Source organism: Rhineura floridana, chromosome 15, assembly GCF_030035675.1.
Source record: "Rhineura floridana isolate rRhiFlo1 chromosome 15, rRhiFlo1.hap2, whole genome shotgun sequence".
In the NCBI taxonomy this organism is placed as follows: Eukaryota; Metazoa; Chordata; class Lepidosauria; order Squamata; family Rhineuridae; genus Rhineura; species Rhineura floridana.
The window spans coordinates 38,739,394-38,876,277 of NC_084494.1; the positions used below are offsets into that span (position 1 = coordinate 38,739,394).

At 52.4% G+C, this 136,884-nt stretch overlaps 8 protein-coding genes across 26 annotated transcripts in view; 1 reads left to right on the forward strand and 7 right to left on the reverse strand.

The window, feature by feature from the left end:
* The first annotated feature begins 3,119 nt into the window (after window positions 1-3,119).
* On the forward strand, window positions 3,120-18,114 carry MAP3K10 (mitogen-activated protein kinase kinase kinase 10). 4 transcript variants are annotated; one of them, XM_061597278.1, is made up of 11 exons: window positions 3,120-3,485; window positions 3,917-5,029; window positions 7,874-8,054; window positions 8,423-8,571; window positions 9,809-9,984; window positions 11,235-11,475; window positions 12,664-12,786; window positions 13,656-13,794; window positions 13,980-14,092; window positions 15,060-15,629; window positions 16,071-18,112. In XM_061597278.1, the coding sequence occupies exons 2-11, from the start codon at window positions 4,273-4,275 to the stop codon at window positions 16,442-16,444; spliced, it is 2,823 nt and encodes a 940-aa protein (XP_061453262.1). In that variant the 5' UTR covers window positions 3,120-3,485; window positions 3,917-4,272; the 3' UTR covers window positions 16,445-18,112. The 4 variants fall into 4 exon arrangements, with proteins under 4 accessions (XP_061453262.1, XP_061453264.1, XP_061453265.1 ...); XM_061597280.1 differs by having other exon boundaries at window positions 4,066-5,029; XM_061597281.1 differs by lacking the exon at window positions 12,664-12,786 and having other exon boundaries at window positions 16,071-18,114.
* A 3,599-nt stretch (window positions 18,115-21,713) lies between these two features.
* TTC9B (tetratricopeptide repeat domain 9B) lies at window positions 21,714-27,822 on the reverse strand. Its single transcript, XM_061597771.1, has 3 exons — window positions 27,357-27,822; window positions 23,024-23,206; window positions 21,714-22,262 (listed from the first exon to the last, which is right to left on the reverse strand). The coding sequence occupies exons 1-3, from the start codon at window positions 27,820-27,822 to the stop codon at window positions 22,180-22,182; spliced, it is 732 nt and encodes a 243-aa protein (XP_061453755.1). The 3' UTR covers window positions 21,714-22,179.
* Window positions 27,823-28,796: 974 nt separating this feature from the next.
* Window positions 28,797-37,043, reverse strand: CCNP (cyclin P). Of its 4 annotated transcripts, none has more exons than XM_061597474.1 (9): window positions 36,841-37,043; window positions 35,945-36,016; window positions 34,622-34,712; window positions 34,008-34,183; window positions 32,986-33,081; window positions 32,109-32,264; window positions 31,571-31,729; window positions 31,162-31,340; window positions 28,797-29,554 (listed from the first exon to the last, which is right to left on the reverse strand). In XM_061597474.1, exons 1-9 carry the CDS (start codon window positions 36,907-36,909, stop codon window positions 29,374-29,376), a joined length of 1,179 nt encoding a protein of 392 aa, XP_061453458.1. In that variant the 5' UTR covers window positions 36,910-37,043; the 3' UTR covers window positions 28,797-29,373. The 4 variants fall into 4 exon arrangements, with proteins under 4 accessions (XP_061453458.1, XP_061453459.1, XP_061453457.1 ...); XM_061597475.1 differs by having other exon boundaries at window positions 31,592-31,729; window positions 32,986-33,084; window positions 36,841-37,021; XM_061597473.1 differs by having other exon boundaries at window positions 32,986-33,084; window positions 36,841-37,021.
* Window positions 37,044-40,051: 3,008 nt separating this feature from the next.
* Window positions 40,052-69,850, reverse strand: AKT2 (AKT serine/threonine kinase 2). 4 transcript variants are annotated; one of them, XM_061597856.1, is made up of 14 exons: window positions 69,601-69,850; window positions 58,226-58,339; window positions 52,976-53,104; window positions 52,298-52,409; window positions 51,845-51,998; window positions 50,090-50,221; window positions 48,637-48,702; window positions 47,999-48,067; window positions 47,482-47,604; window positions 46,727-46,855; window positions 46,174-46,388; window positions 45,424-45,511; window positions 45,151-45,253; window positions 40,052-44,950 (listed from the first exon to the last, which is right to left on the reverse strand). In XM_061597856.1, the coding sequence occupies exons 2-14, from the start codon at window positions 58,269-58,271 to the stop codon at window positions 44,871-44,873; spliced, it is 1,446 nt and encodes a 481-aa protein (XP_061453840.1). In that variant the 5' UTR covers window positions 58,272-58,339; window positions 69,601-69,850; the 3' UTR covers window positions 40,052-44,870. The 4 variants fall into 4 exon arrangements, with proteins under 4 accessions (XP_061453840.1, XP_061453843.1, XP_061453841.1 ...); XM_061597859.1 differs by lacking the exon at window positions 69,601-69,850 and adding an exon at window positions 69,196-69,369; XM_061597857.1 differs by lacking the exon at window positions 69,601-69,850 and adding an exon at window positions 69,061-69,183.
* A 2,459-nt stretch (window positions 69,851-72,309) lies between these two features.
* C15H19orf47 (chromosome 15 C19orf47 homolog) lies at window positions 72,310-85,585 on the reverse strand. 5 transcript variants are annotated; one of them, XR_009759214.1, is made up of 10 exons: window positions 85,438-85,585; window positions 84,867-84,940; window positions 82,754-82,841; window positions 81,546-81,660; window positions 79,503-79,584; window positions 78,604-78,738; window positions 76,962-77,111; window positions 75,981-76,051; window positions 74,678-75,239; window positions 72,310-74,341 (listed from the first exon to the last, which is right to left on the reverse strand). XR_009759214.1 is itself a non-coding variant. In XM_061597862.1 (10 exons), exons 2-10 carry the CDS (start codon window positions 84,883-84,885, stop codon window positions 74,324-74,326), a joined length of 1,092 nt encoding a protein of 363 aa, XP_061453846.1. In that variant the 5' UTR covers window positions 84,886-84,940; window positions 85,438-85,584; the 3' UTR covers window positions 72,310-74,323. The 5 variants fall into 5 exon arrangements, 4 of the variants coding, with proteins under 4 accessions (XP_061453846.1, XP_061453845.1, XP_061453847.1 ...); XM_061597862.1 differs by having other exon boundaries at window positions 74,826-75,239; window positions 85,438-85,584; XM_061597861.1 differs by having other exon boundaries at window positions 72,310-75,239.
* Window positions 85,586-88,477: 2,892 nt separating this feature from the next.
* On the reverse strand, window positions 88,478-109,430 carry PLD3 (phospholipase D family member 3). 5 transcript variants are annotated; one of them, XM_061597851.1, is made up of 12 exons: window positions 108,983-109,430; window positions 103,230-103,298; window positions 102,476-102,539; window positions 99,581-99,735; window positions 98,897-99,080; window positions 97,119-97,239; window positions 95,607-95,734; window positions 94,569-94,769; window positions 93,868-94,007; window positions 92,859-93,024; window positions 91,688-91,787; window positions 88,478-90,571 (listed from the first exon to the last, which is right to left on the reverse strand). In XM_061597851.1, exons 1-12 carry the CDS (start codon window positions 109,216-109,218, stop codon window positions 90,372-90,374), a joined length of 1,764 nt encoding a protein of 587 aa, XP_061453835.1. In that variant the 5' UTR covers window positions 109,219-109,430; the 3' UTR covers window positions 88,478-90,371. The 5 variants fall into 5 exon arrangements, with proteins under 5 accessions (XP_061453835.1, XP_061453836.1, XP_061453838.1 ...); XM_061597852.1 differs by lacking the exon at window positions 108,983-109,430 and adding an exon at window positions 108,788-108,930; XM_061597854.1 differs by lacking the exon at window positions 103,230-103,298 and having other exon boundaries at window positions 102,476-102,541; window positions 108,983-109,066.
* A 2,334-nt stretch (window positions 109,431-111,764) lies between these two features.
* On the reverse strand, window positions 111,765-117,142 carry HIPK4 (homeodomain interacting protein kinase 4). The gene is made up of 2 exons (XM_061597850.1): window positions 115,253-117,142; window positions 111,765-112,271 (listed from the first exon to the last, which is right to left on the reverse strand). Exons 1-2 carry the CDS (start codon window positions 116,897-116,899, stop codon window positions 112,089-112,091), a joined length of 1,830 nt encoding a protein of 609 aa, XP_061453834.1. The 5' UTR covers window positions 116,900-117,142; the 3' UTR covers window positions 111,765-112,088.
* Window positions 117,143-119,167: 2,025 nt separating this feature from the next.
* Window positions 119,168-136,884, reverse strand: part of PRX (periaxin) — a 26,232-nt gene continuing 8,515 nt past the window's right edge. Inside the window, exons 2-8 of one of the 2 annotated variants that reach the window (XM_061597849.1) lie at window positions 132,945-133,000; window positions 132,572-132,752; window positions 132,176-132,268; window positions 131,186-131,327; window positions 129,533-129,692; window positions 128,279-128,472; window positions 119,168-126,560 (exon numbers count right to left, since the gene is read on the reverse strand). In XM_061597849.1, coding sequence (XP_061453833.1) covers window positions 121,269-126,560; window positions 128,279-128,472; window positions 129,533-129,692; window positions 131,186-131,212 — 5,673 coding nt within the window. In that variant the 5' untranslated portion in view covers window positions 131,213-131,327; window positions 132,176-132,268; window positions 132,572-132,752; window positions 132,945-133,000 and the 3' untranslated portion in view covers window positions 119,168-121,268. The remainder of the gene's footprint in view (window positions 126,561-128,278; window positions 128,473-129,532; window positions 129,693-131,185; window positions 131,328-132,175; window positions 132,269-132,571; window positions 132,753-132,944; window positions 133,001-136,884) is intronic. The other variant, XM_061597847.1, reaches the window with a different exon arrangement.

Below are 136,884 nucleotides of genomic sequence, written 5' to 3' on the forward strand. Positions count from 1 at the left end.
CGCATGACAATGCACAGCGCTCACTCACTCTTTTGCTCTCTCTCACACACACACACCCCACATGAACTCTGTGGGTCAGGCAGTGATGATGATCTGGCTGGAGTGAGCCCCAGGTGTCCTCGCAAGAGGGAATTCAAGCCCCCTGATTCCACGTGAGGCACACAACGAGTGCCGCTTTTGCTCATGCCACAAAGGGAAGGCAGGAGAAGTTTTTCTCCCTCTCTCTTAACACTAGAGCTCGTGGACATCCAGTGAAGATGAATGTTGGAAGATTCAGGGCAGTCAAAAGGAAGGACTTCTTCACACAGTGCACGGTTAAATTGTGGGATTCGCTCTCAGAGGAGGCAGTGATGGCCACCAACTGGGATGGCTTTATAAGACGATTAAACAAATTCATGGAGGATAAGGCTTTCAAAGGCTACTATGGGAGGCAATATGCTTCTGAATACCAGTCGCCATAAACTGTGGGGCAGGGGGGAGTGCCCTTGCACCCAGGTCCTGCTTGTGGACTTCCCATGGGCATCTGGTTGGTCACTGTGAGAACAGGATGCTGATCTAGACATGCCACTGGTCTGATCCAGCAGGCTCTTTTTATGTTCTTAGAGTTGACTTGCATGCTTTCTTCTGTAGTTTAGTATCAGTTTTGTTGATCACGTGCAATAACTGAAAGTCATTTGATTGAAAGGGGAGATGTTTGGAATATGAGCTTTCCCATTATGGCTATAGCAGGTTACAAACTAGAACCAGATCCATGTTGGAAGTGGGGCAAGAGCAACTCCTGTTTTGTTCTTTTGTTTATCTCCAGAAGGGAGATACAGTCAGGGTCCTCCAAATGGATAGGCTTGACTACCTTTACCTGTGATGCTCTGACCGACTTCCTTCCATCCTAGACTGATACGTCTTAAGGAAGCTTACCTGCCTCTCCGCCTTCCGCCCTTTCCTCTCTTCTTTCTTCGACTGTCCGAGAGAGAGGAGACACCTTTGTCTCCACTTTCTCCCTCCTGAGCCATGAGGGCAACTCCCACGTCTAAGCATTGCGCCTCCAACTTAGTTAGAACTAGGTATGCCTTTCTATCTACTATATATTTGTATAAATAAAGTAGCTTTTCTTATTTTACTAAGTCTCAAGTCTCAGTGATCCTGATGCAGGGTAAAAGCCTGCTTTCTTAGGTAAACGCACGCACACGCTGGCACACACGCATTTCAGAGAGCTGTTACTCTCTGCTTAACAAATATACAGATTTACACAACAATCCAGCCCCTTTGCCAGCAAAGCTATCTTAGGGTAGAAACACACTCCCTGTTGTGCTGGTTCCAGTGCATCTCTACCTCTTTCTTTTGAAAACCAGGGCACACAATGCCAGTCAGACCTTGTCCCCTTTTCCTGTAATACCTGGCGGGAGCAGGTCGGGTATGTTTTTTAAAAAATCCAGCTTCAAAGAGATTTCACAACTGACTGGCATATCAACCCATTTCCCTTCCAGGTGTGGCTAACGGGAATTCTTTGTTCTGACAACTAGTGTGTTTACAGCCTTAGAAGCTGAACAAAAGCAGTTTAATCTACAGACTGCCTCTAGTTGAACCAATCTGAGTGAAGCAGAACAGAAATGTCCCTGGCCTGCCATGCCATTGAAATCTAGCACCAGGTCAGAGTACAGACAGATCCTTACACATTTAGTCAGAAATCCCAAAGGGGCTTCAATCCCAAACAGGACTGCATGCACAGTTGCACAAATACAGAAAGCTGCATGAGATTTATTATTTATTACTAGCAACCTCATACCCAATGTTGCTTGGGAATTCGAAGAAACTAAAAAAATCAGTGCAGTTTTGAAATCAGTGATTAAAATGAGTGCAGTTTTCAAACATTCAGTCTGTCATCTTCAAAATGGCACCCAATTATATCCAAATATGGATGAGAAGCTGCTCCTTGATTTAAGGAGCCATTATGCAAAATTTGGCTGAAATCAGTGCAGCTCTGAAAGGTGTAGTTTGCCACCTTGATTCAAAATGGCATCCACTTTTATCCAAACATATGTGAAAGCCTACTCGACTTCAGGAACCATCATGCAAAATTTGGTTATGATGTCTTAAAAGGCATCCAAATGCCTAGGGAACATTCAAAATATATACTAGATTTTACACACTTACGTTTCAGCCATCACTTCCAAGACCTTCTATCTGCAGCCTTCTGTTTGAGAGCAGTTGCAGCAATAGTGGAAGCGGCCTTCCTGTTGCAGACCTCCTGCGGGGCCTGTATTTCATCTGTTCCTGTAGTCCAAGGGGCTCAAGCCAAAAACTAGAACTCACTGGCAAATGGAACACACAATATTGTTTGCATTGCAAACTATCTGTTGTCAGTCTGAAAATCTTGAGGCTGAGGCCACCACATGAAGAGGCAGCCAGCTGAGAAGTCTGGAAGCAGCAGAAGATGCTGTTTCTGGCCAGCCACCTGCGCTGCATTTGTATCTGTTTTCAAACAGTGTCTTCTTGCTGTCCTTTACAGAGTTCTTTTAAAAAAACTGTCATGGTAAATTTTGTATTGTAAACTGATGTAGCTATTGAAAAGGGAAAAGTGATATATACATTTCTGAAATCAGTAACACACACACACCCGCAGCGTGATCAAAGCTGAAGGAGCGAGCCAGCAGCTCCCGCTGTGCGGATGCGAAGGCGCAAAATTCCGCCTCCAAGGCGAGCGCGGGGAGCGGCTTCTTGCCAAAGAGGCCGGAGGGGCAGCGGGCCAGGCAGCTAGTTGCCAGCCTGCGCGGCCCTTCATAGCCCATGAACCTGGCCCCGCGGAGCAGGGCCATTTGGAGAGTGGTCCGGCTCACTCTGCACGTGCTCAGCGGCCCTCTCCTCCCGCGGGCGGGCGGGCGGGCGCGAGTCCCCCTCCCGGCTGCCGGCTCTGCGGCGGCGTTTCCAGGGGGACGAGGCCCTGAGAACTACGAGGCCCATCATGCACCAGGCTCCGGCTCGTGCCGCCCCGGCCACCCTTGCACCAGCTGACAGATCCAGCGGCTGGAAGAGGGGATGCCTGAGCACCATTAGAATAATACGCCGCCCAGCCCAGTCCGGGGGGAGGGAGGAGGAGGAGGAGGGTTGACAGGGTCCGGGGGAGGGCTGAAGAGGCAGGCAAGGCGGTGTTATCCCTCGGTGCGCCCCCCCCCGATTGGCAGGGCGCTTCTGGAGGGTGGCAGGGGGATTGGAGATCGCCTGGCTGTGCCGGTGAGGAGGGAAGCCCAGCAGGGAGCCCCCGCCCGCCGGCCCCGCCGCGCCGCTCGGGAAATGGGGGAGGCGAGCCGGGGAGGGGGCGGCTGCCCCCTGTTCTGAGCCAGGACCGGAGGCATCCGCAGGGTTGCCAACCCTCCCGGGCGGGGGCGCCTTCTGGGCAGGTGCATGGAGGAGGGGCTTGAAGGACGCAGCCCCGCCGCCGCCGCCGCCGCCGGTGGGCATCGGGCGCCAGACGCAGGAGAACTGGCCAGGTGAGGCTCCCCTTGGCGACAGCGGGCAGGTAGCGCAGGCCCCATCCGGGCCCGCCTGCCAGCCAGCCAGGTGGCCTTCCAAAGGTGGCCCCTGCTCGCTCGCCCTCCCCGCCCCTCCGCAGGCAGCTTACATAAGGGCTTGCCAAGCTCATCCTGATGCCCGCTGGGGGGGCCACCGGGAAGCAGGTGGACTAAGCTGGCAGACCAGCAGCAGCAAACAGCGGTGCTGGTGATGGGGGCTGCCTCCCTTCCCCCTTTTATGTGGTGGGGATTCCCATACACGGTCCCCCCCCCCAGCTGCGGAGCAACCCTCTGGATGCCCTCTGAGCATGGCATGTGGGCTTTTTGAAAAATATTTGTCTCTCTGTTTCTTGGTCATCACAGGGTGGTGGTGGTGGTGGGCAGATAATAGCCTCTTTCTTCTCTGCCAGGGGACGGCGGCTGTCACTCCAGGAGGCGGCCAGCTAGAGCTCCCTTCAGCTGGGAGAGCAGAGGAGACTGTCAGACTGCAATGACTGTTTTTCTTTAAAGGAACAGGATTTCCTACAAATTATCATAAGAGCCATTTATTCCTTTGCAGTGGCTTTTTGCCCCCTGTCCAAAACTTGGAACCTGCCAAGGCGCCTTGACAGTTAAGAAGGGGTCCTGCCGTGGTCCAGCAAGGAGGGGTGTTCCAGTGGGGACGAGGGACTCCCAAGAGGCCGGAGCTCTGGATGGTGGAGGATCTGGGGATTGGGTCCCAGCAGGAGCTGTTGCTGGCCAGTTGGCCCAGCTGGGTCTGTGAGGCATGCAAGGCCCTGACCGGTGGAGAAGGGCCCCCACAGCAGACACGTACTCAATGGATCAGGCATGCAAGGAGACAGGTGACTCCGGGGGGCTTTGGACTGCATGCCCGTCCACCCCCAACCCATTCTGGACAGCTATCTTCGACTACGAGGCTACGGCAGAGGAGGAGCTCACCCTGCGGAGGGGGGACCTGGTGGAGGTTCTGTCTAAGGACTCCACTGTCTCTGGGGACGAGGGCTGGTGGACTGGCAAACTTCAAGAGAAAGTCGGCATCTTCCCAAGCAACTATGTCACCAGCGACCCCGAGCACACCCAGATCCAGAGCTCCCTGAACTGCCCTCCTCCCCTGGAGATCTCCTTCCAGGAGCTGGCGCTGGAGGAGATCATCGGCGTGGGGGGCTTTGGGAAGGTCTACAAGGGGGTGTGGCGAGGGGAAGAGGTGGCAGTGAAAGCCACCCGCCAGGACCCCGACGAGGACACGGCTGTGACAGCGGAGAATGTACGGCAGGAGGGTCGGCTCTTTGCCATGCTGTGTCACCCCAACATTATTGCCCTGAAGGCTGTTTGCCTCAGCCCCCCCAACCTGTGCCTGGTCATGGAGTATGCCCGTGGTGGGGCACTCAACCGGGCCCTGGCAGGCAAGAAGGTGCCCCCCCATGTGTTGGTTAACTGGGCTGTGCAGATTGCTCGGGGCATGAACTACCTCCACAATGAGGCCATCGTCCCTATCATCCACCGGGACCTCAAGTCCATCAACAGTAAGTGTTACCCCTGTTCCATTCAGGAAGCATCACACCGGCAGCTATGAAGGAGCTGTTGCACCACCTCTCTCCAGCTCTCAGACAGGCCCTGATCCAAACAGGTGCTTTCCTCTCGAGTGGCCTTTCTCGCAGCTAGCCAGGCACTTTATCAGTAACCCTGAAGCTTCTGCTTGGGTGGCTGGCTCCTGTGACACTGGAGGTGATGAGAAGGGTGCCAAGCCAGAGCCCAGGCGGCTGGTTTGGAGACAGGATTGCCTGGATCTGATGGCTCCTCCTCCAAGGAGACCCCAGTTCCAAGTCTAGGCAGAGCTGAGCCTGACACCAGCAGGCTGACATCTGGCAGGACAAACGAATGGAAGTAGTGAACCCTCGAGTGCTGACCCACACCATTGTCATGTCCCCAGCATGATCTGGGTCCTAGTCTTGATCTGGCTGGAAGAGGTTCTGCAGATTGTTACCACTTCCCCCGTAAGCCCCGAGCCCTAGCAGAACAGGAGACAAAGGCCTTCGGTCCTGCCCTGTTTCTACTCCAGGCCTGGCCATTCTTCCAACCTCTCTCTTTAAACACAAACACAAACCTTCCTCCTTTGTACACCAAAACCAGAAGCTTGAACTTGGCCTGGTATTATGATGATTCTGGTTTTCACATTTCACCTGTTAAAAGGCTAACAGGAACCTCTCTCAATCTTACACAAGAGTTCTTAAAGTTGTATTTTGCTGATGTCCCCGAAAGGAGCTTTGAGGTGTGAAATCAGGCCAAAGAGCAACTCAGTGCCAATTCCAACTAGTCTAGGACAATCTTAGCAGAGGCTGGCTGGGCCCAGACAGGGAGATGGATTCCTCCTGCATGGTTTAATGAAGAGTCCGCTTGGCCATCTCTTGCTGAAGAAAACATCCTTCAGCCAAAGCCACTAAGTGGAAGCAGCACAATGGATGGAGCTGAGCGTAGAGACCTCCTCTGCCATTGGCTGATCTCAGGCAGCCTTGGGCAAGACATACACTCTCAAGCCTCAGTGCCCGATCTGTAAAATGGCCACAGTGCTGACCTTCTTGACGAGAAGTTGTGGCGAGGGTTAAACACAACTGAAATTGTGATACATGCTTGCAAATTTTAAAAGTTGATCAAAAGTGTGCAGATATCACACCAGCTTTTGCTTAGCAATGGGACAGAGTTCAGAAATGCAGGAAGAAAGAAGCTAAAGCAATGAATTAGTTGTCCAGCCTGTATTGCCACAGGGCTCACTCTCCTCCCCCCCTCCCATGTGTATGTTCTCTTTTCACCCTTGCTCATCTGTGAAGGACAGTTGAATGGCTGGAGGGGGGGAGAGAGAGAGAGAGAGTCTTCCCCATTTCTTCAGTGCTGAGGATTTATTTGTTAGTTAATAAAAATGCTTATATCTCACCTTTCTGTGGGATGTTCAATGTGGCTAACAGGCCAAAGTAAAACCATAATAAAACAGCAAAATCACTGAAAGACTAAAGGAGCAGATTACAGAACATCAAACAGAGCCAACATGAGAAAGGGGAAGAGCAGTTTTTGGTTGCTGCCTTTGTCAAAGGTGTTAACAGTACTGTCTCCCACGCCCACAGAGGGGGATATCTGAGCCTCCCCAGCTCATTCTGGCTGCCGCAGCGGAGATATCCCTGCTCTCTGCACCCACCAATTGTACCTCCCCAGGAAGTAGCTTCAGCAGAACCCCTGGGTGGATGAGCACGAGTGTGTGTGTGTGTGTGTGTGTGTGTGTGTGTGTGTGTGTGTGTGTGTGTGTGTGTGTGTGTGTGTGTGTGTGTGTGTGTGTGTGTGTGTGTGTGTGTGTGTGTGTGTGTGTGTGTGTGTGTGTGTGTGTGGGGGGGGGGGGGGCTTTGGGGGGGGTCCTCCTCCCAAAGCATTTAGGGCTTTAAAGGTAAGGGCCAGCACTTTGGATTGAGCCTGGGAACAGCAGACTGGGAGCCAATGAAGGGTGTACACTGCGGGAGTCATAGAGGTGGTCAATCTGTGAGGACACTCCAGATGGCACTGGATTCTTCCAGCTCCTCTGGGTCCTGGCAGCCAGCACTGTCAGTGGTCAGCGACGATGGAAGTTGGAGTCCAGCAATCTCTGGAAGGCCACAAGTCTCCCACCCCTTCTCTAAAGAATGGCCCCAGTTAAAATTCTAGTGGCAGTACTTTGCATCCGCTGAGCCCATTTCAAAGGCAGCCCCACATTGTTTTAATAATCTGTCCTGGGTGCATAAGATCACAACTTCTGCTCCATGTCACTTTAACCAGAGGAATTCCCATCACAGTTCTGCCCTCTCCATCTGTAATGCCAAGGAGAGTCCCTGTCTCATCCCAAGCATCCTTTGCAAAGGTGGGAGGAAAGGACACCCTGGAGCCACCAACCTGGCCCATGTGGCAGGATGCTTGATCGGCTGTATGGGGTGACTGGCCTGCAAGGTGCTTTGCAGGACGCCTCCCGAGTCTGTCCCCACATCTCTCCCACACCCCAGGCCTGGCTTTTCAGGGCAGCAAAATGAGCTTGTTCAAAGGTGGTGGAGTGGGCATGGTTGCTGTGGAGACAGCACCATCATTGGTCACCAGCCGTGGCCAGTGAGGGGGATGGAGGAGGAAGGGAGGTTTGTTTAGGAAGGGATTGAGAATGTCCCACCTTTCCAAAAGCACGAATACGCCTAAGAATGAAACTGTGAAATCCACCACAAGCTAAAAGCAAACCCTGAGCATCCAAAACCCAGCCAGTAAATCTGGCAGGCGCTGAGGCAGCGGAGGTGGTGCCTGCCTCTTCTCTTCTGTGACTCCTTCTGCTGGTGCCACGTGGGCCTGTTTCTCCTGGTCCTTTCCAGTTCTAATCCTGGAGCGCATCGAAAATGACAACTTGAATGGCCGGACCCTCAAGATCACCGACTTTGGCCTGGCGCGTGAGTGGCACAAGACGACCAAGATGAGCGCAGCGGGCACTTATGCCTGGATGGCACCCGAAGTCATCAAACTCTCCCTCTTTTCCAAGAGCAGCGATGTCTGGAGGTAAAGGGGCAAGGGGGGGACAAAGCGGGGGCCTCCTCGCTCATCCAGAAAGTAGCCATCTTTTTTCCTCCCCAGCAGGGCCAACAAAAATGCAGACTGAGCCCACTGTTCCTGCTGTGGAGATGCAGCACTGCAGAAAGCTTTGCCAGCTGAGCGAAGGCCTTTTGTGCAGCTGGTAAAGGCAGAGGAGCTCTCCTCCTCAGGGGCTCTGAGGCTACTGACGGAGGCCCTTTTGACCCAGAAGTGCTGTGTGCCTTTGGTAACTGCCCTGGGCCAGGGAGAGGTGACAACTCACTGTGCTGGCTGCCTGAGGGTCTGGGTGCCCCCCACTCAGTCCCCGCCTGTCCTTTCTCTTCTGCCCTGCCCAGCTTTGGGGTGCTGCTGTGGGAACTGCTGACTGGCGAAGTGCCGTATCGAGAGATTGATGCCCTTGCCGTGGCCTATGGCGTGGCCATGAACAAGCTGACGCTGCCAATCCCCTCTACCTGCCCTGAACCCTTTGCCCACCTGCTGGAGGGTGAGTGAGAGGGGTGGGTGGAGCCCAGACAGCGCCTTGTTGATGCTTGCTCTGTGCTGTTGGCATGGGGGCAGCCAGGGTGGCGTGGGGGCTTGTGGCACATGCTGCGGCCTGTTGCGCTGTGTGTGGTTGTGTTGCTTAATTTCATTTAAAAGCAGCACCACAGCAGCAGAGAGTAACAGCAGATGTTGAAATGTGAGTGTGCCAGCGTGTGCATGCGTTTGCCTAAGAAAGCAGGCTTTTACCCTGCAACAGCATCACTGAGACTGGAGACTTAGTAAAATAAGAAAAGCTACTTTATTTATAGAAATACATAGTAGATAGAAAAGGCAAACCTAGTTCTAACTAACTAGCTAAGTTGGAGGCATAACTCCCAGGTGTAGGAGTCAGCCCCATGCTAGGAGAGAGAGCAGAGACAAAGGGAGTCTCCTCTCTCCTGGTCAGCTGGAGGACAAAGGAATGGAAAGGGCGGAAGTAGGAGGGGCAGGTAAGCTTCCCTAAAGGCATCACAGTCCATTCTAGCGACAGAAGGAAGTCAGTCAGAGCATCACAGGTAAAAGGTAAACAAAGCCTATCCATCTGGAGGACCCTAGCCCTATCTTCCCTCTGGAGCTTAAACAAAAGAACAAAACAGGAGTTGCTCTTGCCCCACTTCCAACAAGGCCATCTTCCCACCCCCCAATCACAGGGGAACAGTCTCCCCAGCCCTAGGAGTAGGAAGGAGGAGGGGTGCAGCTAGAGTGCCATCGAGTGGGCAAAAGGGTCCTCAGCAAATCTGACCCAAGTCTGCTCTGCTCAGTCAAGGAGACTGCCTCCCCCTCCCCCCTGGTATAGCACCTTTTCTCCCCACGTCCCCTTCTCCTGGCTCAGGACTAGCCCAAGACATTTTGCTGCCTGTGACAAAGGACAAGGTGGAACCTTCCCACCCCTGCTCTTTTTAACTTGCCTGGGCACCCGTGAGGGCAAAGTCCAGGCCAAGAACCTTGCCCAGCTGCCTGAAGCCAGTTTCCTTTGCCCATCCCTGTCCATGCTTTGGGGAGACTGCCTGGGAGGACTTGGCATTGAGGGAGGAGCCACCTGCACATGCTCAGAGGCCCTCTCTTTATTGTTTCAGGGCAGAGCCCTGGCACTGAAGGCAAGTCTGAGCCAGGCCCTGTCTCTGCCACCGTTAGAGGGGCTTAGTTAGCTTGCACCTTGTGTGGAGCAAAGTGTCTCCCTGTCTTCTCTCCCCATGCAGAGTGTTGGAGCCCAGACCCTCATGCCCGGCCAGACTTTGGCTCCATCCTGCAACAGCTGCTGGCCATAGAGCAATCGGCCATGTTCCAAATGCCTCTGGAGTCCTTCCACTCCTTGCAACAGGACTGGAAAGTGGAGATTGCTGGCATGTTCCATGATCTGCGCACCAAGGAGAAAGTGAGTCCCCGTCTCCTAACCCCACCGCCACCCCGGGCTTCCAAGCCAGGAGGCACCCGTCACTGGGGCCAGGCCAGGCTCTCGGCCTCTTGGCCACAGCTACTTTGGATGGGGGGGGACCTCTGGCCCATGGCCCTCCATTTGCCCCCCCCGGCATTTTGGCCAAGTCACCCCCTCCTGATCTACCAGATGCCACAGATGCCAGATGGTGTGGGGCAGGCAAAGGTAGGGCTTAGACGAAAGGGGCTTTGCAGGCAGCGCCCATCAGCTGAGCAGCCGTGCCTGCAAAGCCCCTTGTGCAGCGCTTCCCAACACGACTGTCAGCTGGTCGCGCTTGGGAAGCGCTGGGCACCCTCTGCCGTGTGGCTTCAGGTAGGTGGAGGAGCAAGAACAGGGAGGCAGGCGCTGCCTTATCCCAAGTCAGCCCATTGGCCCTCTGGCTCAGCACTGTTTGCACTGGCCGGCAGCAGTGGCTCCCGAGTTTGAGGGAGGAGTCTCTCCAGCGCTGCTGGGAGATGCCACTGGGGACTGAACCGGGGGCCTTATGTGCCCTGGCACTGAGCTACAGGGGCCTTTGGCAAGGGGGGGGGCTGTGGGCCCTGGGCGCCAGGGGCTGGGTCCCAGATCCATTTCTTTTGGAATCCCCTTCATTTGCATGCAACTGTGTGCATGCTGCAAAGCTCAGAACCAGTGAGATCCACCTCCCCCCGCCCAGCCAACCACCCTCTTAATTTGTCTAGAGGCATATGCAGTATCTGGATGTGTCTGTGCCTGCGGGTGAGGGAGAGAAGGTGTGTGAGATATTGGGCAAGACTGGTTTTCGTTTCAATTTGTACATAAGCACCAGTCCTTGCTGGGATTTGGCGTGGGGGGGCAGGTACTGTGGGACTGGGCCCAGAAAGTCCTCTTGGCCCGTACAGCTCAGAGTTAGCACAGGCAGCAAGAGACAGCCTAAGCAAATGAGTGCTGAGGGTCTTTGAAGTAACCAGCCTCCTTCCCACAGCCAAGAAGAGCACAGATGGGGGGGCAGCAAGGGCTGGCCAGGCATCTCTCCTTCCTTTTATCCCAGGCTTGGGCCATGGCAGCTGCAACATTGGCAGACATACGCTGACTTTGCGCACCCTCAGAGGAACTCTTTTTTCACTGCTTCTCCAGGCTCAGCCCACCTTGCTGTTGTGAACAGGCCGGGGGGGGGCTTAGGGAGCCCCTTCTCTGTCTTCTGAACCCCCTCTTTGCACCCCACTTGCCAGGAGTTGCGGAGCCGGGAGGAGGAGCTGCTGCACGCGGCTCAGGAGCAGAAGAGTCAGGAGGCAGAGCTGCGCCGGCGCGAGCAGGAGCTGGCCGAGCGCGAAATAGACATTGTGGAGCGGGAGCTGAGCCTCATCATGACGCAGATGGGCCGGGAGAAGCCGCGCGTCAAGAAGCGCAAGGGGCACTTCCGGTGCTCCCGCCTCAAGCTGCGTGACGGGAACTGCATCAGCCTGCCCTCAGGTACACCTCAGGAGCAGAGCACCCCGCAGGCGGTCCTGTGCCGGATGGCGCCAGGCAGGGCCGAGTGCTTGATCCTGGGTTGCCCCCCCCCCGTGTAGGAGCACAAGAGCTTCGGGGGCCGCCTGGAAACACGCCTGTCAGGTGCACAAGGGCAGGCTGGCATGTGGGGCTCCCCTTGAGGTTGGTCCAGAGGGGAGGCTGCCGCTCCTGCGCAACGCAGCCCCGAGGTGACTTATGGGGAGGACATATAGCACCTTGCTTGTGGGGCCGATGTTGCACTGCCCATCCACTACCGGGCCAAGTCCAAGGTCAGGATCAGGTCGCTTGAGAGACCCCTTTACCCCTTCTATTCCCAGTAGGTCACTTGTTCTGCAGGAGAGTTTCTCCTGCACGTTCCAGAGATATCCAAAGCCCTCTCCACAGTAACTCAGAGCAGGGCTGTCAGTGCGGCTGCCCTTGTTCTGTGGAACAGCATCCCTGTTGAGATGCGACAGGCGCTCGCTATCTCCACTTTCTGGAAACAACTGAAGACATTTTTATTTCAGTAAGCTTTTCCATTTGGGTGAAAAGGAGTCTATCTTAGGTGCTCATTTTGCGTTGTTTTTAAACCTACCTTTAGTCGCCTTTTTTTGGTACTGTTTTTAAAAACTATTGTTAGCTGTTTCGGTTGTACATTATATTTGTAAATTGCCTTGAGACTAATGAGAAAAGCAAATAATAAATTTAATAACAACCCTGGCTAGGGAAGGGCACTCCAGAGACTTTCAGAAGCTCTCCTAAGTCTCCCTTCCCACCGAAAACTCCTCCTCCTCCTCCTCCTCCTCCTCCTCCTCTCATATCTCCTTTTGCCCCCAAGCCACAAGCCACCCCCAGATCCCTGGTGCATCCCATCACACACACACCCAGTGTTCTCTAGCTTCCTCAAAATAATTGCCTCTCCATCCATTCCTGCACATGTGAACCCAAAGACCCTCAAGGCCTCCCCCTTTGCCTGCCATCACACTGCCACTGCCCAACACCCCCACATCTTGGTGCAAGGAGATCCGGCCACATTGTGGCCAGGCAGGCAGCAGAGCAAGGGGCTCCACCTCCACCTCTCCATGCAGGGAGACTGGAAGGTGGGTGGAAGGGCCAGTGGGGACTGATGCCTTCTCTGCCTCCATCCTCCTCCTCCTCCTCTTTCTCTAGGGTTTGAGCACAAGATCACGGTGCAGGCCTCACCCACCCTGGACCAGCGGAAGGGCCTAGGGGCGAATGGAGCCAGTCCTCCTGGGAGCCCCATTGTCATCCCACGCCTGCGAGCCATCCGCCGTGAGTGTTGGCACATTGGGTGACCCACCCATGCCCCCAAGAGCACCACAGGGGCTTCTGCCCAGGGAAAGGCAGGGCAGGGCTGGACCAACCACTGGGCACAGGAAGCTGGGGGGGGGGTGATGGGACAGTAGCAACCTCATATCCCCCCATGAGCTCTGATTGTGTTCTTTATGTGGAATGGAGGGGTGCCATTTTTTCCTTTGCCTCAGGCAGCAAAATGTCTTGGCCAGCCCCAGGGACGTAGACCGGTCTGTCCCTGTCGGTGCATCAGGGTGACTTTTGATGTGCCCCAAACAGTTGTTCGGTTGGAGGCTGGCATTTTCTGGAAGGCTAGTGAGGCAGGCGTGTATGCCCCCTCCCTCTCTGCTGCCCCGGGGCCTTGCAAGGGATACATCTCCTGGCTTGTGTGCTGAGCCCTGCTGAGGAGCCACATCTCTGGGGCCCTCTTGGGTATTCTGAGCACCCAGGATCCCACCGTGCAAGCTGAACGTTTGGGGGCTTGCTGTTTAAAAAAAGGTTCTCACCCTGATGGCTGCAGATATTTCTTTATTTCATTTATGTCTTCCGGATAGCCCCACCAAGTGAGCCCAAAGGCAGCATAAAACCAACAGAGCGTCATCACAACCAACAGCAGTAGCCGTAACCACAACTCCATCATAGCACCAGCAGAGTCCAAATTCAGCAGCTGAATCCCCACAGTGAAGGGCCATGGGGTAATGGGGCCTGCTGAAACCACTTTAGGGGAAACTTGGGGCTTGTGTGTGTGTGTGTGTGTGAGGTGCTGGTCAAACTGGGCAAAGAAGCTGATCTCACTCTCTTCTCTCCCCCCGCCTGGCCGTAATCCCCCCCCCGCATTGGTGTTGCAGTGACTCCCTTGGATGGGAGCCGGACATGGGGGCGCAACAGCTTGGTCAAGAAGGAAAACCTCATGGGGAACAAGAAGAGAGGCCGGACGTGGGGGCCGAGTACCACCCTCCATAAGGAGAGACTTGGCGGAGAGGAGAGGTATGGGGCCAAGAGCTCTTGGTGGGGAAGGGCTAAGGCAGGGTGGGGCTAAGGAGTGTGGGTTGGGCTCCAGCATTTAGGGGTGAGGAAAAGAGGGTCTTGGAAGGGAGGAGGTGGCTGAGGTGGTAGTTGGGGAAGGAGGAACATGGCAGAGGTCCTTCTTCCATCCCATCTTGCTTGTGTAGGTTGAAGTCCCTGGCCGAGGGGAGCAAGCAGTGGTCATGCAGCGCACCCAACCTGGGCAAATCCCCCAAGCATGTGCCCCTGGCGGTGGGCTTTGCCAGCCTCACGGAGATGGGTAAGTGGCCTCTGTGTCCCCATGGGGTGGGAGGAAGGGCGAGGCTGGGCCCTAGTGTGGGCCACATTTCTCCAGAGGCCGAGGGGCCTGGCCCTCAAGCAGGGGGGCACGGGAGGTGGGCATGGCAGGAGGGCCTTCTCCAAGACCACTTCAGAGCCCCCATGCAAGGCCACTCAGGTGCAATGACCTCCTGAGAACTCAGGTTCAGTATGTGCAGCGGGGGAAGGGGCACACCACAGTCATGACCCTGTAGCCCCCCCCCCCGTTGCTCTCTTAGGGTTGCTTCCTTTTTTTCTGTTGTAAAAAGTCAGACATTGGTGAGTTGGCCCACATTTCAGTGGCATGGAAGGGTTTGGCTAGGGCCCTCATTCACCCGCTCCTCGCCAGCAGGAGGCTCCTGATGGCTGTAATGGCTGGTAGACCAACTGGAGTTTTAGTAAATTAGCAGAGTTTAGCTTAGGGCAGCTTGCGCAGTGCTCTGGCCTGTGTGATTTTGCTGAGAGAAAGTGAGCTTTTACCTTGTTTTGAATCACTCAGACTTAGACTTGCTTTCAAATAAGGAAAGACGACTATTTATAGAAACACACACTGGACAGGAAAGGTGCTACTTTGGTCTAGGTAACTAAGTTGGAGGCTGCAGTGACCGTGCCTGGACATTGCCCTCGTGCTAGAGGAGAGGAGAGAGAGAATGTGGCTTCTTCTGCTCCGGTGGTCAGCAGAGAAGAAAGTGGGCCAGAGGTGTGGATCGCTCCCTGAGCCATGCCAGTTTACACGGAAGCTGGCAGACAGAAAAGATGAGCGCAGGTCAGTGGCAGCCTGGCCAGCTAGGAGGACTGTCTTCCTCTCTGTCTCTCCCCATGCAAAGAGGACCAAACCGGGAGTTGCTCTTGTCACGCTTCTGACAGGCCCCACAATGTCTACCAAAAGTCCTGACCAGCCCTCCCTCTCTCTCTCTCTGCCACTCCAGAGGAGTACATGGAGCCAGAGTGCAGCAGCAGCAGCCCCTGCTCCCCATACCTCCCCCTCTCGCCACCAGGGACCGAGGCCCATGCCAGCCGGCATCCATCACCGCTGCCACCTAGTGCAGAAGGGCGCAAGCGGGGCGTGGGCCCCTTACGCCGCCACCGCAGTGAGCTTGTCCTGCTGGGCTGTGCTTCTATTTTGGCCTCCATCGCGCTGGGCGCTGACCTGACTGAGCTGGCAGAAGGGCCGAGCCAGAGTGTCCCTTCAGGGGCCCCCAGCTCCATCACCCTCCTGTCCCTCTCCTCCCTCTCTGACTGCAACTCCACCAAGTCCCTCCTGCCCTCGGACAGCGATGAAGCCCCCGTGAATGAGCCCATTGGCCTCCCCGAGAGCCCCCCGCCACTTCGCCGCCACAACCCCCTGGTGGACGTCACCACCGAGAGCTTCAAGAAGGATCCCCACCAGTCGCTCACCCCCACGCACGTCAGCGCCACGCAGACTGTCAGCCGAGGGCATCGTCGAACGCCATCCGACGGAGCCATCCGCCAGGGCCCACAAGGCCCCGACTGCCGGGGTGAGCACTAAAGGGCTGGCCTTGATTTGAAGGGGGCGGCTCAGCCCTGGGGCTTGTTTCCTGCACCCAGGCTCCACCCTGGAACAGGAGAAACGCCAAAGGAGCTGTGGAGCGCCAATCAGTCTTACCAAGGGAGTGAATGGGCACAAGCCTCTGTGCTCGCCAGGCATGCTTGAACCACAAAACTTCTCATTTGAGAAAGGAAAGTCTTCTTGGATGAGGGACATGGGGCGAGGGGAAGAGAGAGACTATTTTACCCCCCTCTACGAAGACTGGGGGGGCCTGCATGATCAGTGCAGGTGTATTGCAGTCAAAGGATGTAGCCGCTTTGGGTGTTGATAGTTAAGTAACTAATGCAAATGTTAAAGAAGCTGGGAATAACCCTTTCTTCCCCCACCACCACCACTTTCCTGCCAGCCACACTTCTTCTTCTCCCCCCAGGCTCACAAGAAATGCTGCCCTTTCCTCGTCCGCCAGATGCCTCCTCGCTCCTCACTTCCCCAGCCCAGCACAAGGCCATGGAACAACTCACCATCAACGCCACACCGGTAGAGCGTCCTCAGACACAGGCCTTTGCACCCCGGCCTCGCCCAGCGCCAGGTCGGCACTGCATCAACCCTTGGAAGCTCCTCTCGTTTGGCCGGACGCAGGGGGGCACCTCGTCTGCACCAGGGGAGACCACCAAGGGGGCTCCCCCGGAGTTCTTCCAGACGCTTCTGGACATGGATATGGAAGGGCAGAACCGGGACAGCACCGTGCCCTTGTGTGGGGGGCAAACCTCCTGCTGTGGGCCAGAGACAGACGTATCCCACTGATGCAGCAACTCTCCTAGGACTGTGTCACACACACCCTGCCAGCTGGGTAGCTCAGGGATAAAGCTGTGGATCTCTGGGTCCCAGGATGCATTGCAAGAGGCATATGGACCATGCAGGGCATTGTATTTATTCATTCTGGAGATTCCCATATACTTACTGAGTCCAAGGGGAGCTCATTTCCAAACAATGTGACAGCCAGTAGGAGGTGCTAGGCCAACAGTGAGTGAGTGAGTGAGTGAGTGAGTGAGTGAGTGAGTGAGTGAGTGAGTGAGTGAGTGAGTGAGTGAGTGAGTGTGTGTGTGTGTGTGTGTGTGTGTGTGTGTGTGTGTGTGTGTGTGTGTGTGTGTGTGAGAGAGAGAGAGAGAGAGAGAGAGAGAGAGAGAGAGAGAGAGAGAGAGAGAGTGTTGTGCAGGCTCTTCCAGCCTGGTCTTCATGAGTAATGTCTGATCCACACATCTGTGAGACGTCTTGTTACTTTTTTTAAAAGTGTGCATCAGAGAAGTAAAATGTCTGCCTTCCTTTCTTCCCCCTCTGAAAAAAGCCATAATTCCACCCAACTCTGCCCCTGTGATGAGGGGCAGGTGGGTTCAGGGTCTGCCTGGGCAGGCGCCATCTCCAATGCTCAAAGATCTCAGGGTGGCAAATGTACCTGGTTTATCTCCCTTACATGCACGCACACACAAACGCCTTAACCTCATCACAACCCTGTGAAGTAGGCTAGGCCAACAAGAGAGTGGCTGCTCACCCAGCGACTGCCATGGTTGGGAGGAAACTTGAATTGGTGCCATCCTGGCCCAGTCCCCCAGCCACTCTGCCACACTAGCTTCACACTGCAGGGGCTGGTGAGGATTTCAGGCTTGCCCTCCCTCACCTGCTAAACTCCCCAGGGCCTTTGGTGAGGAACATTTCATTCTCGGCTCTTCCCATTAGACAGAGACCCACAACAGAAGGATTTGTTTGCTGTTGTAAACATTGTCATGACAAAGGACTCCTTCACAATATTAGTGCAGCCTCCGACACCTCTTCCTGCTCTCCCCACATTTAATTGCCTGCAGGCCTTGCTTCAGTAGTAGGAAGTGGCCTTGATCTGAGCCAGAATCTGTTTTCAAGACCCAGAACAAGGAGCGCTGTAAAAGGAAGAAAGTGTTTTTGCGCAGTTATAAATGGCTATACCTTCAACCAGATAAGCTTTGAGCCCTGATACTTCTCCTTTTAGAAATGAAGATGGGGGGGGGGATTAACACGCTCACAGCTGCACACAATGAGGCAAGCCAAGGCTCCTGGGATCTGTTCCCAGGGAGGTGAGAGGATTTCTCCCCACCTCACCTGCTCCCAGGACTCTAGACAACCTGCAGCCTGGGCAGTGTGGCCTGGGCGTGTGGGGAGCACCAGGCTGCTCTCGCAGCTCTCTTTCTGTATCCTGGCCACCCTAGGAGCAGCAAAATCCTTGCAAAGTATCTCTGGGGAAGCTGCGGGGGGGGGGGAAGACAGACACTTTGGCCGCAGCAATAGTCTCTCTCACTCTCTTAGACGCACAGTTAAACCCTTCTGTAATCCAAGTCCCAAATCTCTTCAATTTCCTCTCACGCATCACACACACCATCTCAGTGTAATGGGGGATCAACTACTACTGCCTGGCTCCGTGAGCACAAGACACCAGGGTGAAAATCCCCCCCCCCTGCAGAAATCATCACTTTTACTACCGGTTAGTACAAAAGGGTTGAAAACGAAACTGACTGCCTTCAAGTCAATCCTGACTTATGGCTACCCTATGAATTGGGATTTCATGGTAAGCGGTATTCAGAGTGGGTTTCCCATTGCCTCCCTCTGAGGCTAGTCCTCCCCAGCTGGATAGGGCCTGCTCAACTTGCCACAGCTGCACAAGCCAGCCCCTCCCTAGTCCACAACTGCCCACTGGGGGGCAACTGGGCTCCTTGGGACTATGCACCTTGCCCACGGCTGCACAGGTGGCAGGGCACATAATCCCTGAGCCACTCACTATGGGGGTGATCTTTAGCTGGCCCTTGACACCCAGGAGACAAGAACGGGGATTTGAACTCACAGACTCTGGACTCCCAGCCGGGCTCTCCTCCCCTGTGCTATACCAGCTGTACAACAGGGTTAGGGTTAAACAACCCTCAGGATTACTTATCTGGGTGAAGTGATCTTGAGAATCCACACTGGGGCAATCCAGTTTCATGAGCGGATGTTTCCATCTCTCTCTGCTTGTTGCCGGAGCCCTTGGAGGGCAGGCTGAGGCTTCCTGGGCTGGCAAGGAGTTGTTTGCTCTGCTCTGGCCCACTTAGGAGCCTGCCTGCTCACCCACCTACCCATTTCTTGAAAATCCCACAACCAGACAGGCAAGACCCAACAGCACCGGGCCCCAGAAGCAAAGCTGAGCCCCCATCTCTGCCAGGTCTCCTCCTTTACCTGCGGTGGTGGTTTCTGGGGGTGTGGGGGGAGAGGCAAGACCTCAAGATGTAGAGGATGTGGCCATGAATTTCACAAGCAGCCCAAGAAACTAGTGCAGTTGGCAAGGACACTTCTGCTTCCCTTCTCACTCACAGCCATATGAATGCACCGCTGAGATGGCTTGAGGGAGCCTCCCTTGCAGGGCTGTGTAAGAAGCTCTTTGCACATTTGGAGGAAAGCCTTGTACGCCTGCTTAATACCATGTGGCTGCTTGGGACAGCCCAGGAGTCAGGGGTGCCTCTGAAGCAGCAAGCAGTCCCTCCCTCCCAGGACCCACAGCACTCTTCCAGAGGATACTGCATGGTGGTGGGAGTTGCAGGAGGCAGGTGTGTCTCTCAGCCGGCCGAGGGCAGCTCTGGGGGTGACCCTGCCCAGCATTCCTTCCATTCTGCAATCAGTCCTTTGGACGTTTGGCTTGCAGATCTGCCCGCTCCCCTTGCCTTCAACCCTGGTGCCTGCTGCACACCTCAAGAGGCACCAGAGGACCTCTGTGGCTTCTCCAGCCAGATTATTGGGTGCAGTGAAGATGTCCCAGGGCTTCCTCTCTGCAGACTGAGGCATCCTGCACAAGGCTAGTGTGAGACCCACTTTGATACCAACATGCCAAAGAGGGGTCCCCTGCTCTTCTCTCCCTGTAAAATTCCCCACTCAGGAAAAGGACCAGACGTCAGAGCATGTCAAAGCTCTATCAAGGTGGCTTCATCCGAGTACGGCTCACGCACACACACAGAGTGCCATGGGCCAGCATGACAGGTTCAACAAAGCCACATGAGCCCCTTTTGCAGGGAGACCCTCCCGAAGCCAACTGGCCAAGGATGCAAGCCAAATGGAGGTGGGGGTGGGTCACTGTGAGGACCCCAGGGTGCTGCTCCTGCTGCCCAGGGCTCGGGATATCCTCCTCCCTGGGTGTCCGGACAAGATTCTGCCAAACTGGGAGCCCCGTGCTGCTCCAGAGGGGCTGGTTTCCTGCTGGACGGAAGAGGAGAGGCCCACTAGGGGCTTCCCAGAGGCGTCTGCCTGGCCCCGGGGGGAGAAGATGCTGGAGCTCCCATCGCTTGAGCCAGCAGGGCTCTTCTTTCATCCTGAATCCCACAACCACTCACTGGAGCAAAGTGCAAGGGCTGTTGACACACCTGGGGGAAAGGGGTACTGAACTCTTGGCAAAGCCATCTTTTGGGGAGGTGAATGAAGGGTGCCCTAAAGGTGCTCAAGAAGAGGAGAGGGGAAAATGCATTCCAGGGTGTTGGAATTGTGGCAAGAGCAACTCTTATTCAGTTCGCTTTGCATTCCTAAAGGGAGACAGAGAGAGGGTCCTCCAGCTGGCTAGACTGCCTGTGCCTGTCTTCCTCTACCAAGCTTCCTCCTATTGTAAACTAATACTCTCAGGGAGCTGGCCTCACTTTCAGCCTCTCTTTCCTCCTTTCTTCTCTGACCAGGCAAGAATGTGCAGACAACTTTGTCTTTGCTCCTCTCCCCTGAAGCATGAGCGCAATGTTGCTCTGTGTGTGGTTGTGTTGCTTAATTTCGTTTAAAAGCAGCACCACAGCAGCAGAGAGTAACAGCAGATGTTGAAATGCGAGTGTGCTGGCGTGTACGTGTGTTTGCCTAAGAAAGCAGGCTTTTACCCTGCATCAGCATCACTGAGACTGGAGACTTAGTAAAATAAGAAAAGCTACTTTATTTATAGAAATACATAGTAGATGGAAAAGGCAAACCTAGTTCTAACTAACTAGCTAAGTTGGAGGCATAACTCCCAGGTGTAGGAGTCAGCCCCATGCTAGGAGAGAGAGCAGAGACAAAGGGAGTCTCCTCTCTCCTGGTCAGCTGGAGGACAAAGGAATGGAAAGGGTGGAAGTAGGAGGGGCAGGTAAGCTTCCCTAAAGGCATCACAGTCCAGTCCAGCGACAGAAGGAAGTCAGTCAGAGCATCACAGGTAAAAGGTAAACAAAGCCTATCCATCTGGAGGACCCTAGCCCTATCTTCCCTCTGGAGCTTAAACAAAAGAACAAAACAGGAGTTGCTCTTGCCCCACTTCCAACACGCAATTGCGCCTCCAGCCTAGTTAGCCAGCTGGAACTAGAGCCTTTCCTATCAAGAACGTATTTCTGTTAATAAAGTCATCTTTGTTGGAATATGTGGTTCAACTGCAACTTGTGGGTTGAGGCTGCATGGGGTTAAAAAGGGTAGCTACAGAGGAGACCTCCTGATTGCTAGGCTATACCTATCCTTTGATCTCCTGCTGTCTCTCCCTTCCTGCTAGACTGATATGCAGAGGATGTTGACCACATCTCCTTCTTTCTCTTGAGAGGGAGAGCAGGCATATTCTCTTTGTATCTCCCTCTCCTCCAAGCATGAGGGCAAACACTAGGCTTAGTGTTTGCATCTCCAACTTAGCTAGTTAGCTAGATATAGGACTCTTTCCTATCAAGCATGTACTTCCAGAATAAAGTAGTTATTTCTTATTTTAAAGCTTAAAGTCTCTGTCTGACTTATTCCAGGGAAGGTGTAATCTTTAGCAAAGATTCAAACACACAAAGGCTCACTCAGTCTGTCCATTCCCAATTTTGCTACCCTGCAACAGTCTTTTCTTATTCTGAAACATGTCTGAAGTCTCAGGGATTCAAAGCAAGGAAAAAGCTTGCTTTCTCTCCAGTAAACCACACATGGTCCCTCTGCACAGAAATGCTGAGCAAGCGACACTCAGCTAAACTCTGCTAATTTTACCAATACTCTCACACAGACGAAGAAAGGACTCCTAGCCAAGCCCTGATCAGGGCATCCATTTGCAGCCACCCACATCTGCTCTGAAGTCTGTCTTTACCCCTGCCGCATGACACCCCAAGTTGCCTTCCTTCTGGCATTGTGTGGCCCCTTTCTCAAGCCCTGGCAGCTTCCTGGCATTGCTCTCTGCTCCCAGTGCCACTCAGTTAATCCTATAGAGGCATATCTTATAAAGTCTCTCATTTTTTTTTTAAAGCGAAGCACAAATAAGCAACCCCAGCAGTGTTTTGGCAAGATGCTACATTATCGCGTCCTGCAGCCAAGAAGATGGGGTCCCAAAACTATCCTTCAGGAGCAATGCTCTGAGAACTCTCTAGCTGTGGCATGTGCCAGGGACCTGGTGGGCACACCTGGGGGCATTTTCCTGGATCATGGAGGGCAGCTGGCACTGTTGGCACCACGTGCAAATCCTGTGTCCATCACCAATGTGTGTGTGTGTGTGTGAGAGAGAGAGAGAGAGCTCTGGTGAGGCAGTCCCTCTACTATGCAATCATTTCCTTGTCCCGCTGGCTGCAGCGGCTGATCTTAATCTCTGTCAGCTGAATGTAGCGCAAGACGTTGGTGTCTGCAAAGAGAAGAAAGGGAGCACATTGCGGGAGCCACCAGACTTTTACGCTTCTCCTCCATGGCTCCCCCTTTTAGGGCTGCCTCCTGGGAACCCAAAGCAAAGGAAGCGGCCTTGCACAGAGCCATGCCCCTGCCTCCCCTTCCTGCTTACTTTGACTGGTGCACAGAGGGATCTTCCCCAGTCACCTCTAGTATTCAGGGTCCTTCTAAACTGGAGAGACTGACAGGGACTGAACCCGAGATCTTACCACCCTAAGCACCCCTGACAGGGGTGTAGTTGTCCGGGGTCGCGGTGTGTGTGTCATAGATCTCATTACTTTTAAGGGAGCACGGTCCCAACCAGTTTCCTATCTGTGAGGCAATCGTCCAGAAAGGGGAGCATGATGGCCACTGAGAAAAGTCGTCGTCCTTTCCTCCTGACTGGAGCCAATCAGAGAGAAACCAGTCAGCCACTGAGAAGACTCTTTACAGTAGCTAACTCCCAGGCTTCCCTTTCATGACGATTGGCTCCTAGGGGCATCTGTTATAGTGGAGTGTGGCCTCACAGATGAGAGGGAGAGCAAGGGGCAGAGGGGAAGCAGGAAAGGGGCTGCAGCTGTATGGAGGTGTGACTATCATGAAGGGGACCTTGCACTTCCGAATTTGCCACTCTGCTACTGCCCGCTGAGCGGCGGTCCCTTTCAGACCTTGCACAAGGTCCCCTCTCCATGACCAAACACCCTCCTCTCCCTTGCAGCGTGGCACAAGCAATGCACCCACCTGTGGGCTCACGGCTTTTGGCCTCTTTCAAGTAGAGCATGGCATTGTCATAGTCCCCCAGGTGGTAGAAGGCGATGCCCGCCCGGTACATGGCTTTGAAGTTGCTCTTCTCCTTCGCCAGCACCTTGAGGCAATATTCCCTCACACGCTCGTAGTTCACCAGCTCCGACTGCAGCAGGCAGGCTAAAGAGATCCCAGAGAGAGGAAGTGAGCTGGGGGGGGGATGCAGGACCCTGAGTCCTCTTCAGTATACACCGGTCCTTCCCCAAGAACCGCCTTCTGAATTTCCGGCTCGCCCTGAACCTACAAACTTCCACATTGCCCAACTGCCTGTCATGCCTTGACTCCCCAAGATAGCTCTGCGTTGCCATTAGTACAACCACTATCAACAATATTGATTTTTAAATTTTGTTTTAAATATTTATAAACTGTAGTTTTATAGGAAAATAACACGGCTAGGCACTTCACAGAATACTGCCAGGATACAGCTCCTGTCCAGCTGGCCTTTCAATAAGCTACATTGTAAGGGGGAGGGATGGAGAGACAGACGCCTTGTACAAGAGTCAGGGTCCCTGGGCTCTTGAATTCAAGCCATACCGCAAAGCCGGTGCTGCTGCAGCAGAGCGGATGCACCCCACAAAGGGATCCTCCTCCCCTTCATTCCCCCTCCCACCCTACCCCCCAAACCTGTCTAGCTGCCTCAATTCTGCTAGCAAGCCATATTTTAGGAGGGGCGTGGCCTAGTTTAGGGTTATTATTCCAAAAGCGGAGTTCTGGTGCTTAAAATATTCATGACGTAGCCATCCAGTTGGGCTTTATCTGTCCTTCCCTCCTCCCTTCCTCATCTGCTATCTAAATCATTGAGTTTCTGACTGTTTTTCATGAGACAAAACACATGCAAGTTTGCTGATGTTCGTTTAAGGTTGCAAATCCATTACAGCCCAATTCTGCAGAGAGAGAGAGAGACTCCTAGCCACTCCACCCCATCCCAATTTTGCCTCTGTCTGAGGCTGTTGTGTTCTGCATGATCTGCCATCCTGAGCAAGCACAGAAAACCCACAAAATGCAATATGAGGGGCATCATCCAACCTCCTGAGAATCTCAACATGCTTTCTCAACAGTGATCACAGTTGCTAGTTCCTATTGTTGCAAAGAGAGGCTTCAAAGTCATGGAGGGGAGGAGGCAGGGAAGTATCGGAAGCCAGAAAAGAGGCTGAACAGGATTTCCAAATGCAGGGCGGGGGGTGGTGGTGCAGGAGGAGGAGGAAGCATATGAGGACCCTCCATAGATCTTCATACCTTCTCAGGAGCAGCAGAATCAATTTTACCAAATATTTTTTCTGATAATGTTTTATTAGTTTGGTATGCCATGGCATTTAGTGCTTGACATTTTGTGTGGTTCCAAAAAGTTGCCTGCCAAATCAAATTAAATAATTAGTGACATCAACAGAGCCAGTGACAATATGGTGCAGTGATTACAGCACTGGGGCTTGGCCTGGGAGAACTGGATTCAAAGCTCCACTCTTCCTTGAAGCTCTCTGGGTCAGGCACTATATCTCAGCCATACTTATCTCATAGGGTTGCTGTGAAGGATGGAAAATGTTGGCTTTTCCATGAAGAAAAAGGCTATTTTTTCATATGTGGTGATACAAGAAGAAGAATGCCAAATTATATTGGCAAATGGTCACGACAATCATTAAGGAAATGTTTCATGTACCCATAAGTATGGACCCAAAGTCATGCCTCTTGAACACAAGAGGCAATGTAAATGTTAGACACATCAAATGTAAGAACTATATACTGCAATGCTTGCAAGAATTCTCTGTGCTAAGGCATGGAAGCTGAGTCAGGTACCAAAAGAGGAAGAAGGACAGATGAGAAAAATCTGGGAACAAATAAGGTCATAAACGTAACACGTGTGTTACACCCACCAAAACAGTAAGAGGAGAACAGAGTAAATCCAACCCAACCAGCCACGTGTTGAGTGTATCTGACTTAGGGGCTGGCAATAAGCTGCTACAGAGAATTTTATTATCTTTAATATGTTTTAGAAGATCACACAAATATGTATATTTCAGGATTTGTATAATGAAATGTTACAGGAATTTTACAAAATATTGAGAAACATTAATATTTAAGTTAATAAATAAGGTTTCCTCTCTTCATGTTATGTTATTGTCTGGATTTGTATGAATATTTAATATTTTTAATGGGTGAGGGAGAACTATGTACACTGACGTGAGCTCCTTAAACAAGAGGTGGGATATAGATGTAATAACTTTGAGGGGAAATTTCATATTAAAAACAGATCTCAGACACTGAGTGTCCCCTTCGAGTCTAGTTTGTTCTGAGCCGTCATGCCACAAAACGAGTACAGAGTTATACAAGAAGCAGCCTGGTGATCGCTGAGATTACAAGGAGAAAGAAAACCCAAAACGGAAGAGGAGACCATGTTTCCTTCTGAAGAGACCACTGAACAGGGGGAAGGGGTGTGCAAAGATGGCCTCTCCTTAGGGCAGTGACCAATACATTCTTCCTCCTTCCCCCCCTTTTAAATTAACTACTTTTAAAAATGTATATATACATGGTGTCTGTCGTGTATATTGAGAAATGTGCCATCTTCCCATTGCAATATATTCTCTGTTGCTACTTTGGGCCCCTCTGAAGGCTGGCTTCCGCTGGCCTCCCTCCTCTTCCTGTTCTGGTGCTGCCAAGGGGCAGAGCAAATGATGCCCAGAAAGAAAAGGTTCTGGGGCTCAGAGGACTCAACTTCCCCCTCCCCACCCTCAAATCCCTCTCCTCTCTTCCTTCCTCTTCCCAAATGGAGCAACTCCTGCAACTGAGCTCCACCGGGTGTATTTGCTTAAATGTACTTAAACGTATTTATCTGTATTTAAACATTTGGTATTTGCCCAAATGTCTTTCTGCAACTTTACTTGATTTGTCGTCCTACAAATGAAATGGAGAAAAATCGATTAAAATAATTAAAAATGAACTAAAAATAAATGAAAACAGATTTCAGTTTTACAGACTAACATAAGAAATTTGGCAAAATTGGAAATGTTGGTGAATATGATTTGCATTTTTTTGTTTCACTCCAGCAGGAGGTACCAAAGAAATAGGAAGGAGAAAGTGAAGAGGGAGCCAGGAGGGTCAGAGGGGGGAGGGAGGGAGGTATCATTGCTGGGGCCCAGAAGAGGCAGCGTTCCTGGCACTTGAACTTGGCTTTCCCAGGCCTTCCACAGACCCACTTACAGCCTTCAGCTGGCTTATTTAAACACACCCACAGACACCCAAACAGGAAAGTCTTAAACACATCCCTCCAGTTCCCCTAGGAAACTCAGTGCTCACTTTTGCAACAAGGAAGCAAAGCAGGACCCTGGTTGCTTTGCCCTGAAACTTGATGCCTGCCAAGCACCCCCTGGCCTGGGAGGGGGGGTGTCCCTAAGCCTCCCTTCCTTGAATGAGGAGGAGGAGCTTTGGGGGGGGTCAGTCTGTCTAGGGCACATCCCCTGTGCTTTGTGGGATACTGGGACCTTTTGGGAAAGAGGGGTTGTCTGCCCACCAGACCCGCCTCATCAGCCTGGGCTTTGGGGTCTGACCATTGCCTCAGACTGCAGGCAGCCACCTTAACCATCCGGCAGACTTATCTGCTTCACCCTCGTTCCATTGTGTTTGGATCATGTTTTCCTTCCTCACTCGATTCAGGGTCCAATTGCAGCTCGTGTCTTATCTGGGGAAGGTGGCACAGCAAGATAGCCATTGAGATCTCGCCCATCAATTTAATGGCTGCTGGCCCTCCTGCCCCAGGGCTGACCCTGGGCCTCCCTGTGAGGCCTCCCTGTGCCCCCTGCCCCAGGCCTGTCCAGAAGCGAGGGACCTGGCTGGAGCCACGTGGCTGGGATGCTCAGTCCCTCCTCCTGGGAGAGCTCTGGATTCAGATCTCTCCACTGATCTCAAATGCACGGGGGTCCCCGGTCGCCCTGAATGAGGGAAGCCGGTGCCTGGATCAGAGATGGGGCAGCCCGGTCGGGGGTCTTGGGTCCAATCGGAAGCAGGGGGGGCAAGGGGCAGGACAGGGGCCAGCAGCACAGGCGCCGCTGGGGCCCAACAGGCCGGGAGATGGCCACAGGGGGGCGACCCGTCCCAACACTGGGGGAGGGGGCTTCTTGCTGCCTTTTGCCGCGTCTCCTCCTCCGGCCTCGGCTCGCTGGAGGGGAAGGCAGGTGACCTTCAGCCAGGCCACGCAGGGCCGGCGGCAGCAGGCGAGGGCACCCCTTCCTCTGGGCCTGGCACACAGGAGAGCCCCTCCGCCCGCCCGGCTGAACCCTACCCGTCAGGCTGTTGTAGCACTCGATTTCGGTGCTCTCCACCAGTGCCCGCTGCTCCTCAGAGAGTCGGTGCCAACCGGCCCTGCCCAGCAGGCTCTTCTTCTTCTCCGCCGCCGCGTCGCCGCCCCCCTCAGCCTCCCCCACCGCCGCCTCCAGCCCCTTGAGCTGGAGCAAGGCGCGGTGGTATTTGCCGATGGCTTCGCGGAGTTTCTTCTGCTTGTAGCAGCGGTGACCCTCCGCTTTGAACTCCACCGCCTTCTGGATCTTGGCGCCCAGGGCCACCTCCTCGACCCGCCCGCCCCCGCCCCCCGTCACCCCGAGGACGGCCCCGCTGCCCCCGCCGGCCTCCGGGCAGCTCTTCTTGTAGGGGCTCCGATCCTCCATCTCCGCCTTCACAGGCCGCGGCCCATGCCGGTGGAGCTCGAGCGCCTGTCTCCGGTGCACGAGCTGGAAGAGCGCGCTGTACATAAAGGGCCGGAGCGGACGCAGGGCCGGCAGGGGTCAGCGCGGCGCGCCTGGAGAGCCCGAGCGCTCCTTCAGCACCGAGGACAGCGCCCTAGTACATGGTGGGAAATTCCTCGCGCATTAGCGCCGCCGGCCTGACCTCGGACGTCTTGGCACGAAAGAGGGCGGCAAGGCCGGGAGGGGGAGGGCCCAGGAGTAAGCCCCGCCTCTTCGCGGGGAGGGCCAGAGGGGGAAAAGGTGCGTCGCTCCTGCCGCGTGAGAGCCAAGCGCTGCTCGTGGAGGCGCGTCGGGAGGTGCCCCGCGCCACCCAGTCCGGCACAAGGCCTGCGCTGAGCGGCAGCGGCCCTCCAGGCTCTCAGGCAGACGCCGTTCCGCAGCCCGACTGGGGCCTTTGGACATGCAAAGCCAGGCGCTGCACCCGTGAGTCGTCAGGACCTTCTCCAAAGGAATGGCTTCTGCAAGGAAGGCTCCTTCGTTCTGCCTGTTCCAACTTCGCTCCAAGCGGCTGCAACAGAGAACCCCCCCCCCCAGTTCCCTAGCTCTACCTGGGTCCAGAGGAAAGGCCTTTGGCTAGGCTGCCGCTCCCTCCGACGGGGCCTCCGACGCTGGAACAGGCCAGGAGCAGCAGCGCCTGGTAGGATCCAAGGCCATCCCGCACTCTCGCTTCTCAAGCCGCAACTTCTGCCGTTTCCCTCGGATTGGGACAGACAGGGCGGGGGAGGCAGCATTTCAGCAACAAACATGGGAGCGCACCCCAAGTCCTTCAGGTATATTAGCCTGTTGTAACCCTTGACCACTGCCTTGGATAGTACCTCAGTGTTATGGCCTCTGTATTGGAACTGGGGGTGGCAGCGCAGGGGGGGGGGCAGAGAAGGCTGATAAAATAGCATCTACTGAAATTGTAACGTTTTTGTTTTAAACATTTGTAAGTGACCTTAAACACAATGTTAAACAATAGAGGTAATATTTGAATTGGAACATGATGCAATGGGGTGAGGGCTTACATCGCCGTTGTCAAAGGGCCCCCCAGTTTCCCGCTCCATTGCCAAGGGAACCCGCAGACCTTACAGGAAAGAGGAACAACGTCCACCAAGCAGAAGGAGTAGGCCCACAGCAGGAGAGGAAAAAACACACTTTATTAGACACCTGCAGTCGCATTTTCTTACAGTCATCTATTCTTTTTTAAAAAAACAGCCTATGGTAATTCATGGGGCAGGATTGCAGAGGGGGGAGCACCCATGGGCTACCTAGCACAATTCTGTTAAGATGGGAGGACAGAAAGGCAAAAGGTCAGGAGAGGACAGATTCAAAGGGGAAGTTCTCAGGAAGCCAAAGCCGGCAGAAATGAGACACAAAACACACACAGGTAATTCTACACATTCTCCCCCAGCCTGGTTGGATCCCCAGGATTATGCTTGGCCACTTGGGCTCTCCCACCCGCAGACTCAGGCCCCAAGGATGACTTCCATAAAGCAGACCTGTGAAAGGTCCTCCCAACCCACCATGCAATGGGGTGTGATGGGCCCCAGAGACAGACCCACAGGAACCCCCCTTTCATGGGGTGGGGCTCCCCAGACAGCAGCTCAGGCATGTGGAGGCAGCAATGGCAGGGCTGGTGCTGGTGCACAGCTTCTGAGGCCTGGAGTATTTCAAGAAAGTGGCACGAAAGGTGGAAGTGGGTCCTTGTAGAGCAGCCTTGGCCATGTAGGGGTAGACAGCAGACAGTTCAGACTCACTGCAATGGGAGGGAGGGAGGTGAGGGCCAGGCAAGAGCTCTGGCCTAAGGACTACAGGACTACACTGAGCTCTTTAGGCATGCCTCCAACATCTCTAGCCAGCCAGCCAGCCTCACTGCAGGAAAAGGAGCTTGAACATCCTACGCTCCCACAAGACACTGACAAGATAAAGAACTACATACAAAAGCAAAATATTATTACGCTAGTAATTCTTGCAACAGCCCTGTAACAGAGGCCAGTACTACCCTGGGAGGGACTGTTTGAGGAGGGGCAAAACCTGGTCAAATTTCAGAGAAATATGATGAAAGCAATGACTGAGTTACAGCAGTTTAGGAATTCTGCCTCAAGGCACATGAGACATCCTCCTGTGGAGGCTACAACTGTCGGAGGCAGTAAAATGCCTCTGCATGGCAGCTTCTGGGAACCGCCCACTGGGAGAGAGGTGCTGTTGCGCTCAGGACCTGCTTGTGGGCTTCCCTGAAGGCATCTGGTTGGCCCCTGTGAGAACAGATGTGGGACTAGATGGGCCCCCTTCGGCCTGATGCAGCTACAGGGCTCATCTTATGTTCTAATGTCCACCCAAAACATCCCTTAAAGACAGAAGTGCCACCGCCTGCCTGTCCTCAATTGGTGTCCCTCTTTCCACCCTCCCTCTGCATTCCGGTTATTGCTATTAACTAGGGCTGTGCACCAGACTGGGCCTATTCAGAGCCATTTGGGCCTCAGCAGAGTTGAGATCTCTACAGATCAGGTTGGGTGGCCCAGAATAATCGGGGGCTATCGAGGGCCAGGGTGTCAGAAAGCAGAGGCAGGCATGCGCGAGAAGGAGGTCAAGCGGGGAAGGCACCTCTTGGCGGGGGAAGGAGGTCAAGCGGGGAAGGCACCTCTTGGCGGGGGAAGGAAGGTGCCTTTCCCCTGGTTGGGGCCCACGAGTTGGGGCCATGGGGCGGATCAGGAGGGCTGTGCACAGCCATACCCTTTACACATGCCAGTCCCAAATGAATGCACATAAAGAAAACTGGGGGGTAGCCACTAGCGCCATCATGTCCTGCAGGGGAAGAGGGGGAGAGATCCAGGCAAAGGGGGGCTTCTTGGCAGGGGCCAAAGTGGACGATGTGCGCAGCATGGGAGAGCGGTGAACTGCTTCACTCAGGGATGAAAGAGCCCAGGGGCGAAATGCAGCCCTCCAGGCCTCTCGATCTGACTCTCAAGCCTCTCCGTGGGCCACACCCTCTTCTACATCACACCCTTCAGCACCTCTGCTTTGCACCCGTCATGAGGCGCACTTCCACCTGGCTGGGATGCACCCTTGAACTCCGGCCGTGCCTTTTGCTGGCCTGGCTGGAGGAAAGTGTGCGTGTGTGTGCCACATGCATCCTCCAGCCCTCTTCTGCCTCTGCCCTGGCCCACCACTGGCATGTGGCCCCCAGGAGGTTGCTCCAAAGGAAATGCGGCCCTGGGGCTGAAAAGGCTCCCTGGTCCTGCTTTAACTTCTTGTTCCCACTCCTTTGAGGGCATGAGGTGGTTGCAGGGGACAGCTAAGGCCCCACTGCCCCGTTCGGCCCCACCTCTCCCAGTGCTCCCCGCCTCCTGGGTTTGCTCCCACCTGTACGACGGGAGGTTTGGGGAGCCATCCAGGAGGGCATCCAAGTGCCTGAGGCCCGTCTGCTGCAGCACCCGCTGGGCGAGGCCTAAGGCAGCAAGAGTCAGCTGGGCTGGTTCAAAGTGCAGGCAGTCCCCTTCCACCAGAGACAGCTCCAGGAAATACATGCCCAAGTGCACCACCTGAGGGAGAGAAGGAAGGCAGGAAAAGGGACCCAGGAGTCCTGCTGCCCCCCGCCCTCTCGCCACTTTCCTTAAGGCAGGCTCCGATTGGCCCAGGCGGCACGACGCGCAAGGAGCGGCAGCGAGCCTGCCTGGGAGGGTGTCGACAGCCCCCGCTGCGCTCTCAGCTCAGAGCATGCAGAGCCAGGCGGCAGCTCTGGCTCCAAAAGGGAAAGAGCCCTGACTCTCACCTCCAAGGTGCAATGACCTACTTCAGCCAGCAGGCGGAGCAGGTGGACGGGATTGGTGTAGTGCAGCTCAAACTGGAGGCGGCGCAAGATTTTGCGCTCCATGCGCAGAAGCTCCGTTGGGCTGAAAGAGTCCTCCGTCATGGAGCACAGCTGGGCGGGCTGCAGGCAGGAAGGCAGGCAGGAAGGACAGCTGCGTGCCCCCTGCCACAGCCTTCCGCTACTACACCGGGAGAGCCGCCCTCCCACTGCAAGAAGGCTCTCCCCGGCACAGCAGATAGGGCAGCCCCACAGCCTGACTCCAACAACCTCTAAGAAGCCCCCCAAGCTGTGCAGGAATCAGACCAGGAGACCGGCTAGATGCCTCTGGGAAGCCCCCGAGCTGGGCAGCAGCCCACAGCAAGTGGAAGTGCGGCCAAGGCCCCTTCCTCAGGCTCCAGCACCTCTCAGAGGCCACACCTCAGGCCAGGCCCCAGCGGCGCCCTCCGCATCCCGCTCACCTCAGGCCAGGCCCCAGCGGCGCCCTACGCATCCCGCTCACCTCAGGCAAAGCGCTCTCCTCCACCTTGCAGGCCAGGAAGAGGCAGGTGATGCCCAGGAGCTGCAGGCTGCGGACCGGCACTTTGCCAGCTTTCATGTAGGCGTTCATGAGGTAGACAGCCAGGTAGAGGGTCTCATCGGCCAGGTCCAGGTATTCCTGGGGGCAGAGGCAGGCTTCAAGGCCGTCTCCTGCTCCGGAGCAGCAACCCTACCCTCCCTCTCTCCCTCCCTCCCGGTGTGGAGTCTTTGCACACAGAGGAAGGTGCTTGGGCGTTGCGCTCGCCTTGCTTGCAGAGGTCCCAAGCTCAGGCCCCAGCGGCACCTCCTGGTGGGGCTGGGAGTCTGGAGAGCCATTGCTGCCGGTCAGACTGAACTGGATGGAGCACTGGGCTGACTCAGGGTAGGGCAGCTTGCCATGTTCCTCTGAGCTCAGAACTGGAGCCTCAGATCCAATCGGTCCAATTCAGGCTGCCCTGCACAGGATTCTGGCCCAATCACGGCTTTAGGTCTCCCAGGCCTGGCCACCTGCATGGTTCTGGATGCAGCCCAGCAGGCAGGCCGGGAGCTGGATGAGGAGGCCTGCTGAAGCAGCCTGCCAGTCATTCCACTTTGGGGCTTGCGTCCCACATCTTGATCCTTGAAATCTGCTGGTTGACATGTGGAGATTTCCATAAAGGCCCTGCCCCAAGTCCCCCCCACCTGGTCTAAGGGAAGTTGCCTCCCCACTTACAGCTCTCTGCGGTGGGATCCCCCATCACAAATGCTATGAAGACCCTAACACACGTGACATGCTGGCATGCACTAGCTGCAAGAGAACAGACGTTCAGTGCCCCCCAGCTTCACATCCATGGGAGGAGGGGCCTCTCCCAGATACCTACGTGCACCTGCACCAGCCAGTCAACGACCAAGGCGCGCATCTCTGCTGTCACAGACCGCAGCAGGTCAAACCCTCGGAATGCATAATGCGGCTGCTTCTGCTGAGGAGCGGGGAAAAGAGGAGCCATGAGGTCATTCCCCCCTTTTCCCCCAGAGCTTTTGGAGAGCGCATGACGTTTGGGCAGAATCCAAGAAGGCTGGGTGCGTGGCTGAGTGGAAAGAAGCTGGCTACAGAGACATTTACCCAGGGTGCAATTGTGGGGGGTGGGAAGGGCACTGTCTCTCTCACACCTTTCCTGTGTTTCAGGCAGCACCTTTGGTTACTCCTCAGGAGCACTGAGCACTCAGGAGCAGCTCCTGGGCACCTCGTTCACACACAGCAACTCCGGTGCTCAGCCACATAGGAGCTCTGCGTGCCAAACACACACCTCCACCCTCCCTCCCTGGTGGATACCACTTTTCCGCTTCATCTTGCCTGGCTGGCATTTTGCCACCAGCTGCTCCACCCAAAATGGGGCACGATGGACGAGAGGGCCTCGGGGGCAGGCAGGCAGCGGCTGCAGCTGGATCGGTCTGGCTGGGCAAGGCCCTCCTGGGTAGCATTCCAGTACCCCAGTGGCCATGCAGATGCCCCCAAGGAGGGTGAAAGGCCAACAGCCCTCCTCCAGCGGGGGGGGGGTCAGAGCTACACTGCTTCTGAGTATGGAGGCTTCCCTTGGAGGCCTGCCTTCTATATGCATTTGCCTATATGCTTCGGTTATGGGGCGGTATATAAATGCAATAAATAAATACCCATCTTTTAACAAAGAGAGGAGCCCAGTTTCTGGATCAGAGCAAAGTGGGTCCGCCAAGCCCCACATACTGTCTCTCCCACAGGGCCAACCAAGATGCATAAGAACATAGGAAAACACACAGAAAGAAGCCCCCCACATCCCACGGTTGCCCCCCAGTGAGTGAATTACCCTCTGTTGCCCATCTCCCGGCTGACAACTGACATAGCCATCTACCTCCCCTTTCAGCTCACCATCAGGCTGCTGAAGATGTCATAGGCATATTCCCTCTCCAGGCCCATCTCCAACCGCATCATGGCTTGGGACAGCTCCTCAACAAGGAACTCCGAGACAGGAACAATGGCAGTGGTGGTGCAGGCAGCTTGGCTCACTTGCCCAAGCTCTCTGCAAGGCCCCTGGTTTCTTCTGCCTGTTGTCGGCCAGGATAGAAGTGGGTGATCAGAGCTGGGAGAGGCGGCACCAACGTCTGAAAGACCCTGTCATGGGCTAAGGAGGATTCGGACAAAGTCCTTCTGGGCATCTCATTTCCAGAACAAGGATTTGGGTAACAGTCTACAGGCATGTGAGTATTCACAGTGGAGTGTCTGCAACTAAGACTTATTCAGAGCAAACCCACTGAAATTAATGAACCTAAGTTAGCCTTGCCTATTCATTCCGATGTGCCTGTTCTGAATAGACTAGCCCTGAATGCAGCCAGGAGGAAGTGAGAGCCGCCCAAGTCCCTAAGGCAGGACTAAACAGCCAACCTGTCTCAGCCCAGATGCCTTTTCGTGGCCCTCCCCAGCTCCCCTTTGGATCCATCCTGCAGCCATCTTGCCCCACCCCATGGTGCCTTTAGCCCCCTCACCTCTCTGCCAAGGGGGCTCTGCTGAGGTCCTGGGGCAGACAGCTCCCGGCTTCTCGGGAACAGGTCCCTTTTCCTGGCTCCCCTGGACCTTCTGGAAAAAAGATTTGGGGTGTGTTTGGGGGGGCAGGAAGATTGGCAGCAAGAGCACTAGCATATCCTAACATCCCACTCAGAGGAAAAAGATGGCTCTCTGAACCAGCTGCCCCTTGTCACAAAAGGCCCCTCAAAGACGCACGGGCGGGAGGGCAGAGCCAGGCACAGGGTGGCATTGTAAGCCGGGGCTCAAGCAGGCTGCAGAAACCATGGTTGCCACAAAGAAGTCCCGGGCCGTTTACAGCTGGCTCATGTGGCCCTTCAAGGCTGATTCAGCCCCTGCCCATTCCTGCCCCAATGTGCGTGACAAATGTTCTTTCAGCCCCTAGTCTCCTGTCCTCCAAGGGCAGAAACCAGCAGTTGCTCCAGCTCCCCTCATTTGGGAGGTCACTTGCCCCAGAGCTCATCACTGCAACACCAGCATTCGGCAGAAAGAACGTGGAAGGAGGGCTGGTTGCCTTTGTCTGCTTGCCCCCCTCCCCGGTCCATCAAGGATTAGAAGCAAGAATTTTCACGTTAGAGAAAAATCGTAAGATATACATGTGAACTTCAAAGTGGAACCTGCAACAAGATGTTGCAGTGCCGGCTACAGGAGTGCTCCTGTTCAGGGCTTCGGCCAGTCAGCTGTCTCCAAGGTATTCCATCGACTCCCACCTCTGGTTTTCTTTTCTGATGTTCTAGATTCAAGGGTTACTGAGGGTACTCAGTCCTCATTGGGTTGCTTTTTCCCCCAAAGGGAGGGCTGCCCCTTAGGGTGTTTATTTTAAAGATCTGCTGTGCTTCTACAAGGCTGGGTTTTCCCCAAGCATGCCAAAACCTTTCACTTATTTTTCCGTGGCCCTGCTTGGGCTCCAATCCTGTTGGCACTCAGCACCTGAGTTCAGTACTAGAGGGAGCAAGACAGGTGTTGCAGCCTAAGTAATTACTATATAATAGCTCCCAGATGTGAGAGCCAGTGTGGTGTAGTGGTTAAGGTATTGGACTACAACCTGGGAGACCAGGGTTCGAATCCCCACACAGCCACGAAGCTCATTGGGTGACCTGGGGCCAGTCACTGCCTCACAGCCTCATGAAAACCCCATTCATAGGGTTGCCATAAGTCGGAATCAACTTGAAGGCAGTACACACACACAGCTCCCAGATGAGAGAGTGTGGACTGGAAGGCCAAAGAGCCCCCCAGCAGTAGCTCTCTTTCTGCCAGTGAATCACAGCCACAGCCCATGAACCCACCTTCCTGGATCCTTTTCCATTGTTCAGGTCTTTATTGTTCTTGCTTTTCAGGGGCTCTCTTTTGTCCTCTGCCTGAAAGGGAACATATTTAGGGAGGAACTGAAGAGACAGACAAGAGCCGACTAACAGACCCTCCCCCCTGCCGCACTTCAAGCTCCTTGGCTTTCAGCGTCCCTACCCCCCCCCAAGCACCTCCACAGGGGCTTGCTAAAGTAACAGCCCGGACAGAGTGGAGGCCACAGCTGTTGCATGAGCCCACAAACCAAAATGTTAAGCTGAGGAAGGACAGGGCGGGGAGTTAAACTCAGCTCCTTCACAACTTGTGGGGTGGCTGGACATGGGATTCTGCCCCCAGGCTGGAGCGGGGGGCCCTTGATCCCCTCATCCCACAGCTTGAAGAAGCCAAGCAAGGCAGGCGTCTCCTCCCAAGGTGAGTCAAGAGAGAGTCCTCTTTTGCAATGCCAGGAAGATGCAGCTCTGCCCCCCACAAAATAAAAATGAAAAGAGCCCCTGTATATGTGCCGAATAGAACCTCCGTCTCACCACCAGCAAGTCACATTTAGGAACTGATGGACGGCCTCTCAGCTCGGAGAATGCCACTTCCAGAGGACAGCGGTAGCTCTGGGCTGTCTGTTACAAAACCCTAAAGGGTTACCTTGCCATTAATTACAAGTCCCACAGACAATGACCCAAAGAGAACACCCACCCATTCTGGGCCTTTCCAAAGTTTACATCTCTTGGGTGGGTGTGGGAGGAGAAAGGGGGGAAACGGTAAAGGCTCCTTTGTTAGAAACAAATGCAGGACTAGCAGTGACCCCCCCTTCCCCAGGAGTCTACAGGCAGCAGTCTATTTTAACCCCCCTGTAAGGCCAAATCAGCTTTGACGCCCCCCATACCTTGCTTTGCAGTCCCAGCCAAGGTCTCATCTCACAAACTGTGGTGGGCTTGGCTAGCACCCCCCACATGGTCCCCAGAGAGGGGCTAGAGGGAGCTCAGCCTGGCCCAGGAGAGTTATGTCAAACTGAGTCACCACCCAGCTTGGCTTAATTAGGGCTCATTAGCAAAAAGAGCAATTGACCCACCTCCTGAAAAAGGCAGGTCTTTCCCATTCCCGCGTATAAGCAGGGATGTTGTGAAATGTGCGGTTTGCAGGCAGGCCTGTGATTCTCACATGCACTCCATTCTAGGGATCCTTTGACTTTGAGACCTGGATGCACGCACTCTAGAGTTACGTACCCCAAGAGTTAGCACACACCCAAAGATAAACCAAAGTGAATTTCTTATATCAAAAGAGAATTAGCACATTTAAACAAAACCAGTGAACAGTACTCTTATTTTAGGCTGAGTTGAATACCAGTTAATCTTAAAAAGCCGTCCTGGGTACACATAGGAACACGACGGTATGGCCACGGAAAGAGGGGGGAGGGGAGGTTGGCCGAAGGCGCTTCCCAAAAGGAAGAGGAACAAGGGTGGTTTGGGTAGCGACTACGTGAGGCTTTGGGGCAGATTCGGGAAGGCAAGGATTAGAAGAAACTGCAAGTCTTTGGGGATATGGCAAGGGGAATAAAGGCAGCCGGTCTCCCCAAGACAGACAGACCTGATAAGGCTTGAAAGTGGAGAGAAGGGGAGGGGGAGTTTGGCCGGCTGATGGGCTTGAGAGAGAGCATGAAACCTCGCCTATTGGGAGTGGAGAGGGCACCTCTTCAGCAGCAAAAGAGACGAGAGGAGAGATGTGCTCCACAGGAAAGTTCCTGAACAGAGAGGAGAGGTCCCTTGGGTAGCCAAAACTCTCCAATTGCTGAGGTGAAAAGTATCATCTCTCATGCTTGAGCTGGGCTCAAAACTAACAAAAAACAAGGACTGTATATCCTGTCTTCTTGACAGTGAATGTGTTTTAAAATTGTGCTAGCCAGCCAGATGTTTGTCTAAATTGTTTGCAAAATGGCTTCTAGGAAAATCTTTTTCTGTCATTTAGGTGAGATGTGGGGAAAAGATTACTATATCAGCAACAGTCTAGCTCAGAACATCAAACATGGGAGGGTTGCTGTCTTCATACCAACCTGCTTTTTGGATTTCCCTCATGCATCTGATTGACCACAGTGGAGGGAAATTCTAAAGGCACAATGGCAAACAATTTGATCAAGGAAAAAAGGGGGAAGACAGCAGAAGCCAATGTGGCTTCACAAAAAGCCTAGAGATGACCTGAAAACAAAAAAGGACACATACAGGAAGTGAAAGGAATGCCAGACCGCAAAGGAAGAAAACAGACAGGTATCACGGAACTGCAGGGATGGCGTCAGGAAGGCTAAAGCTGAGAATGAGCTGAGGGTAGCAAGAAATGCCAAAAGCAACAAAAAAGCTTTCTTCAGGTATGTCCATAGTAAAAGACAGAGAAAGGAAATGGTGGCACAGCTACTCAATGAGGATGGCAAAATGATAACAGATGACAAAGAAAAGGCATCAGTGGTTAATTCCTACTTTGGCTTAGTCTTCTCCCAAAAGAAGTTCTATAACCCTCCTGGCAAACTTGAAGTTGAAGGGGCAGGATTGCATCTTGAGATTGATAGACAAAAGGTCAAGGAATACCTAATCACTTTGAACGAGTTCAAATCTGCAGGGCCCAACAAACTGCATCCTAGAGTATTGAAGGAAGTGGCTGAAGAACTCTTGGACCCACTGTCTATTATCTTTGCGAAATAGTGGAGGATGGATGAAGTGCCGAATGACTGGAGGGCTAATGTTGTCCCTATCTTCAAAGGGCAAAAAAGAGGAACCTCGAAACTAAAGACCAGTCAGCCTGACATCAATCTCAGGGGAAATTCTGATTATAAAGCAGTCAATCTGCAGGCACCTTGAAAACAATGCAGTGATTACTAGAAGCCAACATGGATTTGTCAAGAACAAATCCTGCCAGACTAATCTTATCTCACCTTTTGATCAGGGAACCTCCCTGGTGGACTGTTGAAATGCTGTGGACATAATATATCTTAACTTCAGCAAAACGTTTGACAAAGTGCCCCATTATATTCGGATAAGCAAGCTAGCTAAATGTGGGCTGGATGGAACTATCAGGTGGATCCACAGTTGGCTACAGAATTATGCTCAAACAGTGCTTATGAAGGAGTTATTTCTCAAACTGGGGGGGGGGAGGTAACAAGTGGGGTACTGCAGGGTTCGGTCCTGGGCCCAGTGCTCTTCAACATTTTTATTAATGTCTTGGATGAGGAGGTACAGGGAATGCTTATCAAATGTGCAGATGATACCAAATTGGGAGTGACAGCTAATACTCTGGAAGACAGAAACAAAATTAAAAGGGATCTTGACGAACATTGTGCTGAAACAACACAATGAAATTTAACAGGGGTAAGTGCAAAGTTCTACACCTAAGAAAAAGAAACCAAATGCGCAGTTATAAGATGGGGGATACTTGGCTCAGCAGTACTACATGCAAGAAGGATCTTTTCAGCCCAATCCTCTACCCTATCAAGATCCCTTTGAATTTTGTTTCTTCCAGAGGATTAGCTATCCCAGTAGTATCTCACTGGCAGGGCATCTGCCTTGCGTGCAGAAGGTCCCAGGTTCAATCCCCAATGGCATCTCCAGGTAGGGCTGGGAGACAATCCTGCCTGACACCTGGAGAGCCACTGCTGCCAGTCAGTGTAGACAATACCAGGCTAGAGGGATCAATGGTCTGACCCAGTATAAGGCACCTACCTATATTCCCAGCAGTTTTAGGATATACAAGTTCTAAAAGCAACCCAAGCTACCAATCTGGCTGCTGCATTTTCAACCAGTTAGTTTCCAAGTTGCCCTCAAGGGCAGTCCCACATACAGCACATTGCAACAATCCAATCTTAACGTTATCAGAGCATGGAGTACCTTGCTCCAGTCATCTCTGTCCAAAAGGGGCCATAGCTGGAAACAGGCACTCCTAGCCACTGAGGCCATCTGAACCTCCCGTGACAACAATGGATTCAAGAGTGTTCATAAAATAATATTCTACAATTAACAAGGACTTTAATGGGATTTTGGGGGGAAATTGTGAATTAGTATCTCCATTTTTAAGGAAACAAGCACATGACAACATGAAGAGCAGATCACATCCTAGAAAGAAAACAAAATCCTTTATTGCTTGTGTACCGTAGAAATCCAAGGGTGGCAGAGGAAGGCACCTCCGAGGCTTACAAAAGGTCAAAGCGTTCTTGGGCTTTGAGCTCCTCTGCCACTTTTCACAAAAGATGCTCTGGAGGACTCGCCTCTCGAGCAAAACTTATTTTACAAACTCAATTCATGATCTCGGGCAAGAGCCCCAGCAAGAAGTGCCATTGTGGCTGGTTTTTGGCACTGGAGAGAAAATACAGAAGGAAACACAGCACAGCAGTGAAAGCCGTTTCCATCTAAAGCTGCTAACAAGGGTCAGTATTAAGTTAATAAACCTCAACTAACACAACTACAAAAACTAAGTGAACAAATACTTTTATTAACCCCCCCCAGATTGTGTGTGTGCGTGCGTGTTTAACACTCCACCCCATCTCTATATCCAGGTTTCCCCTGAATTCAGACATGTATAGAATTGAGTCACAGAATTCCTATCTGTTATATACTTACAATCCAAAATTTGTTTCCTGAAGGATAAAAGCTTCTGAAGTCATCAAAACCATAAGCATCTAATTGAGGCTCTAAAGCTGCTGGCACTTCTGAGTTAGATGCACATCAAAGGCCCGTGTTGAAATGAAAGGCCAAGCAGAGTGTGGAGCAGACGCCAGAGCCAAACCTGCCCCCCTCCACGCTTGGGGGAGGAGGGAGGCACCCCATGCCCCAAATGAATGAACGCAGAGGTGCTGAGCCAGTTCCAGCCTGCGCTCACCTGGGGCCAGCAAGCTGGTTTCACAGGGCAGAGATGGCAGAAGAGCAAGTCAGTGCCACCCTCTGGAGCAACTACAAGTGCATGCTCCTCTCCCCCCCCCTCTGGTTATGGGTCCAGGCAGCCTGCTGCCTGTTAAGCCATCAGGCTAACGTAACATCTACAGCCACCGCAGCTTAGGAATAGAAGTGGAACAAGCTTCCACCCAATGCTCTGTGGAGGGGCTTCAACAATATACAGCATGTCCACTGGCTGCAGAGTCTGTTGCACACTGAGGCTCTGGTAAGAGATGAGGCTCCACCTCTATTTCGGACCCATAGGAACTATAGGCATTAAGTTGTGTTTTGGGGAAGGGCATTGTAGGCCGCAGCCCACATAATGGCACAAGAGTTGAGTAAATTCAGCTGGCCTGTTGGGGGGGGGGCTCCATCAGACTTGGTCGTCTTTTCTGTGAGCGAATGGCCAGTTGATAGTTTGCACTCAAACATACATCTCCCCTACTTCCAGTAATACTAGAGGAGGAGGAAACTTGGTTAGCATCAAGAGCCCACAGATGAAACAGGCAGCAGCAGCTGGGCACAGAAATGGGAACATCAGGTAGGCCCACCGGCATGAGGTTAGCACAGGGATCCCCAGCCAAGATCACCAGGATCTTGCTGAAAGCACCCCAGGAATGTTTCCTGTAAAGCTGGGGCCAGGAGGGGAGAGAGGCAGTCACGGTTCAGAGAGCTAGAGCCTGACCCCAGAAAGGCAACTCTGTTGTAACAACAGGGGGCTGGCCCCACACCCTGTGACCAAGAAAGCAGCGGCCTACCTGCTCCTTTCCTCCCGCTGCCTGCCCTGCAAGAGCAGCTCAGCCCACTTATTAGCTGCACCTCCTCTGCCTTTTGTCTTCACTGAACCAGCTGCCCTGGAGCACCATATTGGAAGTTTGAGTAGATGCATGGTAACTGTGGCAAGCCTGAGCCCAGAAACAAGAGAGCTCTACCTGCACGGGGTTCCTGGGTAACACAGCACTCCTGGGAAGCTTGCTGCTGACTGGCAGGGAAAAATGGCCATGGCCACTGTTCACCAGGGTGGGTTGGGCCAGAAGGGCTCCCCCTTAACACACAACCCCCAACAAGGAACAATGGCAAGGGGTTCCAGACTCAGCCTGGAGGGGAAGGCAAACTGCACTTTTCTCACTGTCCAGCAGGGTGTAGCATACTTACAGGCTCGGCTGCTGTAGCCCTTCTGGCAAGACTGGTGCTCTCTGGCCTGAAATCACGACAGGGGTTATTTCACTCCTCAAAGGATCTGTGGCCCTTTGGAGACCAATGACTGTGACAGCAGCCCAAGAGGCCATGGGCAAGAGAGCGTGGCCTGCTCCACAAGGAGCCCCTTTGGTGGGGGGAAAGATCCGACTCTTGCTTCCCAAAACTCTCCTAGGCAAGCTCCTAGAAAGCCCCCCCCCCCAAACAGGAGAACAGAAGTTGCTGGAGAGACATTCCTAGGCAGCAGCTTCTTGCTTTCAACGTCTGTGACTGAGGAGACCTCCGAGGAAAACCTGCTGCCAACCAGACTGCTTGGTGACCACTTGGCATCACAACGTCTCCCATTTTCTTGCTTAAATCTGCAGGCGGGTGCTTCAGGACATCAGGACCCACTCCTCCCCCCAAAGGCTCCTCCCCGCAGCCAAGTACAAGCTGCGCCTGCCTCTTTTACTCTCTCCCTTCCCCCCTGCCAACACACTGCACCCCCAACTCATTATGGAAAGGGATGAGGAAAGAACACCTCCCAAATTCCACTCTGAACAGCTTCCCCTCACCCTATATTCCATTCTGTTGTGTCTGGTGTAGATAAGCCTTTCCCCAAACGGCACATGGCCAGCAGCGGAGGTGGAGGGAGTGAGGGTGTGGCAGCCAGCCTGATGCCCATGGACTCAGAAGCAAGCAAGTCCCCAAGAACTGGGCCTGGGATGACCAAGCCCTACCCTGGCCCTGATTTCACCAGGAAGCCAAAGGAACATTCTCACCCTGGTCACTCCATCCATCCAGTTCTTGGCAAGGAGGCAGGCTGTGCTTTTCTTTTTCAGGCAGGCACTGCCAGAGCAACCAAATGTCTCTGCTGAGGGAGCCTCAACCTTTGCCAAGGGCCAGAGGAGGCGTGACTTCCTTCACGGTGGGCCGGACAGAACACGAGGCAGCAGAGTTAGGCCAGGAAGCCTGAGATCCTCCACCACAACCCAGGAATGAGCCTCCCTGACACTTGTGGAGTTACTTGCAAGTCGACCTGCACTGGAGTTTCTCTTGCAAGGTGTGCCCATGTGAAACAGGCAGAGCAAGTGTGCATGTGAGAAAGCAAGCAGGAGTAAGGTGTAGAAATGGGGGGGGGGGCAGAAGAAGAGATTCTTCCACACCAGCTGCAGGCCTCCAAGGTCTGAAACCTGCACTGCCAGCACTAACGCCTTCCTAATCCTGCCTCTTCAGGCCAACCGTGCAGATCTGCTCTGGCCTGTTTTAACCTCCAGCCTAATGGGAGAGACGGCACTGTCAGGGTGCACTTCTGCCCAGAAGGGGGCTCATCGGGACCAGAAATGCCTCAGGAGAAGGTGGCCCCTGCTGCTGCTGGACAGGAAGTGGCTTTGGAGGGCTGCGTCCATCCTCCTCAGCACTGCTAGCCTGCAAGTGAGGCTGGGGGCAGTGGAGCCAGTATTTTGGTTCTAAAAAGCATAAAAGGCCAGCTGTCCCTGGGCCAGCCCATGGGGGAAGGGGAGGATGACTTCTGCTGTGCCTGCAAACAGGGAAGAGACTTGCTGGAGGCATGAAGAGCTAGAATCCACAGGGGCTTGGGCCTGACCCCTCCTTACTCCAGGCAGGCCAACGTTTCACCTGCAGTCAAAAGCGCTAGCAGCTGCACAACCACAAACGCCCCATGTTGGAAGCAGCGAGCAAGGCTTCTCCCTTCTGGAGGTGCAGCCACGTCAACGACATCTGCTGGGAAAGGGAACTCTGGGCTTCCCTTTCTCCCCCCCCCCGTGCTCGGCTGATCATATGGCACCAGGAAGTGTCCTCTGCCCAAGACAGCTACATCAGCACCTACGTAACGCTAAGGCTGGAAGAGCAGAAGGAGGCGGGCAGCGGCAGCAGCAATGGAGGCACCTGCGGGGGGAGGCATTGCTGCCCCCGACATGGGACGCCCAGGCCAGCTGTGCTATAGAAAACAAACCACTTGGTGATGAGAGCCCCACTCCGCAATCGGCGCTGAGTGCGCACTGCCCTCACCTTAAGGCAGTCATGAAGGGAGCCATTATTGCTTTGGTGGCCACACAAGCAGCAGTGCTGGGAGAGGCCTCCATACACCCCCCAGCAGCCCCTGCAGCCAACGGCGGAGGACCCAGGAACGCTGCACAGCTTCTCTCCAAAGGTGCTGTGTGTTGAAGGAGAACAAAGTCAGGACGAGGCTCCCTCCCTCCCTGCCCCCAGTCCTACTGCTTGGGAGACCCAGTCTCTCAGCTGCTTCACAGAGCCTGGCTTAATGGGCCTGGCAGGGGAGGGGAGGGGGCTCCAAGGCCAACAGGCAGAGCTGTAGGCACCACTCCCACTTGGACAAGAAGATGTGCCTTTGCATGCCACGTGTCAGTTTGCTGGTGCAAGCGGATCTTTCCTCCAGGAGTTCCACAGGCTCCTGACCTCTTCCTGCAACGGCCCCCCACCCCCCGCACCCCCACCCTGGCTTCACAAATGTCCTGGCACCAGGGTGACCCCCTTCTCTCACCCAGAGGCTTTTCAAGCAAACATCCGAAAACAGCCCCCACAGAGCCTTTAAAGTCGATTAAAATATCCCCACGTCCATCCTCATGTAAAGCTCAGCTGGATGCTGTGAGGGGAGAAGCAACTCTTGGTTGGGAAGTGCAGTACACCCCCCTTGCTGCCCAGTGGGGGAGACTGAGGCTGGCAGGCCCAGGTAGGTTAGCTTGGCCCCCAGACGTTGGGGTGCCGCAGGACCAGCGAGATGAGGGGCACCCTCCCCTCACAGAGAGTCCCGCTGTCCCTCTGGCACTGCAGGGGGAGCGCTGCCACCCTATTCCCGGATGCTTGCCGAGTAGGAGAACTGGGGAAAGTGGGTCCTCTGATCAGCCTCTAGGGAGTCCATGCTGTCATCTGTGGGCAAGAAGGTCAGATTTAAGCTCAGTTTGAAGCTGGTAAAGAGAAGGGTGGAAAGCCACTCACCCTCTTACCACTGAGGGCCGAAGCCGAGGTTTTAAGATGACCCCCCCTTAGGCTCCAGAAGCTGCCCATACTCAAGCACGGTGGGGGTGACTGCACCAGTGTGGGGACGATGCATCCTCCCCCTTACTCACATCGGTCCGGTGGGGTGATGGTGATTGACTGAGCTGTGAACTCGTCATCAAAGTACCGAGTGTCGATTTCAGACGTCACCTGGGGCTTGAAGGGTGGGATGAGCTGGGAGGAAAAGAGGGCAGTCTCCTCTGTGATCCAGCCTGGTTACAAACATCCCCAACTGCTGCCCCCTGCCCTTCCCATGCCAGGATGCTCTGAAGGATGAAGGGAGCTGCCAGGGGAGGAGGAGCAGCCGTATATTTATCACAAGCCCCCCCCCGTTCTCTCCTTACCTTTTTCTGAACAGCGTCCTGCCAGTTAATGGCAGCAAAAAAGCGATGCTCCATCACCTCCTTGGCATCGTTGGGGCCGCCCCCCAACCTGTAGGCATACAAAGGGGCCCATTATCACTTTCCCAGAAGACCCGAGGAGAATTTGGGGTCCAAGATTCAAATGAGAATGCCTGTGTCCCACTGGCTGGCTGCAAACACCGTCCCTCCGTTATTCTAGAGGGACAGCCAAGTGCTGAAAGGGAACAGAGGGACAGGAGACGGGGAATTCTCCTGCTGTACCCCTGCCTCGGCAAGGTTCTACACAGGCCTCTGCCAACCTGGTGCCCTCCAGATTTTTTGGACTACACCTCCCACCAGCTGCAGCCAGCATAGCTCTATGATGCAGGAACTGATAGGAACTGTGGTCTGGAGGGCACCAAGTGGGCAAAGGCTAGTCTACACCCTCTCTGAAGCCTCCCCTTTCCCTGGAAATGGTCCTCCTCCTCAAAAAACCAACCAGAACCTCAAAATTTCACTCATCACAAAAGACTACACAATCAAGAAAAAGGGTTTATTTGACTGAATTGTCCCAGGGCAGGTTACAAAACTGTCACAATAAAAACTGTACAATTTACATTAAAAGAATAAACCAAAAATGCAAAACTAGCCCTGTGTATGTGCTAACGCCCTCCTCCGAACGGGTGCCACAGCAACAGCTGCCCCCGGCCAAGTGCCCTCCCTCCCCCAGTACACCAGCCCCGGGGAACTCGCCTCTGCTTCGGATCCTTCTTGAGGAGTCCGGCCAGCAGGGCCTTGGCCTCCGGGCTGAGCGTGCGTGGGAAGCGGATCTCCTCCATGAGGATCAGCTCAAAGAGGCGCTCGTGGTCTTGGTTGTAGAAGGGGAGGCGCCCACACATCATCTCGTACATGACCACACCCAGGCCCCACCAGTCCACGGCCCGCCCGTAATCATTGTCCTCCAGCACCTACGAGAGAAGGCAGCAGCAATTCAGCATTCTGTGTCCAGGCTCTTCCCCTTCCTCAGATATTTGCGAGGAGCTGTCAGTGCCCCACATGGAGGCACCACCCAAAAACCTGACAGTGGGTATTGGGACTGCAGTAGCACCCCTGAGCAGCAGAAGGCAGAAAGGAAGCCGAAGAGAGACCATCAACTCAGCAGTGTTGCTGATAAAACTGCCAAGGCCTTTGACATCTGTTCTTGCCAAGGAAGCCTGGCCCTCCATTTCCCTCCCCTCTTTCCTGCCTGTTTGGGGCTGGAAGCTTTTTGGCAACTAGCCTATACAAAGGAGGACATTTCCAATACCTCAGGGGCCAGATACTCTGGTGTCCCACAGAAGGTCTTCATTGTGGCGCCATCAGTGATGCCCTCCTTACACAACCCAAAGTCTGTGATTTTTATGTGTCCATCTTTATCCAGCATGAGGTTCTCCAGCTGGAAGGCACAAAGAAAGGCACTCATCAAGGACACGGCGGGAAGAAAAACATCAAGCTCACCTCCCACCCAGCCCCACCCGCAGAGAAAAAGTGACACACTGTGAACAGTCGGAAGCAGCAGACACACTCTTCCCAAAGGACAGAAAACAACCGGCAGGGAAAATGATTTTTCATTCATTACCACCTTAGGTTGACCCAGGAGTGAGCAATGTTCTCATGTCAATTTAAGCTGCTCCAATCCTGCACCAGAAGGCAGACGTGGCCAGGATGACACATGGCCTGGTCACATCCTGTTCAGACTCTGGTATGCACTTTAGGTGAGACTGCCTTTAAAAAGTATCTGGACGCTGGAACTGGGGCGGAATTCATGAAGTGACCTGGGTGTATGGGCAGTCTTATTCTTCGAGCGGCATTGGCTCCAAGGGGATTCCAAGCCCAGTTTCAAAGTGCTGGCCTGGGGCTGGGTTCAAGGAGCTTGCTACACAAAGGTGCTCCTGGCACGGAGCAGCCACTTCTGTCTGTCAGGAGGTAGATCCAGTCTCTGTTCTAACCCCCATCCCAGCCCCCTTAGTCCTGCCCAAACTCCTTGGTGGAGGCCAAGCCACCTGCACTGTGCAGCGGTACCTTGATGTCGCGGTAAACGACGTCCCGGGAGTGCAGGTACTCCAAAGCAGAAACAATCTCAGCCCCATAGAAACGGGCACGATCCTCAGTGAAGACACGCTCCCTTGAAAGGTGGAAAAACAGCTGGAGGGGGGGGGAAACAAGATACCCGGAAGGGCTCCTGTGAGCATCACAAACAACAAGTAACTGTGGCCAAGAAGGCCATAGGGGCAACTGTGCTTAGCCCATGTGGGCCCTGCCAGCTGGGAATGGGTGGGTTACAGAGGCCCACCCCACCCCCTTTCCATTCTGCAAGTCTGGGCAGGGGGAGCAATGCTACAGGCCAGGTAGTGACAGCTTGGAGGAATGCTTCTGCTGGGGTTGGGAAAGGCAGTCCCCCGCCCCCCATGGGACCTCTGGCTAGCGTGGGTGACAAGTCGGGCCTAGGCAGAGTCATGATGGGGGCTCAAAGCAGTCCACCTGCATAGCACACTTGAAGGCCATGTCTCTCCCCACACACACACCAGCAGACACCCACCTCCCCTCCATTGGCATACTCCATCACGAAGCAGAGGCGATCGTTGGTCTGGAATGCATATTTCAGTGCCTGGAAAAGGGAGTTCACACAGTCACCACAGAGCGGCCCCCCATTTGAGCAGCAGGAGAAGCCACAGGAGGCATCAGCCCCACTAACTGTTCCTCAGTCCAGACAGTCCAACGCAGCTCCTGCTCATGGACTGTGGGCTGGTCATTCCAAGTCACAGGAAGGGAATCAAGATTTCCCAGAGGGCAGGCCTACAACAGCCTGTGGGCGCAGGGAAAAGGTGGATGTACTTGGCCTTCCAAGCAGGAGGGGCAAAAGGAAGAAATGCCCGCTCCTTCCTGAACCTTCTGCCAAGCACGATGAATTGGGCCTGGCTGCAATTTCAGGGCTTGGGAAAACCTGGGATGCTACCTTCACTGGTCTTTAACGTGCACCCGGGAACCTAGACTCCGTCTGTTCTGCCCCCGGCCCCCACCCTCAAAAGCAGCCGCCCGTACAGATCTGAAACCTCATGGCTAGGTCGGCAGGGGAAGAGCTGGGCTGAGCATCAGCCTCCTGCAGAATCAAGACCAGTAGCAGTTGAATGCACCCCCCTCCCGCTGTCAACCCCAGAAGCTCCCAAATGTCCATACCGTGAGGAAGGGATGCCTCGTGTTCTGCAGGACTCTGCTCTCTGTGACAGTGTGAGCCACTTCGTCCTTCAAAAGGCAGGCAAAAAAGCATAGTCACCGGAGCAGCATAATTATGATGTTAACGAGTAGCTGAATTCACCCCTCCGCTGCTGGGGACCCCATTGCTGTCACCCTCAGATGACATTGCTGCTGCTTCCCAGAGGAAACCAGAGCAACCAATGACAGCAGTGCTTAAATCATAGCTGCACAGAGAATGTTTGCTACCTTGACCATCAGTGGCAGAAGAGCTGCGGTTCTCCTCAGCCAGGTGGCTAGCAATGGTAGATGGGCATGCAGTACAACAACTGGAGGGTGGAGGCAGCCAGCCAGATGCCTCAATGTGTAGCCCGAAAGCAGGACCAGAGTGCAACATCAACACTCGCCCAACTGGCGACTCCCAGCAACTGGCATTCCGAAGCACACTGCCTCCAAGAGAGCAGGTGGAACATATTTATTTATTAAATGTGTATACCACCCTTCCTCCCAAAAGGAGCTCAGGGGCCAGTAACCACAGACAGCCTTTTCCTCCATGAATTTGTCTCATCCTCTTTTAAAACCATCCAAGTTGGTGGCCATCACTGCCTCTTGTGGGAGCAAATCCCAGAGTTGAACTGTATGCTGTGTGAAGAAGCACTTTTGTCTGTCCTGAATCTCCCAGCATTCAGCTTCATTGGATAATCCATTTTATGAGGGTTCTAGTTTTATAAGTGAAAGAGAAAAGCTTTCCTTTCTCCACACCATGCATAATTTCATATCATGTTCCTCTACAATGGCAGTTTCTAAAGGCTAAAATCCACCAAATGTTGTAATCTTGCCTCAAAGGGAAGGTGCTCCAGCCCCTGATCACTCTGGTTGCCCTTTTCTGCACATTCTCCCAGCTGAGCCCTACAATGACCCTTTAAAGGGAGCAGCAAACAGACCTACTCACAGACGCTCCTCTTCTCCCAGGCATTTTAGCATGTGTTTTTAAATTGCTTTTAATTTTTTTAAAAATTGTGTTTTTAAATTGTTTTTTGTGTTTAAAATTTGTATATTTGTTTTTAATGTTTTTAATTGCTGTAAACCGCCCAGAGAGCTTCGGCTCTGGGGCGGTATATAAATGTAATAAATAAATAAATAAATAAATATTCCAAGTGTGGATTTGTATAAAGGGATGATATTGGCTACTGGCTTCGTGCTCCCCCCTCCAGATTTGTTTCTTTTTTTCTTTGGCCCTCCCTCAGGCAGGGACCCCATCCCAACAGATCACCATGTATTTGCACTCATGGGGCAAACCCTACCAGCATTTTATGCAACTGGGGGAGGGGGTCTTCTAAGGCGGATGTCGTACCTGCTGGATAAGCAGCTAATGCAAATCCCATCTCCCCTCCCCACCTCACCTGCCCTGACATTATTCCACCCCCAGCCCCCGCACCTTGGCAATGATGACTTCTTTGCGCAGGATCTTCATGGCATAGTAGCGCCCGGTGGCTTTTTCCCGCACGAGGATGACCTTCCCAAAAGTGCCCTTCCCAAGGAGCTTCAGATAGTCAAAGTCATTCATGGTCTTTAATAATAAATAAAAAAGGTAAGAGAGCTGATCAAATGTGGTTACATCAGCCATCTAGAATGACTCAGAACCTTCACAACGAAAAAGGTTTGAACATGTTCTTCTTATGTTGCTTGTGGGCATCTGGTTGGCCATTGTGAGAAATAGGATGCTGGATTAGATAGGCTTTTGACATGATCCAGCAGAGCTCTTGTTATATTCTTATGATTTGTTTTGTAGTCACTTCTGAAAGAAGAGGACATTCCTCAGAAACTGTTAGGTTTGATAAAACATTGTGTGTGTGTGTCCCGTCCCCCCCAGCAGCACCTTTTGGGGGGTCACCTCCTGGGTTTCTTTTCCAGCTGTCATGTATTCCTGTCTTCTGCAGGAAGCAATGACATTTTAATAAGAAAGGAGATGAATCAGAGTTAAAATCTGGCAATCTAGTTTGGCTGGATTTCTGTAGTTTTTTAAAAATTATAAACTCACTTTCCAAATTCGTTTTCATGCTGCAGTGAAGCAGGGAGTGTCACTTGAAAGTGTTGTCATATGGAAGTTCTGGCAAAGGTGACTTGGTTTCAGTGAACCAACTCTTGTTTTTGTATTACTAAACATTATGTTCCTGACAGCTGGATTTGAAATTCTCTCCTTTGTTAATGTTCCTTTCCATCTGAAATTCTTTCATATAGTGGGTCTTTTTATCCTGTTACATTTCCCCAGTAAAACATTTGCAAATTCTTGTTGTCCAGTGGGGTGAAAGTGTAGGGCCACACTAGCGGGCACTGGCAGATTATGTACACCAGCTCCATGAAGACCCCAGTCCTCCAGCTAAGAGGGACAACACCTTATGGCAAGAATGGAGAGTCTTTGGTCCTCCAAGGGTTCCCCACACCTGTCTTTATGGGGTAAAAAAGTGCTGCTCCTCTTGGTTCAACCTCGGTGCTGAATCTAGGAAAATTCCAAAGCGTGTGTGAAGTCTAATAGACTAAGAAGTAAGTTAATATTCTGTAACAAGGCAGTTCCCTATGTTCCTAAGTGGTGGTATATTTTGTTTTTGATGAACTTATCTTGATATGGGAAAAGCTGTTTCAGTGGAAAGATAGATCCATCTGATAGCCAAATCCCAACTCTCCAATACTTCTGATGCTATTAAACTGTGTGCTCCACACTAAAATTAAAAAAGGCACTAAATTGGATTTTCTGTATAAATTATGCAAATTATTGAGCATAATTCCACTTGGGGTAAGACCCAGAGTTCAGTGGAAGAGCAAAGACTTTTTGCATGAAAACTGTCTCGGGTCGAATCCTTTGACTCTCCAATTAAATCCCTGATATATTTAGTTGGGGGGCAAGTGATGGGAAAGACTTACACTTGGAAGTTACTGCTGTAAACCGCCCAGAGAGCTTCGGCTATGGGGCGGTCTATAAATGTAATAAATAATAATAATAATAATAATAACAATAACAATAACAATAATAATATTAATAACATGTTGAGTCTGCATCCACAGTTAAATACGGCACGACCAACCAAGCTCAGTGAGAGGATCACCACTCTGTGCCCCTCCCCTGGCCCCCTCTGCTAAGCCAGAACAGAAGAGAATCTAGCACCACCACCCCATAGCACGCCCCCCCTCCTACCGCCTTGGTCCGGGTCTTGGTCACTGCCACCTCCATCTCCTCGGCCCCTGTGCTGTCACTGGGGGAGCCACACTTGTAGTCCATCCTGTCCTCTTCTGGCTCCTGGTTCTTTAAGCTGTTGGCAACCATCTGAATGGCCCGGATCCACTCCTCCCTGGGGATAAGGTAGACAAGTTAAGGGTCCAAGCCGACATTCAGGTGGGAAAGGACAAGCCTGAGTAACTGCCACAAGCTGCCAGGATGGCTGCTAGCCTGGAGGGCTTTAGAAGATTCCTTGAACGGCTGGTAGTGCCAGCACCTAGTGACGGAGCCTCTGTGATCAGGGACAGAACTGTTCCCACTGCCAGGTGCTGTGCTCAAGCAAGGGGCAGCCGCCCTTCACGTGGAAGCAAGGAGCCCGGCGGATGGGGAGCTGCCAGCGGCCAAGGGGGCTCCAAAGCCACACCTACATACCGCTCATCAGGAGAGTCCACATGGAACGTCCTCTCAATGACAGTCGTCCACTGCAAACAGCGGATGATGAAGGTGTTGGGCCGCGGCCGCTCAACTTTCATCAGCTGGCATTCTGGAAGAGGGGAGAGATACTGCTGTTGGGTGTTGGGTCTCCTCCAAGAGAAGAAGAGGAAGAGGTTCACCTACTTACTTGTCCAGGTCCTTCCCCCCCTCTCAAACGCTTCAGGACACCTCTCCCCTTCTTTGTCCCACTACGTCTCCCCCCTTCGCCCCCCAGTTCCTTGCCTGGCCCAGGATCCTGATTCAAGAGCCCCCCCCCACACACACACACTCTCCTGTGACAAGCCAACTCAGGTAGAGACCAGGGTCAACCTATAGGGCAACTCAGCTCTGCATCTGAGAGAAGAGAAACCGAAAAGACACCCACGCCCCCGTCACACACAAACTCCACACCCTCAGCTGGGACCACTTTTCTCAGCCTTTCCACTCTCTAGCACACAAGTTCCACTTGCGAATGTAGGGGCGACCCGCCCCCTCCCGCCCCTGCCGCATTATGGAGAGAGTGGACAGGGAATCATTGGCATTTTGCTGGGCTCTTACTGCAGGCTGCCTGGAGATGCAGGGAAGCATCATGGCACCTGCCACGCTTTGTCAAGCCGACAGACAGGCAGAACGTACCTGCCACAGAGAAGTCGTTCAAAGGGGGCAGGCTGTGGTCAGACATCTCTGGCTTCTCCTTGTACCCAATGAAAGACCCATCGCTCTTCAGGAGGAAGTACCTGGGTCTCCAGGTTTTGATGTATTCGCCTAGAAAGCAGCAGGGCGAGATAAGGCATGGGAGTCCAGAGCCGCGTGAAGATTGCGGCCACAAGGCCACCTTCAAAATGGCCCTTGCCATGGCCGCTGGTAACCCAGCAGTCTGGCCTCCAGGAGCTGGCCTCTGGGGCACAGCAGGCCAACTACCCAACGGCCCTTAAGAGTGGCCCTGAATTTCACTCCACAGCTGGCAAGTGCCTCTTGCTCTGCTCCCAGCGATGGTTGAACAGGACAAGCCCAATCACATACACCTCTTCAAGAGATCTGGAGCCAGGCTTTTCACCCCCAAGACTCCCTGGGCCCCACTTCTCCCCCAACGGAAATCCTGAGGCTCTGCGGCAAGTCTTAATTTGGATGGAGCAAGAAAGCAGAGGTTTTACACAATAAGCAGCATCTGGGATGAATGCGGCCACCCAAGCCTCCCTATGCAGCCCCCGGGCCTCTTCCCCCGGCCATGCCCCCTCATCAGTCCTGTCCTGAATCCTGATGATAATAATGCCCCTGCTCACCTGGGTGGAGAGAGAGAGAGAGAGTGTGTGGTGCATGACATTCTGAATTTTGCATGGCTGGAATGTAGCCTACCCTACAAAAGCCCCACCTGTTGCTCTGCCCACTCTTCCCTCTGGCCCTGCCCACTGCTAGCATGCAAAAACATAAGAAGAGCCTGCTGGATCAGGCCAGTGGCCCATCTAGTCCAGCAGCCTGTTCTCACAGTGGCCAACCAGGTGCCCATTATGGGAAGTCGCAAGCAGGATCTGAGGGCAAGTGCATTCTCCTCCGCCACAGTTTCCAGAAACTGGTATTCAGAAGCAGACTTCAGAACATAGCCATGGTGGCTTGCAGCCATTGGCAGCCTTGTCCTCCATGTATGTCTAATTCTGCTTTAAAGCTATCCAGCTATACACTGCATGAAGAAGTCCTTCCTTTTGTCTGTCCTGAATCTTCCAACATTCAGCTCCATTGAATATCCACAAGATCTCATGTTATGAGAGAGGGAGAAGAACTTTTCTCTATCCACTTTCTCCATGCCATGCTTAATTTTATACACTTCTATCATATCACCTCTGACTTGCCTTTTCTCTAAACTAAAAAGCCCCAAATACTGCAACTTTTCCTCCTAAGGGAGGCGCTCCATCCCCTTGATCGTTTTGGCTGCCCTTTTTTGAACCTTTTCCAGCTCCACAATATCCTTTTGAGCTGAGGTGACCAGAACTATAGATTTATATACGGGCATGATATTGGCAGCTTTATTTTCAATATCTTTCCTAACGAACCCTAGCATGGAATTGCCTTTTTCACGGCTGCCAAACACTGCGTCAACACCTTCATTGACCTCAAGGTCTCGTTCCTGGTCAGGCAACACCAGTTCAGAGCCCAGCAGCATATATGTGAAATTAAGATTTTTTTGCTCCAATATGGCCACCTCACTCCTCACCCCTAACGCTAGATTGTTTATGAACAAGTTAAACAGCACAGGAGGTCCTAGTAACAGTCCTTGGACAGCATCACATGTGGCTGCCCACAAGGCAATGCAGCCCTCAAGCTGAAAAATGTTTCCCATCCTGGCCCAGACCAGCCTGCCAGGCATAACTTGAGAAGGACAACTGAAGTTTCCGTTCCATTCACATATAAAATGTCCTTCCATCAGCAAGGAAGAGACCCTTTGGCAGCTGCTGCAGCAGACCCTCCCCCACAGTTTACACGCCCTTATCTTGGCAACTCCCAGAGCAAATTATCAGCCTTAACTGTAGTGTCTTGCTACTTCCAACAATTTATATTTTGGGAGGGCTTGTAGGGACACTGTCTGGGCCCATAAAAAACTAAGTATCCACAGGGAGATCTGGAAGCCCAAATGCCCACAACTGCACCATGGAGGCTGCAGCATCCAGGAAGCATTTGGGGCCTTTCCTGGGAATCTCAACCTCTTTTTAAAGAGAAACCTGGAAACACAGGCAGGTAGCTTCAGGGTGAACCTCAAAGGGGATCTGGGCAGGATTTCCAGTGACAAGGAGTGAGGTCTCTGGCCCCCTCCCTGCCAGTCTCCAGAATCACACACCTTCTTTGCTTTTGGCAAGAACAATTCCAAAATGTGGCTCAGTTCTTGCTCAGGCTCTCCTGAGACCAAGACTCGGAGGGCACCTTTATTTCACGCCAGAGCCCAGCTGCAGCAGAGGGGGCCCTCTTTTCTCAGGGCCAAACCACGCATTCTGTAACAGCTCTCAGCTCCAGGTACCAAAATAGCTCCGAGGCAGGCCTGGCTGCCAACACCAGCTGCCGCCATCTATATTTGTCTGCAGGGGGGAGGAGGAGGGGGGTTTTTTGGAGCCTGAGAGGGGCACGGGGGGAGCAGCTCAGGGGACAGCTGAGACTGAGGAGGATGAGGGGGCCTGCAGGGAGACAAAGGGGGCTTTAGAACCAAAAGGCTTGTGCCAAGAGTCATACCTTGCCTTTTGTTAACTTGCCCGCTGCCAACGTGGGAGGTGGCACTGGTCATCCCAGATTCCACAGCTGCCCCAGGTATCCTATGGGCCCCAACAAGCAAAAGCCAAGGAGTCGAGGCCACCAGGCACCGCAAAGGGGTGGCCGAGGGGGAACCTGACACCTCTGGGGGGCCTCCATTCAGTTTGCTCCTTGTCAACACCTCACCTGTTTCAAAGAAGCCTGGCACAAGCTGACCACCTCCTGGCTGCCCTCCAAATGGCCACAGTACTATAGCTGGGAAAGATCCAGCAGGCAATATCTAACTATGGGCTCCAAAAAGGTCACCCCTCCTGCACCCCGAGAGATCCAGAATGCCAGACACAGAGGAAGGGCTTGCCTAGCAGGCCGCTCTGGTATTCATCTTGAAGCGTCTGACTTCGCTTGACTTGTGCAGATCCTGTGTTGGCCAGAGGAGCACCAAGATCAGAGCAAGGCCCTGGCCATCGGCCAAAAGGTTCTTCTGCAGGAGCAGCTGGAACCATGGGCTTCCTCCTCGCTGTGCCCCTGCCTTACAGGGAACAAGCCAGGGTGCTCGTGCTCCTTCTCCTCCTCCTCACACCTTCACACACTCACCCCCTCAACCCTGGGGCCCTCCAGATGTTTTCCACTCCCATTTTCACCATCCCTGATCACCTGTGAAGGGACTTGCGGCCCCAAACATCTCCAGGGCCCCAATGTTGGGGAGAGTGAAAGGCAGCGAGCCTTGCGCTGGTGCACTCCCTGCCCCATTCCAGGCAACAGAGGGAAGGTTTTGCTCTCCTATTTCAATTAACCCACAGCTGAGTGTTACACTCTACACTGTGGTCATTTCATGTGAATCATGAATGGAAGTTGGCTCATTTCCCATAAGCCACAGTCAAGATTAAACAGCTCACTGAGTTTGGACCACACAAGTTATAGTTAATCTAAGTCAAGGGTGGGGAACCTCAGGCCTCTGGGCCAAGCCTTCCCCACACCCCCTCCTTTAAGGGTCTGATTGTGGAACTAGGGGAGCCTTGGAAAGCCCACCTACATTGATCCTTTCATCCTCTGAATTGGAGGTTGAAAGAATCAGCACAGGGCAAAGTTTGCAAGCGCAAGGCATTTTTGTCAGGTGGGTGGGGCAACCCACCTGTCAATCATATTGACATCATAGCAATGTCTTGTGATTGGCAGGGGGGTTGTCCCATCCACCTGTCAAAGTTGGAACCGAAAAAAGGTTCCCCACCCTGATCTAAGTGGTGGTTAATCTAAACAGACCTGAAAGTTCTCAAATAAAATAATAAAATAAAATAAAATTTTATTTATGAGTCGCCTATCTGGCCGAATTAACGGCCACTCTAGGCGACGTACAGTACACAGTACACAAACTCCTCTGTGCGGACGCAGAGGAACAGAGGAACCCCTACAAGCCTGAGATTTGCTACAGCTTGCTCTCATTGCTCTCTCTTGGACATCAGTGTCCAAGGCTCAGTGGGCCACTCAATGAGGATAATCTGTTAAAACTTCTCTCACCAGGAACTCTGCAGTCAGGAGGCTCATTAAACATCGCTTCCTTGACTGAAATCTAGTTCCTAATAAGAAAACAGTTAGAGAAGACCAAAGGTCTGTATCAAGGGTAGTCAACGTGGTGTTCCAGATGTTTTGGATCACAACTCCCACCATTCCTGGCTATTGGCTGGGGCTGACAGGAACTGTGGCCAACGACATCTGCATTGGTCACCCTTAGCCGATACAGTCTAGCATTCTGTTTCACAGAGCAGCCAACCAGATGCCTCTATGGAAGCCCACCAGCAGAACCTGAGTGCAATAGCAGAGGCAATAGCACCTGCAGTACTGGAGGTAGTATGCAGCTGTCATGGCTAACAGCCACTGATACGGCCCTCTCCTCCTCCACGAATTTGTCTAATCCTCTCTTAAAGCTGTCTAAATTGGTGGCCATCATTGCCTCCTCTGACAGCGGATCCCACAATTGAGCCATGCACTGTGTGAAGAATTACTTTCCTTTGTCTGTGCTGAATCTTTCAACATTCAGCTTCACTAGATGACTCCAGATACTAATATGATGAGAGGAGAAAAACTTTTCTATATCCCCTTTCTCAATGCCGTGCATAATTTTACACAACTCTCATCATGTCCCTCATGATTTGTCTTTTTTCCTAAACCAAAAGCCCCAAATGGCCCAGCCTTTCCTCACTGAGGAGTTGCTCCAACCACAAGATCATTCCACTTGCCCTTTTCTGCACAGTATTCCAAGGGTGGCCACACTGTTCCCAGAAATTGCTCAAGCTTGGGCTTTGACACACCTCCAAAGCCAGCAGCTCCGGTCGAAAGGCTTGCAGTTCTCCATGAGCTCCGGCAGCAAATCTGACTAGGAGGGCATCTTCAGCCAGACAGAGTGGGAGGCTAAACTATGCCCAGAACCCAACAGCAAAAGGAAACCGGCACAGACACCCAGAGGTGTAACAGGCATCCAGCAACTTCCTTTCACCAGGAAGTGGGGCCACTACATTCTACATGTGCTGAAGCTTCCAGATAAACCTGAGCTCGCCCCACACAGAGCATATTAGAGCAACCCTATGGAGAGGAGCCCCATTCCCAGGAACACCACTCAGCCCCCTTCTTTCAACATTGGGGGGGTTCATTGCTCACCTCTCTTGTGTAGCCAACCCTCCTTGACAACCGACACCTCGTTCATGTTGACGTGGAAGTTTTGAGCTGATGGGGGCTAGATTCCGCCAGCTGAGCTGTGGGTGGACGGATGACCTGCAGGGGAGAAGAGAACACTGTCTCCCAGAAACTGGTGGAGACCCCTTGAGTCACATGGCCTAGGAAACCACCCCTCCCTCCCAGCCACCCACTGCACTAGCAATGTTCTCAGTATCACAGGAAGTATGTCTGCCAAACAGAGGAACCATCAGAGCCAAAGCCAGTACCAACCTGGCTTCCCCATGGAACCGAGTGCCTCATCATCATCAGTAATGGCAGGATAGCCAAACACATACACCTCCCCCCACGATAAGCAACTGGTCCAGGGAAGAAAAGTTCTGCAGCAGCAGCACCAGCAGCAGCACCAGGCAGCTCTCCCCAAATGAGTGGCCTTGCACAGGTAACCTAGCTGCTCAGCCAAGCCAGACGCTGTAAGCCCACGGCCCAAGCAGCAGGTCTGCACAGCTGTTATCAACACAAGGCAGAAAGGGAAAGGCTGGAGTGACTACACCCCCCCCGACTCCCATCAGTGAGGTATTCAAATGCAAGCCCAACCACCCAGAACATTGAGCACGGCACTGCCCAGTGGCCCCACCATGGTACTGACACCTGTTTTCAATTTCCCTTTTGGCCTTATCTGCCCCTGCGCCTTGCCCTGATAAGAGCAGCATCACTCGAAGGAGCCACACACGCTCAGATCAAAGGGCCCTTGCAGTAAAAACAAACAGCTGGAGAAAGATTAATCCCAGGCACCTGATCGGATTAACTTGGGCGCAGGGTCAACGCCCAGCCCAAAGACACTGCCAGACAGAGGCAGGAAAAGGGCTGCCTTGGCAAGCAAGGATGCGCTGCATAACTGTGCAGGGGCAAAGACGGTGGGTTTCAATGACCCTGCTTTTTGCCAAGGGTGGGTCCACCAACACACGGACTCCAGCAGATGCACACCAAGGTCTGGGCCCAAGTGAGCAATGTGAACTGGCTTGTACCCCACAGACCTTCTGGTGGGAGAGGCCAAGCATGGGAAAGAGGACACGGAGGAAGCCCCCACGGCGAGCTCCTTTGTGTGGTGCCTTCACGCATCACAAGCAACAGGTGAAGAGCTGAACTACTCCCAGAGGAATGCTGCAGCCCAGTCCTCCTCCTGGCTCTCTACTCTTCCAGAATGAGCAGGGAAGAGTGGAAACACATGTTTAAAGGATCACTCTAGGCTACAAAAATCCTTGCACCTAGAATACTAGCACGTCAAAGAGAAGACTAGGCAAGAGTCTTCCCCTCACCTCCACTTACCAGGCCAGGTTATCACAGGCAGGGAATTCCTTGATGTGGGGGAAGCCATCGAGCATCCTCCAAGCCCCCCTGCAGGGCTGTGCAGATATGCAACAGCATGGAACCCCTGTGCAACGAGGAGGCAAAGTATCTGCCCGTGCCAGACACATTGGGGACACAGAAAGGGCGGCTTTCTCCACCTTGCCAGGGGCATCAGGCTCCCCACGGCAGGGTGACTGGCAGAATACTGGGCTTTTGCCTGATCTGGCACGGCAGTTCTTGCGCCACTGGACCGTCACACAGGCAGAGACAACAACAGTCATTGTGACGCGAGTGCGCCACCTGGAACCAGCAGTAACCCTGGACCAGGGCCTTGCAGACACGCAGAGTGGGCACACCCTTGTTTCCAGGGGCCTTGCAAGCCTCAGCAGAGAGCCCTGTGGCCCAGGAACAGCTGAGCCAAGGCCAGAAGGGAGTACTGCACCCTCTCCAGCAGGCTCAGAAAGTTACACATTGCATGAAAGTCTCTAACCTGACTGGTGTGGGTTTTTTTCCTTGCTGCTTGTGTGGTGAGGGGGGCAGGTTAAGAAGCGAAAGCCACTCCAGCCCCAGCCAGGAAGACATTTGTGCAAAGACCTGGCGGCATTTTCTATTGCCACCACGGCCAAGACTGACAACAGCCAACAGTGGGGTTGCGACAGGGCTTTGGAGTCATGTACATAAGAGGGCAAAAGCCTCGTCCCAGTGGAAAGCCAGAGCCAGAAACATTCTCTCCACTTCTGGAGGCCGAGAGAGATTTGGGCAAAAGGGCAGAGCTCTACAAGGCTCAGCAAGAAGAGTCAGCCCACACACCTCAGCACTCCACCCTGCTTTGCTCCCCAACAAAAACGTAAACTGTCAGAAAAAAGGGGGGCAGTGGCAGTAGTGGGGGACTAAGCTACCTTCAAAAGGGCCGCAACAAGCCAGAAGCCCATCCTTGCCAATGCCCAATGTGGGACAGCTCCAAATTGCTGGGGAGGAGATGGGAAAGAAACAGGAAGACCATTTAAAAATGCAGAGGGACCCTGCAAGTGGGGAAGGGACCCCTGGCCTCAGAGGTCCACATGGAGACCATCTGTGTCACCGTCAGAGAACCACCACTTAACATTGCCTGTGTAAGCCCTCCTTTATTTTGCATACTCCCTGCACCCCCGTAAGTCTTTTCAACTGAACAGGGTGATTTATTTATTTATTATTATTTGATTTATATCCTGCCCTTCCTCCCAGCAGGAGCCCAGGGCGGCAAACAGAAACGCTAAAAACACTTTAAAACATCATAAAAAGACCTTAAAATACATTAAACAAAACGTTAAAAACATTTTTTTAAAAAGATTTAAAAACATCTTTTTAAAAAGGGTTAAAAACATGTCACTATGATACCATAGTGACAGCTATCAAAGCCCAGTGGCTGGGGTCACTGCACTGGGGAATCTTTCGGCTGAGAAGGCAGATGGAAAACGAGATATGGAGACTGGGCTGTAAACTCAAAACTCACTTGAACAGAGAGGGCAGCCAGGTCAGGGGGCCACAGTGATGCTTCCCTCCTCTAATCAAAGAGCACCAGATGAAATTTATTTATTTATTATTTGATTTATATCCCACCCTTCCTCCCAGGTTCCCCAAATTAACAAATACAGGATTTAAAATTAACAAATATAAGTTTTAAAAATGAAAAGCATAGCTGTTGGGGCTGCTGTTGTTAAATGTGGCCGGCTTCCTTGACTATAGCAAGATGCAGTGAGACTGAAATATTAACAGCTCTCAGATAAAATGGCCCCAGCACCTTCTGCTCCTAAAAGCAACTGATGCTCATGTGCAGAATTTTCAAATGTTTCCCCTCTGAGATAGGCTGAAAGGCATAAAAGCAGCACTGAGTCAGGCCAATATTCTGAGCTTCACCTGCTTTTCTGCTCTGACCCAGGTCTTCAGGAAAGGGTTCTTCCTGGTTCGGTCAGCTGAGATCCTTCCAGCTGAAGGGTCCAGGCATAGAACTTGGGGCTTGCAATGCTCTTGCTGGGCTGGCCCCTCTAGGTGGTCAATGGAAGCAGAGAAGACCCTGTGGCAGGGAAGATCAGGCTCCGCAATGGCACCAGAAGGGAGGGAGGACAGGCAGGATGGGAGAGGGCAATGTTCCAGGTAGCTGCAGTCCCCCCCCTCAATATGTCTATATAGATGGTGCAGCGGCTGATTACATTTAAATGGAAATTGGGAGAGGAAGGGCCTGGGCAGGGCACAGTGGCGTGGGGAGGCTAAAGGGCTTGAAGACCCCGACTCTCCGACAGTGGTTTAGTGACAAGGAGCTGGAACCTCCTGCCCTAGTGCACGATCAAGGGGCAGTGCTTCCAAAATCCTCAAAACCAGAGTAAGAAGATTGAAAAACAATAGGCACACACATAACCTTGCGACTCTCCTAGTTACCAGAGGGAAGCCCTGCCCACACCCACTTGGGCAGTACTCCTGGTGGAGAGTCCTTGGTCTTGCCTGGAACAGGACCCCCACTGCCTCAGCCTCTCTTAGGACACTGGCACCCCTCCCCCATTTTGTACACCTGTTTCTACGGCACAGGCCACAGGGCTGGGTCCCCATCCCAAGCCACAAATTGAGCAGCTCAGTCCCGACTTCTCTCCCGGTGGTTACCCTGGCTGAACACGCAAGAGCAGCACGCTCACCCCGCATGGGGGGGGAGGGGGGAGACTTGTTGACTTGCCGAGCATGTGTGACTCAGCCACTGCAAGCGCCAAAGTTGTTTATGCACTCCAGGATGTGACCCTGTGGAACAGGAGGGGAGGAGACCTTGTGGCTGAGAAGGGGGAACAAACACAGAGAAGGGCTGCACTGCTTGGCGCTCAGACAAGGGGGAGGGGCTCAATCAGCCCCAAAACCTGGAGGTGGTCCCCCACACCAGAACTACTGCAGGCCCCCAGAATCATGCTCTGAACCGAATGGACATGGCTAGATTGAGGGACCTGCGCCCATCCCCACACCTCCGCCAGCTCAGCCTTACTCCCACTCAGCCAGTACCACCCAAGCTTGGGGACAGCTCAGTCCTCCCCTCCACAACAACTGGCAGTTTGTGGAACCAGATGTTCAAAGTGAAACAAAAACTGAATCTGTCTGTGAGTTTTTCCCAGTGCCGCCCCATAAGGGATGTGCCAACAAGGGAGGCCTGATGCATGCTAACCATAAATCACGCCAAGAGAATTGGGGTCTTAATGAGAGTCGGAAGAGGGGAGAGGCCCAGAAAGAGGGCTCTACCTCCTGCAAAACAACCACAACATTCTCTGCTCCAAACCTCATCATTCCCAGAGATTGCCAGAAAAGAGAAAGGGATGCAGGGAGGCCCAGAGACAGCTGTGACAGAGACTGGCTGCATATGTGTTCCAGTCATGACAAAGAAGCAAAGTTTCTAGATATTCTAAATGACTATTCCCTAGACTAGTTGGTCATGGAACTGACCAGAGGGATGGCAACCCTGGACTTAATCCTCAGTGGGGACCGGGACCTGGTGCGAGATGTAAGTGTTGTTGAACCGATTGGGAGCAGTGACCACAGTGCTATTAAATTAAACATACATGTAAATGGCCAATTGCCAAGAAAATCCAACACGGTCACATTTGACTTCAAAAGAGGAAACTTCACAAAAATGAGGGGATTGGTAAAAAGAAAGCTGAAAAACAAAGTCCAGAGGGTCACATCACTCGAAAATGCTTGGAAGTTGTTTAAAAACACTATATTAGAAGCTCAGCTGGAGTGCATACCGCAGATCAGAAAAGGTACCGCCAGGGCCAAGAAGATGCCAGCATGGTTAACGAGCAAAGTCAAGGAAGCTCTTAGAGGCAAAAAGTCTTCCTTCAGAAAATGGAAGTCTTGTCCAAATGAAGAAAATAAAAAAGAACACAAACTCTGGCAAAAGAAATGCAAGAAGACAATAAGGGATGCTAAAAAAGAATTTGAGGAGCACATTGCTAAGAACATAAAAACCAACAACAAAAAATTCTATAAATACATTCAAAGCAGGAGACCATCTAGGGAGACAATTGGACCCTTGGATGATAAGGGAGTCAAAGGTGTCCTAAAGAACGATAAGGAGATTGCAGAGAAGCTAAATGAATTCTTTGCATCTGTCTTCACAGTGGAAGATATAGGGCAGATCCCTGAACCTGAACTAACATTTGCAGGAAGGGATTCTGAGGAACTAAGACAAATAGTGGTAACGAGAGAGGAAGTTCTAAGCTTAATGGACAATATAAAAACTGACAAATCACCGGGCCCGGATGGCATCCACCCGAGAGTTCTCAAAGAACTCAAAGGTGAAATTGCTGATCTGCTAACTAAAATATGTAACTTGTCCCTCGGGTCCTCCTCCGTGCCTGAGGACTGGAAAGTGGCAAATGTAACGCCAATCTTCAAAAAGGGATCCAGAGGGGATCCTGGAAATTACAGGCCAGTTAGCTTAACTTCTGTCCCTGGAAAACTGGTAGAAAGTATTATTAAAGCTAGATTAACTAAGCACATAGAAGAACAAGCCTTGCTGAAGCAGAGCCAGCATGGCTTCTGCAAGGGAAAGTCCTGTCTCAGTAACCTATTAGAATTCTTTGAGAGTGTCAACAAGCATATAGATAGAGGTGATCCAGTGGACATAGTGTACTTAGACTTTCAAAAAGCGTTTGACAAGGTACCTCACCAAAGGCTTCTGAGGAAGCTTAGCAGTCATGGAATAAGAGGAGAGGTCCTCTTGTGGATAAGGAATTGGTTAAGAAGCAGAAAGCAGAGAGTAGGAATAAACGGACAGTTCTCCCAATGGAGGGCTGTAGAAAGTGGAGTCCCTCAAGGATCGGTATTGGGACCTGTACTTTTCAACTTGTTCATTAATGACCTAGAATTAGGAGTGAGCAGTGAAGTGGCCAAGTTTGCTGACGACACTAAATTGTTCAGGGTTGTTAAAACAAAAAGGGATTGCGAAGAGCTCCAAAAAGACCTCTCCAAACTGAGTGAATGGGCGGAAAAATGGCAAATGCAATTCAATATAAACAAGTGTAAAATTATGCATATTGGAGCAAAAAATCTTAATTTCACATATACGCTCATGGGGTCTCGACCAGGAGAGAGACCTCGGGGTTGTAGTGGACAGCACGATGAAAATGTCGACCCAGTGTGCGGCAGCTGTGAAAAAGGCAAATTCCATGCTAGCAATAATTAGGAAAGGTATTGAAAATAAAACAGCCGATATCATAATGCCGTTGTATAAATCTATGGTGCGGCCGCATTTGGAATACTGTGTACAGTTCTGGTCGCCTCATCTCAAAAAGGATATTATAGAGTTGGAAAAGGTTCAGAAGAGGGCAACCAGAATGATCAAGGGGATGGAGCGACTCCCTTATGAGGAAAGGTTGCAGCATTTGGGGCTTTTTAGTTTAGAGAAAAGGCGGGTCAGAGGAGACATGATAGAAGTGTATAAAATTATGCATGGCATTGAGAAAGTGGATAGAGAAAAGTTCTTCTCCCTCTCTCATAATACTAGAACTCGTGGACATTCAAAGAAGCTGAATGTTGGAAGATTCAGGACAGACAAAAGGAAGTCCTTCTTTACTCAGCGCATAGTTAAACTATGGAATTTGCTCCCACAAGATGCAGTAATGGCCACCAGCTTGGATGGCTTTAAAAGAAGATTAGACAAATTCATGGAGGACAGGGCTATCAATGGCTACTAGCCATGATGGCTGTGCTCTGCCACCCTAGTCAGAGGCAGCATGCTTCTGAAAACCAGTTGCCGGAAGCCTCAGGAGGGGAGAGTGTTCTTGCACTTGGGTCGTGCTTGCGGGCTTCCCCCAGGCACCTGGTTGGCCACTGTGAGAACAGGATGCTGGACTAGATGGGCCACTGGCCTGATCCAGCAGGCTGTTCTTGTGTTCTTATGTTCTTATGTGGACCCACAGGCTGGTGCTGCAGATGGAACAAGCTGCATGGCCCAATTCAACCCATGGCTCAACTTTCTGAGGCCTAATAATGCCACTCAGGAGTTGATGTGAGGTGCTGGAACAGTATCAGGTCACACATGCCCTTCTTTGCAGGACCCCACAGAGTTCCATCTCATGCTGTGCAAAGTGTTTATGAACTGGAGCTCAAGACATTGCTGCAGCTCCATCTGTGAAATAGGGTCTGTTTTGGCCCTTTGCAGGTAGGCCACACACTGCTCACAAGGCCAGGGAAACAGCAGCACGATCTCTGGGAAAGCCAGACAAGAGAAGGCAAGAGCAGCCTATAGAGTTCTGCGGAGGGGCTTCTCCAAAAAACGGCGTGGGACTATCCAGCCTGTCTAAGGACCTCCTGTCTTTAAAGCACAGGAGATAGGCAACTGTCGTGCAGATGACAGAAGAGTAACCACTCATTTCTTCCTTCTTGCTATGCAGATCTTTTGGCCCTTTCACAAGGATGCGGAGCGAGGCCATAATGGAAGATTCAGGAGAAGATTCAGCCACAGGATGTGCTGAGAGCCAAGTCAGGGCTGCTTCTCCAAGTACAGCAAGAGTGCCCTGCCTTCACCACGGAGCCCCCTCCTATGTACCCAGGCCACCCCCATTTTTAGACATTAAATGCTGTTCAAACTACTGAGGGAACAGAAAGCTGTTTAAGAAAGGAAGTTGTGCTTTTCACACAGTCACATGTTGTTAAAAACCAAACTTGTGCACTGCACAAATGAGTGGAGAAAGCGCTTGACAAACAGAGAGGGGTTACAAGGAGCCAAAAAACCAAAACCAAAACCCGTTAATCCACCACTTAGCATTTGGGCCTTTCAGAGAAAAAATGCTTTCCATTCTTTTGCTTTTGTATTCTTGGCACACTCAGACTGGCTCAAGGCTTAAAATGGAGCAGATTTATTTCCAGGCCACAAGAACTCTGGACCTCTATCTTACCCGAAAGGCAGAAGCTTACAAAAAGAGTTGCCAGGCTTAAGAGGCTCCAAGGAGGTCTCAAGGCAAAGAGCTAGAGGGAAAGGCGAGTGATGGCCTAACATCCAATCTTGGACACCAACAAATGGGTAAAGCGATGTCCTCAAATCCATCAGGTGGTTCCAGTGGGAGCAGGTTAGCCCTTCCTCTCCCCACGTTTGTCTTCTCATTCCCCTGGGAAGTCTTCCCCCCCCCTTGCTGACCCATAAGGGGCTTGAACCACACAGCCTGGAGGAACACACACACAGCAACTGGTGAGTGTGTTTGGGGGAAATGGAAGGGGATGTCCAAAGCACCTGTGAAATCTTCTCTTTTCCTAAATTCTATGTCTGACTAATACAGATTTTCTTTACTCTCCTTCAAACTTACTCAGATTCTTTGCAACAGATTTTTACAGAAAGGAAAGTCACTGCATTTCCACTATGGAATCTGTTTTCTCTCCCTCCCCTTCCCCATTTGTTTTCCAAGGAAGGCCCCTGAAATGGATGCTCCTCTCTTCAAGATCTTTCTTTCCCAGAGTGGAATTCCAAGTCTAGCTGTTGCTACATCCCATGGAAATTCCAAGGGCAGCAGCCATGAAGGAGGAAGTGAGCACACTGTCCCACAGCAACAAACCCGCCTGCCAGCCGGCCCATTTCCTAAATGTCAAACAGCAATTCCAAGTTATTTTTAGGGGCCTGCTAGGGCCTTTATAACAACACTCTTCTCCTTCATGCAAACCCTGCAACTGAGAGATCCAGGTGAAGAGACTGAAGGCCCAGGAGCAGAAGGCAGGTGGTTCTGTATACAGAGGCCAGCACACAGAGTTACACACACAAGCCTCAGAACACCTGAAGCTCAGGTGTCACTGTTAGCCTTACAGAAACAGGGAGCTTGAGAACAGTGTGGGAAGCCTGTTGCCTGCCTGAGTGCAAAAATGTGCTCTGATCAAGAGCAGAGGTCCCAGCAGTGACTCACCCACTCACAATTTTTTGGAGGTTGGAGTTTACGCTGGCCACGTGAGTGATGTCCGTGAGGCAGACAAGCTGCTGTCTTCTCTATGCAATGGGCAAAGTCCCAGCAAGTCAAAGCAGAGTACGCCATTCACATGTTGCTAGCAAAGCTAGTTCAGAATGTGGCCTTCAGTCAGGGGGCTGTTAATTGCCTCCATGTCGTCGCTCCCTCCCCCCCCCCGCCGGAAGGCCAGCAGGCACCCAGTCTGAAATTGGCAGAATTCGCACATCCCTGTCAAAACTCCTCTAAGGTTTGAGGCTCTATTGTCACTGCATATCTTACAGAGAAAGGTTCCAGTTACTCAGGACTGTCCTACAAGAACACACGTAAAGTCAGTATAGTGTCTAGATACCAGGAACAGATCACTTCTCTCTCTCGCTCTGTCTGTTCAAATGCAACCGGCGCACCAGAAGGGAACCAACTTGAGTCATAACTGCTCTGTGGCCCAGGGTCAACAACATTCAGAGGCCAACAGACGAAAAAAACAGAATGAAAAGGGCAGCATGAATGTTTGCATGTGTCAGAGTAGGCCCCAAAACAAGACCCCTGGAAGAGAAGTTAACCCAGTAGCTAAAAGCCAGCGACAGTGGCCCTATGCATTTTTTTATTCCTAGGGAGAAATGTTCTCAAAAGCCAACCACTTTCAAAGCAAACCCTCACCTCGCACCGTGGTACTAAATTACAGCTCCAAAATGCAGATTTCCCACCAGGCCAACCCAACACATAGCTTCGGGCAAGAACCAGCCCTGAGTACTCTGCTGTACAACTCCTAGCATCATACAGGTGCTTAAAAAAGCACTGGGCAGAATTCCCACAACACACACACACAGACTCATTCCTCCACTTTCTCACACAGTAGATTGCTGCTACCTTCCCGGATGTAAGCAGGAGAATCTGCCTAGCCTATTGTTCCATTCCAACAAGGGCTGGCTACAAGCAGGGGGAGGTGGAGAATGTCACCTTTTTTGCCACACGGCTTGACCCCCAGCATTTGGTTCAGAGCCCTGTATGCATATTGTGCATTTGGGAAGAGTGAGCACTGCAAGCGCCTGGTGCAGCTCACTAGATGGCCTCAGGTCAGCCACTCTGCCTCAAACTAACTGACCTCACAGTGCGAGGTTGTTGGGAGGAACAAACGGGATTGCAGTCTCCACATACAGTTCTGCCCTGAATGAAGCAAGTATTGTTATTAATAATAAGGAAGTAAACAACAGCAGGATTCCCATCCCCTACTTCAAGCCAAGCATTCTGCTGCCGGAGCAGACCCCCCATCTAAAAAAATCTTAGAGCACCAATTCAGGTAACAACTCCTTACAGCACCATTTCAAAGCCAGTTCCTGCCTCCCCATATGCCCCCCTCACCCCAAGCCCCAACTGCAGCTAAGCGAGGCGCCAACCGTCCTGCACACAGAGACAACTCCTTCGGGGATGGAGAGCGGCATGCCCGCTCCGCTGGCCTTTCTTGATCGCCTCCGACCTGCAGCCCCGGGAGGCTTCCCAGCACTTGAGGAACCAGCGGGGGGGACCCACATTTCCGCTTTCGGCTCCGGCGAGAGGGATTCCTGGCCCGGCCCTTCACGCGGAGCCAGCGGGAATTCCTCGCAGCAGCGACGCGCGCGAGCGCGACCCGCGACAAGCCCGAGTCGCTGGGCAGCCTTCGCCAACCTGGCGCCCTCCACGTGTTCCGGACTGCAATTTCCACCAGCCCGCGGGCAGCAGGAGGCCGGCGGCAAAGAAGCGCCCTCCCCGTGGGGCAGGGACCTCCGGCCCTCTCCTCTCCGCAGCGCCTCCCGCCTCTTCCAAAGGGGGGCCGCCGCCGCCGCCGCGATCCCGGCGAGACCCGGAGCCGCCCCGCACACGCCCCTCCCCGGCTGACTCGCCCAACGCCTGGCTCCATTCTGCGCCTGCGCCTCACCCCACCCCCCCGCTGAGGCGCCCGGTGGTTCGCGCCCCCCGCGCCCCCTCCCACAGGGCCACCCGCGCGCGCGCCTGGCCGGGCGATACCAATGTCTCCCCGAGAGGGGGGGCGCGCGCGGGCTTACTGACCGACCCCCTCTCCCCCCGCCTCACCTGCTGCCGCCGCCGCTACCGGCGCCCCCTCAGAGCCATCCTCGCCGCCGTGTCAGGCCCGACGCTCCCGGAAACCCCGCCCCCAGCGGCCCACGCATGCAGGAAGGAGGGGGGAGGGGCGGCGGCGGCCGGGGCGTGTTTGGGCGCTGGATGCGCGCACGCGGAGGGGGCGCGACTAGAAGATGAAATAGCCCCCGCCGCCGCCAACACCTTCAGCTGTGGTGCGCAGGCGCGGCTGTAGCAGCCCAGGCGCTCCCAGTGCGCAGGCGCTAGAGCGGGCTCACCACGAAGCCGTCGTTACGGCGCCTGCGAGAGAGGAAGCTCGGCTAGACTCGGTGCGCATGCGCGGCAGCCCCGGCGGGCGGCTCGGCAAGAGGCAGTGGCAGCCTCCGCCTCTCCACGTCCGCGCCTGGCGCTGCCAACAGGAAGGCGGCGGAGGCCCAGGGCGCTCTTGGGGGTTGCCTGAAATTGCAGCGTGTCCTGCAGAAGGAGCAAGCTTTCGCGTCCCGCAGGACTCTTCTGCAGCGCGGAGGCTAAGCGGGTTACGGGCACAGAGGACTGAATGGGTAGTTCTCCCGATGGAGGGAGCCGGCGACTCCCCTCCGCCCCCCAGGAACAGTATGGGGGCCTGCGTTTTTTAATTTGTTCATTCGTTACCTGGCGTTAGAGCCAAGCAGGGACGCAGCCACGTTTTGAGAGACCGAATTGTTCAGGGGGGTAACAACACGACGGGATTGCAAGGAGCGCCAGAAGGATCTCTCCAAACTGGGTGAACAGGCAATAAAATAGCAACTGTGATTCGATGTAAGCAAATGAAAAGTTCCATCCCCACAGATGCAGATATGGGGGTCTCAGCTGGTGGTGACTGGCCAGGCATGGGACGTTGGGGTCCTAGTGGAGTTTTCCATTTATATCTCACCTTCCCTCCATGGAGCTCAAGGTGCTGTACGAACGTTGTTCTTCTGATTTTATCCTCACACTAACCCTGTGTAGTAGGTTAGGTTGTCAGTCAGTGACTGGCCCAAGGTCACCCAGTAAGGTTCATGGCCAAGCAGGGATTTGAATCCTGATCCCCCAGGGCCTAGTCCAACACTCTAACCACTACACCACATGGTCAGCTCAAGGAGCAGAGTGTAAAGTTGCCAGTACCACAGTGCTATTTTATACATTTATAGCGAGACTTCACTTGGCATACTCTGTAGAGTCCTGACCCCATCACCTCAAAAAGGGTATTGCGGAGCTGGAGAAGGTTCAGCAAAGGGCAACCAAAATTATTGGAGGGATGGAACTACTCCCTATGAGGAAATGTTATGACATTTGGGGCTTTTTAGTGTTTTGTTTTTTTTAAAAAAGGCAAGCAAGGAGGGACATGATAGAGGTGTGTAAAGCTTATGCCTCATGTAGGGAAGGTGGACAGAGAAGTTTTTCTCCCTCATAATACTAGAACCCAACAGGGCTGAAATGTGGCCTACAAATACAAAAAAGGACACACTGCAGAGGGGCAAAGCCTGGGATCAGAGACAGGCAATCAGCACTCAACTAAACAATTTCGGGAGAGGGTTGTATGTGTGCATGTTGGAACTTACCAGGCCCAACGTTTAGTTATTTAGTGGCCTGGATCAACTTCCTAAGGGCTTGAGAGCTCAGGGATCCAAATGTTTTAGCAGGCCAAGGTAGACAGCCAAAGTCTGAGCCCACTAGAACAGGGCCCTCCCCAAGTGTGACAATCTGCCGCCTCCCTAAGCTCAGGGGGTCCTCTGTGTATATGCAGAGATTGGCGCTACACAGTGGAACTGCAGGGATGCTGCCACCACCTTCCCTTCAGCTCCACACAGGTTGGAAAGCAAGAGGCACTTGGAGTGACACAGGGATCATCTGCAGACCACCAACAACACTGCTTGTTAGAGTCAGACCGTCCACCTAACCCCAGTACCATCTACTCTGACAGGCAGCAGCTTTTCAAGAACTCAAGACAAGAGAGGAAGTCTTTCTCAAGGCAGCGTACACAAGAGGGCTTTCCCAGCTGACTCCCATCCAAGGCAGGGACCAGACCCTCTTACTCTCCAGCAAGGCTGCCGCTCCATGAGATTCCAAGGCCCATCCCTGCACCTACTAACTCAAAGCTGCCTTTAAATGCGTGGGCTGTTCTGTTCAGAACAAAGGAGGCTTCCTTATACTGAGTCAGTCCATCTCACTCACTACTGTCTACACTGACTGCCAGCAGCTCTCCAGGGTTTGACGGGGGCCCACCAGGGAGTGACCTTGGAACCTTCTACATGCAAAGCAGAGGCTCTGCCCCTGAGCTACAGCCCTTCCTGTTTTGTATGGGGCGTTTTTCTACTTGAGGCCTCAGGAGAAAGGCTAGAAGTTAGGCAAGTAGTAAAGGGGGGAAACAGAGGAGGAGGGGACACTAGAATGCCAGAACAGTCATCTCTCCTTTGATGGAGGCTTGGCCCGCCTCCCCATGGATACTTAGAAATACTGTCCAATCAACTCTCTGCAAACGATTCAATCCCACGTAAATGTACATTCTAGAGGGGCAGAGGAAATTTCTGCAACATTTCCAGCAGTGAACCTGCTGATCAGGTGCTACCACTATTGCCAATCATCTAGTAGGGCTGCTCCATCGTGGGCCCTGCGTGAGACATTTAAGGGCTCTATACCCCCTTTGCGAGGACACAAGAAGAGATGCGTGAGCTGAAACACAAGCAAAGAGGAGACACATTTTATTGCAAGAGATTCATTTATCCCCCTACAGGGAGGGGAAGAAGCACCTCAACAGGCTCAGGCAGGAGCACTGAGGACCCTGCCCCCCCTCCCACTTTCATGCAGCTGGCCACAAAATACAAGGCTACACCCAAATTACATTTAACTCGGATTTTAAAAAGACCTTTTTTTGTAAACACATCAACAGTTATGCCGTAACTCTTCTGGCTCCCCCTAATTCAGTCAATAAACTCATTTAAAATATTAGAAATCCAATGTAGCTGCTGCCTTATTTTTTAAGAGGGGAAAAACACATCCCCTAAACTGTTACGTCAGAACTCTCTCCGGGGTAGCAACACCCAGCTGGAAGCATGAAATGCCCCTCAGGGTATAGAAGGCTATGGCCCCTGGCTCAGGGCCAATCAGAAGCCAGCACTAGGGATATTGCCCTGGCAGTGCATGCTGGGATATGGAGTGTGTCAGTCAAGAGAGGGAAAGGGCGACCAGATGACATTCAGCCCAATTCTGCCCAAATATCTCCAATGACATCCAGCATATCCTGCCATCACGCTGCTCTGACACCGTACAGTCTGCCAGCAGTCTGGGCAACATCCCGTTCACCAACGCACACTCAATTCCTCCACCCCCCAAAAGCATGCTTCCTCCTTCATGTGTGTAACAAGTGAGTACCTGCGCCCTGTGCCACTCGGACACAGCCACCGCCTGGCACTGCTGGAGTTCCGTTGTGCCAGGACGACGGGCCGCAAAGACCCTGCACGCCTCACAGGTGCTGGGAGGAACCTGCACGCAAGGGAGGCTTCACAGGACCTCTGGGTATTCGGCTGCAATCCATACCACAGGAGGGACACCAAGGTTCAGCAACTTGTCTTCCTTCTTCAGGAGGAGCACCTGGGACAGGCAGCCCAGGAGCCTCTGAGGCACTTTAATCACTTGCCTGCCCCTCCCAGCTCTGACTCTCCACAGTTAAACTAGAAAGGAAAGAGGGAGACGACAGGGCCCTTGGAGGAGCTGGCTAGAAGAGCTCTGTGAGCTCTTCCCATCTCCATTGCTGTCGCCCGCTCTCAGCATCCTGAGCCCTGATGGCCACGTTTCCTGTCAATGATACGTGTATGCAGGCAAACTGACAGGGCCAACGGGACAGAAAGAGCAGGAGGCACCCAGAGGAGCAGGCAGGTGGGCGGGTAAGGTGGCTTGTTCCACCACCATCTCTTCACACAGATCTTCCATGCATGTCCTGCTGCAACCACATTGGGGGCAGGAGCTTCCACAAGGGGGAATCGGCTCACAGAAGCAACCGGGGAGGTAACAAGGTATGTAACCTCTTCATGCCACCCTACTCTGGCCCCAGCGTTACAAGCAGCAATGCACGTGCCCATCAGCCCTGGTGGATCAGCAGAGCAAGGTGCTTGAAAAACCAGGCCCACTGCAATTCTCACTGGGGCCTGACTTCAAACTTGAGACAACAGCTGCTTGCTCTCTGATCCAACTGTGCCTCTCATTTGCTCAGGGAAGGACTGAAGCGACCCTAGGAGGGAGGAGACCTGGCACTCTTCCCCCTCCCTCTTCCCATTTGAGCAGCGCTGCTTCAGCAGGTCCAGGCAGGAGAAATGAAGCCTGCCTAATGAGGGAGTTGGACATGTGAAACTCTTGCTCCCTAGAACCATGCACCTTGAACAACGCGCTACAGCCCAAGTAAAACCGGAAGAAATTGCTCTCCAGCCTAAAAAGCTGAATCCAAGGAGAAGCCAGCCAGAATTTCGCTCCTCCTGGCGTGAGACAAAATCCATTACTGGGACCTTGTTTGTCAACTGCATGATTCCAGTATCCAGCAAGAGGAATTTCTGGCAACCGTTACAGTTGCCCTTCCTGGAATACAGCCGTACCAGAAAGTGGCACATGAAAGCTCAGGAAAGAGGAGGGAAAAGGAATCTCCTGCATCTCACAAGCCCAGTGTCTGTGTCTCTTTCTTTTATGCAGCCCCTCAAGACACTACTTCCTAGGAAAGAGCAAGGACCTGCAGAGGGGAAATAACAGAAATAGAGAAAGGGGTGTTCAGTGCTCTGTCGCGCTGCTCTGATGATCCCCAGGAGCCCTCCGTTTGTCTTCCCTCACGCCCGGCTCGGGGCCTTCTGCACTGGCAGGGCCGCTCTGATGTGCATCATCCAGCCACACAAGACACCTCGTTCTGCACATGCCCAAGGGGCTGAACTCATGCCCCACAGACCTGTCAAAACAGCCGGGAGAAGCAACATGGGGCTTCACAGAAGCTGTCCTCACCAAGACCAACTGGCCCAGAAGTAGCACAATTTGTGTCGCAGAAGGGAGGAGGCATAAAAAAACGCGCACGCACCTAATTCAAATTCTCTGGATTCCCACACGTGCTTGCGAAGGGGGCACAGGGGCCCAGATCACACGGCCTTCCTGCCCAACCTCTTAAAGACACTGACGGTCCCCGTGTTGTCCATCTGGGCGCTGGGGGCCTCCGTGGTGCTGCTTACCTTGGCACTTCCCAAAGTTCTCTTGATGGTGACCCGGAAGTCAGACTCAAGCTTGCTCCTGGAGCTGGTGACCCTGCTGTCCTGGGCCTCGGTGGGCAGGGGGCGCTTGCCAAGTCTCTGGGCCATACTGCCCTGCGGAAGCAACTCTGGCTTCTTTTCCTTAAGGGGGGCCATAAGGCCTGCCGGACTCTTGCTCCCGAGTCGCAGGATGGTGGGGGCGGGGGTGGGCTCAGAGCTGGTGGCTTTTGCTTTGACCGTCCCCCCAGCCTTGGCATTCTCCTTGGGCCTGGAGGGCTTGAAGAATTTCTTCAGCACCCCAGCATACTGCAAGACGGGGCTGTCCTCATCACTCTCTGCCGCTCTGTCCTCATCCGCCTCCTGCATGTCCCCCAACCGGCTGAACACTCCTGTGGGCTGCCAAGACACCAAAGTGGCTTAAACAGTCTGCACAACGGCCTCGGGACCCTCATCCCCACCGCTGGGCCTGTCCCAGGCTGTACAAAAGGGCGACAGGAATGTGAACATGGAGAGGGGAGAGAAGACAAGAGAGACTAGTCCAGGTAACCCTTGTGGCACCGTATCAACAGTACTGGCCCCCCACATGACCTCTGCCAACTCCAAGCTCCCTAGTGCAGCTCCTGGCAGAGGCACCAGGGCCATGAGTCTCTCTCTCTCTCTCTCTCTCTCTCTCTCTATGGTAGCGAATCCCCGAGTGAGAGAGATTGTGCTACACTGAGCACCAGGAGGAAAAACAGTGGTCCCAGGAAGAAGCAGATGCCTCGGAAGGCCCAGAGCAACCAACCACAGAAGGGAGATTTGGCTGCCAGGTGGAGTGGCTTCTGCTGCCGTCACCTCTGCATTGCAAAAGCCCCTCGTCAAGAGGAGCCACCTGCATCTGGACTCTGCAGCAATGCTCAGAGACAGGCCTCACCAAGGCAGAGACATATGGCCTGGCTCGACAGAGATGCCACCTCCCACACCTGGCAAGGTATATCTCCAACCTACACTCCTGAGCCAAAGTAAGTGGAAAGCCCCCCCCCCCACACGCCTGCTTTTTCAACTGGTCTCCATTTGGGGGATCTGAGGCAAGGGGAGCCGGAAAAGACTCCACAGAACAGACTCAAGGCCAAACAGGTACCAGCATCCCCCACTCACCTTGCTTCCTGTCGTCGTGTCTGCATTGGTCTCTGCACCCAGCCGGTCAAATACAGAGGTTCTCTGTAAGCCTGTCATCAGCCGGGGAGGGGAAAGAAACCACACACAACATACACAATTCGATCAGATACTGCACAAAATTATAACAAGGGAAAGGGTTTCAAAGGGGTCAAAGATTTATTTTATGGTACAGGTTTAAGTATATATTTAGCAAAAAAGCCTTTGAAGCAGCACACAGAATGGAACACGATTTTTTTAAAATTATGCTGTACGGGGGCCAAATTGGTTCCAACTACTTTCCACGCCCCCACCCAGCCTGATGGCACTTTGCCCTGGGAGCCGCACCGCTCCAGAGGCCCTTGCCCATGCAGAGTGGGCAATGCTGCCCACAGTAGCCTCTCCTGCTGTCCAGAAGCGGCATCTCCCCCAAGACTGCAGAGCTATGCCTAGTGCCGGTCTCACAAGTGGCTGTACCAGGGTCTGGCATTGTGAGGGTGCATGCTCACATACACACACACACCACACACAAATATGCATGTGTGAGAGGAGGTAGCCACAGAGCATCAGTCATTGAGAACAAAGCAAGCAGGACCTTCACTGAGGTCTGAGATGCCTCTTACAAACAAGCGTAACCACTCTGTCTGTCTGTCTGTCCCATCCACAATTGTGAAATTCTGTACCCAACACAGGATTTCACAACCTGAAAATGTTGAAGAGGAAAGGAAGCTTCTACCCTCTCGCTGCGCAGAAAAAAAGTTTTAAGAATTTAAATCCTCCTTTCCTGTTTCTTGCAAGACGCCTAACACAAACACAAAATTAAGAAAAGCATAGACAAGCTGTAGATGCAAATGTTAGAACAAAAATGATTATCAGCTGGGCAGGAATATGGGGGGGTGAGTTCACAGTCAACACACTGCAACAGCCCTAATCCTAGCCCTCGTTTTAAAGCAAGTTGCGCCGCCACCTCACCCACCAAGGTACCTTTTGCTGCCTGCTGCTGCTCCAGAATCTTCTTTGTCCTGGGTGTTGTTCCCTTTGGCATGTGGACAATGTACTTCCCTTCCATCTCTGCCGTGACGCGGCGCCGTTTCACTGGGACTGTGGAATTCTCAGTCCCTGGCCTGCACAGAGCTGCAGCATAAGGAGGGAAGAGGGTCAGTTCAGTGCAAATTCTCACTCCAGGAGAGTGCCACAGGAAGTGGCTTCTACATCCACTGCTCGTGAGCCCCAGCAAGCACCTTCACCAGGACAAGAGGAACTGCCTTGATGCCCTGAGTGGAGGCCGCTATGAGAAAAAATTCTGTGCCAACTCAGAGGACTCCTCACTTGCCAGAGTAGGAGCTGTGATGCTCCATCTCTTCTTGGCTTTCCGAGACACGAGGAGAACAGGAGGAAGCAACAGCTTCATCTCACAGCACTGGACCGTGTTCTCCGATGTCCCCTAGAAGGCAGGACTAAATCTGATGGGCTTCAGTTTCAAGAGGGCAGGTTTTGGCTAAACATTATGATAAACTTGTATCGATTGTGATTTTTAACTAGAACTGTATTTGTTTTTAAATTTGCAGACTGCCCACAGGAGAGAGACTGCCCACACCTAGCTTCAGTCCACAGGCCTCCAACTGGACAACTCAACTATAGTAAAACCTCAGTTAACGAAGTACATGCATTCCTGGACATTACTACTTTAACAAAAACCTTGGTACCAGAGGTAGGAATGACACAGAAAGAATAGGGAGAGGTTCCTACACCACAAAAAAGAAGGGCAGTTCAACACATTTCAGCAAACTTTTTATTCCAAACTGCAATACGCGTGTCTGAAATGAAACAAGGTCAGGTAAGCCTTGTATACTGACCACTTGAAGGCTTCTTCCAAAATGCATCCAGGGATGCCTGCCTTGCCTTTTTTCTTTTATCGTGTACCACCTTGCTATAGCAATCTAAAGCTCTGAGCACAGTTCTCCGTACGCTTGAGCAGGCAGGCAAGGGACAGCTGCCGCCACCGCCGCCACCACCCTGTGATTGGTCTCTCTCTGCCATCCTCCCCTACACTCGAGCAGACGCTTCTGCAGTAAACAGTGCTTCCAGGGCACCCAAAGCACTGTTTACTGCAGAGGTGCTTGCTCCACCTGGCAAGGAGCACCATTCCAGCCACACATGAGAGAACTGCCTCCAGCAGCCACAATCCAGTAGACGAGGAGCCACATTCTGACTATGTCCGAGTGTGCACCCCCCACCCAAAAAAGACCTTCTTAACAGGAGCTCCTTTCCTGGCGTATTTGTTACTGTATGTGCATTCAGAAGCAATAGAGATATCCACATTAACGATTTAACCACTAGGAGGGACCAGAGAACCAAGCTATGTAGAGCACAGTGAATTGGCTGCCTCAGGCAGCTGGGAAGTTGTGAAAAGTCAACAAATTGTTAATTATTTTAATCTAGTATTATTGTCTTTTTACTCCCAGGTAGAGAGGGCAGGATTTTCTATCTCACACAGCAAAAATAACTTGGCCAGCCTTCCATATCTTGATTTTTTTGGGGGGGGGGCACCATTTGCTGCCTGTAGCAGAGCAACATGTTAAGGGGAGACTGCCTGACAACCCCACACCCCTGGCCCGTCAGTCACCTGCTTTGGCATTCTTTGCTGCCATTTTATTGGAGACCGTAATGGAGATTTTGGAAGCGCTGGGCTCAGGTCTTCGAACAGGCGTGGAAGGTGGAGAGTCTCGGCTCAAGCTGTTTGCAATCATCCGAGTGGCAGCTGCAGGAACAGCAAACGGCAGTGAAGCAGAAAGAAAGCTCCCTGTGAGGCTGGAGTTGAGGTGTTATTTAAAAAAAATCTCATCTTCCATACAACATTCTCAAGCTGGCTAATGTATATATATTTAAAGCAACTATACATGCAAAATTAAAACAAGGTTTTTAACAGGAGCTGCAATTACTGAAATGAGCTAAAAACTGGTTTAAAAACCATTAAAGAACAAAAATGTTTTTACCCAACAACTAAAAAACATCAGCTTGGCAGCAAACAAACTAGCAAGGTGAGGAAGCTCCAAAGTCCAAAAGACCCAATCCCTGGCAGCAACCTGGGATTCTGAGCTTCTTCCAGCTACAGCCATGCCCCAAATATACAACCTCACAGAATGAAGAGGCGTTCAAGGAAGGATTTGCCCTGCCTGAGTAACATCACACAAAAGGGCTGAACAAATGGAAAGGCCTAGAAGAACTATACTGTTGGGACTGGTGGAATTAACATTGTTTTACATGAATAAACAGAGATTTATTTATTTATTATTTGATTTATATCCCGCCCTTCCTCCCAGCAGGAGCCCAGGGCAGCCCAGATAGATAGATAGATACACACACAGCTGCCCTTAATAGCATCATGGCATCATTCAGTATCAAGCCACTTCAGAAAAGAACACCCAGTTTCATACAATAAGAAAAGAAGGGTACCGTGTGTGTGTGGGGGGAGACTTGGCCTCTTCCATCTGCAGTCAGCCACTGAGTGTTGCTGATACTCACCAGTGTTGGCATTCCGGCGGAGTTCAGTCTGCAAGGTGGTTTGGCTGGAGGCCACTGACTCTGTTGCAGCCTTACACATTTCCTAGAGGCAGAAAACACCAAAATACAGTAGTGAGGGGCAAATGGGGTAATCCTCCTAGTTTGGCCACTCATCTTCCCACAAGCACACCAAATTCAGACACACAAAGAAAGAAAGAAAACAATAACCCTCTCGCAGAGGAATGCAGCAGCAGCAAGGAAGTTCTCCAGGTGTGGACCCCACCCTGGAGGGGGGATGGTGGAGCAGGCCAAGGGTGGAGTACTGAGGGTCCTCGCACCTATAGATCTGGCCTGGGAGTCATCCAGGGTGCATGAGGCTTCCTGCGCATTCATCAGGACTTTTGCCATTCTCTGAATGCCCTGCTGGACAACTCAGTTCCTATACTTTAATTTTTTAGGTATATCAAGCAAAGAGTAATGAAATCCTTGGACACAATCACTAGGCTAGGAGGCTTCCAATGCATCCTCAGTGAAATGCTCTTGCACTGGGCCAGGGATCTTTTGTTAGTCACAGAAGCACTGATGGCTCTCAACAAGCCCCCTAGGCTGAAGTTTTACTACACCCACCCACCCCAATACTTGCCACAAGAACGCTTCCACCTATTTTTCTACACCTACGAAAAAGAAACCAAGTGCACAGTGAAAAGAAGAGGGATATTCGGCTCAGCAGTACTACACATGAGAAAGATCTTGGGATTGTTATTGATAACAAGCTGAATATGAGCCAACAGTGCAATGTGGCTGCAAAAAAGGCAAATGCTATTTTAGGCTGCATTAACAGAAGTATAGTTTCCAAATCGCGTGAAGTATTGGTTCCCCTCTATTCGGCACTGGTTAGGCCCCATCTTGAGTACTGCATCCAGTTCTGGACACCGCACTTTAAGAAGGATGCAGACAAACTGGAACAGGTTCAGAGGAGGGCAACGAGGATGATCAGGGGACTGGAAACAAAGCCCTATGAGGAGAGACTGAAAGAACTGTATAAAATTATGCATGGCATTGAGAAAGTGGATAGAGAAAAGTTCTTCTCCCTCTCTCATAATACTAGAACTCGTGGACATTCAAAGAAGCTGAATGTTGGAAGATTCAGGACAGACAAAAGGAAGTACTTCTTTACTCAGCGCATAGTTAAACTATGGAATTTGCTCCCACAAGATGCAGTAATGGCCACCAGCTTGGATGGCTTTAAAAGAAGATTGGACAAATTTATGGAGGACAGGGCTATCAATGGCTACTAGCCATGATGGCTGTGCTGTGCCACCCTAGTCAGAGGCAGCATGTTTCTGAAAACCAGTTGCTGGAAGCCTCAGGAGGGGAGAGTGTTCTTGCACTCGGGTCCTGCTTGCGGGCTTCCCCCAGGCACCTGGTTGGCCACTGTGAGAACAGGATGCTGGACTAGATGGGCCACTGGCCTGATCCAGCAGGCTCTTCTTATGTTCTTATGTTTAGCCTTGAGAAGAAAACACTAAGGGCAGATATGATAGCAAGTACTTGAAAGAATGTCACAGAGGAGGGCCAGGATCTCTTTTCAATCGTCCCAGAGTGCAGGACATGGAATAATGGGCTCAAGTTGCAGGAAGCCAGATTTCGGCTGAACATCGTTAGAGCGGTATGACAATGGAACCAATGGCCTAGAGAGGTGGTGGGCGCTCCAACACTGGAGGCATTCAAGAGGCAGCTGGTCAGCCATCTGTCGGGAATGCTTTCGGTTGGACTCCTGCCTTGAGCAGGGGGTTGCACTCGATGGCCTTATAGGGTTATAGGGTTACAAGGCCGTTGAGTCCAACCCCGTGCTCAAGGCAGGAGTCCAACCAAAAGCATCTGCAGCACGTGACTGTCCAGCTGCCCCTTCCAACTCTACTATTCAGTGATTCTATTATTTTATTGCAGACCCAAAGATCCCATCCAGAATGCCAGTGGGGTGATGAACAAGCTAGAAGCCAACATCACTCCAATTTAATTGAAAGCACGTGGGGAAAAAGAAGCAGCTCCAAGAAGACCCACCTGTCTGTACACCACTTTGGCATGCTTGAGGATTGCAATGATATCCCCAACGACGGTGATGCCCAGCTCGTTCATGATCTCCTTGTTCAGGTCCATTAGCATGTTCTTCTGGATCCTGCAGTGAAAATGGCTGGGATGGTGAGTCACATACCATACCCCATGCAATCCACAAGCAAGGTGACACAAGAAGACTGTTCCAGCCACCCTTTTAGGGCATCTCATTGGTGGGGAAGGAAGCAGCTTCCAGACCTGGGAACTAAGAAGCCATAGAGAACTGGCCAATGGGTCACCTGTCCCTTTTGTAAAAAACAACAACAAAGCCTCAGAGATAATAAGATTGCAGATATCTGTTTGTTCTAAGATCATCCACACAAATATAGATGTATTCCGTAAGGGGAGTATTTTACAGTTGCCAAAATCATTCATTCATAAGCACCTAAACACTGCTTAATATTTTAAAAAATCTCTAAGTGATGCAGAACATAAAAATAATATCCTTAAAACAAAAATACAACATAAAACCTGTAAAATAGTAGCATAAAATAATAAAATTCAAAAAAATGAATTCTGAATTAGAGTCCAATCTTATGAGTCAGGGAAAACCTGGGCAAAAAGATTTCACTTTACAAGATGTCTGAAGCAACTGATGATTTCTGCTTCATTTATGGAAGAGAATTCCATAATATAGGGGCAATAGAGGAAAATGCCCATTTTTAAGTCACAGCCCTATGACATTCTGCAGGGTGTGGTACCGCAAGTAGAATTTTAAAGAATAATTCAAACTTTCATGCCAAGAAACAGAGAACATGCTGGGGTTTTTTTTCCTCAGAGAAGCGATTAGAAAAATTATCTTAGGCTATACAATGTAAACTATTCAATATTTTAAGATTTAAATAAGCTAACATTTCAGATCATGTGCAAAAAGACTCTGGGCAGCCTCATACAATGTTCCTGACCTAATCTATGGCCCTACCTTTCCTAAAGGGACCCCTGCAGCCATTTCCTAGTGGGACATCTGGTTAGCCTCTGTGAGAATAGAAGCTGGAGTAGATGGGCCACTGGGCTGATCCAGCAGGCTCACCTTATGTTCAAGGGATCACAGAGTTAGCTACACATGAGATCCCAAGGCCCCACTCCTCACGCTTCAGAAGCCCTGAAAGCAGAAGACTGAGAAGTTCTACTGCGGCTCCATCTCTTGATAGCCTCACCTGTTGTCCACAAAAGTGACAGCATAGTTGACAGCAGGTCCTGGGGGAACCCCAGCTTCTTTGAAGAACTGAATCCACTCTGACGTTGCTGAAAGACAAACAAGATGAAGTTAGAAGTAAAAGGCACATGAACAAAAAGCAAATACTGCAGGCTCTTCGGTGGCTAATCCTCTCACCACTACTGGATACCACAGAGGTATCATATGGGGAGAGGAGAGGACAGAGACAAAGACATACAAATAAGTGGTGCCATTAGATGTCAATCAGCTACTACCAGCCAACAACTATACAGAGGCTGTATATAGTGCAACAGGGTTGATTTGGTTTAAATCGCTTCTCTGAAGGACTGAATTTTAATTATTTAAATTACAGTTTGAAGATTCTGTTTAACCATCGTTTTTGGTAGAAGTACATTACTGTTTAATATAACCTTAATACATATTCAGAGATATAGGTTTCATTGGAAGATAAGTACACACTAAGTAATTGTTCTGAATTCTTTTCAGATTAATTTTCATCAAAAAACAGGATAATTTGGTCATTTTAGTACTAAAGCAAAATGAATTTGTGAAATCATTCAGGAGATTAACTAGCTCCAACTGTTGAATTAAACTTGATATTTTTGTCATGATGTGTCACCACCACCAAATAGGCTTTTAAATTGTATTAATAAGATTTTTATTCTTCTGGTTAGTTTTCTTCTTTAACAGCAACATTAACAAAAAATACACATGGATTTTTGAATGGTTAACTATTTCAATTTTTAGATAATGTAAAGTTTTTAAAAATAAAAGTTAGGCAATTTCAACCAAGTCAACCATGAGAAACCTAAAAATATTGGATGGTACATTTAACTCAGTCATCTTCTTTGCCTTCCTTGTTCAAAAGAAATACAAGCTTTCCTGCCTTTTCAGTTCCCAACTTATTTCTCAGTTTAGAGCAAATTAGTCCAAAAGAAGAAAAAATTATCTCTACACTTGCAGAAGAGGCTACAGAAGCTAAGAGCTGGACTGCCACTTCAGTGGTCTCCTCCTTGTTCAGATCTACTCCATCTCCCCAAATTCTATATTCATTGACCTTCTCTGTCTTTATACTTAGAAAGAGGTCTTGAGAGACACAGAGTGCACTTCATGTACACCACCTGCAGAATAAGACTGATCAGGTTATCTCCCATCTCTATAAACTCCTGTTAACATATTCATATGATTAGAAGCTGTATAATTTGTATTCACAATGTTATCTTTGACCTAGGCTTTTTTTACTAATTGTTTTAAGAAAGTTTTGAAATCTGATTTAAATTTTAAAAAATCTGATTTAAATAAAAAAATCCAATTTGAATTATATCCCATTTTTATTTTTTTTAAAAAATCACTGAGTTTTATTAACCCAATAGTGCAGTGATTTGAATGTTGCACTAGGGCCTGGGATACCCGGGTTCAAATTCCCGGTTCTGCCAGTAAGCTCACTGGAGTGACCTTGGGCCAGTCAGCCTACACAGGGTCTTTGTTGTGACAATGAAATATGGGGCAGGAGCAGCGTAAGCTGCCTCGAGCTCACTGAAGGCAAGGCAAGGTATAACTGTAACGAACAGGTAAAACAAGCTTATCTATGAGTCCACAGAAGAAAACAAACTTTTCCCTGAAAGAGCAAGGTCAGGTGACCCCCGCGAGGACTCCGCAGGCAGCGAAGCCAAGAAGGTGGGATCAGACTCTGCACATGGTTGGAAGCCAGGCCAGCACTAAGGCAGACTTGCCAGAGAAAGGCCTCCGGCAGCTACCGAAAGGAAGCGGAAAAGACCCCAGCCCGGACCTGAAGAGACACGGCTGGGCTAGAGATCCATGGACCTAACTCTGTATGAATGAAGCGAGCCTTTAGACTCCACCGGGGCGGGAAGGGGGAGGCAGTGCAAGAGGCTGCTTGCCCCCCCCCCGTCTCTCGCCTTTGCAGGCCTCGGAGGCTTCCAGGCCCACCTTCTCCCCACCGCCAGCTACCGCCACCCTCTGCAGCGCAGCCGGGCAGCTGGACCAGGAGAGCGGCTCCCTCTCGCAGGCTGCCCCCGCCGGCCCTCCCCGGAGCCTCCTCTGCCCAGCGCACGCGGAAGGACCACACTCACCCATCGTGACGGACACCATGTCGGCCGACCCAGCAGGGGCCCAGTAGGGGCCGCGGCCTCGCGCCCAGGAACGCCTGCAGCGAGGGAACACCCCCCCCCCGGTGAGACAGCTGCCCTCCGCCCGCCGGCATGCCGAGGGCAGGACTCAGAGAGCGAGAATAGCCCGACCCGGCTGGCGCCGGCCGCACCACACGGGGGGGAGGGAGAGGGGCTGCCCGCCCTTCTTCGGGCCCCGCCGGAACCCCCTGCGGGCGAAGAGGCCTCGGTAAGGGCAGGACCCCCCCCCCCCGAGATCCCCGGCCTCAGCGCGGCACCGCTTCAGGGAGGCGTTCAGCGGCGAGGGTGGAAAACGCTCAGCCTCTCCGGGGGGGAGACACCCACCCTGCCGGGGCTTGCGGAGAGGCGAGGCCCGGGACGCCGTCCCCGTCCCCTCCCCCGTCGGTGGCGGAGTCCCAGAGAGCGAGAGGATTCCGGCAGAAGCCGCTTCTCGGGGGGAGGGACGGGGGTTAATGCCGCGCCTCCTTCACCCCTCAAGGCTGCCTCGGGGGGATCCCTCCCCCCACGCACCCACCCAGGGCTCCCCGCAACACCTTCAGGCAGCCTCGACCCCCGCACCAAGCCTCGGGGGTGGGAGAGCAGGGGGCCAGAGAGACGCCGTCCCCGAGCGCCGCGCTCCCTTCCGGCTGGACCACTTCTAGGCAGCCGCGACCATAGAGCCCGGAAGTCCATCCCGCACGGAGAGCCTGGAGGAGCAGCTTCGCCGGCGCCCCTGGCGGACGGAGGGATTCGGCTTCCGCGCTCGCGCAGGGGGCCGGAACGGGGGTCGTCCGGGGCGGCGGGAAAGACCCACTTGGGCGGGTGTGTGTGTAGCAGCAGCAGGATCTCTCTCTCCCCGCGATGTTTGGGGAATCGCTACCACAGGAAGCCTTTTAAATAATCAATGAATTAGAAACTCGCGGGCCCCCCACGCGAAGAGACCAGCTCCCCTCGGGGGTCGCGCGCGAACGAGGACGCGTGAAGCGACCTTCGCCAACCTGCCGCCCTCCGAATCTTAGGACTACAATTCTCATCAGCCCCCACGGGCGGCCGCGCTGGCTGAGGCTGGTGGGTGTTGGAGTCCAAAGAGCCATAGCGGACAGCTGGCTGGAGATGTTGACTCCGTACGTGGCAGCTGTGAGAAAGGCAAATTCCATGCTGGGGATCATTAGGAAATATATTGAAAATAAAGCTGCCGATATTATTATGCATTATAAAAATCGATTGTGCATTTGGAATATTGTGTACAGTTCTGGTTGCCTCACTTCAAAAAGGATATTGTAGAGCTGGAAAAGGTTCAGAAAAGAGCAACCGAGATGCTCAAGGGGATGGAGCGACTCCCCTATGAGGAAAGGTTGCAGCATTTGGGGCTTTGTAGTTTAGAGAAAAGGTAAGAGGCCACGATAGAAGTGTGTACAATTATGCATGACATGGAGAAAGTGGATAAAGAAAAGCTTTTCTCCCTCTCATAACGCTGGAACTCAGTGGGGGCATCCAGTGAAGTGAATGTTGGAAGATTCAGGACAGATAAAAGAATGGCTCTGCTCTGCTGCCGCTTGGAGGCAGTAGAGTATGCTGAATGCCAGTTGCTGGAAAGGGGGGCGGGGGGGAGACTGCTGTTGCACTTGGATCCTGCTTGCAGGTTTCTAACTCGGGCATCTGGTTGGCCACTGTGAGAACAGGATGCTGAAAGAGATACCCTGGCCTGGTCCAGCTACAGGCATCTCCTGTTGCTCTGCAGGCAGAGGGTACCCCTTCAGCTGCTTGACCTCAGTGGGGGCCATACCCCATCTAGCCTGGCCCACTCCTCTCCCTTTAGGCCCAGTGCAGCATGTCTCCCCCGCAAGCCCTGCCTCCCCAGGCCAGGAGTAACCTGATTGGCAGCATGACTAGGTGCCACCCCCTCCCTTCACCCCGAGGCTCATCTACAGGAAGTGGGTTCTTTCTAACAGATGTATGAAAGTTCACGGGGGGGGGGGGCTTCACTGCTGCTTTATCTGGGAATCGGCCTCCTTGACCTTAACAGAGTGCCCTGACACACCACGGGCTGCGCTGTCTACCACCCCACCTTAGGACTATCTGTCTGCGTGCAAGCTGCCCCTGAGAGATGCAAATGCAACAAAGTCAAAACACACTGGAAGTGTTGCAGACTGACCAGAGGCAAAGCCAGTCAAGAGCTCTTCCGGAGAGCTTGTGGAAAGGATTGTCCGGTAGGCCCCCACCCCCATTTCATGGCGTTGAGGAGTCCCACTGCCCACAATTGCCTTAGCAATAGACAAGAAAACACCAAAATGGGAGGTGTAGGGCAAGGTGCACGCTGTTTCCATCAGTAAGGCTGCCCAGTAGGGCGAAGGGGGCTCTGCCCCACCATCTTCAGCCTGCAGGGGGCTGCTGCAAATAACATGTTTCCGATAGGCGGCTGGTAAAACTTCCTCTGAAGAGAGAAATTTGTTAAAGCCATCACTTGAATGCCAAGGCATGCATGTGCAAATAATAGTGGAGGCAACAGGCGAGAACCATTGATGCCTGGTTTCTACCAACCTCAAACTATGAGCCTTTCCACACTCACAGTTTATAGTTGCTGGGTTTCTCTGGCATGCTGCCACATGACTTAGTTATTAGTATTCTGGAATAATGTAATAAAAAACCCAATTTTGTCAGTATTGCCAAAATAATTTTTTGTGTGAAAGATCCGGAATAGATCCTCAATATTTTCATTTCTGAGGCATGTGTAGAAGCATCACCTCTGTTTCTATACGGAAGGGGTGGGGGTTGCTGTTTTGTGCCTCTGACCTGTGAGAGCTTTACATGCTTAGTTCTGAGGACAGAAAATATATATCTATAAAACCATTAAAGGGCTATCCCCACATGCATGCTCATAACGCCAACACTGACTAGCTGATGGAATGCAAAGATGTGTGAGAGGATTACTCCATACAGCCACGGACCTTTTCTTAATTTGGCCACAACCCACCATTAGTATGGAAAGGAAAATCCCGCAATCGCTTTCCAACAACAAAGGTGAAATCAATTACAAACTCACTCTTAAAAAGTTGGGCCAAACAGCAACTATACCACTATAAATGGTAAGTGCGGAAAGGCCTCTTGGGGCAAGAGACAGAACCAGAGGGCCACTCCTGCTCTGCTGGCTCATTTCCTTCATACAAGCCACAGAAGTGGAAAACTTGCCTAGAAAGCAGTTAGTGGTCCCATGTCAGTTGCCATTCAGAAATCCTCTGAACCACAGAGTGCTGCTTCTCCTTGAAACCCTTGGCAGAGGAGGGCCCAGGGCCTTTGCATTACAGGGGCAGCTCAGCTGCTCCAAAAGGACAGCCACGTAATGGGTGGATTACTATGTCTTTTGAATAACTGGTCAGACATGGGCCAGCAGGAGGTCTGAGCCTACAAAAGGGACTCCAATAAATTAGGGAGTTCTGCTCCAGCTTGCTCTACGCCAGAGGTGTATTTGCAAGTGAGAAACTCCAACACATGCATGCAGCCTTGGCCTCATCCACATGCTCCTCGGAGCCTTTTCCATCCCAAAGCTGTTTCTGCAGCAATCGCAAGACCATAGCTGAATGGAAAACAATGCTTTATTTTGCCAAAGGTCTGTACTGAAAGCAGTAAAAATCCACAACAAGGGCAGCGCCCTACATATAAATGGCAGCTGCTACCCCCAGAAGGCTCCTCTGAGGAACAGATTAGATAACCCTGAGTCATGTCAAATCCCACCCCCCAGACACACACTTGTGTCCGACTCTGCCATAAGTGAGCTGAACAGGGGCAGAAAAATGGCCTTGCAATCGCACCTAAAGGGCACAGGTAAACATGACTGGTGGGCAGACACTGCAGCTTAGTTTTGGTTCCCCATCTCTTGTCAGCAAGAATGAATGTTCCTCTTGGGAGGAAACTAGTGTTTTTTGAGAACGTGCAGACTAGGCTGATGCTTGAAGGCTCTCTGTGAATTGCCGCATCACTCCCCAAGCCTGTATTTGGACACTGGAAGCCAGAGAGGGTGGGCAAAGGCATACATGGTCTTACGGTATATGCTGGCATTTGAGGCTTGAGAGGGCTTACAACAGCTCACCTCTCTTGAAGCTTCATTTTTGACATGGGATTACTTGCACCTAGATTTCCAGCACAGCAGGGGTCCGATCTCCCCATTGTCCACAGTGGAAGCAAGCCTTCTGCACAGTTCACCGCTTTGGGAGGCAGCAGGAAAGGTGGAAGGAGAGTCAGCTGATGGCCCCCTCTCCCTGCCATACTGAGAAGCGGCAGCCATCATCCTATAGTCCCCTGCCCTGGGTGTAAAGGAAGGCAGCACGTCTTTGTCAGAAGGGCACTGGACCCAGCTCCTTCTCTTCAAGGAGGCAGGAGGCATTACTCCACACTTCCTTTGATGTTCTTTCCGCTGGGCTGGATTAAACTGCCACCACTCTTCCAAGTGGTAACTGAATGGCACACAGCTAGTCCCTGGTCAAGGGCAGACTCCACCCCAAAACAAGAACATGCAGTGGTGATTCCGGCAGCAACAGCAGCTGGCCCATTGCCAGAGGTGCGAATGCCCCCCCCCTCAAAGGTGTCCCTGGCAGAGACGTTTCCAGGGGAAACATTTTGTGCAAGACAACAGAGGAAGCAGCCTTATTGTGAGTCAGACTAATTGGCTCATCTAAGTCAGTATCGCCTACACTGACAGGCAGCAGCTCTCCAGGGTTTCAAACAGGAGGGGTTGCATCCAATGCTGGTGCTACTCAGTTGGGGCCATTGTTTTCAATGAGTCTACTCTAAAACTTAATTGTATGCAAGCCCTGCCCTGAGATGCCAGGATAGGACCCGCGACCTTCTGTGTGCAAACACGATGCTCTGAGTTAAGGGCTACCTGCATCAGGCCTAATTCAGCCATCTCTCATGCAGTTATCTGCACTTTTGTTTAAAACATTGAAGACTCAAGTAAGGGGAGGGGACGAGAGTCCCTCTTCAGGATCCTTCTAGCCAGGACACTTTTCCTAATTTTTTGACCTACATACCCTTTCCTAACAGCTACACCCACACTACTTCTACCCTCGCACCAATTTTTTGCTTCCAGTCATGCTTTCCCCCCCAATATGTACACAAGATCTTTTGGACTTTGAATGCATCAAAGCTCCTTTGCAAGGATTGTTGCATATTTGCCAACCAGTGGCAAAGCTGGCTCTTCCCCTCACTCCCACCCATCTCCACCCCACCATCCCTAGTCAGGCTGAAGTGTTTCTTGATTTTGGACAGGAACAGAATCCAGAAAGTTTTGCAGGGGAAGGCTCTCTTCTCTTATCCCAAAACGTTGCCCCAGGAGGACTTTGGCACCACCTAGTTCATTCCATGTAAGAGCAGGGACCCTGCAAGGTGCCCCAGGGCAAGCGGCTGACTGCATGAGTCAGACCGACAACTATCAGGATCAAATCAGAACAGGGAGGAAGGGGTTGCCTTTGGCTAATAGGTGTCACAGAGCTCCTCCCACTGGCCCAGTAGGCTCAATCCCTGGCTGTATCTTGAGTCCCAGTCCCGCTCAAACACAGCCTGAAGCTGCTCCCGGACAGTCGGCTGGTTCCCAGCCTCCACGTGGCTGTGATTCACCACCAGCGCAGACCCTGCAGTGTGAAGAAAGTAGTCTCCAGACCAGTTGGACGTTCCTGTTGGGAAGGGAAGGAAACACAAACGGTAAGGGCCCTGCGTGTGCTGTAGCACAGCTCTGAGGGACTGGGACTGAGATGAATGTCCTCTCAAGGTAAGAGGAGGACTGTTAAAGTGGTCAACCCAGTTTCTTTTGTTAACTAAACAGCACCCTTATTGTGCTACGCTGGGGAGAATACTTTGGCACAGAAACTACATACCCCAAAACACTTCTGGAAGGCAAGAGCCAGTATGGCGGAAGAGGGCATGCCATGCCCCCCCTTCACTCTGGCAGAAGCGAGGGAAAGAAACGAACGAACGAACACCACAGACTGATGGTGCAGTGGCCAACATGCTAGAGTGGAGCACTGTGTTGGGGCTCTGCAAGTTAACAGCATTTGGGGGGACTGGCTCTGTCTGCCTAGAAATCTGATGGGAAGCAGCAAACTGTGGAGATAAGCCATGTTCAGCATTCCCACCTTTGTCCAATCTGTGTGTATATAAATGAAGTTGTGCATCACAACAGCTCCACGAGGCAACAGTGACCTCATTCCAAGGGAAACGCAGCCTGGCACTGCTCAGAGAACTGGGACATGAGTAACAATGCCAATGCCAACAAGATGTGGGCAGAAGGCTATAGGCAGAAGCCATATGACAAGGCCCTGACTGGCTAGCAAGAATTTGGCCAGCCATTCACACCTGGATTCAGAGCCTGAGCAGCCTAAACCCAGCCCAAGTGCCTGGAAGATTCAGCACTGGCAGAGTTGGCTTCCGTCTCCCCTCTGCCATTCCCCGTGTCCCCGCTGTTGCCCCCTGGACCAATGCTGTGTCCTGCTTCTGAGTGTTGCCTACATTCAAGGCCAAGTGCAGGGCCACATTCTGGAAGGAGCTGACCTCAGTCAGGCCCTCTCAACTGAGCTCCCCACCCTCCCTCCCAGCATACAGCTTTCCCTCTGAGAGGCCTGCTGGTCATTCCTCAGGGCATCCGCTGCCCTCCTCCTGGGCTACTTCTCTCACGTCACTTTTGACAGAAAGAAACCCCCCACTAGCCTAGGCCAGCTCTTTGGCTGAACTAGCCTCACCCTGAAGACTCTCCGATTGCTGGACCCCCCCTTCCCCACCTACCCACTACTCACCAATATAAGCCACCTTGTCTGTCACCATGAATTTGCTGTGGTTGACTCTGGCATAGGGGATCTTGGCCTGTGTCTCATTTGCTGGAACCACAAAGAGCCTCTGGCAAAGGAGAGAAAAAGAAGTGAAAAATCAAAAAGAGGAGGAGGAGGAGGGGGTTGCAGAAGAGATCACTGGGGTGGGGGTGCTTGTTGTTGTTATGTGCCTTCAAGTCGATTTTGACTTATGGCGACCCTATGAATTGGCGACCTCCAATAGCATCTGTCGTAAACCACCCTGTTCAGATCTTGTAAGTTCAGGCCTGTGGCTTCCTTTACGGAATCAAGCCATCTCTTGTTTGGCCTTCCTCTTTTCCTACTCGCTGCTGTTTTTCCAAGCATTATTGTCTTTTCTAGTGAGTCATGTCTTCTAATTATGTGCCCAAAGTATGATAACCTCAGTTTCATCATTTTAGCTTCTAGTGATAGTTCTGGCTTAATTTGTTCTAACGCCCAATTATTTGTCTTTTTTGCGGTCCATGGTATCTGCAAAGCTCTTCTCCAACACCACATGTCAAATGAGTTTATTTTTCTCTTGTCCACTTTTTTCGCTATCCAACTTTCCTGACCCTACGAGGGACTCACGCATAGGATGAACAGCATTCACTCCCGTTGCTGAGGACAAGGCAAGAGCTGTGGGCTCAGGACGACTGAGGCACCTTCATCTCTGCCGGAGGGGAAAGGCCGTAGCTCCCGGGTGGAGCAGCTGCCTTACAGGCAGAAGGCCCTAGGTTCAGCCTCAGCAGCATCCCCAAGGTAGGGCTGGGTGGGGCTCCTGCCTGAACCCTGCAGCGCTGCTACCAGCCAATACTGGCAGTCCTGAGGTAGACAGACCAGGGCCTGACTCTGGTTAAGGCGGCTTCCCAAGTTCAAGGGCCAGTCCCTTTCCTCAGAGGTCCAAAAGAAGGTTGAGCCGGCAGCCGTCAAACAACGAAGCTGCAGTTACCAGCATCAGGAACAAGGGAAGGGTCAGATGAGAAGGCCCCGTGGAGCCTCTCCCAGCTCTCATTCCCACGACTGGATACGCCTCGTCTGTGCTGGTTTGAATAATGGGTTGTTGGCTGGCACTTCATCTCCACTCCAGAGACTGATCTTATAGGGGCAAGACTGGGAGCCCAGTCGAGAAGGCCCTCACCACTTCCACGCTGTAGTGGGTGTGGTTGTCCTGCAGGGCAGCCAAGGACCGCAGGAACGGGAACATGATTGGCTTAGAGTGTCTCCAGCAGCTGACGAGGAGGCGGATGAGGACTCTCCTCTCATAGGCCGCCTTCCGCAGGTGGTCATCAATCACCGGCCAGAACCTGGGTGGGGACAAGCAAGAACTCGGGTCATATCCTGCACTGTCACCTCTGACACAGTGCATCTTCTTCTGTCCAGCGCCCTTCAACAGGGATGGCGCCAGCTGAACATTGCGGAACGGTTTGGGCCAAAATGGTCATTCAAGGGCAGATGAAACTGGACAGCTCTTGGGCCAGTCCCACCCAGCCAACTGTATGAGAGAGGGGAGAGTGGCCGGATGCCTGGTGAATTTGCATGTCCCCATCTTTTCCTCCCCTGCAGGGTGGAGATGATCTGGACCCCATGTGCTCAGCAGCCGTGTGTGGACTGGCCACAGCATCAAGGGATTCACCTTGCCGCCCCACTGCACCCGTGGGGAGCTTTGTGCCATGGAGAAGCATAACTGAGTGTGTGTGTGTGTGTCTCAACAAGGGACTCAGCAGAGCAACACTTTACTGTTGTGATGCTACTGTGTCTCACTGTGTCAGCTGCTTGAAAGCAGCAAGTGGCCAACTGACAGCTATTAGCCCATTTATTAATTTTATTTATATCCCGCTGTTCCTCCCAGTAGACAGAACTGCATTTATAGTGGCAGTATATGCCAGTTTACAGATCCTGAGGACAAGCAACAGGGAATGCACATCCTCTTTCACGCCCTGCTTGCAAGCTTCCCAAAAGAATCCAACTGTCCTCTGTTGGAAACAGAATGCTGGGCCAGCATCAACTCTCATGTCCTCCTTTTGCTGTCTGTGTTATTGTAGGAGAGAACATGATGGTGATGGTCAGAATGCTGAATATGCAGCACACAGGGAGGGAGGGAGGGACGGAGGGAGGGAGGGAGGTCACACACTTCAGCAGACATTTACCTCTTGGGGTGAGAGAACTCCATGGTGGGCAAATAGCTCATCACTGCAATGTAGACAAACTCCTCAGCTTCATCAATGATGCTCACCAGGGACTGGAGGTCCTCCGTCCGCCCAGTGGCACACAGCGCAGGGGGAGCGCTCTGGAGACAGGTGCAGAGGGAAAAGACCCATGAAAGAAGGAGGGCCCCAACTGGTCAGGCATGCCATCAATCTGAGGCATTGGTCAATGGTTTGGGAAGGGTGGGGGTTGATTGCATGGGAGATTTCTGGAGGCATTTTTTGACGCATCCTCTTTACCCGGCAAGCACAAGCCTGTTCATCCCCCGCCCACATTCATGTACTCAAAAACACCAGGCTGCATCGCTCCAAGGTGGGGTGGTTCCCAGAGAAACAACAGTTGGGGGGTAAAATGAAGAGACTTTTGTTCGCACAACAGCTAGAGAGCACACCAGGGCCTGTGCTGGGTGTCACCCTGCTCAAAGGACTCCACTCCCTGAGCCAGAACCATATTTCTCTGGCATTCCCACTAGGGATATCTTAGCAGAAATGAACCCTTGAAGAGTGGGTGGGGGGAGGGTGGCAAACTGTTTTTTTTATTCAGTGGGACTGTTTCGCCTGACAGCATTTGGCCACCAAAAACTCCACAAGAGACGGTCACTAGTTTTGACCAGAGTGCCTGACTGCTCTGCCTGCCAACTCACCGAAAGGTACACACCGGCATCTGTGTCGTTCAGCTTCAGCTCCAGAGGTGTCTCCTTGTTATACGTGGTGGAGTAATTGGCTGGCCAGGGAGATGGGATGGTGGCATCGGGCAGCCCCAGAGCCCAGTATGCCTCAAACATTTTCCCCAAATCCTGCGCCAGGCAGCTGCAGTTGTACACAGCCACACCTAGCTCCTTCACCTGCAGTCAGAAAAGAGAGAATGAGAAGCTGCTCCTTCCATGCAGAATGGAATTAATGCATCATCTCGCATGCACACGCACACACAGCTGCAGTGCAGAATCCAGGAAGAGCACCCAGACCCCTGCAATCGGCCTAAGAGGACAACAGGCCACATCTACTTAGAGCAGTCTTCACCAAGCCACATTCCCTCTAGACAGTTTGGGCTAGAGCTCCCATCAACCCCAGCCAGCGCAGCTGTAGGATGCGAGGAGTGATAGTACCACGGTCATCCTGGCTGGGGTTGATGGCAGCTGTAGTCCAAAATGTCTGGAGGGCACCAAGTCGGCAAAGGCAAACTAGAAAACACTGATATAGTGCCCTTTGTCATACTAGACATCGGAATGGTTCACAACAGCAAAAACACAAAACAAATATGTCAGAACAGACACCAGCAGGTCATAAGATACTAAAAAACTTACAAAAAGCAGCAACTTTTTAAAACACACACACACAAATGAGTGCCTGGGTGAATAAAACTGTTTTTGCTGATGCCCGAAGGACCACAATGTTGGCACCTGGTGGGCCTCCCTGGGGGAAGATGTGTCAGGACTGGGGAGTCTCAGCCAAAAGAGCCCTCACTTCAGATGCGGGAGATGGATGATGAAGGACTCTGGCTGATGATCTCGAAAATTATCAGGCCGCATGCAGCCGCTTCGTTGCTGCCCTTAAAGGTAAGAATGCTGCCCAGCTCCTGCGGCCCAAGATAGGCACCCCCATTCGCTAGGCCTGGGCACAGGGTGGGTTCCAACACAGCCTGGCACTTGATGTCACAGGCCCCTTCAGGAAGGATACATCACCTGGGTGAGGGCGCGCCAGTCCATGTTTGCACTCCCAAGGTAAATGTGCTTCTGGTCCACAATCCAGAATTTAGTGTGCAGAACTCCACCAGTTAGCCTGGGCAGGTTAACTTTGCGAATCTGTGCACCTGGACAGGTTTGGAAAGAAGACTGTTTTAGTTCTAAGCACATTTTACAAAAAGGTGTTGGTTCCATAGCCATAGGGCCACTGCAAAAAAGGCCTCGTCCCTTGTACCTGAATGACTGACGGACCTCCCTTCCTGGTGGGCACATCTGCAGGACTCTGTGCAGAACCCTAATCCATAGCAAGTCCATATAGGCACAAGTAGTCCTTTAAGCAACTTGGTCCCAAACTGTTAAAGGCTGTTTCCAACACCCTGAACTGGACCTGGAAGCGTATTGGCAGCTGTTGCAGAGGTGGTGTGATATGGTCTGAGCATTTAGCCCCTGTCAACACCAAAGCTGCTACATTCTGCACCAGCGAAGCTTCTTAGCAGTCTTCAAAATGAGCACCACATAAAGCACGTTGCTGTATTCCAGCCTGGATCACTACAGTGAGACCCGCTTCATATAAAGGTAACCTTCCTCACCTAAATGTTGCTCCTCAGCAAATGGCAATACAGAGGCTTACTGTCGCTAAAGCAGAAGAGTGCATAGAGCTATCACAGCTAGTTACCATCAAAGGCCTCTCTGCCGCCATAGGCCCCAAGAAATCATCAAATCCCCTTTCAAGCCACTGCCACTACCACATCTCACAGTGCAAGATTCCACAAGTTCATTACACAGCCACCTCAAGCATCCAAAGGTCTCCGGCTCCCCCGAAAGGCTCCGCCTTTTCTCCCTTGCTGTCCCGAATCCTTGGAACTGCCCCCCAGAACACCTCCAGGGTGCCATTGCCTTTTCTTCCTTCAACCCCTCCCTCGAAGGGCATTTTTTGCAATGCCTCTGACTCAGTTCCCATGCCCTGCTCTCACTGAAACAGCTCTAACTGCAACCAACACAACTGCTGATGGCTTCCCTGCTTATCCCCTCTGCTGCCTCAACTTCTCTCCCCTTCCTTTGGAACACAGAGGAAGCCACTGATACAGCCTCACCCCCAAGTCCAGCCCAACCCTTTGATGTTTCCCACATGTCTCATTTTAGATTGTAAACTCCTCAGGACAAGGACCTGCTTCTAGGACTCGGACTTGTGAAGCTCTTCACGTGTAGGTCCTGAATCTCCAACCACTTTTACTGGATGACCCCACATTCTAGCATTACGAGGGAGGGCGAAAAGCCTCCTCCTATCCACGTTACACACCTCTTACCATCTTGCCCCTTCCTTGTATGCCTTTTTTCTAAACTACAGAGTCTCTGACATTGTCACCTTTCGTCATGGGGGGCAAGGCTGCTGTATCATTGTTTTGAATGCCCTTTTTTGCACCCCTGCTTGAGGCAAGAGGGGCCTGTCGCGTCCTGGGTTGGCTTTCTGGAATCAAGCGTTGCTGCAAATGGCCACCTGCTCTCACTCACCGCTCTCCTCCAGCGCCTGGAGGTCATGGCAGGGCATTCGAGAGGTAGGGGGATTGACGGCAATCCGCAAGGCAATGCCTCTGCTGGGCACCTTCGCCAACTCTGCCAGGATTTCTTCCCCCTGATTGTAAAGGGAGGATACAGTGAGTGGGCAAGATCTGAGCCAGGCACAAGAGGCACCTTCCCCTCGCGTGGCTTCCTGGGCAGCCCATGGAAGGCCCAGATCTCATTTCAAATTGTTTGGGATAAGCCTTCTGTATCCAGGGAACATCTTGAAAGTGCAGGTCATCCAGCAACAAGGGGAATTTGGTGACTGAACTCTTCAGAAACGTGCACTGCATCCAGCCAGAGATGAAACACTCTTTGTTTGCAACTGTTTGGAGGCCCCAGTGCAGTTAATGCAGCCCAGAATTGGGCATCACAGCCCTCAAGTTGGGCATGTTGGCTGGTGCATGGAGGTGGAGAGGGGTATCCGTTTTGTCTAGTTTCTGAGAAGAGAAACAGCCTGCTGGGAGGAAGGGTGGGATATAAATCAAATAACAAATAAATAAATAATCAGCCAAATCCCTAACAAGTGAAACACACATTGGGTGTAAGACTCATAGAACAGAAACATAGGAAGGTGCCCTCTTTGGAGTTATGCCTTACGTCATTGCCCCACCTAGCTGAGTGTAGTCCTCACCAGCCTTCCTCAACCTTTGGGCCCTCAGTTGTTGCTGGACTACGACTCCCATCAACCCCTGCAGCCAGCATGGCCAATGGTCAGGAATGATGGGAATTGTAGTCCAGCAAAGGTTAAGGAAGGCTCGTCTACACTGACCAGCAGGGGCTCTCTGGGGTTTCAGGCAGGGGCCTCTCTCGGCCCCAGCTGGAAATGCCAGAGCCGGAACCTGGCACCTTCTGCATACAGAGCAGATGCTCTGACCATCCCTTCCCCAAAAATATAATTTACAACATTATTTTTCTATTTGTTGTGTTCAGTCCAATAAAATTCAATACATTTGCACCAACGTGAGCTGCACCCCCAGCTCATCACATCACTAGACTGCGGCTGCATCTGCCCAGAGGCAAGACGTCTTGGGAAGCTCTGCAATTTAGGGCTTCTTGCAGCATATCGCAACCGTCACACTGCGTTTGGATTTTATCAAATGATTTGCTGCTCCAACCGCTATAACCAAAAAGCAAGCAAACGGATGTTCCGCTTTCCCTCCAAGGGACCTTTGATGGCCTCCGAGGATGAAGGAGGCTCCACATCCAGGCAATTAGACGCCTGTTTGCAAGCAGGTTTGGCAGATCCTGCCAGGCGCTTAGCAGGGGGCAACTAATCCAAGCATGTCTTTGCTGCTGCCCATCTTGGCCCAGCCAGTCGCCAGCCTCCTTTCCCACCCCTATATGTCCACTCCAGCCTTACTTACACATGAGCAGAAACCTTTCAGCTTCACACCAAGAAAAGAGCTGCCGTAGGAAGGGGGCCCACTAGACTCACTGATTAGAAAGGAGAGTGGGGGTAGGCAACAAATCCCCAGATTATTCCCAGGGCAGAAATTCTCAGCTGGAGCAAGGCGGAACAACCAACAGCCTCAGAAAAGGAACCCAGGAAAGAGCTTGCGCCAAGTTAGACCCTTGGTCCATCTAGCCCAGTACTGTTCACACTGACTGGCAGAGGCCCCCCAGGTTTCAGTCAGGGCATCCTTCCCAGTTCTAACCGGAGATGCCAGCGGAGGCTGAACCTGGGACCTTCTACTGCTCCTTTTCTTGAGAGCGCTCTGCCCATTCACCTGGCTGGCTGAGGGATCCTGGGTGTGGGTGTCTTCATTTCTCAGGCTCCAATAGAAAGATGCAATGTCCACAGTGCTCTCTGCATCCCCCAGAAGCGTCATCCAGGCCTCAAAAATGGAAGGGTTGGCGGTGCTGTTGTCATCATACGTCAGCCCCTCAGGGATGCTCTCCACCAACACGCTCCTGAGGAGAGAAACAGCTGCGTTCGGACGTGTTGAAGGCCAAGACATTCCTCACCCACCCACTGTTTCAGAGGAGAAGCACGGCAAGTCTCTCTAGCCTGCAAACCTGGAACTATGAAGGCATGAGTGTTTCTGCCAGGAGGGCTGAAGGTAGAAGCTTGAAGCAGCAGTGGCCAACAGCCCAAGGATCTGGTTGTGGTCAGAGACAGTTCAGCTGAATCCCAATTTCCTGCATCCCCAAGCCCCCTTCTTCGGTCAGTTTAGGCATAACAGCCTAGACACACTCTTTAAGCAGTAGCACAATCTCATGCACTTTCGCTCCAATAGAAATCTCGCCAAGTTAAAAGGTATTTACTCTTTAAGTTACACTCTCAGTGGAGAAGTGGCTTCTGCAATCATGACAGCACATTTATACAGAGCCACAGCATGCTGGGGCTCCCGGAGCACGGAACTGCCACATCCACGTGCCAGAGAGAGTCTGGCTGCAGGTGGAGCCCTCACCTGCAGGGGTCGTTGCATGTGTTGCTCAGGTATGGGACAGGAGCCATCTTCCCTGCAGAGGCTGAGCCGCGGAAGGGGAGGATGAGTGTGTGGAACAGGAGGGCAGTCACCAGCATCGCTGACAAGATAGCAACCACTAGGGTGCAGCGGAAGTCCTGGGTGGGGTGGAGAGAGAAGAAGGGCGGGGAGATGGAGAGACGGCCAGCTGCCTATCTTGTCTTAAACCCACAGTTCAGCAGCTTGACCTCAGGAGCAGAGGACCATGGAGCTGTACAGCTGTGCAGGCAACTCACAGCCATGTGGCCAGCCTTTTCCTCTGAGTCAAGAGGGCTCCATCTCACCCTAGAAAACCCCGAGAAGGTGACCAGCTCCCCTGCGGCCCTATTCAGAGCCAAACAAACTTTAGAACACTCTTGGTGGCAGCGGCAGCAGGGGAGTGTTGTTAAATTATTTTTATTTTCATTATATACAACGCGTTGCAGGAGACTGGCTGAGTATTTAAAGAACTTTGGTCACACAAGACAATGAGCCCACAAAATCCCTTCTAAGTTTTATAACTGAAAAGGAAACTATAACCAAGATCCCTTCTCCTGGCAACATCTAGACCTGGTGGTGGAGTAAGAAGGAAATCCACTTCTTCTTCCACCCACAACACACCAACAAGGCCACCCGCCCAGCAATGCAGTGGAACCAGCTCCACCCTGGCCCTGCTAGATCCTTCCCTTGCTCTGAGACTCAGAGCAATTAAACCAGTGCCACTTGAGCTCTAAATGGGGAAATCCAGGGTTGTCCAATGCCAGTTCCCAATGCTTGAATTTCTATCTCATGCCAAGACCACCATGGTCAAAGGACCTCTCTGCTGTCTACAGGGCATGAAACCCAAAAGTATTTTCACAAATACTCCTTTTGAGACATTATGTGGGGATGTTTTCAGTGCAGGACAAAAGTGTAGGAGACCAAACTGCAAACTCAGTGCACATCCTACATTTTAATTAGGAAACACAGGAAGCGTAGAAGCCCATTAAAGTATTTCTTGTGGAAAAAAGGCACAAGATAGATTTCAAGTTATAAGGTGGTTTTAAGGTACAGATTTTCAGAATCCTCTTCATTTTTTTTTAAAGGTAGTTGCTGCAAGCTCTTTGCAATCCCTTTTTGTTTTAACCACCCTGAACATTTTAATACCAGCAGCAACCTTGGCCACCTCACTACTCGCCCCTAACCCAAGGTCATTTACTACAAGTTAAAAAGCACAGGTCCCAGTACTGATCTTCTGTGCAGGCTGTGGAGGTGACGGACAGGTGTCTGGAGGCAGCAATGGGCTGGATGGAGGCCAATAAACTGAGGCTGAATCCTGATAAGACGGAAGTGCTGCGGGTGGGTGGTTTCCGTGTCTGGGAATTAGGCGTTTGACCTGTTGAGGGAGGATTACACTCCCCCTGAAGGACAGGTGTGTGTTCTGGGAGTACGCCTGGATTCCAACCTGTCACTAGAGCCTCAAGTGGCTTCTGTGACTAGAAGTGCTTATGCCCAGCTTCAGCTGATTTGCCAGCTATGGCCATTCCTGGACCAGGATAGCCTGGCCTCAGTTGCCCATGTTCTGGTGAGTTCCTGTCTGGACTGTTGCAATGTGCTACAAGTGGGGCTCCCCTTGAAGATGATCTGGAGGATGCAGACAGTGCAGAATGCAGCTGCTAAGCTGGTAAGTGGGGCAGCCTGATGGGACTGTGTGCCACCAGTCCTGAAAGTGCTGCACTGGCTGACAGTGAGGTACCGAGCCCAGTTCAAGATGTTAGAACTAACCTATAAAGTGCTAAATGTACTAGCCTATAAAGCCCTATGTGTCTACAAGAGTACCTTCCCCAGGATCAACCATCTCAGACCCTACGATCAGCAGGCGAGGCCTTGTTGGTGGGACTGCCAACGACAAGGCCTTTTCCGTTGTGGCTCCCGTTTGTAGAATGTCCTCTCCAGTAAGGTGCATCTGTCTCCATCACTATTAACTTTCAGGAGGAATTTGAAAACATTCCTGTTTACCCAGACATCTGATGGCTGAAGAGGACTGTTCCTGCCAACCTGAAGATCACTTATGAAATAATGTTTTTAGCTGTGTTTCAGAATGTACAAAAAGTACAGCTGAGGGGATAAACTTTGCATGTGTGTGTTGAGGAAAGGGTTCAACACACTAAGCCCCACCCTTTGTATAGGTAATGGCCTCATTCTGACATGCAGTGTCACTGCTGTCACAGCTGACTCGATCCTGCCGAAAAACAAAGAAACCAAAAGAACTGCTGCAAGCAAGACTGAGACTGCGCTGGGACCATCAGGGGCAAATTTTTCCACCTGCCTTGTCTCCTCAACCTGCTCTTTCTGACACCTTCCTGGGGACTGGCCTTTCCCAGCAAGATGAATGGGATTGATTTTTATTTGTCGCTGTTTTTGCTTTTTTGAAATGTTAAGATTTTGTTGTCTTGAATTTTTGTAAATTGTACTGTTCATTTCTGACTAGTATTTTATATTTTTTGTGAGGTGCCTTGGGGGCCTTTTTGGCCAAAAGGCAGCATAGACATAATCCATAACACAACGTATCACAACATAACGTAACAATGTTTTTAATTGTAATTGTGATTTGGAATGTTTTTAGCTGATTTTAATATGTTTTTCTTCTTTTCGTCAAATGGTTTCTTTATGTTTGGCACCCATGATTCCTTTGGAAAAAAGGGCAGAATATAAATTCAATTAATAACAACAACAAGAATAAATATCCCCAGTGGGAGAACTGTCCATTTATTCCTACTCTCCACTTCCTGTTCTTCAACCAGTCTTGGTGAGGGACTATATCCTAGCTCAGCCTCAGCAGTACCTGAAGGGGGGGAGGAAGAGGAGGAGGGAACTAACCTTCTGCGGAGCCAAGCTGGGGGGCTCAGCCAGTGGTGCCTCTTCGGGGCTGTGCAGAATCTTCAGCTGCAAGGAAGGAGAAAGGAATGAGCAGAGAAATGAAAGGACCTGGAAGTGCAACCAGCAGAAGAGGCTCACATATCATAAGCAACACTCGCCTGGCCACGTGAGCACAGATGTGGTTATGAATGGCCCTAATACAACCCTTTCAAGGATAACAAGCCCCACACTGGCACCTGATGCCCAAAGTCCAAGCTGTTCCCCCTTTCCTGCTTACTTACATGGGGCACAACTCCACAGGGAAGTTTGCCTTGTTGAGATGAATGGGGACTGTGCAAAAGCACTTTCGGCTCCCACTGATTTCAGTGTGGTTGACACAAGAGGACCCCTCCCGTGGGCTGTGTCCCTTGTGAGAGAGGGGAAGCCGTCCGGACTTTCTGCCTTATTTCCTCTACTTATTTTATTATTACATTTATGTCCCACCCTTCCTCCCCAAGAAGCCCAGGGTGGCATCATTATGCTGCAGGTGCACACCAAGCTGCCTTAGACCATTGGTCCATCAGACCATTGGTCCATCTAGCTTACTACTGCCTACACTGACTGGCAGTGGCTTTCAGGCAGGAGTCTCTCCCAGCCCTACCTGGGGAAGCCACGGACTGAACCTGAGACCTTGTGCGTGCAGAGCAGATGCTTTGCCTCTGAACTATGGCAGATCCAGCCTTGGAATATACCCAGTTTATGCAACCAAGTATTTAGCTGCTGGTACATTACACGTGGTTTCATTTGCTTCAAGGTGTTGAGGCTGGAAGAGCCTCCAAAGGACCTGTGAAGGATACAAGGAGGAAAGCGTGGTGTCATCACTTAGGGGGTTCAAGGCGACATCTCCCTGGTTGCCAGCTGAATCCACAAGTGGCCAAAAGAAAATGCACACAAGGCAAGCAAGAGCATCCATGGGTTAAGCGAGAGATCGTGCCCCAGCATCCTCTGCAAGACTGCAAGGGACCCCGCCATGGTGCTGTGCATCCAGAGACAGGAGCAAGTTTGTTAACTGGACAAAGCGTCAGTCTGGAAATCACCTTCTCTGAGATTTACACTTAAAAACAATCACTTGTTATTTTTTGCAGATTATAGAGGATGCCAAGAGGGCTGTTTTTCTTGGAGATTCCCCTTTCTTCTCCCCACATTCCTGCCAGCAGAGACAATGGAACCACAGATCAAGAGAGCGCTTGTCTGAAAGCTTTAAGGCCAGCAGGGGCTGCCAAGCTGTGTGTGTTTGGTCCCCCCCCCTTTTACAAAACACACCTCAGTCTAGTCTAGAGGGAGGCAGATTTACAGCTTGAGCCTGTGAAAGGCTTCCAAGGACGCTCCTTCATTGAGGGTCCTGAAGTTTGGCAGCCATCCTTCAGGGGTGCTGGGGCCACAGTGAACGTGCTTGGACCAGAATTCTAACTGGCTGGTTCACTTCCCACGCTGCAGTTCAGATACTTCCTCCTACCAACAACAGTTCCTCCCCAATTTGAACTATCTCGGATTTCAGTGCAAATATCAGTTCAGCAATAAGGTTCACACACACTTGCCAGCAGTCTGAGCAAATATCTGAGCATCGATCCTTCATCTGTACAATGGGAATAACAGTCGCCTATAGGCTTAGGGCTGAGGGTGGCAGGGGACGGGAACGTGGTGCTGGAGATGGAGAAGTTTACTGCAAACTAAACAGTGCTCAGGAGGAGAAACAGAGCTCCTCATCAGTAGCACAAAAAGGATGGCAGGAAAACTGCATTACCTCATATCGGCAAAGCCTAAAGCTCTCATTTAGTTTTTTCCATGGCAAAGCAACTGCAACATTAAGGCAGCAGAAACAAAGGTGAGGTCTGGGCGTCTCCTGGAACAGAAGGGATGCAAGGAGGACCAAAGGATGGCAGCAGAAGGCGGCAACCTGTACCAACAGGGGTTCCACACAGCGTGTAGGAAATCTCCTTTGTATGAAGAGGCCCCAAAACAATCTTTGCCAACCTGGTGCCCTCCAGACGTTTTGAACCACAACTCCCATCAACCCCAGCCAGGGCACCCCTAAAAGCCTTGGCCACACCAGTTCCCAACAGGAGGGAGAGGCAGGCGGAGCTCAAGTGGTTGCAGGGAAGACAGACTTCAGCCGGGTGACTTCAGCCCCTGCAGTCATTAAGGAGCAGCAATTCTTCCAAACTGCAAGGCCAGCAGCTGGAATAAACGAGTGAGTTTCCTCCTTTGCTGGGAGTTAAGGCAACCAGTCATATGATGCCCTCACACGTGCCTGGAGACTCTCCCGTGCCCTCACTTAACAATCCTGCACTTTTCAGACACCCCAGACAGCAAAATCCCACAAAACAGAAAAAGGAAAGGAGGAGCAGGATGTGGGGGTGCCCTTTACCTGTTTCTCACAGCCTCTCCACTTTTTTTGGCCCAGGGTTTTTTGGGGGGGGGTTGTTCCTTTTCTGTATATTCTTGCCCCTCTGCTCTTCCTGACCCCTGCACGTGCAACACCCTGGCCTCCTTTGGGAGGAAGGGTGGCAGAGAAATTTCATAAACAGACAGACAAACCCTTGCTTTATTAAAGGAGGAGTCCAAGGTGCTCTTGCTATGCCGAAAACTCCCCAATTCATACCTGCTTCACCTCAATATTTCCCCAAAAGGCAGGTCACAAATAGCCTCATTTTAAAAAAAAAGATTAATGAGACCCTGAATGAGAAGAAGCAGCTGTGCCTTGGGTACCATGTTGGCTCTCAGAATTAATCGACCAGGAGCCAGTTTGCAATGTCTGGGCTCAATGCTGGAACCCATGAAGTAACACAACAGAAGAGAGAGAAAGTCTCCATGTTTGCAGGCTGCATCCTCCTCTCCAGTGGGCATCCTTGCGACCCACAGATGGAGGGTCTCATGCCACAATGTTAGAATTTCAGCCAGACCAAGAATGGGCCTGAATCTTGCCACATACATTTTATGCTCAGACGCAGTATTTCAGATAGAAAGACAGGCTATGGTTTTATTATAAACCACCAAGAGATAATTATTATTGCACCATATATAAATAACTATAGTTAGTAATAAAGGCATGTTGTCCTAACCAAAAGCAACCTGTTAGCATCTCTGTCAAGGAGCAATTTACAAGCTGGAGTTTCTGCATCACTGACAAACAGCTGAAAACAATTCACACAAACACAGGACAGGAAACTAGCCAGGCTAGAAATTCTGAGGTACCCAGACATATAACCCTGGGGCAGCAAATCTCTCTCCCTGCCCAGGAGTTGATGCTGTCTCCAGAGAATGTGATCATGGTCCCTAAAAGTTTGAAATCCACCTTCCAAACCCAGTGCTTACTCAGAGGCAGAAATGCAAGACGGCAATGCCCACATGGGAGCTTTTCCCATGCAGCCCATGCCTGTTTCCCTACAGGGCACTCCCAAGGAGAGACACGGGCACAACGCCAAGGGCAGAACCTCCAGGAACTGTCCTCACCCAACTAGTACCCCCTTCCTTGCCAGAGCTGATCCAAAGCAATTGCCCTGCCAAATGTCTTGCCCAGGCCAGCTTGTTTCCAAAGGGAGAGATAAGAAGATCTCCAAACTGGTATGGATAACTGGTATGCTGCCCTGACCACTGTGGAACTCATTTTGAAGGGCAAAAGCCTCCAAGGCAGGCTCAGAGTTAAAAAGCAGGCTGGGTTCATGGCAGCAAAGGCCAACCAGATGGGATGGGATGGGATGAGGCTCCTTGGCCTGGGCCAGTTTAACCCATGAGAGCCCACTGCCCTCCAAGAGCTGCCCATGGAAGCCAGGAGGATTCCTGACTGCCAGCAACCTCTCCAGCTCCTGCCTAAGTTAGGAAGAGAACCCAGGAGTTCCGACGCTCCCCGGATCTATGCCCCCCCCCGTTCCCAACTAAGTAGACGAGGATGTGGCAAGGCCCAGCCTGAGCATCCCACACACACACCTCTTGTGCATCCTTACCCGCTATGTGGCAACCAGGGCTGTGGAGTCGGGAGCAATTTTGGGTGGAGTCGGTAGAAATGTACCGACTCCGACTCCTTCATAAATGGCAAATGTATATTAACTAGTAATAACAAATTTACTGTAGTAAAATGGTGGCACAAGGCATTTCATCACCACCATGTGAATCCAGACCTTGGAAAAGTTACTTTTTTGATCTACAACTCCCACGAGCCCAATCCCTGGGGCTGATGGGAGTTGTAGTTTAAAAAAGTAACTTTTCCAAGCTCTGGATTCACGTGGTGGTGATGATGAAATGCCTTGTGCCACCATTTTACTACAGTAAATTTGTTATTACTAGTTAATATACATTTGCCATTTATGAAGGAGTCGGACAGTAGAAAAAGTAGAAAGAGGAGTCGGAGTCGAAGGTCTGGCGTACCGACTCCACAGCCCTGGTGGCAACTCAGCTGTGGGCCAGCTGTTCTGGAGGGAAAGGATGCCAGTGTGGCACAGAGACCTCTCCCCTGGCTGCTGCTCAGCGTCATAGCCAGAGCTGGACCGGCAGATCCTCCTTCCCTCCTCTCCTAATGCTGAACCCGGGAGTCTTCTCCGTCAGCATTCGCTTTGCCCATCCCACCAGCCTTCATGTCCACCTCTGGTGCACAGCCCCTCCCCACAAGGCTGATTTCTGTCCCCCCCCATAAATATTCCTGCCCACCCTGCGTGGCCCCAGGCTAGAGAAGGTGCCAGTCACCTCCTCCTTGGGCCCTTGCAAATGTGAGGCTAGTATCTAAGGGCTGCCGCTATTGAGCCAGACATCTGGCGGGCCCGTGGGCACAGACGGCTGCCTTATAATGGGGTGGGGCAAGCGGCCCTCCAGGCTTCTGTACCCGGCCCTTGGGACTCTCCTCTGCCCACAACCATTGCTGGCGCTGCTGCACATCCTCTTCGGTGTTTTCTGCCTGGCCTGAATGCATCCCTGAGCTAGGATCAGAACAGAGAGGAGTGAGAGTCCATGCTTAGAAACTGGTACGAAGTTTGAATCCCTTGCTCTGCGCAGTTTTGCCTCTGACCCCAACCTGTGGCTGAAGAAGCTTCCTCACCCCTACCTTAGATTTGCACACTGAGCCTAGTATTGTATACTCTGGCTGGCAGCAGCTCTCAGGCAGAACCTGCACCCTTTTTATCTGGAGATGCCAGGAACTGAACCAGGGTCTTGTGTGCGCAAAGCAGGGCTCTACCACTGAGCTAAGGCCTTTTCTCTAAAATGCTGATGCTGACATCTTAAAAACTAACTCACAGAAAGAATTAACAGGAATCAGCGAGGCGATTTGGGGGAGGGCCATCACTCCATGGCAGAGCACCTGTCTTGAATGCAGGAGGTCCAGGTTTGACCCCCAATGGCATCTCCAGGTACAGTTAGGAATATCCCCTCTTTGAATGAGAGTGCTGCCAGTCAGTGTAGACAACATTAAGCTAGATAGGGCAATTTAGTATAAGGCAGTTTCTTCTTTGCACTTTGTGGGACTAACCTGTCAGTTTCCACAATAGGACTGAGGAGGAGGCCCATAGCTGGGTGACACACAGAGCTCATGCCTTACCCACGAAAGGTCTAAAGCCATCTCCACTGAGAGGATCCTCGGAGAAGGGGAAGCCCTTAGCCTAGAGAGAGAGTCTCATAGCGGCAGCTGACCTGGCACCCTCCGGATGTCGTTGGACTGCAGCTCCCATCGTCCCTGGCCATTGTCCCTGCTGGCTGCTAGAGTCCCGCAACGTCAGCAGGGCACCAGGACGACTACCCCGGGCAGCTCGGCGGCAGGCAGCTTTATATGCGGGCCACCAGCCAAGCCAGAGCGGCTGCCTGCCAGCGCAAGAGCCAGAGGACAAGGCAGGCACTCCGCGGGCGCCCGGCGTACCACGCAGTGAGGGAAGAGCCTGGGCTTGCCGCCTGCTCCAGGGCGACGCCTGCTCGGGAATCAGGGTCGGCGGGAATCAGGGTCGGCAGAAGGAAGGGCCGGCGGCGCCCGCCCCTCCCGTGCCCAGGTCAACCCCAGAGGCAGCGCTGGTGCTGAAGGCCCCGAGGACGCCCGCGGGCTCTCGCGCCCTCAGGCACCGCAGGGTTCCCGAGGGCCGGCGGGAGAAAGGCGAGGCGCAAGGCGAGGGGCGACGCTTTCAGAATTCAAATGGGGAAAGAAAGAAAGAAAGAAACGGCGCACAGGCCCCCGCTCAGCAAGGCCAGCCCCGGCCCCAAGTCAGCCCCCTGGCGAGGCTGCAGCGGGTTCCCCTCTCCGACGCAGCGAGGCGAAGCCCCTTCGGCAACAGGAGCGGAGCCGGACAGGCCACTCACCCTAGCCCATCCGTGAAGGACGTCACGCCCGCGACTCGCGCTCCCTAATCCGCGTGAAGCTGGCGCTTCGACTGCACGCGAAGACGCTGAAGGGGGCCCGATGCAGGGCAACTGAAGCTGTGGCCACGACTTGGAGCATGCGAGGCGAAGGGGAGCGCGAACGAGCCCCGCCAGAGAAGGGGAGTCCCGCCTTACCTCGGCCTGGGGGAGAAGCGGTGGCCAAAGCAGGCACAGCTGTCGTGGCGGCGGCGGCTTCCTTCGGGCAGGCACAAACAGAAACGCCAGTCGGGGCGGGGACGGCAGCCGGTGATCCTGCCCAGAGGCGGGGCCCCTCTGCGGGGCAGACTTCTCGGTAACGAGCGCAGGACTCGCACCCCAGAAGAACCTGCTTTGGGAGGCTGAAGCGCCGCCCCCGGTGTGCTTCTGAACATAGGCAGAGCTCCTCTCCACTCGCTAATCGCAGCCCAGCGGGGCTCCACCGCACGAGGGCCGCCCTCCCCCCACAGCGCCTTCCTCCTTATCAGCCGACGCGTGTCTAGCCCCCTCCCCTTCGGAGCTCCTCTCGGCCGCCCTTCCCGGCGGTCAATTTCTCAACCAAGAGAGCCCGGGGCTGGGAGCACAGCGTCGGCGAAGAACAGGTTAAGGCCGAGGTATTTGCTCCGCCCATACCCGCTGGCCCCGCCCCTTGGAAGAAACCAAGTCCCTTCTGTACCCCGCGCCTGTTCCCTTTGGGAGATGGGAATGCAAACGCTTCTTGTTCCGAGCGCCGAAAGCGGAACTGCTTCACTTCCCGGCCATGCCACTGATTTGGGAGGGCGTATTAATTTTGGCCGCCCTTCAAAAATAAATGCATTTCCCCACTGGCTGTGGGAATGGTTCCTTCCTAGGAGGAGGAGGCCTGCAGGGACAAAGGGAGCCGCGAATGCTAGGAACGAACCATTGCAGCCAGTGAAGGGAGAACTAATACGAGCAAGGGAGGGAACGGGGAGCCTAGCAACGCCTGACTAGGGCTAGGAATAAAATAGGATTAAGAGGAGGAGGGAGTCTTAATTGTGTCCTGGAAAAAGAAGTCGGAAATCCCAGCTGTCCATCTATCCCCCCAAGCGCCGGATGGTACCTCCCCGTTCTCCTGTTAACTCTTAGGGGGCCGCGGCGGGGGAGACTCAGCAAAGCTGTTCTATGATCTTCAGAATTTTCATGACTTTGAATTAAATTAGGATTTCTCCAGTCATTAAACCCATTATTAGCAAGAGCTGTCAATGAAGCTGAGAAAAGGTTGAAAACAATGCAATAAGCACAGCCAGTTGTTGAAGAATATACTAACCATTCTCGACTGTATTTTTCTTGATTAATTTTGGTAGAGTGAAAAAGACCACGACAGCAATACCTTACTTGATTTTTAAATGTTTGCTTGGATTTTTCAAACGAATCATTCCAGTGCTGACAGTCGGAGAGCCCTTTTTGAATCCAAAATGATACATGTATATCTTCATTGGTTAAAGTAGACCAAAGACCAACGTCATCAGATTTGTTACTATTTGTGTTTTGTTGCTGTTGTATCTCAACATCAAGTGTCGGGACCGTTGAAGTAGATGATATAGATGGGTGAGGCTGCTGCTGCTGGTCCCCTGCAGTAATCTCAGCATCAAATGTTGTGACAGCTAAAGTAGAGGATGTGGATGTGTGAGGTTTCTGCTGCTGCTTGCCCCCATCTGTCTCGCCTCGTGCTGCTTGCACTGACTGGCAGCAGCTTTCCTTGGAGAGAGACTTTCCCCGCCCCCTGTCCTGATCCTTTCAACTAGAGGTGCCAAGATCAAATCTGAGCCCTTCTGCAAGCCAAGCACTTGCTTTACCACTGAGCGGAGGACTCACCTTAGGGGTGCTTCCAAACTGTCACTGTTTTGGGGTTGGATTCAGTCATATACCAGCAGCTCCAACTTGGGCAATCAAAGCTGACTTGGCATTCTTGTGCAACAAGCCCATTCCCCCACCCACACCCAAGTGGCAGGAAAATGCACTTGGCCTAACATTGCATAAACTCCCCACAAATAAATCAGAATACTCAGTAAATAGCTGACATTGTCTAACTTCCCTAAAAACTTTGTGCAAACAAATCAGGATCATTTGGAAGTGGCTTAGGTGTGGCAGCAAGTGCACCTTGTGTAAGAAAGTGGGATTTCCTTTCCACACACATAAAAGACCAAAACTACTTTCTTCCAGAAGCTTCCTGCCCTGTTCACCTAGAGGGCTTCTGTTCTTCACAGGCGACCAGGTGAGTGGCTGCTTACAAGGTTAGCTAACTGTGTCTCATTGAGTTTTCCCTTGGATGTCCTCAAGGGCCAGCAGCAAGAGAGAGTCTTTCAGGCCAGTTTCCAACTTTCAGAGCAGTAGCAAATAATGGCCCTTCTGCAGGAGAGATGCTGTTCCCACCCACCTTCCAGCTGTTCCCGGTGCAGGCACCACTGGTGGCATTATTCAGTGACTCCGTGAGCCCTGGAGGGGAGATGCCTGCCACTTTCAGGGCCTGCAACACCTCCTCCCTGACCATTATGCTTCTTAATAATTCTATGGCTGCCTATCCACACATACACGCACTACCATAAGCAAATGTGCTGGCCTGAACTGGAGGTGTGCAGCAGTTAGTCAGCTAGCCCTAGTGGCAGAGACAAGGGCTTGGGCTGCCTAGGCCATTCTGTTACGGGCCACCAACTGCCTGTGGAAGAAGGTGGCCGACCTACCAAGCAGATGCAGATTTAAATCTGCCCACTTGGACACACCTTCCACGGCCCAGTGAGATGGCAGAAGAGTGCCACGAACCCATCCGTAGCAGCAGCCCCCCCCCCAAGATGTAAAGCTTGGGAAGGGGAGGGGGAGCCACACACAGGTCTGGGTGATGTGTGGACTGGTCCCTAGACAAACATGCCGTAAAAGCATTCTGGAATCGATAAAGAGTTTATTATTGATGCAGTAGAGGGTGTACTACTGGGTGCATCCTGCTTCACTGGAGGAATAAGGCTGGCCAGCCTGTGGCATGCTCTGCCCCTGAGCAGGGCAGCAAGCTTTTGCCCTGGATCAGAGGGACCCCCATGGCTCTATTGCCCCATCCAGCTGGGTCCCTTAGCACTGCCATCAGGGCTCTGTACAGCTCAGTAATAGTAAGGTGGCTTTTATTAAGCAAGCAGCTTTTGGCAGCGAGGAACAGTCTATATATTTAATGGCTACAAAGGAATCTGTTCAAGGGCTCCTAGGTGGGGCAACCTCTCCGCTGCGCCTGCCCTCTTCCTGGGGGAGGGCCCACAGGTCAGTGGTGGCTGGCAATGTGTTGCAGGTAAGGCTGTAGCTGGTGGCGGTTCCGGGAAGCCTGCAGCACTGCCTTGAGGGGGGCCCTTTCCATGCCGTGCTCTGCCAGCCAGTTGTCATTAGTCAGCCAGGAGTTGGGCCCGGGCGGCTGTGTGGCTGGCTCAAACACCTCAGTCTGCGCTCTCTGCCAAAGAGAAAGACAGCATTGTTACTGGTCCTGCTTTCACTCAACTCCTGGTCCCCACAGGCTCCATGTTCACATTGCATGCCAAGACAGGCCCAGCAGCACAAACAACCCAAGTGATCACGGGCGGGGTGGGGAGGACAATTGTTTAGGGGCACCAGTGAGGCAGCTCTGTGCAACTGGAAAGAATCATCTCGATTTTTTAGGGGAAGTCAGTCAGGGTCCCTTGTAAGACTAGTAATGCTGGGGGGGGGCATCTTAGGACCTCGGAGGCTTGCATATATCATCTTCTGCTGCACGGTCACTTTGGGCAGCAAAATGTCTTGAGGCAGCCCTGTGAGTCGCTTCTCCCGTCCACATTTAATGTACACAACAACCTTGTCAACGGAGGGAAAGCAATTGCTCCAAGGTCGTCTGGGATGTTCCATGGTGGCAGTGAGGGGAGGGGATGATTTGAATCCAGATCGCCCAGCCCTGCTCTAACAAGGACCCCACTACACACCACACCACACCAGCCCTTACAGAGTGTGCCAAGATACATTTGCTACTCTTTTTAAGGTGTCACCAGACTCTGCTGTGGTGTATACCCAAGTGCTTGCCTCAGCCTTGGGTACCTTTGCAGGGGCCCACTTGACAGGAGCATCATGTTCAGCAGCACAGAGAGATTTTCTCACTGGCGTTTGCATAGAGGTAAGCCTCCTCGTGGAGACATACCATCCCTGTGCATTGAATGGAAGTGGTGGAAGACCTACCAGAAGCTGGGGACCAGGGTAAAGGAGGTGGGGCGGATATGAATGTATCTGCTCTGACGCTGGATCCACTTTCTCTGCAGTATTTCCTGGGGGGCTGGGGGTTACCTGCTCTTTTGAACTGCTTGCTGTCTTAGTCCTATTAGACCAAAGGAAACCTTCCCTTCCCAAGGTGTGGTGGACAATTTCACCCATTAGGCTGTGAGCACCACAGCATGCACTGTCGGCATGCACTGTAGTCCAGCATATGCATAGTATGTCCCCACATCACCCTCACCCAAATGTGTGAACATTTTGACCAGATCAGCTCAAGATCAAAAGGGAGACAAGTCACTGCTCACCGGGGCTCCTTCATGGCTCTATCCAAGCATTTTGTCAAGGTGAGCAATAAGATAACACCCAGATTTTGGCATAAGATGGGAAGGGGAGGAGGAGGGCCATGTTTCTGGGGGAAAGAAAGGCTGCGGTTTGCTTGTTTCTTTGGATGAGTCTATTTTGGAGGGTGCCTTTCCCAACACACACATTCTCTGCTCCAGTCGCGATTTCAGAATCTCTCTTATGTCTCTCATTAGAGACTCCCCCCCCACATACACATCTTATCACACCTGTTAGTCTATTTTTATAAGGAACGTGAGCTCATGCCCCCACATCATCTTTAGTTGTCCTTGTTGGTACCTTTCTTCAGCTGTGCTATATCCATTTGGAAGAGGGACTACCAGCACTGCAGTTAGTTTCTAAATGTCTGTGCACCAAAGGTGCAGCCCACAGTATAAGGATACTTGCTTTAATGAGGATCTCTTTCCAGAGACTGGCTTTGCCTTTTTCCCTGCTGCAGCACAAAACTGGCATTTTCATTGAGATTTCTTCAGAGATACAAAATTATCTTGCCTCCCCCTCCCCCCTCTAGACAACAAGCCTCTGAAAATGCAGAACTCCCTATTGCCATTGCTCTGTCTTCTCTGCCACACCACTGAAGGATTCAGACTGCAATTGCCCTTTGTAGAGACCAAGCTGACTGTTCTTCAACAGTAGTGTAGTGGCAAATCCAGAAGTGCAGGGTCCCTTCAAGTTAGCCATGCTCCCTCCCCACTCTTTTGCTGCAGGATTGAAAATGAGGTCGTTGTGAATGCCTAGGAACCAATAAGCATGAAAGAGGAGAGTGTTAGCACTGAGAAGAGTCTTCTCAGTGTTTGATTCATCTCCTTTCACTCTGGTTGACTCCAATCAGCAGGAAAGGACAAGGAAGTAGGTTAGGAGACTCTTCTTGGTGGCAACACACTCCCTTTTGATGCTGTTTGGCTTGTAGGATGCTGGAGCCATAGAGACCCTGCTCCCAAAAAAGGAAAGGGTCTAAGATCCCCCAAGACCCCACATGACTACACCTCTGTTCTTCAACTTCATATGCTTCTCTGCACCTTTAAAGAATTCTGGCCTTAGCTGTGCTTTTCTGTCACATTTCTAGGGTCTCCCTTCACCCTCCTCTTTCTTAATTTTGGGTACTAACTTAAGCCTATTAGGAAGTGGGAAAAGATCTAGAGCGGCACAGAGGCCATTTCTTAAAAGGCTCGACAAATTCTTTCAACAGCTAGAAAAGCAGGCAGATCAACACACATTTTGGGGGAGAGGGGGGAACAGGACAAGGAAAAAGATGGGGGAAATCTCGAAGCAAAGCACAACAAAAGAGAGGTCTCCCTGTTTCATTTGCTGCCTGCTACATGGTTTTCTCTGAAGCAACTGGAGGACTGTTTAAAAGGCAACAAAGCAAATGCTGAGTGTAGTCTAGTGGGCAAAAGAGGTTGGTATTAGACTAAGAACAGGCTGCCAGCTGAGCTTTGCTGGGGGCAAAGGAAGAACAACGCTGACAGTGACAGCATTGCTGGGATTTCCAGGAGACCTTTCCTTTCAGTGCTGTTTGGATCATTGTAGATCCTTGCCTCTCCAGGCCAGTCACTCAAGCTCTAGGCTGGGTGCTCCATTCACCCATGGCAAAACACTCATGTGCACCCCCTCAAGGCTGAACCCACTTAGAAAGCTTCCCAGAAGGAGGTGTGGTGGTAGCCACAATCCCAACCCATGTCTGGGATGTCTTGGAATGACTCTTCACACAAGAGCCAGCCACCACCACCCTTCTTTGCCAGAAATGCTGTGCTCGTCGCTCCTGCCTCGTGTGGGGAAGAGAGTCAGCCCACGGCCCCTTCTTGCCAAAGGCATTCAGCAAACCATCCCTGTTACCTGAGTGGTGGGCGAAAGCAGCAGGCCCTTTGGGTAGTTGGGATCCTCCCTCATGTTGGATTCTGGCAGAGAAGCCGTGCTGGTGTTGCTTTCCTTCTCCCAAGCCGGTGTGTCTTCAGGAGAATATTGCCCCAGCAGGATCAGGTTTTCAAAGGTAGGGTCGGATTTAGCATGGTGGGAGGCCTTGCGGTGCTTGGGACTGCTGTGCCGGTTCCTGTAGTAGGCTGGGATAGGCTCCTGCTGACCCTGCTCCTGCCGCAACCGGAGGTTCTGGAGGATGGGCTTGCGCCGACCAGACACTGCCGCCTCTACAGGCCCAGGGAGAGGCTCGTAAAGCCCTCCACTGGACCCTTCGCCCCACACTTTCAGAGGCACCTCCCGGCTTGCCTCAGCAATGCTGAGATCGTCCATTTGGCTGGTGGTCCTCTGGATGCCGTGCGCGGTCTCCTCCTTGAACGGCTCCTGAGCGGAGTAAAAGTGCTCCTCTTCCATGGCACTGTAGAGCTGTGTGTCTTCCTCTGTGGCCTTGCTGTGGTTGGGCAGCGACTCGTGGAGGCTCCGTAGGCAGAACTGGTAATACTGGGTGAGGTCATAGTTCTGCTTGAGTGGCTGCATGGAAACATAGGGGTGCTTCAGGGCTGCACTGGGGGTGATGCGCTCATGGGAGTCCCAGGTCAGCATCCTCTTGATGAGTTCCACCATGCTCCTGAGGTCAAAGTATTCAGCCAGGGCCTCAGTGTCCGGGTAGATCATCTTGTGGACATTCACTGCCTCCATCTGATCCAGGGACTTGAGCACGTATTTCCTCCTCTCCACGGACTTCACCTTGGTGTCTGCCAGGTACTCTGCTGGGGTTTTCAACTGCCAGGAATTCACCACCTCTGGGTGCTGACTCCTTTTGAAAAAGAGGTGGGCTTTCCTTGCTGCATTGAGGAGGGTGGGCCTGGGCATCCCTTGAGTCTCACAGATGTACCGGATTTGGTCATACTCATTGTTCCCAGGGTAGAGTGGCCAGCCGAGGTGTAGCTCTGCCATCACACAGCCCAAGGACCACACGTCCACCTTCTCGCAGAATGGCAGGCCCAGCAATATCTCTGGCGCCCGGTAGAATCGGGACTGGATGTAAGGCTCTTTGACATAGCGCACTTCGTTGAAGATGCTGGCTGAACCAAAGTCAATCACCTTGACTTGGAAAGGGTATCTCACCTGGTCAACCAGCATGATGTTCTCAGGCTTCAGGTCTGCATGGATGATGGAAAGCTCTTTCAGCTTGGCCAGGGCTCTCAGCACTTGCATGGTCACTGTGCGAATGTGCCGGACCGGCAAAGGGGAGAAGTTGTGCTCTTTTTGGAAGTCAAAGAGGTTTTGCTCCAACAACTCAAACACCAGGTAGAACTTCAACTCATCATGGAAGAACTCGTGGAACTGGACAATGTGAGACTCCTCTGAGTCCACTTCTGACATGGTCTGTAGCAGCTTCAGCTCGTTCTTGATGATCCTGCTCCGGTAGGAGTCATTCTTCAGGATTTTTATGGCCACCATCTCCCCTGTGCTACGCTTCCAGCTTTTCACCACTTCCCCAAATGTGCCCTTTCCCAGGATCTCAAAAACGTCGTAGAAGTCCGATTCCGACTCAATTGTGACCATCGTTCTGTGCTTGCCCAAGCTCAGAAATACGGGTGCAAAGTGGCTTCTTGCAAAGAGAGGTTCAGCCACCTTGGATCCAAGAGAACCCCTGTCCTACTTCAGAACAATAGGTGATGCAACAGTCAGCTCAGTTCTAAAGTTGCCAAGTTAAGAAGGTTCTGTTATGGAGGCGGATCGCCAGCTCCACTGTGGGGTCACCAACAGCCTTTTGTCTGATACCCAATGCTTTTCTGCAAAGATGAAACTGGGGGGCACAGCAAAGTACCCCAAGATACAGTCACTGCTATAGGGGCAGAATCAGGGTCCCACAATCTGAATTGAGGCATTTTAAGAGGCAGCCCTCACTTGAGGAGGTTGCGATGTCCATGGATGGAGATGGAAGCGTTTGGTTCTTCACGTGAACTTCTGTAAGGAGGTGGAAGTTCTTCCTTCATTTCCCACCTTCAGAACATGTATGAATGAAGAATGGTCTCTAGCCTTGACTTGATCATCACAACAGTGCAACTGTGAGGCCTTACCCAACTGGCATCCTAAAGTAGGTTGCAGGCCAGGTTAACTTCTGCCTCTCCCTCTCCCTTTGCTCTGCTTGATCTCCAAGTTAAGTGTGGAGCTAAGGGGGAGAAGAGTGCAGGCTGAAACCTCCAATTTCCCTCCCATTAAGATTAGGGAGATTTTCTTGGCTTGGAAGAGAATTGCTGTGGCAAAATGTGATCCCTTCTGGCATAGAGATCAGGGAACTCCCACAAGGGGCTGCACTGAGGGTGTGCATGTGACAGCAGAACTGCTTCTCAATTCCTCAGCTCACAGTGTGTGTCTGTGGGGAGTGTACAGAGAGAATGCCCCACAAAAAGCCATGCACACCAGAGGCTTTAAATCCAGCTTTTTGAGTTTCCAAGGGATGCTGAAAATATACAAAAATTGAACTGGTCACTGTTGAACAGGAAATCCGGGCTTGGAGTGACGTACCAAGATTCTTCAAAGGTGACATGTGAATCTTCTAGAACTTCATGTCGGATATTTTCTTTTTAGAAGAGTCTGCAGAAAAGGCACAAAAGTCCTTGGAGGGTAAAGATCTTTGAGCAAACTCTGTAGGTATTTGCATTTGGCCTAGATATGCACAGTGACTATAATAATTGGCTCAGCTCCTTTGACATTAAAATCTGAAGGTTCTTGAATTTAACCCTTTTGACCCACTCCTACCGGACATATGCACGACCCTCTAGCGCCCCCCCAACAGGTTCACATGCATAGAACAGAAATAGACGTCCCAGAGAGCACCACAGCGGAGGCACCTGTGGGCAAAAGGTAACCTTTGCCAGGGGGCCCAGGGTAGCTGTACATGTCAGGAAAAGGCCAAATCACCAGCTAGTACAATCTCTCTTCAGGACGGCTACAGGCCAACCCAGGAGGGACGTCAGCTCCTCCTCTGCGTTCTCAGTTCTCTCTTCTGTGTAAGTCTCACACCAAGATGCATCTGTGGACAGTAGCGTAGTGGCAAATTCAGAAGTGCAGGGTCCCTTCATGTTGATCACAGCCATGCCCCCTCCCCACTTTTTTTCCTGTGGGGTTGAGAATGAGAACTTTGTTAATGCCTAGGAACCAATGATGGTTGTTAGCATGAAAGAGTGTTAGCACTGAGAAGAGTCTTCTCAGTGGCTGACTGGCCTCCTTTCACTTGGATTGGCTCCAATAAGCAGGAAAGAAGCATGTTAGAAGACTCTTCTCAGTGGCTCACACTCCCTTTCATGCTGATTGACTTGTATGATGCTGGAGACATAGGGACCCTGCTCCCAAAGAAGTAAAGGGTCTAAGACTCCCACCAAGACCCCACACAAGTACACCTGTCTGTGGAATCCACTGACCTCTCTCACTGCCTGGGTATCCTGCCTCCAACAATGGTTGACATCAGGTCCACTTCTAATTGACGGAGATGTAAAAGGGCTTCTACACATGGTTGCAGTTTCTGCTGATTATTAATTTGCTTCATTTTATTGATTCAACCAGGAAGTTGAGGGTGGATAGCAACTGCTGCATGCAGAACCAGGCCCTGCAGACTTGGGAATCCTCAGGGATATATCACTTTCTGCGAACGTATCACAACCAGCAGCTCTCTGGCTGCTTTCCAGATGATGTGCACAAGGTCTGGAGCCCATCCATGCACCTCACTGAGGGAGAAGCATCCTTTGTTGCATAATGAACTAAGACACAGGAGTGTCTCTCAGCCAGCACAACGGAAAGGACTACACAAAAGCAGTAAAGTTAGTCCACAGATTAATTTTTATTCAGACCCAGAATAGAAAAAAGCAGCAGTAAGTAGAGTGTATCAGCGATACAGTGTTGTAACATCTTGATTTTTTTAAAAAAGTAATTAAACATACAATCAGCACAGAGGCAGTTACTGGAAATTTTTAGTGGCAAAAGTGGAAGCCTATCACAGCAAGCCTGTGTTGTTAAAAAATTAGGATAACAGATTTCTGTACATCTCAGAGCAACAAGAAATTATTCCTGCACCCACTCCCATCACTTGACAGACTAGTGACCCAAATCCCACCCTGCCAAGCCCATTTCTGCCCTAAGTGTTAATGCCTTGGCATGATCACTGCACCCCCCACACCCCCTCCTGGCCCGACAGAAGGGGGGTGGGCCTCTCTTTGTGGAGCTAATGAGCTATTTTACAATTGAAAATCTAGAATCAATTCATGCGCATTTAGAATTAAGGCAGAGGGTGTGTGTGCGCATCACAATTGAGCTCTTGTTCCTAACATGGGCCTAAGACCTCTTCTATAATTCAAGTAAAATTGGGGCTGCTGGTGAAACCACCACCATGAAGGCAAGGGGGTGAGAGAAAACTGGGGAAGAGTTTGCCTCCACAGCCCCCTTAGAAAAGGGTGGGTTTGCCTCTCTGTTTGAGGAAAGACAAGAGGGAGACCTGGAAGGAAGGGAGACACCAATTTCGGGGGGGGGGCAGGAACTGGACTTCCAAGGTCAAGGGAGCACCTTATATCTTGGAACCAGAAATGGGGTCCGTCCTTTATGGTTCCACTTTGCATCAAAGAGGCCTGCAAAAGTGCCAAAAACCAGTTCCAGCTCATCTTTAAACAATCTGAAGAGCACCTTAAAAATCACAAAGCACAGTCCTCCTCAGGGAACATTTCTGACTCAAGAGAGCCACAGAGGTCCTCCTCAAGAGGGGGGTGACTGTGGGGGTGGGCGGGCTAGGGGGCTGGCAAAGGAGGCACTGCCAGGCAGTTGGGCACAGTGGAATTGCTTAAATGAGCCTTCTCTAACCTGCTCCCCTCCAGATGTTTTGGACTATGACTCCTAACAGCCGCAGCCAGCATGGCCAAATGACGCTGGGGTGGATGGGAATGGCCGCCCAAAACACCTGGAACATGTCGGGTTAGGAAGGCCTGGCTTAAGCTCTCCAGGGACGGCTCCTTTGGGCACCTCTGTTGATCAGCTCAAGTGAGCTGGGACTCCTTGTAATCAGCTCGCCTGCCTCTGTGGGAAAATGTAAATGGAATGCCTGCAAGTCAATCCCGACTTATGGCGACCCTACGAAGAGGGTTTTCATGGTAAGCGGTATTCAGAGGGGGTCTACCATTGCCTTCCTCTGAGAGGCAGTGACTGGCCCAAGGTCACCCAGTGAGCTTCATGCCTCTGTGGGGATTCGAACCCTGGTCTCCCAGGTCGGAGTCCAGCACTCTAACCACTATGCCACACTGGGAAATGCCCCCTAAAGCCCTCTTTTGCAAGGGGGAGATGCTCCTCTCTGCTACTTTCAATGCCACTTGATGGAGAACATCTCCTCACTGAATGACCTCCGCCAAAAAGGTGCTGTTCCCTCTCCTCCCCATCCCCACTTCTAACCTACATCAAAAGGTGTGGGGAAAATGGTGTCTGGCTTCCAAACAACCTGTTCTCAGTGCATTAGTAGACAAGCTTAGTAATGCAAAGAGAGGAAACAACTGAACAGCTTCCCATGGGACCCCCCCCCAAGAGCAGCTGAGAGGGGAGGAGGAAGGCATGGGGGGAACTGCTTGCCAGGCCCTTTTTTGAGGGGGGGGGCACAGGGATAAGCCTTTTCAGACAGACAGAACGGCTAGTGAATAATTTATTCACACAGATTTGCTGCAAGGAAACCACACCTGACTTGACGATGCATTGGCCCTCCAAGGTGGGAGGGGAAGGCACCCGTCAGGTGTGCACCTGATTGCTGCGTCTCCCACTCCCTTGCCAAGGACTGCCCCCCCTCATTCATGGTTAGCACTAAACATTACACAGGAAGAGGAGGGGTGCAGGAGGGGGCGAGCGACTGCCCGACTCACACAGTAGCCGGCACCATCACCTCCCCTGCCCTCTGCAGCTCTCACGGGGCCTCCCCCCTCGCCAGGATCTGCCCCTCAGAGCTGAGCTCCCCAGAGAAACCCACCGAGGGCAGCTTGACTTTCAACCTTCCCTCACCCTCTCCTGTGTCATCACGGTGCTCAGGAGTGATCTCTAGCACCCCATGGGATTTGGGGCTTAGCACCAGTTTTGGAAATTTGAACTTGGGAGACCTCTCCCCCTTGGTGCCCACATTGCCCATTTCCAAAGAAGCCATCTCCGTTCGGGCAGCAGACGAGACCACTGCCCCAGGAGCCCCCTCCCCATTGCGCTTCTTGAAGCCAGAGAAGGAGATCTTGGGGGACTTGAACTTGGCCACTTTGAGGGCAGCAAAGGTGCTGCTGGTGCTGCCACTGCCGCCTCCTCCTCCTCCCCCCCCCGCCCCATGGCCTTCCTCCTTGGCCTCTTCTGCCCTCATCAGCTTGAGGTTCAGCTCTGGGTCCATTTCGTCTGTCTTAGAGGGGGATGAGAGCTCCACTTGGGGCAGGCGGATCTTGCCCAGCTTGTTCTTGGTGTCCTGGGCCCCATTTGGCAGTGAAGCCTCCGCCCTCTCCCCGTTGGCCTGAGTAGCGTCCCCCTCTGCCGTGGAGAAGCCCAGCTTAGGCACCTTCAGCTTGGAGGAGCTCTCCTCCAGCTCACCATTGACCTCGGCCCCTGCCTTGGAGAGAGAAAGCCCAAAGGTGGGCTTCAACTTGAGTTTGGCCATCAGCCCCTGGGTGCCGTCCGGCTCCTCCTCTCCCTCAAGGAGCCCAGAGGAGCCTTCTGCCCCTTTCCCCTTGGGCCTGCCCAGGCCAAACACAGGCCTCTTCACCTTGGCCTCCGCCTCGTGCCCGGCAATGCCTTCCCCACCCTCTGGTCCTGTTCGGGGCAAAGAGAGCCCAAACTTGGGGATCTTCACCTTGTACTTTTTCCCTGCATTGGCATCCAAGGCCTCCCCTTGGGCCCTTGCACCCTTGCACCCCTCACTGCCGGCACCGCCACTCTTGCCAGCCCCCTCCGGCTCCTGGGAGTCGCAGGGCTGAAGTTGGGCCTCCTCCACTTCGTAGTCAGCACGAGCTCCGAGGCCTGGGGCAGAAATCTCCAAGCCGGGCATCTTGAAGGCCATTTTCTTCCCCTCCTGCTCTCCTCCACCTGAGCCCCGCCGGCCTTGAGAAGCAGGTACTGGGGCGCCGGTGTCCCCCTTGGGGTCCAACACCTCAAGCACTGGCATCTTGATCTGGGGCACCTTCAGCCTGCCTTCCAACCCTCCCACATCCATTTCCAGACCTGCCACGCTTCCTGCTTCTCCCTTGGCCTCTCTCTTCCCATCCAGATCCACAGAGAAGCCCACGTCAGGCAAAGCAATCTGGGGCATTTTGAAGGAGACATCCACCCCCTCAGCAGGGGGGCAGAGGGGCTGGGTGTCTGTGCTTGACTCGGCGCCTGCTTTGGAGAGGCTCAAGGATGGGAGTTTGAGCTTGAACTTGCTCTCGTCAGGTCCCATCCTGGCTTCTGCTTCTGCCTTGCCGAGGCCAAAGGTGATGGGCAGAGAGGGCATCTTGAGCTTGGTTTCTTTTGCCCCACTTTCAGGGCTCGGAATCTCTGTGCTCTCTCTGAGTTTGGGAGCCTTCAGTTCAAGTTGCAGGACTCTTGGCAAATCCATCTCGGCCTCTCCTTCCCTATATGAGCTGGAGCCCCCAAATTTGGGCAACCTGACCGATGGAGCGCTGGCTTTGGCCCTGGGCACCTTCCCAGCTTCCAAGCTCACATCAAGCTCCACCTCAGGGGCCTTCACTTTGGGGGTGGAGAACTTTAGCAGCCCAACTGAAGGCATCCTGAACTTCCCTTCTGCGGCCACCTCCTCCTCAGTCAGGGGCAGCTCCACGTCTGAAAGCCGGGTTTTGGGCAATGAGATGTCCACTTTGGGCACTCGGATTTTGGGGGGCAAGATGGAGGCTTCCGCTTCCCCTTCCCCTCCAAAGCTGAGCCTGCTCCCTCCAAGCAGCTGCACCTCCACCTCCTCACCCCTCCCAAACTTTGGCAGTTCCACTAGTGGCAACGTGACCTTGGCGTCTGTTGCTCCATGCAGCGTGGATTCCTTGACACTGCCTGCGGGCAGGCTCACATCCAGCTCCGCTTTGGGGGCAGAGATGCCGATGGAAGGCACTCTGGGGATCTTCAGCTCCCCCTCACAGCCTCTGAGGTCGGCCTTTGAAACGTCCACCACGGGCTTCTCCACAATCAGGTCCCCGTCGGGTTTGGTGCCAGGCACAGCGATCTCCAGTAATGGCATCTTCACCTTGAGGCTGGGGCTGTCTGAGCCCATGACCAGCCCTGCCTCTGCTCTGGCCCCTTTGGGGCCAATCTTGGGAAGCTCAACCTGAGGGATTTTCACTTCCAAATCTGGGGCCCGAGCGTGCATCACCTCCCCTTTCTCCACTTGCACTTTGGGAGAGGTCAGCCTCAGCTTCGGCATCTTTGCAAAGGGCCCCTGTGGCTTCCCCTTCGGGCTCCCAGGAACCTGCTTGCCCTTGGCGCCCACTTCTGGGCCTGTCCCCTGGGCGTCTCTGCGCATGATGCTGAATGACGGCATCTTGAACTTGGACACCTTGGCCTCCTTCTCTGGCATCTTTGTGCCCAGATCTCCTGCCAGGGCCTCTCTGCTCTCTCTCAGCTTGCCCTCCTGGCTCTCAAACTCGAGGCCACCCTCCTTGTCTTTGCCTCCAAATTTGGGCAATGAAAACTTGGGCACTTTGACCTTGACATCTGGGAGACCAATGCCAACCTCAGGGAGGGCACCTGCAGCCTCTTCACTGGGCCACTCTGCCATCCGATTAGGGAGGCCAAGGTCCACGTCCACCACAGGGATGTCCACGTCCACTGCAGGCAGCTGCACTCTGGTCTCGGGAGAACCCACTCTCACATCAGGCTCAAGGGCTGCAACAGCCCTCTCCTTGGGCGCATTCCCTTCAACACCGAGAGCTAGTTTGGGGCCTTCCACCTCCAGCCCCCATTTTGATTTGGGGAAGGAGATCCCAAACTTTGGCATCTTCAACTTTGAGCCTTTCTCGGCAGCTTCTGGGCCCCTGGCCTCGGGCACTGATGCCTCTGGGTCTGGGCTTGCCTTCCAGGCTTTGGGGGCAGAAATGCTGAACTTGGGGAGGGCAAATCTGGGTGACTTCATCTTGGACTCGGCCTCCAGGAATTTGCTACTCTCAATGGCCACGTCTGGGAGCTTTACAGATGGGATTTCTACTAAAGGCAGTTTCATTTGGGGGCCTTCCAGTTCCAGGCCAATCTTTGGTAATGGCTTGCCCTGCAGATCCAGGCCAATCTCTCCCACTCGCTCCCCTTCAGCCGCTGGAAGCTCCTTCCCAAGAGAAAGGTCCACTTTGGGGATTTTGGCTACCATCCCACTGACATCTGGTCCCTCCAAGGTCCTCACACTTGACTCTGGCTGGTCCACCTGGCATTTGGGCACACTGATCTCTATCTCCAGGTCTTTGCTCATTGTCTCAAACGTGGGCACCCTCAGCTTGACCTCGTGGCTCCGGGGTGGCTGCTCAGTGATCACAAGCTCACTTTCAACCTTTGGCAAATCCAGTTCAACCCCAACTTTGGGCAAGTCAATGTCAAGCACTGGCACAGCTGCTGATGGAAAGCTCAGCCGAGCCACAGGACCAGCCACCTCCACCTTGGGCTTCTCCACAGAAATGTCCAGCTCTGGCTTTGGTACGGGTACCTTGGGAAGACGCACATCTGGCAACTTCACCGCCGGTAAGGAGAGATCCACCTTTGGGACACTGACCTTCACTCCAGTGTCACCTCCTGTCTTTGGCAACTTGGCAGGCATTTGGGGTGGGGAGTATGCTGCCTTGGCAGGGAGGTCGAGCTTTGGAAGTGACACTTGGGGCATCTGGAACTTGAATCCGGGCCCTTCAGCAGCCTCTTCTGCCTTCACCCTAACAGCCAGCTCCACCATGGGCTTGGGAAGCTGCACATCGCCGACTCTGGGGGCTGAGATGTCAAGGGATGGCACCTTCACGTCCAGGAGCTTTGCCTTGCTCTCCACGGCCACCGTGGCACCCTCTTTGCTCTCCAGCGTGTGCTCCACCAGGGAGATCCCCAAACCCGGTATCTGGATCTTGGGGCCTTTGTCTTTTGTCTTAGGGCTTCCCAGTTCCACGTGCGGCAATTTACCTTCCCCCTCCTCTTGGGCTTTGGAGCCCAGCTTGGGTAGGCTGACCAAGGGCATCTTTACAGATATGTCTGGGACCCCCACTCTCGGCTTGGGGAGCTCCACGTCTGCATTCCCCTTGGGCAGGGGAATCTCCAGGCCCACTGAGGGGAACCCCACCTCCAGAGAAGGCAACATGGTCAGCCCTGGCTTCAGCTGTTTCTCTAGTGCCTCAGTTTTTGCTCTGCCTTTTCCCAGGAGAACTTGGAGGTCTGGGGTAGGCAGCGTCAGCTCTGCCTCCTCAGCAGAGACCCCAAACTTGGGGACCCTGATTTTGAAGGCTTGCCCTTTAGGGGCAACTTCTTGGGCAGCACCCGCCACTCTGGGGAAGCCCAGGTCTACGTCTACCTCAGGAGCCGACACTTCAGCCACGGGGATCTTTAGTCCAGCTTGGAGGCCAACTTCTGGGACCGCCAGCCCCACTGTGCTGACTTGGGGCAGGACAGCCTCCACCTTGGGCAGTCCAAATTGTGGTGCCTGGATCCTGAAGCCCTCGCCTTTGCGGCTGGCCTTGGGAGACTCTCCCCCAGGACCAACTCTAGGCAAGGGGAGGTCTAGTTCCACCTGCGGGGCCTGGAACCCAGCGCCCCCCTTGGCCCCCACCCCTCCTTTGGCTCTCTTCACCTTGGAGAAGGGGACCGTGAAACGGTAGCCTTTCCCCTGGGCTCCCCCTTTGCCTCCCGCGGTCATCTCTACTACAGTCTTCGGCAGGCCCACTCCCAGCCGGCCCTTGCCTCCCTCTGCTTGTGCTGCTGCTGCCGCCGCCGCTTCCTTGACCTTCAGCCTGGGGAACTTCAGTTTGTGCCGCTTTGTCTCCAGAGAAGACAAGTGTGGAGAGATGTCTGGGCTGGGCTCAGCAAAGGCCACCTCTCCAGCGCTCTTGGCCTTGCGCAACTTGGAGAACTTGGGCAAGAAGAACTCCACGTCGACAGGCGCGCTCTCCAGCTTCCTGGCTGCCGGGTCCCCACTCCCATGCACCTCCGCCTCTTGAAGGCCCTTGGCCAAGCCCTTGGCCACTTGCTTCTTCTTCTTCTTCAGTGGTACCAGGCTCTGGATGTTCTGTGGAAAGAAGCAAGTGCTGTGTGAGTCTCAGGATGCCAGTACGAGAGGAAGGTACATCTCATCAGCACACCAAGGGGGGGGGGACTCTTGTTTCTTTCTTTTTGCCAGATAAACCTAGGCTGGTGTAGGAGTACACAAACCTCTATATTTCACAGGGCTCTTCCTCTGGCCAAAAAGAACTCAGAAATTCGGAATACTTCACTCTTCTAAGCAGAGAGCATTTTAACTGCTATGTGTTCTTCTGGCTATAGGAAACTACTCTCACAGTGGCCAGCCAAATGTGACCCCCACCCCAGGAAGCCCACAAGCATATTGGCTTGCATTGCCTGCAGAAGCACTTGTATGGGACACTGGGTTCCTCTCAGCCCAACCCTCCCCAGATAAAAGGTCATTCCTTCCTGAGTCCTTGGACATCAATTGTGTGTGTGTGGGGATTATTTCAGTCATCTCCACCAGAGACCTTTCTCCAGCTTCCCCCACCTCATGGAGGTGAACCAGGAGGTGAAAGGAGGGAGAGGGGCCTCCCTGCTGGTGGGGTGGCACCTATGAAACCCCCCAAAGGCTCACCTAATTCCCACACTGCTGTCTTTTAGGGTTCAGGCAAAGACCTTTCCACCCTCCAAGGCCTTTTGTTGATTAAAATGAGCTCATCTATATTAATCTTTTAAGATCCTTGCATTACTTTATTTCCTTTGCTGGTTCAAAATGGTTTTTAGTTTTCATGTTTGTGCTGTTTTGAGCTGCTTTGATTTGTTTGTAATGGGTTCTACAGTTTATCACTTAAATTTTGTACTGTGTTTTGTATTTTTAATGGTCTGTAAACCATCCAGGAGATGGATTGATTCCAGAAAGGAAAAGACAATAATGCTGGGAAAAACAGCAGGGAGTAGAAAAAGAGGAACGTCAAACAAGAGATGGATTGATTTCATAAAGGAAGCCACAGACCTGAACTTACAAGATCTGACCAGGGTGGATCATGACAGATACTATTGGAGGTCGCTGATTCATAGAGTCGCCATAAGTCAAAATCAACTTGAAGGCACATAACAGCAACAACAAAACTCAGTTATATGGAAGGTATTCAAATGTAATCAATGAAAGAAAACAAACTGACCTATCACCCTGGGTTGTTGCAGAGATAAATTGGGGGTAGGGAGTGGGGCTAGACATAACCCTGTATGCCACCCTGAGCTCCTTGGAGGGGAATGCAGGTTGTGGGGAGAGGGAGAAGAGGACAAGCGTTTGTTTGCAGGGAGCTTCACTGTCAGCATGCTGTAGTTGCAGTTACTGCATCAGACTAAACAGGCCAGGCACTCTGCGAGACCCACAAGCAGGGCAGGAAGGCGGAGAGGGAGAGAGGATGGCCACCTCCCACTGTTGTTTTCCCCTTGAATCTGGTACACAGAGGTAGACTGCCTCTGAATATGGAGGCATCACATCTAAGAGCTGTTGGCAGCTCCGCAATTTATCGAGCCATTTATTTAAAGCTGTCATCACATCCTGCATGCATCTGTTACCACCCAATGTATGAAGGAGCCCTCAAACAAACTCTGAGCACCACACCTAATCACCTCCCCACCACCACACACACAGGAGCACATGCACACACACATGCACACACACACACACACAGGCAGGAGGCCTCTCTTTGTGTCCTCTCTTGGGGAGAGGCAAGCTATCACTGGAAGGCCCAGGAGTAATTTCAGACCACCCACCAGCTTGGCCATCTTGGCTTTTGGGCCTCTCACTTCAGAGGTGGCGGCTCCAGGCTTGCGACAGACATCTGCACTGGGCACCGTCCGCTTCAAGCAGAAGGAGACCATGTACGGCTCGGCACATTTGAGGATCTGCAAGGCATCTTCGTACTTCATGTTGTCAAAATAAACTCTGGCACTCAGGAGCTGGTCACCTGCAGAGCGGGGAATGGGGGGGAAGGTCAGCAGGAAAGGGACCTAGAATGCCACCGAGGGGCTTGGCAACCAAGCCAGAGCTCTGCAGAGCCCCTCGCCCTGCTCTAACTAGCAAGTCACAGCCATACAGGAAAGCGATAGATTATCAAACAGGGCAAAGGCCACAGTCAGGTTGAGTTTTTTGTAGCTTGAACTTTGACCCTGGCAAAAGCTGAGCCCTGAAACAGAGGAAATAATAGAGTTGGCCCTGCCCTTATTTATTTATTTATTTATTTATTTATTTATTTATTTCTATCCCTCCCTTCTACCCTACAATAGGACACTCAGGGCGACTACAATAAAATTGCACACATATATAATAAAATACACAATAAAAACACAATCATTACAGTAAATTAAAATGCATAGAATACAATTAAAATACATTCTGCATAGCATACAAACACACATGTATATATGTGCCTACACATATGAGGGAGTGAGAATAAAAGAACTTAAAAGATAAAAACAAAAGATAATATGCAGAGAATATTTCCATCACTGTTCAGCGGTGGCATCCCCAACCTCTGCCTAGGCTGAAGGCACGGCCTATCACTCCACAGCACCCGAGAGCACCAGGAGAGCCCTGAAGCCGGAACAGGCCGGAGGCCCATCTGGTCCAGCGTCTGGTTCTCACAGGGCCAAACAGATGCTAGAAGGTGGGCCTGAAGGCAACCGCGTCTCCCTGGGCCAGCACTCTGCTCTCCAAAGAGCCACAAGCAGCGAGTGGCACTGAGCAGAAGACGCTCCTCCTCGAGCAGAAGGCAGCCAGGGAAGGGGCCACGGCTCATGTTGGGGGCCCTGACCTGGCGCAAGGTGGCCAAGGCACCCGATCTTCAGACCTCCCCGCCCTCCACCAGAGCTCAGCCTTTGCATGCCAAATACACAGCCCACAGCAGCATCTCCAGGCGGGTGGGGAATGTCCCCAGCCTGAAGCCCTGCAGACCTGGACCCCCGACTCTAACTCCGCACCAGGCGGCTGGCTGTGCTCCCCTCCCATTCCCTTCTGGGGCTCCTCACCTTCCCGCAGGCTCAGCGCCCGAGCGGCCGGTGAGTCTTTCAGCACATCTTTGACAAAAAGGCCCCCCTTCCCTCCGGCAGCTACAAGCATCCCGCTGACCCCGGCTTCTGCTTCAGTCTCCACAATGATCTCCAGCACTTCAGACGTCTCTGTTGTTCTCTGTAGGGAAGAGAGCAGAGAGAAGGGTGGCCCAGAATCCCCAGCCCACTCTGGGCACAGCCCTGGGGATCCCAAACCAGGGCAGAGTTGGGTGGGACCTGGGGGCACGTTGCTTGGCCACCCACCCTGGACAACGTCCGGGCCCCCATCTGTCCGCTACCCTGCAGGGGAAGGCAACACCCCACTTCAGAGCAGAACTGCGTCTGTATAATTTCTGCTGGTTGCATTTGCTTTCTCTCTCTCCTCCGCCTCCTCCTGTGGGCATTATCAAGGGGACACGCCCCCATGGACTGACCAGGCTTGGAGCTGCCTTGTTTCAGAGGACAAACCACCTCAGGCATGCTCAGACCACTCTTGCTCTGGGCCTAGACAGTTACTGTTCTTTTTGACACAGATACCTCAAATGAAAGCCCTTTGATTCCCAGCAATGTGTTTACTGTTTACAGCCAGCCAGTGATCCACAGCCATCAACACTGCTGCGCTGTGGCTGTGCAAGCGAATTACTGACGCACTTCTACTTACTTTCAGGGCAGCTCAAAACAAAATAGAAACAGCAGATGATCCAATGAAATCATGACAAGAAAATATAGACAAGGACCAGGGCAGCATTAGAACTTTCTAGGGTGGCATGTTATTTCAAATATTGGTGTTTTCTCTCTTCCCCCCCCCCCATTTTGATAAACTTTCAGTAAGGACAGGCATAGAGTTTTTCAGATTAGAAGCTGTGGCTTGATAGCATGGTTGCTTCCCACGCACGCACACTCTTTCTGTCCGGGGGCACAGTGTAAATTCCATGTCAAAAATGCATCAAGAAGATAACTCCTACCCAAGACTCTTTTAATATCCTGTTTTTAAAATTTAGGAGAGGGTGGCATAAGGTAAAGGATGGGCATTTATAAGCAAAACTGTTATGTGTTCTTATTTTTTGTTCTTAAAGGAAAGTCAACAGCCTGCCTGAGAGAGAAAGGGCGGAGCAAGGTGGAGGACTGATTCCTCTGAGGCAAGGATGAGGACATCTGTGGCTCTCCAGATGCTGCTGGGCTGCAGCTGCCAGCACCCCCTGCCAGCAAGGCCAACGGTGAGGGAAGACGAGTCCTGGGGCCCAAGAACATATGGGGACAGCCACAACTCTGTGGTGTGGCAAGCACTACACTAGTGCAGCCTTGGCCTTGCACCCGGTGCCAAAAGGGTCACTTCCAGTGGTGGCTCCTAATGCTGGGTCTGCTTTCCTGCCCAGGCCTCCCTGCCCAGCACTTGCCCAAACAGCCTTTCGGCAAAAGCGTAGCAGAAGCAGCAGCAAAAAGCAGGGCCCCTCTCTGCACTGCGAGCCAGACTGCCAAAGCTACAGGCCCCAGCCCCCAATCCAGAGCCACCCCCTGGGCACGGTCACAGAGAGAGAGCTTTGAGCCAAGATGGCCTCTCTGGTTTAGGAAGCCACATTGCCCTGATGCGTAGCGCCGCCAGGCCGGGTACGATCCCCACTCTGTTCTCACCTCCATAGCACTGAGCTGTGCCTGCATCTTCCCTGGGGCAAGAGGCTGTGGCTGTTCCCCCTCCACTGCGCTCACTCTGTCGGCCCTCACCTTTCCTCTGGAGGACCCACTTCAGCGCTGCATGACGCTTCTCCTTCGGGGCCTGGAAGGGGACCGAGAGTGGCCAGAGCTGAGGCCGCATCTACACAACACACCTAAATCAGTTTGAAACCAGCTCATTTACCCATCCTGGCTCGTTGCCTGCAGAACATGAGTGGGAGCTGTTCTTGGAGCTCTTTGCTAGTGATTCCTTTCCTCCCAGCCTTCCCAGGAGGACAATCCCCAGACAGGACCCTTTGGACAGGTAATCCTTTGGCAGAGATTGGAGGGAACTACTGGGAGCCAGAAGTACTTCTTTACTCAGCGCATAGTTAAACTATGGAATTTGCTCCCACAAGATGCAGTAATGGCCACCAGCTTGGATGGCTTTAAAAGAAGATTAGACAAATTCATGGAGGATGGGGCTATCAATGGCTACTAGCCGTGATGGCTGTGCTCTGCCACCCTAGTCAGAGGCAGCATGCTTCTGAAAACCAGTTGCCGGAAGCCTCAGGAGGGGAGAGTGTTCTTGCACTCGGGTCCTGCTTGCGGGCTTCCCCCAGGCACCTGGTTGGCCACTGTGAGAACAGGATGCTGGACTAGATGGGCCACTGGCCTGATCCAGCAGGCTCTTCTTATGTTCTTATGCCCACCCTCCTGTGCACCCACAGGCCCAGAGCCAGCTTCATTCTCCCTCCTCTCAGAGATCATCCATCCACACAACTCCACACACCCTGGGAGCATGCTTTGGATGGGACACCATGCGCAGGCATCCAGCATCACACAGATCACCAACCCTCCTCCCCCACCCAGAATGTGTCTCCCTGTCATTCCCCTCCCTCTCACACGCATCTATCTAACTTCCCCTCCTCAAATTAACCAGAAAAAATGAAAAAACCCTTCTAAACTTACAGCTTGGTCTGCATCACCAGCTTCCCCTGGGGACCGGTGCGGGGGCGTGCCTGTGCGGGTTCAGGGCTGTTCATTCCCTTTCGACTCAGCTGGCTGCAGGGCAGGAAAAAAGGAGGTTGTGGAAGAGGACTTTGCCAGCTCCCAGGCACCCCAAAGTCCCTGCCACTAGGATGCAACCCCCCAGGGGATGGGAGTTGGCCTCCCTCAGCTCTAGCAGCAATGCACCCCCCCTGCGTCAGACGTTGGCAACATGGGACACAATGCCTCTTGGCTGGAGAGGGGTTGAGACCGCACTGGTTTTGCCGGTGCAACTAGATGCTTTACTGCAACTGGGCAGCACAGACACCATCGCCCAGAAACAACACAACTCAGTTGCACTTCTACACACACGCACACCTACAGGTTGTCAGCAGGAGTCAGGAAGGAGTGGAGAAAGAATGACAGCGCAGCAAGGAGGACGGTGGCCTGCAACACGTTCAGAGAGACAGCAGGATAAGCTTGAGCCCAGGAGGACCGAGTTCAAGTTCCAACCCGGCCATGGACTTGATGCAGGGCCACCGAGTCACTTGCTGCCCATCTGAAAAAGAGGGCATAGCTGTGTCACCACAGAAGCAAACGCTGCACTGGAAGCGTAATTTGAGAGATTCCCCCACAGAAGGATGATTTCCCAAGCAGGCCGGCATTCTCCAGCAGCCAAGCCTCCAGAAAGGGGGAGCACAGCTTGGAGGGGGCTGTGACAGCATGGGGGAGCCGGTGGGCAGCTACTTACAGGGCCTTGCTGCCTTGTCCTGAACACACAGATTTCTGGAAGTCAAGTCTCTGCAGCTGTGGAAAGAAATCGCTGTTAGTTATCTGGGCTTTTGCAAGTAGCTGCTCTGAGGCTGGTGCTCTGCTCCTCCCCTCCCCTCCCCTCTTTCCTGGGAAGTGGCCAGCCTTTCGGCAGCAGGTGAGCAGCACTGGACAGGATGCCAGGAGAAGGGAGGTGGCAGACCATGCCAGGCAGCCTTCACCAACCGGGTGCCCTCCAGATATTGTGGACCACAACTCCCATCAGTCCCACCAGCACAGTAGGTCCACAACATTTAAGGGGCACCCAGTTGGCGAAGGTTGATGCAAAGTCTGCAAAAAGCAGGAGAAGAGATCTTGCAACCCTTGGGGCTGGCCCTAGACATGTGGGTGCCTGAAGGGGGAAACCCAAAGGGCACTTTTCCTGCCCTTACTAACTAACGGGCATCAATCACACTGGGAAGTTCTGCACACGCACACACACACACACACACACACACACAAAAATGGGACTTCTGCAAGAGAATTCTCAGTGCAATTGTGGCCCATGAACTAGATTTGTCTGCCTTGCACCCTACCAGCTTTAATGGGCCTCATAAAGGAGCCACCTCTGGCAACCTCCCACAATAGGTGTGAGGAGCCTGTGGTCCTCCCAATGTTGCTGAACTACAATTCCCGTCACCCCTGGCGAATTGGCCATGCATGCTGGGGCTGATGGGAGTTGTAGTTCAGCAACATCGGGAGGGCCAAAGGTTCCCCACACCAACGTATTAACAGCAGAGTTGTCCTGCTGAGACCAGCCAGTGGCCGCCTGGCTCAGCGCTTCATTTTCCAAACAGATTTTACTTTGCTGCTTTTTAAAAGAAACAATCCTGCTCTTCATGCAATAACCTTACAGAGTGGTCAACAAATACAAAACCAAAACCAAGAGACAGTGTAAAACAATCTTTGCAAACCTGGCATCCTCCAGATGTTTTGTACCATAACTCCCATCAGCTCCCAGCCAGCACAGCTTTGGGAGTTGTAGCACAAAACATCCGGAAGGTGCTATGTTGGTGAAGGCTGCCATAAAAAAGCAGCATAAAACAGCAGCAGTGGGCAGAGGAAGAGCTGAATTTTAAAAATCCACAAAACTCTGCATCTAAAGGACTTGCACATCAAGGAGACCTTCAACTGGTGCAGAAAAGGCATCAGGCACAGTGGCAACGGAGCCTTGCTAGAGACACCATTCCCAGCAAGAAAGACCCTATCATGGGTCTGCCTGCTTGCCTCACTTCTGAAGGTGGAGGGTCTCCCAGGATGATCCACTTGGGGGCAGAAGGCAGTCCCTGAAGTGCCCCAGGGAGCTCCAGAGGTGCTGTCCGTCCCATTAGGCCTCAACATCTGGTATGGAGAGGGAGGCATAGCCCCTTGGAGTCCTCCCTCTTCTCCCCCAAGCATTCATTTCCCCCTTCCTCTTGCCCCACTGTTGCACCATGGGGCCGCTCACCTTTCTCTGCCCAGCGATCCAGAGCTCCTGCTAGTGCTCTTTGCAACCACCAGAGGCGCATCCCCGAGGTCCATGCTCCCTCCCCTGGTGGAATCTCAGGCTGCAATGGATGGGTGCCTTTCATTCCCACGCCCGGACTCTGAGGACCCACGCCACGCCATTCCCCGAAAGGTCAAGGCACCATGCCGCACATTCCCAGGCCCAGAGAGACAAAGGGACGCAGGCTTTGGGCCAAGCCCCCATGGGCATAGCCGGCATTCTGGGAATGGTTCCTAAACACCTCCTCACGGACAGCCCAGGACAGAACCCAACGCTGCCTAAAGCCAACTCTCTGTTCATTACATTCATAGCCAGAGTGTGAAAAGGGGGTGTGTGACAAACATCTGGTCTCTTGCCCTCCATTTGGGCTAAGCCAGCCAGCAGGTACCACCACAGGGTGAACTCTGGGCCCAAACACCCAGCATATGCTTCTGGCTGAAGAAGGGGGCATTGTAACCCAATGCAAGAATCAGGACTAAAGGATCCCAGAGGCACGAAATCATATGGAGAAGGAAAGTGTGACAAATGGATTGGTTGGCAATAGGCAGCCAGAAGGAAGGAGGCACTTCAGGGACAACATGCAAGTTCCCCCAGAACTCACTTATCAAGGCCACTGGCTTGGATGGCTTGAAAAAAGGGGGCTAGGCTAGAGGTAGGGAACTGGGGGGGGGGCTCTCTCCAGATGTTGCTGGACTGCAGGGCCCACCATTCCTGACCCATTGGCCGTGCCACCTGGGGCCGACGGGAGCTACAGTGGGGCATCTGTGTTGCACGGGGAAGGTCCTTGCCTCAACTCCAGTGGCCCCTCCGGGCAGGGCTAGGAAAGGCCCCGGAGTCGGAAACGCTGGAAGGCTACTGCCTGTCAGTGCAGACCATATGGAGCCAGATGACGCAGTACATGTGAGGCAACTTCTTGTGATCCCATGAAGTTCCCCAACCCTGGATCAGACAAAGGAAAGCAGGAGAAGGACAGGCGTAGGCCTGCCACTGCTTATTAGTCATGAAGAGCAATATGGAGCCCCAAGTCCAGAAGCAGTATACTTGTAAGGACCACCAGGCGCCTAGTGACAAGCAACAGGGCTCCCTCTGAGAACTCCCTGGAAGCCTAAGTGGCTGGAGACAGACTACTGGGCTGAATGGATCTTGGACTGGTCCAGCAAGGCAGATTCTGAGAGTTTTATGTATGTGGTCTCAGTACTGGACATCTCCTGATGAGCCAGGCCACTGGTCCACTTGGCTGAGCACTCCATTTTCCAAAAAGAATATAATTTTTTAAAACTGTTCTTATTTAAGAAAACTGCTGTCCCACCCTTCAGGTAGTAACCACTCATAGTGGACAACAAATATGAAACCAAAACGACAAAGGAATACAGCAAGGGGTGTGTGTAAAATTACAGCCCAGAAAAGTAGTAGAAATAATGATATCCCCCCCCCAAAAAAACCTTCTTGGGGTTTAAGAACATAGAGACTTGCCTTATACCTGTTGGAAGTGCGGCAAAAGCAACCCCTCCTTTGTTCTTTTGTTCCAGAAGGGAGATAGAGTGAGGGTCCTCCAGATGGATAGGCTTGACTACCTTTACTTGGGATGCTCTGACTGACTTCCTTCCATCTTAGGGAAGCTTATCTGCCCCTCCTCTTCCGCCCTTCTCTTCTTCGACTGTTCGAGAGAGAGGAGACATCTTTGTCTCTGCTCTCTCTCTCTCTCCTGAGCCATGAGGTCAACTCCCAAGCCTGGGCATTGCGCCTCCAACTTAGTTAGTTAGTTAGAACTAGGTATGCCTTTCTATCTACTATGTATTTCTATAAATAAAGTAGCTTTTCTTATTTTACTAAGTCTCAAGTCTCAGTGATCTAAATGCAGGGTAAAAGCCTGCTCTCTTAGGTAAATGCATACCCTGGCACACACGCAGCTCAGACCGTTGATGTTCTCTGCTAACAAATATACAAATTTACACAACAACAACACCGAGTCAGATCTTCAGTCCATCTAGTCCAGTAGTGTCAACACTGACTGGCAGCTGCTCTCCAAGGTTTCAGGCAGGAGTCTTTTCCCAGCCCCAGCTGGAATTGCTGCTGGGGGTTGAGCCTGCAACCTTTGGGATGCAAAGGAGGTGTTCTGCCACTGAGCCATGGACCTTTTTTCAGTCATGATGCTATGCTCTAAATGTCTGCCTTGAGGTAAAGGCCCATTGGGCTCAATGGGGCTTCTTCCCAGCCAGGTAAGTGAGCACAGGACTACAGCCTTAAACCCACAGCTGTACCACACGCACAGACCCAATAACGCGGTTGTGAGACACTGAAAACTGCAGCCAGAGCAAGTAGCAAAGCCACAGCCTTGTCTGGGTGCATGTGTGCCCTGCCAATGTCTGACAGAGGCCACACAAGGGACTCCCCT

What these genes read in the sequence shown, in the direction of transcription:
- MAP3K10 (XM_061597278.1), top strand. Translation starts at nt 4,273, where the DNA reads ATGCAAGGCCCTGACCGGTGGAGAAGGGCCCCCACAGCAGACACGTAC. An exon ending in CTGCATCAGCCTGCCCTCAG is followed by an intron (nt 11,476 to 12,663) that starts GTACACCTCAGG and finishes CTCTTTCTCTAG; the next exon opens with GGTTTGAGCACAAGATCACG. An exon ending in ACGCCTGCGAGCCATCCGCC is followed by an intron (nt 12,787 to 13,655) that starts GTGAGTGTTGGC and finishes TTGGTGTTGCAG; the next exon opens with TGACTCCCTTGGATGGGAGC.
- TTC9B (XM_061597771.1), bottom strand. Translation starts at nt 27,822, where the DNA reads ATGTACAGCGCGCTCTTCCAGCTCGTGCACCGGAGACAGGCGCTCGAG. An exon ending in GTGCTACAACAGCCTGACGG is followed by an intron (nt 23,207 to 27,356) that starts GTAGGGTTCAGC and finishes GGATCTCTTTAG; the next exon opens with CCTGCCTGCTGCAGTCGGAG. An exon ending in CAAAAGCCGTGAGCCCACAG is followed by an intron (nt 22,263 to 23,023) that starts GTGGGTGCATTG and finishes TTCTCTTTGCAG; the next exon opens with ACACCAACGTCTTGCGCTAC.
- CCNP (XM_061597473.1), bottom strand. Translation starts at nt 36,909, where the DNA reads ATGTGGGGGGTGCTAGCCAAGCCCACCACAGTTTGTGAGATGAGACCT. An exon ending in GGCTGGGACTGCAAAGCAAG is followed by an intron (nt 36,017 to 36,840) that starts GTATGGGGGGCG and finishes GTTCCCTTTCAG; the next exon opens with GCAGAGGACAAAAGAGAGCC. An exon ending in CCAAACCTCCCGTCGTACAG is followed by an intron (nt 29,555 to 31,161) that starts GTGGGAGCAAAC and finishes CTCCCATTGCAG; the next exon opens with TGAGTCTGAACTGTCTGCTG.
- AKT2 (XM_061597856.1), bottom strand. Translation starts at nt 58,271, where the DNA reads ATGAACGAGGTGTCGGTTGTCAAGGAGGGTTGGCTACACAAGAGAG. An exon ending in GGGTTGGCTACACAAGAGAG is followed by an intron (nt 53,105 to 58,225) that starts GTGAGCAATGAA and finishes GCTGCTTTCTAG; the next exon opens with GCGAATACATCAAAACCTGG. An exon ending in AAGAAGTCATCATTGCCAAG is followed by an intron (nt 48,703 to 50,089) that starts GTGCGGGGGCTG and finishes TGCCTTTTGAAG; the next exon opens with GACGAAGTGGCTCACACTGT.
- C15H19orf47 (XM_061597861.1), bottom strand. An exon ending in GTCACTTTTGTGGACAACAG is followed by an intron (nt 81,661 to 82,753) that starts GTGAGGCTATCA and finishes TTTTCACTGCAG; the next exon opens with GATCCAGAAGAACATGCTAA. An exon ending in GCAGCAGCAGGCAGCAAAAG is followed by an intron (nt 76,052 to 76,961) that starts GTACCTTGGTGG and finishes GGCTGATGACAG; the next exon opens with GCTTACAGAGAACCTCTGTA.
- PLD3 (XM_061597851.1), bottom strand. Translation starts at nt 109,218, where the DNA reads ATGTTCAGAAGCACACCGGGGGCGGCGCTTCAGCCTCCCAAAGCAGGT. An exon ending in CCAGCTTGGCTCCGCAGAAG is followed by an intron (nt 99,736 to 102,475) that starts GTTAGTTCCCTC and finishes CACCCCACCCAG; the next exon opens with GACTTCCGCTGCACCCTAGT. An exon ending in ACATGCAACGACCCCTGCAG is followed by an intron (nt 99,081 to 99,580) that starts GTGAGGGCTCCA and finishes TTCTCTCCTCAG; the next exon opens with GAGCGTGTTGGTGGAGAGCA.
- HIPK4 (XM_061597850.1), bottom strand. Translation starts at nt 116,899, where the DNA reads ATGGTCACAATTGAGTCGGAATCGGACTTCTACGACGTTTTTGAGATC. An exon ending in TGCTTTCGCCCACCACTCAG is followed by an intron (nt 112,272 to 115,252) that starts GTAACAGGGATG and finishes TCTCTTTGGCAG; the next exon opens with AGAGCGCAGACTGAGGTGTT.